Source organism: Mesoplodon bidens (assembly GCF_964165515.1).
Source record: "Mesoplodon bidens genome assembly, chromosome: 3".
NCBI lineage: Eukaryota > Metazoa > Chordata > Mammalia > Artiodactyla > Ziphiidae > Mesoplodon > Mesoplodon bidens.
The window spans coordinates 3,752,364-3,896,542 of NC_138178.1; the positions used below are offsets into that span (position 1 = coordinate 3,752,364).

The 144,179-nt window shown below is 40.9% G+C and overlaps 2 protein-coding genes across 7 annotated transcripts in view; one reads left to right on the top strand and one right to left on the bottom strand.

Moving 5' to 3' along the window:
* Positions 1 to 3,615: 3,615 nt before the first annotated feature.
* On the bottom strand, positions 3,616 to 98,485 carry EPC1 (enhancer of polycomb homolog 1). Of its 5 annotated transcripts, none has more exons than XM_081227720.1 (15): positions 98,089 to 98,485; positions 33,206 to 33,365; positions 22,724 to 22,869; positions 22,117 to 22,323; positions 21,591 to 21,739; positions 20,524 to 20,683; positions 19,126 to 19,302; positions 18,949 to 19,038; positions 18,716 to 18,864; positions 16,987 to 17,339; positions 8,624 to 8,742; positions 8,457 to 8,543; positions 7,485 to 7,626; positions 7,012 to 7,375; positions 3,616 to 4,986 (listed from the first exon to the last, which is right to left on the bottom strand). In XM_081227720.1, exons 1-15 carry the CDS (start codon positions 98,089 to 98,091, stop codon positions 4,914 to 4,916), a joined length of 2,379 nt encoding a protein of 792 aa, XP_081083846.1. In that variant the 5' UTR covers positions 98,092 to 98,485; the 3' UTR covers positions 3,616 to 4,913. The 5 variants fall into 5 exon arrangements, with proteins under 5 accessions (XP_081083846.1, XP_081083843.1, XP_081083845.1 ...); XM_081227717.1 differs by lacking the exon at positions 98,089 to 98,485 and adding an exon at positions 69,856 to 70,342; XM_081227718.1 differs by lacking the exons at positions 3,616 to 4,986; positions 98,089 to 98,485 and adding exons at positions 6,126 to 6,460; positions 69,856 to 70,342.
* Positions 98,486 to 142,083: 43,598 nt separating this feature from the next.
* The window catches only part of NSUN6 (NOP2/Sun RNA methyltransferase 6), a 66,950-nt gene continuing 64,854 nt past the window's right edge, over positions 142,084 to 144,179 (top strand). For both annotated transcript variants that reach the window (XM_081229324.1, XM_081229325.1), the window contains exon 1: positions 142,084 to 142,552. In XM_081229324.1, the coding sequence (XP_081085450.1) occupies positions 142,478 to 142,552 (75 nt within the window). In that variant the 5' untranslated portion in view covers positions 142,084 to 142,477. The remainder of the gene's footprint in view (positions 142,553 to 144,179) is intronic.

Consider the following 144,179-nt stretch of genomic DNA (forward strand, 5'->3'; position numbering starts at 1 on the left):
GGTTCCAGCATATTACTGTCCAGACTTTTCATGTGTCTTTTCCTTTTGCAATTTAGGCCACAGTAAATTGAGAGACTTACTTAATTTCTCATAATAATAGGAAGGGCAAGACACGAAGGGTACTTCTGTGTGTCAACTTATTTGGCAAAAAATAAAAACAAAACCCCAGAACAAGTATTAAGCTGTGAGTTATTTTCCCAGTTCCCACCTGACTGCATCATCTTGACAAAATGAAATTTAATTCTTTTTAGGGGAAGGCACTACATTCTTTATCTTTTTGTTTTTTTTTTAAACATTGGCCTGAGTACTGTACTTGCATGGTCTCATTTAAATCTCCCAACAATGTAGGTGCTATTATTTTCCTCGTTTTAGAGTTTAAGACACTGGGAGAGGTTAAGTAACTTACACAACGTCACACAGGCGTACAGCCAGAATTTGAACCAGAGCTGCCTGGGCTTCAGTTGTCATCTGAACACACATTGGCACATGCTAGGTTATATGGTGCCCCATCTGATCCTTGGTTTCTGATACAGAACTGTGTCCCTTGTCCTCCGGTGCTGACTCTCTACAGCTCTGGCTCCATCTAAGTAAGCTCTATCCACACCTCCTTAGAAGCATGGGGTAAATTTCAGCTGCTTTATGATGCCACTCCTGGACCATGAGAAACTATGTAGGTATCTCAGGCATTAGTCACCTAGATATGCCACACAGTCATTTTTGATTCTTACTGGTCATAATGTCGTATCATTTGTATATATTGTTGCAACTGACTTGCTAAAAAATGTTAAGCATTTTTTGTGTCAATGTTCATGAGGCACGTTAACCTGTACTTTTCTTTTGTTGTAGTTTCTTGTTTTTGTTTTTAAATCTATTTCTTCTGGAGAGAGCTTTGGTAATTTGTGTCTTTTAAGGGATTCTTCCATTTCACCTAAGTTGCCAAATTTATTGGCATATAGTTTTTAATATTTCCTTGTATTTGAATTTCAGTAGAATCTGTAGTAATGTTTCCTCTTACACTCCTGATATTGGTAAATTGTATCTTCTTTTTATTCTAATTTGTCTGGCTAGAGGTTTATCAATCTTATTGATCTACTCGGAGAACCAGCTTTTGGTTTCATTGGTTTTCTCTATTGTTTCACTTTTTAAATTTTCCTTCCATTCTGATCTTCATCATTTCCTTTCTTCTGTCTGCTTTAGGTTTAATTTGTACTTCTTATTCTAGTTTTGTAAGGAGGTAGTTTAGGTTATTGATTTATTTCTTAATTTTTGGTGTAAATTTCCTTCAAGTGCTGATTTAGCTACATCCCACAACTGTTGATATGTATACTTCCATTTTCCATAGTTTTCCAGTGTCCATAGTTCAAAATATGTTCTAATGCCCCTTTTGACTTCTGCTTTGACCCATATTATATTTAGAAGTTTGTTATTAGGTTCCAAATATTTAAGGGCTTCCTAGATCTTTCTGTTAATAATACTAACTTAATTCTATTCTAGTCAGAGCAAATACATTGTATGATTTAAATCCTTTTACATTTATTGAGATTTGCTTTATGGCCCACAGTATGGTATACCTTGCTAAACATTTCATGTGCATTTGAAGCAAATGTGTATTCTGCATTTGTTGGATAGAATGGTCTAAAAATGTCAATTAGGGCAACTTAGTTGATAACGTGGTTCAAGCCCTCACTGATTTTCTGTCTACTTGCTCTATCAAGTATTGGAAAGGGGATACTGAAACCTCTAAATTTAATTGTATATTTGCCTATTTCACCTTTTAATTCCATCATTTTTGTTTCATGTATTTTTGAATTTCTGTAATTAGATGAATAAATGTTTAAGAATGTTATGTCTTCTTGATAAAGTGATCCTTCTATCATTATGAAGTGACCTTTTAAAAGTCCTGGTAATATTCTTTGCTCTGAAATGTACTGATATTAATATAGCCACTCTAGATTCTGATGAGTGTTAACATGGTATATCCTTCTCCATCCTTTTACTTTTGTCCTATTTTGTGTCTTTAGATTTGCAGTGGGTTTCTTGAAGGCAGTATATAGACGGGTTTTTCTTTCTTTATACCATCTGACAATCTTTGCCTTTCACTTGGGTTGTTTAGACCATTAGCATTTAATATTGATGTGGCTGGGTTTAAATCTACCATGTTCATATTTGTTTTGTATTTACTCTGTCCTCTGTTTCCTTTTTCTGTTTTCTTTTGGGTCAATAGAATATTTTTTACGATTTTACTTTCTTTCCTGCTTATTAGCCGTACCTTTTTGTTTTGTGATTTTAGTGGTTGCTTTAGGACTGAAGTATACATCCTTAACTTAGCACAGTCTACCTTCAAGGGATATTATACCATTCTGAGTGTAGGATCAGGCCCCTAGGCCCTCTTCCTCCCCTGACCTTTGTGCTACTGTTCTCATATATGTTCCTTCTCCTTGTGTTAGTTATAATGCCATAATACACTTACTATTTTTGCTTCAAAAAGCCGATTATCTTTTAAAGACTTAAAAGATCAGGAAGAGAGTTTTAATGCGTACACATATATTTACCATTTCTGATGGTCTTTGTTTGTGTGCACCCAGATCTCTGACACCATTTTCGTCTGCTTCAGGGACATCCTTTAACATTTCTGGTATTGGCCGTCTGCTTGCGATGAATTCTGTCAGATTTTGTATGTATGAAGAAATATTTCAACTTCGTTTCTGAAAAACAATGTTGCTAGGTTTAGCATCCTAGGTTGAGAGCTTTCTGTTCAGTAAGGATATGGCTCCACTGCCTTTCACTTGCATGGCTTCCAGTGAACATCTGACGTCACTCTTATTTTTCTCTGTAATACGTCTTTTTAAGATTTTCCTCTTCATCATTGATATTGAACAATCGGATTATACGCTTTAACAAATTTTCTCCGTGTGGGTGCTTGTGGCTCGCTGATTTCCTGAGGCCTGTGGATGGTCCTCATCACATGTGGAGACATGTTGGTCCTTTACTGTATTCTGACACCTAAGCCAGGGTGAGCCTGTTCTGACCACATCACTCCTCTGCTCTGAGATCCTACGTCCTTAAAGTCACCTACCAGGCCCGCCATGAGCAGCCTCCCCGATGCCCTCTGACCTGACCTACTCCTCTCCTCTTTGCCTCTGCGCCAGAGCCACACTGCTGTTCCTGCAGCAAACCAGGCACACCCTGACCTTTGTATGTATCCTCTCCACCCACCCTGACCCATCATCTCTGTGGGCGCTTCTCTGCCCACCCTACTGGAAACGGCAACCTCCACCCCATCCTGGCACTGCTTCTCCCCTCTCCTTGCTTTACTTTCACCCCAAATACTTACCATAATACAATTTAAATTTTACATATTCATCGTGTTTTTATCACTCAATGAAATTATAAATTCCAGGAGGGCAGGAATGTTTTTCACTGTAGTAGGACCTAAAACAGTCCCCAGCATACTAGGTAATCATTCAATAAATAATTGTTGAAAAAAATGAACTGGAAAGTAATTGCTCACGTTCCCATGACCGGCCCTGCCCCCCCCTTTACTAAATGATTTTAATTAAAGTCACACAAAAGTTCTTGGGTTGAAAAGAAAAGCAAATGACCACTACACATTAGTTTGTCAACATGTAATGCCCTGGGTTTATTTTGTGAGAATTCTATCACAATTTTTCCAGGTGGGATTAAAAACCTTAAGGATAATGTATGCCATTGGACTGGGCATTCAGACTTCGGTACTGACAAAGCACTAGTAGTAGTCTGTTAAGTACCATTCTCTTCACAGAAGAGAGGTCAAATATTTCCAAAGGAAGGCACCCGATATTTGTGGTTCTGGCCTCGCAGCCTTCTGGAGAATCTTAGAAGGAAAAAAGCTGGCTGGCTGTTTTTAGAAACTGGAATGATGATACACGTACAGCAATTACTGCATTCTTCTCCCTTATATCCTTTTTGTAAGAACAAGTAAAGAATGAAGTCTTTGAAACAATTCGACAATAAAAAAGTACAATTTTTTTCTTGTGCTAAAAAAAGGGCAAGACAACATAAACTCCAGTTGTAAGGACTCCATTTGCATACTTGATTTAACACTTTCTGGTGTGGAAGGAAATGGGACTACTGGGCTGTTTGCAGAGCAGCAACATAACATTAGTGCTTTAAGTACCAGAAACTACCCACAGCTCTGTGGGCAGGTGGGGATGGGAAGATTCAAGAGACTTCATTTTTAGCTCGTTACTTGTCCTAATGATAGTAGACCAGGAAGATCCCCATTTAACAGTACATTCCCCGTTTTTTAAAAACTGATGCCTTTTTTTTTTTTTTTTTGTAAAATTCTGTATGTATGTCACCATTTTTTTTCACGATACACAGAAAACTCAGGGACCCAGAGGGGAACCAAGTTATGTTATACCATTTACAAAATACCAGGGAGTCCACAGCTACCTAACACATTTACTACAGCACAGGAACCAATGAAGGTACAGTGTACAGAACTGTAAACACGGCACAATAAATAGATAAAACAGCAGGTTCTGCACCATGCACATGATGTCATGACACCTCCTCTCTACACACTCTCACATCTCACACTCTTTGTTGCAACTGATTTCCCTCCCCCCCGCCCCCAAGTGCAAAGCATCACGAATGAACATCTCTGTGTTCAAGTCACATATGTACAAGGGTAGTACAAATATGCAGTACTGTACAGACAACTGCTGCAGTCTTCCTTTACAGGTGTGGATGTTCCCCCTATTGACGGTAAGAAAAGAAACCTTGAAGCGTGGGAGATGAGCACTGCTGTGAAGTCCACACAGCTGCCACAGAAACGCATGTGCTGCAGTCCACCATCCCTTGCCTTCACAATGCTACTGATGCATAGCACCTAATCAAGTCCCCAGGCTGCGGCTCCACTCCCGAGGAAGCTACGTCACCTCCATCGCTACCGTATTGTCTGCTATGTTGTTTAGTGCTGGCTTTTCGGATTCATGGTTTTCCCTGTTGAAAAAAGTTCAATAAATGACTTGTCTGCAATCAATTTAACACATCAAGATGGTCTTCCCAAGAAAAAGTTGAAATGTTTTTAATAATAGAAAGAGATCTGACTCTTTTGGGGCAGGATAGCAAGTAGAGGAATATGAACTTTTACGGTTTTTTATTAGGAACACAAAACCGGAAGTCAGGCTTGTGTCCGCTGCACATTCCATGGTCAACTACGTTACCAACAAACCTGTAGTAGCACCCAAGCAACCGAGATGTTACAACACATAAAGAATAACCAAGGTTTAGTTTAGAGTTTCAATCTCCTCCTCTATTCAACCTTTCCTGAGAGTTTTAAAAAGGAACCACGTGAGTGAAGCTCATTCACGCCAGGACTTCTAAGTCCGAGCTCTTTCTCTACGTGGAGCTCAGCAATCAGAAGACCAGGGCCCCCGCTGCCCCTACCCCTCAACTGCCCACGTGCTCGGAGAGCTCAGCTCCTCCTCTGGGTCTCAGTTCCCTCGTCTTTATTTATGTATTTATTTATTTTTAAAATTTTATTTTATTTACTTTTTTATACAGCAGGCTCTTATTAGTCATCCATTTTATACACATAAGTGTATACATGTCAGTCCCAATCGCCCAATTCATCACACCACCATCCCCCCACCTGCCGCGGCTTTCCCCCCTTGGTGTCCATACGTTTGTTCTCTACATCTGTGTCTCAATTTCTGCCCTGCAAACTCAGTTCCCTCATCTTTAAACAGGGGGACTAAAGTAAGTGGTGTGAACGTTTCCCTTACACTTTGAGTCTCCCGCGGTTACATAATTCTGTAGTGATGAAAACCATGTATTATGTATTTAAGTAAGAGCTATAGTTGTCTGGCTAGCTATGACTAGATCCAGAATATTAAGAATGGATGAGCACCGAGCAGATGTGACTACCACTTAAGTTCAGAAGCAGAAGGGATGCACGGGTCCAGAAACTAATAGCTGCAGTCTGTTGCTACGAAGCCTGCTCCCTGCCCTGGGCCACTCCCAGCTGAGGAAGTCTACGTGTCAGAGCGGCAGCCAAGACGCCTCAAAGTCCGGCCGCCAACCCCTCCAGCTTCTACTACGAATCTTCCCAAGTCTCTAGACAAACTAGGTTACTCGTTAACCCCTGAAACACATACGGATTTCCCCAACTCTTCTTCCTCCCTTCTGCCCAGCCAAGACGAAATCGGATTTTCTTTTCTTTCTTGGTAGAACATTCCCAGAATATCCCTGGTGTAAAAAATATCTCTTACATGGAAATTAGAGCCACACTCTATACATGCTAATTTGACAAGCATATTATATTTCGTGACACCTCTAGAACAATTTTTACCTATTACTTACAATTAATATTATATTTAACTTTTCACACTTTTATGCTCATCTTCTAACTCAACTGAAAACTCCCGTCTTTCTCTTTTTGTTTCTCCTCAAGTAGACAGCAAGATTTTAATTCCTGTCAATATTTAAAACAGAATAGAGCCTGAGCAAACATTCTAAACCGTCTACTGAAACCTAAGAAAACAAGTTAGCATAGAAAATAATGGTTTGATTAAAAGTTGACCTGGCATGAATACTGTAACCTTTTACATTATTTACATTATTAAGAGAGGCTTAATTAGTGCACTAGCCATAGTGGGTTTTATCAATTCTGTCTACGTGAGAAGCTGTGGAAGAAATCATAAGCAAAAGAAACATTCTAAAGAGAACTCCTTCGATCCAAAGGTGAAATAAAGAGTGAGAATATTATAAGCTCTTATTATACTAAGTCATGCCCCAATCATACATGGAATATTCACTATACTCCCTTTAAAGTTCAAATCCTCAGCAATATTGAGTTACAACATCTATCTGTTTAGTTCTTACATAAATAAGGAATTCTCATCTATACATTTTTAATGTATATGAGGAAAAGAGCAAAAAACACAAAGAAATAAGTAGAAATGCCAGAGAATTTAAGTCAGATTTCATATTTTTCCAACACTCTGGGCTTAAATAACGACTCACCGTGGAACTGCATCTACAGAGGATGCAGACGGGACCTTGGAAACTTGACAGTTTGCTGCGGCAGCCAGCTTTAAGGCAGACGATGGGACGGCACTTAAAGTCCTAGGTATGTGTCGTGCGCTTATGGGGGCGAGAGAGTTTACAGTGGCGACTGATGAAGGTACAGTTAATCGGATGTTGTTCCCAATCAGAACCTGAGTTGTTGCAGAACTGGCAGCAGTCACTGGGTGACTCGGCGCACTGTGGGAACCCGCCGTCTGCGTCACGTTCGCAGGCTGTAGCAGAGCTGGCCCTGCCGTCGACGGACTCGTGTGGACAAGTGCCGGGGGTGCAGTACTACTGAGGTGTAAGCCCTTGTATACTCCTAGGGAAAAGGAAAGCAGCAGCTGAACAACTGCAACCCTGCTCCTTGTTTATTACAGACATACGTTACAAACATTATCACAACACCTTCAACGTCTTTGTCCTTTTACCTGAGGCTGGAAGGACGCCATTCACCCCGATTCCAAGCACCACATCCTCCTTCATCTTGAATCCCATCAGTTGTTCTGATGTCACCAAAGCAGAAGCAGCAAATTGAGCACTAGCAGAATCCAAAGTCTTGGAAACAAAACCCTAAAAAGAAAATACAAAACAAATCTAATCAGCATCACTTAGTCTCAAATTATTATTAAAACTACACAGGTTACCAAAATCAGTCTGAATATAAATGAAAGTTGCAAACCACTGAAATATCTTCATGTCTCCAAGAGGCATAAATTTGATTAATGTTCAAATCATCTTATAACTCAAGGATTATGAATTTTGATCTTCTTATGTGACAATATATAATATGGAATTACCAAAATAAACCTTTTATAATGTGGAAACAGTAAACCTCCAACACAAAGTGTTGGACATGAAATATGCTAGTAAAACATTTCAGTGATTTGCAATGAATGAATCAATGAATGAATAAATTCATATAATTTGAATAAGTATGTAAAACTTCCTTCATCTAACTTACACATACATATACACACGTGACCAAAGGCACCTTTGGGACAGTAAGGTAACTACCCCTTTAGAACAGAAGGAACAAAACATCACATTCTAACTCAGCCTAGAAATAAAGAAGCGCCTTGAGTTTTTTTTAATGAATTTTTCCTCAGATGCCTAGAGACACGAATCTCAGCCTTTAGTTAAGCCTTAAATATGTTTAAGTGGCAAACATTTATCATGCTTCAAGTTCAAAAGTGATTTAACAGTAGAAGAGGTTATTTTAGCATAAATTTTAATAATAATTAAAACTCTCCACATAGAGAGCTGGGTGGGGTTGTATATTAAAGAGGTACATTCACAGACTACAGGTCAGACTTGAAGACAGGGTCTCCATCTCATCTGACTATGCTTTTTAGTTTTACTTTTTAAAACAGGGAGCAGAGGGCAACAGCTTCTATACTCACCTGTAACATTCTTTCTAAACCCTGTTTAGAATGGCTATGATGTAGATTCAGGTGAAAGCCACTTTTCTGCTGGTTAGATGCAAGGCTCTATGACAACAGTTGGTAATTAGAGATGAACTCTGGTGGGAAACCATGAGGGATAATCATAAGACAGACAAATCCCTCACCTGTGACGTGGTGGTGGAGGAATTACTACTTGCTTGCTGTTGCTGAATTTGTGCAAGCTGCTGTTTCTGCATGAGTGCCAGCTGCTGCTGATGTTGCTGGTATTGTTCGGCTGTAAATGCTGAACATAAAATGAGAAAACACTTTATAAAAAGGCACAGCGATCACACACATCTTACAGTACACTAAAACAAATTTTAGCATTTAAGAAAAAATTTGTGCAGAATTAAAGCATTTTAGCATCCTGTTAAAGATCACTTCCGAAAGAAAATTTCAGCATTTTTATAACCACACTTATCGAGAGTGGCTTGAGTTTAAAGAAAAACAAAATGAAACTTTCCGAGTTGCACATAGGAAAAAGCAGTGCTCACTTCCCAAGTTTCAAAACCATTATTTTTTGTAAGCTGTGACACTTGTGCTAGACAGTGTAAAAGGTAATACCAGCTTTTTTCATCCGCATATTTGAAATTCAACTTTGCACTGAGCTTGAGAAGAAATCTGATAATCACCATTTAGTTTCTAGTTTATTCATACTACTGTCCCAATGCATTCAGATGATCCCTAGCAGTTCTGTGTAGAAATACTAATTGTTCTACATATTTTCTGATTTTAGTCATTACAAAAATTTCCTTCATATGAAATATAAGGTTGTTGGTTTATTACTTTTTTTTTTTTTTAAAGAACCCATCCTTTAAGTTTAACAGGAAGAAAAGAGGCTCCAAAGGTTAATTAATTTTCCCCACCCAATTAACCCACCTGGAAAAAATCCAGTCAATAAGAACGGAGATGTTTATGTTGGTTTACTGTACAGAATGATGTCTGAGGAAAGACACTGTGTTATGCTACTTATGTTTGTCTATGGAGAGCTCAGTTCTAAAAAAAACAAACAAAAAAATGTTCATTTATTACTCCCCCAAAAAGTGTGTGCAGTTTTTAAAAAGGAAAACTTTTTCTTTTTCTTTTTTTTGCCAATTAAAAATAAAGAAAAAAAAAAGCACATACAATCTCACAACATCTGACTTTAAGGCTTCTTTTAAGAAGCCTGTGATGGTTGCATAAGAACTATTTAAAACAGAAAAAAAAGGGTTATCATGCATCCCTGGGTACTAGGGAATCTATAAATCATGCATATTTCCTCAATCTAAAGTTTAATGTTTTCAAAATTCTGTCAGCTAATTTGTTGTTGTCTTTAAAGACATTTTGATAATTTCTTTAGAATATTACTTCATCAAGTTTTGCAATTTTTACTTATAACTCATAAGAATCTTTATCCCCCAGGATACAGCTTCTGCCTAGGACACCTACAAAATGCTTAGATAAATGTTAAGTAGAAATTCTACCATATTTTGAACGAATCAGAAAACTGGGAAATAATGTTTAAGAAAACCTTAGAAGTTATTAGTATTTACACAGGCTTTTATACTTGCGCTGAACTAATTTCTTTGGTTACAAAGGCAAAAAATAATTTCTTGTTGGAAAAATTCTACTTTTCCATTTTCTTATTTTGGGTGTTACAAATCTGTTTAGTTGATATATGTCCTTTGATGAGTTTTTCTTCCTACTATGTTTGTAATTCTCAGATCTGAATTCTACCGGAAAAAGCTTTTATTGATAATAGGATAATCCATAAATATTGACATAAACTTTCTGTCAATGTGACCATTTCCATATAACAGAAACATGTTAAATCATAACTTGAAGAAAAAAAAATGCTGCCCTAAGAGTGATTATAATTAAAACAATATCTCTATGTCGAAAAAAAATCCATAAAAGCAACTGTTTAAAACTAAAGATCCTGGGCTTCCCTGGTGGCACAGTGGTTGAGAGTCCGCCTGCCGATACAGGGGACACGGGTTCGTGCCCCGGTCCGGGAGGATCCCGCATGCCGTGGAGCGGCTGGGCCCGTGAGCCATGGCTGCTGGGCCTGCGCGTCTGGAGCCTGTGCTCCGCGACGGGAGAGGCCGCAACGGCGAGAGGCCTGCGTACCGCAAAAAAAAAAAAAAAAAAACTAAAGATCCTTAATTTATTAGATAGGTTCGCTAATATGTTTTTGCGATTTCTACTTTAATTTCCTAAGCTTGAGTGCGTTGCCTAAATCTTGAATTTCCGGGTAGGAGATATTTAATAAACTTAAAAAAAGAAGAAGAAAAAAGGACCATTTCTGGAAGGTCACGTCATTACACACCTAGAAAACGATAATTTAGCATTCACTGTAAAGATCTATATACAAAACTCCATATATATGAATGAAAATATTCTTTTGCAGAATTCTGCTGGTATTTGTTTTAATTTAAACATTAGCAATATTAAATTGGAAATCGATTTGAATAAAGGTTCCAAATATTTTTGCCCTATTTAAATCAGTATTTCAGTCCTCAGTCTCTGAGGGTTTTGTGAATTTCACTTTTTTTTTTAACAACTGTTAACTTCCTCCAAATACAGATTTAGAAATAAAAATGCAACTGACATTTTAGATTACTAACGCTCATTGAGATTTTAGATCCCTATGTTAGCCTATTTCTTACATATCTCTATACTCCAGAGTCTAGTTATAAAAATTTCCCCTGGACATTTCTGATAAATGTTCTAGAAGAAATGCACAGAGTAACATATAAGCTAGAAGTGATGGTAATAAAAACCATGGGTCTAGGGGCCAAGAGACCTTGATTTTTCTTTCATTCTCAGCTCTGTCATAACTGGCTGAGTCCACCTGAGCAAGTTATTTAATCTTTTGGGGCTCAGTATGTTCATCTGAAATACACGAGATTAAATTAGGTCACCAATGAAGTCCTTTTCAAGCCATGAGATGCTAAGATTTTATATTTCTTCTGAGAAATAAAATTCCAATCCAAAAGGCGGTATGAATGCGTAGGAAAGCTTGGACAAAGGTAAGGCAGTACATTTGGGCAAATAAAATCTGAGCTGGGTTTTGCACTATTACTTACACAGGAAACTGAGCAAAGTCTAACCAAATGCTAAGTGGAAATAAACAAAAATGAGCATATTTCCCTGTATCTCTATCAAGGTAAAGTTTTTAGGTTGTATGTCTACCTCCAGATATTGTGTGGTAGTCGAGTTTGCAATTCACACAAAGATGGACAAGGTAGTTTCGTGGACATATCACTAGACCTAGAATCAGAATCATTTCAAAGGACCAAAAAATTTTAGATCAGGAGGGATTCCTGGTGATTTCCTTCTATAATCTCACACTAGAGATGAAGAAACTTTCATCTGAGGTCACAAAGATATTTAGTAGTGGAAGGGGAAACAAAACTACCCCCAAACCAATGAGATTTTAAATATAAAAAGAAATAGACAAAAGTTTGTTTTAGATTTAATATTATTTACAAAAAATAATCAAACTTTTAATGTACCAACAGTGTGCATCACGCTTTACAAGAAATCTCATCTACAGAGCATCTGACAGACAGGGGTCTAGGGAGGAGAGCAGAGACACAGGAGGGACAAGATTAAAAGCTGAAAACAGGGAAGGGGCACGACGGGCCTTCAAATACCTGGAGGACACTATGATGTGGGAGAGCAAGAAAACGTACTCAGTGTGCTTCCAAGGGCAAACAGGACCTGCGGATTTGAATTTAAGGAGGCAGCTTTTGCTCGATATATGGACAAACTTTCTAAACAAGACTCTCAACTGCAGAATAACCTGATCTAGAAAGTTGCTGACTTTTAATCTGTCCCTAGAGGTGCCGAGGTAGAGGCCAGAAACCACCGCTGTGTGGGTAGCTTCTAACAATCCTCTGGGGTAGGAATTTAGATGAAATAATCTAAAACTTTACGAGTCCACGTCTTGTGCAAGGACCTATCATGTGGTAGGTACACCAGCGCTGGGAATGGCCTAGTGTTCAGCCTGCTGGCCTTTAAGTCACATTCCTGTAGCGGGAGCAGATCAATGGAATGACTGGGGGTGGCAGGGCTGTGGGGGGAGGGAGGTGACAGGTACTTAGGAAAAAGTGAACAATGTGAAAATCCAGTTTGAGAAGATGGATTCTAGATTACCAAAATGTGTATTTTGTTAAAAAAAAAAAAAACAACCCAACAAACCCAAACACCTGTTTTAAAAGATACTCCTCAATTAGAAATTTCTCTGAGCAGTACACGGGCAGAAAATTATTTTAATACAGGAGAGAAGGGTAACTATAAATAAATAAACATAAGCTGAAATGACTCCAGACAGTATTACAGTACGATCCCCTGATCAGTAAGCCTGAACTGATAGACTGGAGGTTCGTGAGCACATATCAGTTACCTAAAACATCCAATCTGAAAACAAAAGTTTGTTGTAATTCATATGACGGCAAAACACGACCAAACCTGAATTCATTTGGCTGCAAACGTCTTGAACATGAAGTTCTTTGTGGTCAAACTTTCCACTGACTGTGACTATTCTCGCACTTCACTACACAACTGCAGAACTATTAATGTATTTCACTATGGGTGTTACTCCAGAATCTGCTGAGGAAGTAATTCTGAGTTTTGAAGCACATCTGGGTAAGGATAAGGTCCCACACAAATCTACAAAATCTAACAATGAAAATATTCAGTGTTCAAATCTAGAGTTCCTTTTTTACCGTAATATTAAAATTTTATGCTAACTAATAAGGACCTACTGTAGAGTACAGGGAACTCTTCTCAATACTCTGTAATGACCTGTATGGGAAAAGAATCTAAAGAAGAATAGATAGGGTCTTCCCTGGTGGTGCAGTGGTTGAGAGTCCGCCTGCCAATGCAGGGGACACAGGTTCGTGCCCCGGTCCGGGAAGATCCCACATGCCGCGGAGCGGCTGGGCCCATGAGCCATGGCCGCTGAGCCTGCGCGTCCGGCGCCTGCGCTCCGCAACGGGAGAGGCCACAACAGTGAGAGGCCCGCGTACCGCAAAAAAAAAAAAGAGTAGATATATGTATATGTATGACTGAGTCACTTTGCTGTACAGCAGAAACTAACACAACACTGTTAATCAACTATACACTCTAATAAAATTTTTTTTAAAATTTATGCTACAAATAGAAGTAAACCGCACTGCTGAGTAAGCTACAGATATTGAGACTTATTAGAACCTATCATTCTTGCTACAATTTCTTATTGACTTATGAAAATAAACCAAATCTATACTGTAGATATGGGAGTTTGGAAAAATGACTTAAAATGCTGATGAAATTTCACTGCGAACTAGGAATTCAAATCCTGAACATATAATGGTTTTAAAATCACTTTTCTGGAAAAAAAAAATCACATTTCTGTTTTCAGTCTTTCTGAATTACAGATTCCTTCCTAATTATGAAAAAAGGTATTAATTCTGAATCTGATATCCCCTCAAACAAATGCAAATGAATACTTAGTCACTGAACAAACACTAAGTTTTCAAATATTTTTTTTATAAAGTTTTTTTTTTTTTTTCTTTTCTCTTTTGGCTGCACCGCCCAGCTTGTGGGATTTTACTTCCCCAAGCAGGGATTGAACCTGGGCCCTCGGCAGGGAGAGAGTGCAAAGTCCTAATCACTGAACTTCCTGGGAATTCCCCAAAGATATTTTTGTAGATCAAAAAAAAATTAGAAAAATGTATTTGGAAACTGTCCAAATCACATATTAACTAAAGATTATTTAAAATACACAATTTATCCTTAAGTACTAAATCCAGTCCTAAAAATTCTAACACTGTGTCATTCTGCTGTACAGTATCCAGAGGCCCAAGCACTCTAGCACTGACTAACCAGGCTACTGGTCTGACTGCACAACTCTGCAAAATGGTCAAGACAGGGAAGCAAGCAAAAAAGACTCCAAGCAGCAGCTGACACAGAGGCTACGAAAGCTGGCGTGTTAGAACTCAGGCCTTTACCAAAAACAATGGCTCCTGACAGCCTCATTAGAATTTCCTATTTCAAAGTGAGAATAGGCCCTTATAGAGGCTTATTTAGAAAAGGGACAATCAGTCCAGAGGGCATCACTATGTCACAGCATACACATAAATATTAATATTTAAAACAATGATAGAATAATCAAAAACGGCTAAATCAAAACCCACATATTTGGCTTAGGCGGCAGGCAAGTATATCAGCTGACTCGTAGGTCATATAATGACTGGTTAAGTTCTACAGTCAGTGTGGTAAAAATTAAGCCTAAAAAATTCCTTTAGGGCTTCCCTGGTGGCGCAGTGGTTGAGAGTCCGCCTGCCGGTGCAGGGGACGTGGGTTCGTGCCCCGGTCTGGGAAGTTCCCACATGCCGCGGAGCGGCTAGGCCCGTGAGCCATGGCCGCTGAGCCTGCGCGTCCGGAGCCTGTGCTCTGCAACGGGAGAGGCCACAACAGTGAGAGGGCCATGTACCGCAAAAAAAAAAAAAAAAAAAAAATTCCTTTAGCATGTACCACAACGGGTCCATCTCCTCCTTTTAACAAGCCCGACACAGCTGTGCTTCCCCTGGCATCACACTAGATCAGAGTTTCTGTGGCTGAATACCAGACGGAGCAGTTTGGTTTGTATCTGGGGGCTATACCAAATGAAAAAAAAATCTTTAAAACTACAATTACATTGACAAGATGAGATGCTTAACAGAGCGAGGCAGCAATGCAGGCACTGATGCAGCAAGAGGAACAGTAATAGACTCACTTCTCCCGTTCCCAGCGTGGCTCACTCTTTTAGTTCCACTCTATTTAGAATCCTGTATAATATCTGAACTACTAAAATTTTAATTTTTTCTCCAGGGGCCTATAGCTGAATTCCCTTAAGTTAAAGCTACACATGATATGAGTCCATTGTTACATACTTTATAGAGCACAAAGAGAAAAGCTTTAGGTTTCTGGAATATTCACAAACATGAAAGAATGAAGCATTACCCTAAAGCAACCTGCAGGTATCTATGCTCTAAGTATACAGGAAGATCTAGTAACATTTAAGGGAAAATTGAAAACAATTAGATGCAACAGAAAAAAATGGATAAACCCATTCAATTTTATCACATATACAGGGGAAGGAAATGATTAAAAAGAAAATTATACGGTTATTAAAGATTTTTTTCAGCTATACTTTTGGTAATACTACTGTTCCATGTTCACCTTTTAATATTCTTTGGCAAACACAAATCAAGTAAGTTTTACAGTATCAATGCTTACTTAAGTAGAATGGCAAAACAATTTACATTAAAAAAAATCACTGTAAGAGCCTTAGGATAGTTATATGACTTTATTTTAAGAGGTGGAGAAGATGAGGAATTGACAGAACAAGCCAATTTTCTACGTCTAGTCTCAAAAGAATTTTAAACATCTTAAAAATCTTTATCAGGCAAACATATTACAAGTTTATACTATTAAAATCTCTACTCACACCAATGTATAAGTCCTCCTTCATACTGAAAAATTCACTTTGATTTTTAAGACTATAAAAGCAGAGAGAAACTGACTCTTCATGATATAGACTCTGAAATTAATGGGATTATAAATAATCTGTTAGGTACGCCTCAGAATAAGGTAGATTATCTTCTACTTAATTTCTGAAATGTTATTATTTTTCTTATGAGCTGAATGACTTCCGCTTCGCAGAAGTACTTTATTTTTGACCACAAAGTAAATTAGTTTATGGAACCTTTTCTGAAGGTCTTTAAGAATAAGAACCACATTTTCATATTTATTAGGTTTAACTGTAGCCTTACCAGATAATTAGGGGGACAGAATAAACATCTTTATAAAAATTTGTATGACAATTTTAACAGTGAATTTCTATAATCTACATGCCTCAGACAACAGATATTTGCTTTAAAACAGAAAACTAAAATTTGAGGAATATTTTAAGTAGATGGCATTTATTTTAGACATGTTTCACAATGTAGGCCTAATGCTAAAGTAGGTATTACCTGAAAATGTTTCCAAAATTATTAAAATAATCCTTACACAAACGTTGTTCTTTGAAAAATTAGTTTCCCTCTTACAAATTATTCTGAATGACTGTGTAAGCAGAGAAAGCTTGTGTATCTATCAACTTGCTGGCTTACTTTAAAGCAGTCTAAGTAAAAGACCAGAAAAGTGTCCAAATATAAAACACTATCAATTTATGGTCCATTTTCTTTTTATTTATTATTTGAAACATAATAGTTGAATCTTGGTTGGTAGTTCACAAAGTATATCCAGGAAACAAATGTCATATATTAAATAGCAATAAACATCTTACGTATGTGGAAATGTTTAAATGAAGACACACGTACAATCAGGACTCAAATAAATACTTAAACCTTGATTTTAAAAAAATTATACTTTAAGAGAAAAGGACTTTTAGCTGTAAGTATAATAGACCACATATTCCAAAAACTGATGAACCTGGTGCTTCTACAGAAACGCACGTCGTAACGAATGAACATACCAAAGTGCGCTGAGCCACTGCCGCTTTTACTCTGCACAGAGGTGCTGCATGTCTGGGTCCCGGGTTGTGCTGCTCCTGTTCGACTTACACTCCGATACCATTTTCTACAGGAGACTCCATCACTGTCACTGTCACGTAGGGATGGTGTCCGAGGCCTAAAATGCCGCCATCTACATGATTTGATATTGACTAGTATCTGACTGAGGTCTTTAGAGAAAGATTTGTCCGAGGTATTTGTTTCTGAGGTATTGGCAATCTGATTGACTGGAGAATGTTGTGGTGAGGAAAGCATTTCCAAATCCAGATGGCGAAACATGCTGTCATAGTCCGAGTGAGCTCTGTCCAGTAAGACCCTGTTAAAAATAAGGCACAAACAGACATGTAAAACAGCTACTCCCCCAAGTCCCCCAAAGCCACGTCATACTGAATATTTAAGAGCTATAAATTTGATTATTTCGTTATTTGGCTCTATGGGCTAAAATCTCAATTTCTGTTAAGGTTCTTTCACTTTATAATGATTCGATTAAAGAAGAAAGTAATCCGCCTTAAAGAATAAGGTATACTATCCATCTTACAACAGCTAGATTCTTCTAACAGTTCTACATTTGGCTTTACTGTCACCATACAAGAGAATTTGATTTTCCACTTCCATTATAAAGCACCAAAACATTCATGAAATATTGCTAACATATCTGTTCTTTATTTAAGTAAAAACTTCATTTTTTTTTTTTTTGGAGAGGGTAGGTAGGAGAAAAGCAGTAAAAGGTATGTGATCTTTGGGTATTTTACACTATTAAAATTTTTTATAGACAAAATATTTGAAGCTACCACTCAAGAGGATATATTTTCATTTTATTTATATAAACTTTATAAATGATTCCATCTTAAGATGTTAACACTGACTCATGCTAGTATCGAATAAAATATAGCCAACGTAGAGAATTTTCACTACTATGATGTCAACATAATGATGGGGTTGAAAAAGCACTCAATAAAATGTATTTTAGTGACTGGATAATTCTAAACTAACGGTGAAGTGATAATAACTGCAATCAAGATTCAAAAATGAAAGAAATGTGTATAAGTCATTAACTGACCGTAAATTATACCCTTAGCTTTCTTCCTCAAAGCACCTTTGATGATTTACCTGTTTTGCCTTTTTTTTCTCACTAATATTATATGAGTGTCTTTCTTTTCCTTCGCTTTCATGTGTTCTGCATCTCCTCCCCGCTCCCACACACAACTTCTCACATAAAGGCATCCAGAGTACGAAGGGCTCTATCAGGTCTCAACAAAGGCAGGCGTCCTGACAAGCTGATATCAAGATCAGGTCCTGCATGGACCCTGGAGCCTTTCCACTGACGAGTTAACTCAGTGTACCAGTTATATGACACTTCTTAGCTTCCTTAATCCTTTTTCTCAATATCTCCCAGAACTCCTAAAACGGTTTTTTGTAATCCTGATTTACACTTGCCTTCATCTATCTCGGAGGCTTTCGATCTTGGGAAGAAAAGCAGATCCATTAGGGAACCATTAGTTATGCATTAAAAGCTACGGTTGTATAAGAAACAGGTAACAAAGTAGTGAAGTATCTCAGTCAAAAAAACCAGTTAAGAATAGCAGACAGGAACAAAACGAGCTCTTTAGAAGGATCACCTCACTTTAAGCTTTAGATCCCATCGCCCACCATCTAAAACATCCCTCTGCTAGGAACACGGAAACGCCTTACCTTCCACCGCGCCCAACCCGTCTTCGCGCAAATCCAATACACCTCTGGGGCACGGTCAGGGTGGTCAAGCAGTAGCGGTATCGCACATCCCCTAATCCTCCGTCGCTAGGACTAGTCCAAGGCCAGTTGCCAGTTTGGTCTAAGTGAGGCTTAAAAAGAAAAATCTGAATTATTTTTTTTTTGTCAGCTCCAGGTAAACAGTTTGTTACTTAAAAAGAGAACCCGAAACTTACAGCATAGTACTGACAGCCTGCCTTCCTACGGAAAGCAAAAGGACCATCGGGGTCATTCTCTTCCTCAGCTTCCGAAGAGCCAGACAGAACCTTTAAATAAAAGGAAGTGAGTGAGAACATGTGCCTTCCCACATTCCTCATCTGTGTTCATGAGAAATCAGAAATCCTTACACTCACCTGGGAGAGAGGCTCTTCATCCGAGCTGGGAAAGTCATACTGGTTCAGGTCTTTAGCGTTGAAGACCGGCAGCGCGGCGGGGCTGGCCTGTTGAGGAGCAGCAGCAGCAGACGACGGGAAGACTTTGGGCTTCTTTTCATATTTACGTTTAGGTCGGATAAGATCGGCCTTATCTTGCTGCAATACAGTCATGAATTACACGTTAGAAACCATGTTCAACAAACTGAAAGTTTGGGGGGAGTTTTAAAAATAAGTTTACTGCTAAAATGAAGGCGTTCCCACTCATAAGAGATACAAGACCCTTAACATTTTGTCTTCTTCTGTTGTAAAGTCTTAGAGGTGGGTCTCTGTGAAAACAGGAATATGTTTCTACAACCTAAACGTAATCATAATCAAGTAAAAGACGAGAACAGAAGTTCTCCAGCTGCTGAAAGCCGTGAACAACAATTAGTATTTACTGCTGGATCCTGTATCTGTTTCTTAATCTTCTATGAAAATTCTAGGAGAGGATTTTTTAAATGGGATGTCTAGTCTTTATTCTAAAGAATTAACACATCAATATTGGGAAAGGAATAATGAAACATATACACAAAGCAAACTTCAGATAACTGTTAACATAGTGAAAAATAAATCCATAATGCTGAGATCTCAAAAAAATAAAGAGTAGTAAGGACTTGCTAGCTAAACCATGAAAGAGAATTGCGAGCAGCGTTAGAGGAGAAAGATATGAAATCATTATATAGGGAAACACCACGGGAATAACACACAGAGGCAAGAGCGACAGAGCAATGCACACGGTGCATATGTTAGAAGTATGTGTGGCCGGTGAGGGCACAGGCCAGGAGAGGCATGCATTGGAGGCACAGGCAACAGGCAAGGAAGACCAGAGGCAGAAATGGTATTTGTTAGGAAGAAAAAGATCATGGCAGGTATCACGGCTGACATAAATATTTATACCAAGTTTTATGCAGTTTAGGGCATTGCGGTTTTTAAAGAAAAGTTAATTATTAAACTATAAGGTATCTCTCTTTACAAGTTCTACTGCTCTATCTACAGGCCAGTCTTAAATCAAAAGCTGGCTTTCACGGTAGGGTTTATATACATTTTTCTTTTTCACTCTGAATCTGGTGATAAAATACCACTCAAGGGCTTCCCTGGTGGTTGAGAGTCCGCCTGCCGATGCAGGGGACACGGGTTCGTGCCCCGGTCCGGGAGGATCCCACATGCCGCAGAGCGGCAGGGCCCGTGAGCCATGGCCGCTGAGCCTGCGCGTCCGGAGCCTGTGCTCCGCAACGGGAGAGGCCACAACAGTGAGAGGCCCGCGTACCAAAAAAAATAATAATAATAAAATACCACTCAACATTATCAGCTACTACCGCCCACAGAAAATTTTATCACCTTATTAGCTTTAAACTCCTTGACATCCATGGCTTCCTGGTGTTTGAACTGGCCGCTGTTGGTGAGGGGGACAACGGGGATGGAGTAAGCAGGTTTCATGGGCTGTCTCTGCGCCATGACCTCAGACACGATCTCGCCACTGTAGTCACCCAGACTATACCTGAAATGGCAAAGAAAGGAAGTTGAAAAAGTTAGTTCAGGAAGTACTCATCCTCGTGACGACTAATAACTAACTGAGCTATAACTATAAATCCTGATTAGACCTAAGGTAACATTACAGGTAAACTATTTGCTGAATGCTTATTAAAACTAAAGATTACATAATTCCTGTTGTTTCTTTCTTTTGCTTTTTGGCTTATAGCTTTATCTTGGCACCATTAATAGATAACTGTGGGAAAGGAAACAAAGGCTTAAATTTTAACATAGCAATTTTGGTGAAAGATTTGGTGGAGATGTTGAAATTCACGCCTAAAATGGTGTGGAAGAACTTTCTGCTAATTTGAGTTGCCTGTGCTATAAAACTAACTTTTCTGAAATTAATCACAATAAACTGATTAGTGGTTTTCTTTGGGATTAGGGACTACGAAATAGGGGAGTGAGGCTTGAAGTTTTCACTGTGCTCCCTGCTAAAGGATTACCTGAGTGTTAAGATTATGGGCCTTGTCCTCTCCCCTTTTTATACTTCCCTGTTAAAAAGCTCAGTTAAGTGTTAAGAAAAAATTCAGTACCATCTAGTAAATAAAATAAAAACTTTAGAAGTGACAAATGTTCTCTCCCTCACAGCCCTGCACACAAATCAAGTAAGGGCAAAAGAATATGATTCCAAAGAGTAAATACCTGGCATAACTTAATAACTTAATTTTACTGAACCCAGTCACTTTAAAAGTGAAAATAAAGAGAGGAACGTATGTAAAATTATACAAAGCATACCACAGCACACATTTCAGTAGTCTCTATTATTAAAAGAATATATTTCTGGAGTTACAGATAATTGCTTAGGACATAAATTAACTCTACACAAAATTCTAATGGTACCACGCTGCTAATGCTACTAAAATATACTTTACCTCTTTTCCATAATTTCCAGTGTTAAGTGCAATAGCTCCCTTTTACTCTTTTCTCTTCTTTTTATCATCTCTAGAATAGTAACAGCCCGACTTAGATCTCGACGCAGCTTAAGCATTTTTTCATAAGAGGCTTCATCATTTTTGCGATTCTGCAAATATGAATTTGCTTTGTTTAATGTCAATAAGCATTTCTGACTACTGGCATTCTGAGTATAGCTAGAGATATATAAGAATATATATATTGGAAGGGTGAGATTACAATTTAAAGACACTGAAAGGGAACACGGATTACCAGGAAATCAATTTTGAATGTGGTTTTTAATGGATTAACATTAAAATATATCATTAATAACTCTAATGAATTTTAAGGCTGACATTTTAAATTAATATTTTTCATTACAATATATAGGAAGTCTGTCTAAACACAAATTAAAACACAGCCTTTAGATACTGAGATACTCATAATTATAAATAAATTTTCTTACATCAAAAAAAATTACAAAAGAATTTCCCCAGGTTCTCTTACTTTTCGAGTCTGCATTTTTTCAGTACGTCTTCTAAAAGCCACATAAGGATCATTTGTGCTGGAACCATCTCGCTTCTCTTGTTTTACTGATGGGATAAGAGATGGCCCTCGACAGTTTTTTCTCTTTTTAATCCAGTATTCATAAACTTCTCTAATTAATTCATCGTCTTCTTTTAGCAGTAGTTTGGCTTCCTGCAGACTGACTGGCTAAATGTAAAATCACTATGTCATTTTCACATAATACAAATAAAAGGCTCAAAAGTACCTCTAAATTTAAATGACAATAATCAAAATAACAGCATTAACAACAGACGTGCTGAGCACCCTGTACATGTCAGACCATGAGCTAGATGCTTTATATAAATTATTTAATTTTCACAACAATCCTGCAATGTTTATCTATCTATTTTACAGATGGGGAAAGAGAGGCACAGAGAAATTTAAACATACTAAATATTACACAGGCCGGTAATGGGCAGAGATAAGACATGAACTCATGCTTCTCCAGAGCCTGCTTGCTTACCCTCTCCCCAGCATTACACTGTTTCCATATGGAAGAGAGATTTATATAGACATATACACACAGTTAATATAAATGAAGCTGTACCTGCTGACCACTGCCTTTTTCTAGACGGTCAATCATCTCCTCAAATTGCAGTGGGCAGATGTCCATTTTCTTCTTCAGTTTATTCACAAATACTTCATCTTCAGAATCCAAATCATAATCGGGCTGCTCAGCATCCAAACTAAAAGCTGACAGAAGAAACCATAAGCAATCGTTTACTGTGTGAATACACGGACTAAACCTCTCACAGATGTCTGGAAAATCTCTAAAGAAATAGGAAAGATTTTTGAAAGATTTTGTTTTCAGACTCACAATCTAAGCTTCCCACACTTAAAGTTTAAGAAAGAAGGGACTTCGCTGGTGGCGCAGCGGTTAAGAATCCGCCTGCCACTGCAGGGGCCATGGGTTCGAGCCCTGGTCCCGGAAGATCCCACGTGCCGCGGAGCAGCTAAGCCCGTGTGCCACAACTACTGAGCCTGCGCTCTAGAGCCCGTGAGCCACAACTATTGAGCCCACGTGCCACAACTACTGAAGCCCACGCGCCTAGAGCCCGTGCTCCGCAGCAAGAGAAGCCACTGCAATGAGAAGCCCGTGCACTGCAACGGAGAGCAGCCCCGCTCGCCACAACTAGAGAAAGCCAGCGCACAGCAACGAAGACCCAACGCAGCCAAAAATAAATAAATAAATAAACAAACAAATTTATTAAAAAAAAAGCGCGCCTGTTCTAGATCACTCCTCTTCTTACTTTACAGTCTTATTTGTTAAGCATTCGAATGTGCTTGATCTCCCAGAGGGGAAGCACTGTGTCTTATCAGAGGCAGAGCCAGTACGCATGTTCCTCTTGTACACCAACTCTGCACGCAGTACTCTACTGAAAAGCATTTGGATTTTGACTCTATTCAAGTGGGAGAAAACGCTGAAAACATCTGCAGTCAGCGTGGTGACATCTGTGACAGGAACGGGGGGGAATCTGCCTGCCCCACATGTGCCATCCCTGCTTCAAGACTGACATAGTATCTGGCCCATAGGAACCCAACGAATATTTGTGGAATTATAACGCTATGCTTCATTTTCATTTTGACTTGTATCACACTTCTGTAACATTCCTAATTAAAATAAATAAGTATTCAGATCCTTCATAAAAATCTCTATACGTTACCCTCTCTGCACCCATGTTTCCTGCACCATCAGCCCTTCAATGATTTTCCACCATCTAATTCTGTTTGCTGTTGCTATGTAAACAGAGATTTTGGAGATTCCCAAGTGGTTTAAAACTGTTGGATTAATGGGCTTCCCTGGTGACGCAGTGGTTGACAGTCCGCCTGCCGATGCAGGGGACACGGATTCGTGCCCCGGTCCGGGAGGATCCCACGTGCCACGGAGCGTCTGGGCCCGTGAGCCATGGCCGCTGAGCCTGCGCGTCCAGAGCCTGTGCTCCGCAACGGGAGAGGCCACAACAGTGAGAGGCCCGCGTACCGCAAAAAAAAAAAACCAAAAAAAACTGTTGGATTCAACACACTTGTTGTTTGTCCCTAACCAAAAAAATCCACATCTGTGGAGTAACCACTAGCCACGTGTAACCAATTAGATTTAAATTAACTTAATGCAAAATTCAGTAGCCACATTTCAAGTGCTAAGTATTACATGTGGCTAGTGGTTACTGCTGTTACCAGATGCTACAGATTATAAAAACATTTCCATCATCATTGAAAGTTCTATTAAAGAGTGGTGATCCAGATAATCCAGAGAGCCAAGCTGATAGGGACCAACTATCAATGTTCTGCCTCCTTAAGGGTGTATTTTACATGTGTTTAGGGTCTCGTTTATACACTGCTTTGGCACCCTCCACTATAAAATTTATTTTTCTTTAGAGCAAATCACATTTACAAAGCTTAATTATTCATAAAAACTAAACAAGCCTGCCTAGTATCACCTTACTTATGCATTATCCAAAGACACTTGACATACTTCTGGCATACCTTATATCATCAATGACAAGTCACACCCAACAAACTAAGGAACAGAATGGAGATGGGAAAGGAAGATTCCCGCCCTAGGGAGCTCCATGTCTTCACCACTGAAGTTACCAAGTGCCTGGGAGGCTGCTCTTGCCTCTGCCAGAAGCTTTTCTTTAGTTAATGCAAACACATCTAAGACCTTCAAATATGAGGAGAACCAAATCTTGTTCAGATATAAAATATTAAAACCCTAGAGAAAATCTAACATGTAAAAACTCATTTTAGGATTTCATTTGACCAAAAAACGGCAGCCAATGATTGAAGTGTAATTTAGTTTCAGGCAAATGTCCAACTGACAAAGATGTAACATATGTATCACGGTTCTAGAAACAGGAATATCTTCAAATTTCCTGGGCCATGTTACTGAGTGCAGAAAACAAGGTCTAAAGAGAAACAGGCAAATGAGCTGCCTCTTCTAATTGAGTTCTACCAATTACAGTGAGCCCTAGTTAGCCAATCATTGTTAAACAATGGGAGCCATACTACAGAAGCTGACTGTTTAAAACATTCTGCTAGAGATAAACCCAGATATGTATATGGCTAAACAAAATACAGTATTCTATAAAGATGGAGGAGAAAATTCTATAGAAAATAAACCTAATAAAAAGAACACAACAGTACACGTAAATTGATTAGATTATTTTGAAGGAGATACAAAGTGGTACAAACCACTGTGCTTAGAGTCCAGTAGTAAAGGTGAAATGCATATAAATGTCTGCGTAACAAATGCCATATTACAGCTCAGACTAAGTGTGCACAGGTAGGTATGTCCATAACTCCAAGCAGCATTTTTAAATTACAGGAAGCAAATAGTGAAAGGGTATTTGGGTCCACAAAATGGCACAAAATGTAGACTGGGAACAGAATATAACTCCTGATGGAAAAGAAGGCACCCTATTCAGGGCTGAGGAGAACCTCCCACAGCAGGGAGGGCACACAGGCTTCTGCTCAAGCACTAGCTCCCCGTGACTGGTAACAGCTACTTGCAAAGACCCTGTAGGGTATTTGACACCCTTGCTTGGACCTAAGAAGACAAAAGCGATCACTGGCTAGCTAGATCATGAAATTCTTCAACTTCTTTATATTTATAAACTACAGAGTCACTTCTAGAATGTACTTGGGGAGAGTAAACAGAGAATCCCAGATCTGAAAGATTTGAAATCCTACACGTGAAGTCCTTTGTAGATAAAGTTCTGCTATATCTGCATGGTTAGTTGATGCTATAGATATTATCTGTGAGAAAGTAAAACCAGAAGAATAACGGGGAAAGGGAAGGAGAAAATGTAATCTTTCAGATTCAGGGCATAAAGAAAGGATACATCTGTTCTGAGAGGTAATAAACAAAAGGAGGCTCTACAAGGATCTATTTTTAAAAAATCTTTTTATTTATAAATAAATCCAAACTTATAAAAGCCTCCAAATAAAAACAGCACAAGGGACACCTGCATATCCTTTACCCAGATTCACCTGCTGTTAAAATTGTACTCCATTTGCTTTATCACTTGCATGTGTGTCCTCTCCCCCTCCATGTGTATACACACACACATACCGCACACATATACACCCCCCCACACACACTATTTTTTTGAGCCACCAGAGGGTAAATTACCTTCATTATGGCTCTTTCCTGCTAAATACTTCAGAGTGTGTTTCCACATGATCACAGTACAGTCATCAACTTTATATTCCACTTTTGCCAGCTGATCCAATAATTCATAACATTTCCCACTACAGTACACGACCACTCTGGGATCAGGTATTATTTTTACTGGTGTCTCTTTAGCCTCCTTTACTTTGGAACATTTCCACAGCCTTTCGCTGTCTTTCAGGACACTGATGATGTCTGTTTCAGGAGTATTACCATCCCCACTACTAGCAGGTTGCTCACTCTGTGTCTGTGGGATTTTCCCCACTGTGATTAGGTTATACTCTCTTAGCTGCCACACCAATCGACTTTATTCTTAGTCCTTCCCGGGGTCTCACACCTAGAGGCACATGGTGTTCATCTGTTTCTCATAAGTGGTGATAACTGTGGCCACCAGTCAACATACTGCCCCATTACCCCACCGTATAACTGCCGCCCCCACCTGCCGCCGTAACTAATGAGCAGTTCGTGGGGAGAGTTTAAGGCCACGGAAACGTCCTGCCCCTCATGAGAATTTCTGCTTACAGCGAGCACACACTGGCGATTCTTGTGTGGCTCAATCTCGGTCACGTTTAGTGCGAAGATGATTCTCCAGCACTCTCTTCGCATAGCACCGTTCAGCTCCTGACACTCTGTACTATAAAACCACGAGACTACACTTCTGATAATAGTAATAAGCCCCCATTTAGTACGGCTTATTACCAGTATGGACTCATGAATTCCTACTTTTTCCATGTTTATAAGTCGTTCTTGTACCCAATTATTCCACTGTTTAAAATGTCCCCAAATTAGCCAGTGGAATATGCCTCTGCCATTTTTGTGAGTTCTTAATTTCTGGCATAACAAGATGTTCCAAGTTTATCTTGTACCTACCCTGCCCCAGCCCTGGGATCAGCCATTTCTCTGCGTATTCTTGGCCCTGTTTAGCGGGGAACAGATCAGGGAATAGGTGCTAGGTGTGCTTATTGCTACTGAATATTTTTTGCTTCTTGGCTCTACCAGTGGACAGAACTGGAAATGCACAGATCTGTACCTATACACACACATATATACATATTCAAATATACACCAAGACTGCCTGATAAAAAAAGAGCTCCTTTGAGGATTAACAGGAGAGAACCTTGAGACCCAAGCGCGAGGGGAAGGGGGAGAGAGCATTGTTGCTGCCTATTCTGGTCAGAACTGTTTTTGTCCTTTCGGCCAGTATGAATAGGAAAGGAGAAGTCCTAGCTATACAATCTAGAAGGCTTCCAGATCACCAATCAAAACAGAAACAATATTAAGACCCTTTGGAGCAGGAGATGTTGAACAGCACTCTGAAACAGTTTAGAAAGTAACCACAGTTTGGAACGAGAAGAACAGGTTTCTTCCTTTACAGCTCTGATAGGAAAAGATTAGGCTCTCTTTCCTAAGCCTGTTAAAAGACAAGAAAAACGTTGAGATTTTCCAAATAAATGTTCAATGAAATGTTAACAGATAACATGTAATGAATGTATTTTGAAAATGCTGTGTTAAAAGAAACTTTCTTTTTTAACTGCAAGATTCCCAGAGCCTGTAAATAATATGCATTGTAACTCTGGGGGTGGAAGGAGAATATAACAGGCAATAATTCTCAAACATGTTTGTCATTACCTTTTTTTTTTTTTTTTTTTTTTGCGGTACGCGGGCCTCTCACTGTTGTGGCCTCTCCCATTGCGGAGCACAGGCTCCGGACGCGCAGGCTCAGCGGCCATGGCTCACGGGCCCAGCCGCTCCGCGGCATGTGGGATCTTCCCAGATTGGGGCACGAACCCGCATCCCCTGCATTGGCAGGCGGACTCTCAACCACTGCGCCACCAGGGAAGCCCTATCATTACTTTTTTAGGCAATACTAATTACCATCTTAAAAACTCCAAGGAGCAGTTTGTGTAAATTAGTTTAAGAGTTTTACAAAATAGAAATTATGAGAATTGAAATGAACCGGTCTACATACATAATTCAAGGCAATGTACCCTTCATAAGCAACTTGTTAGACCACCTGTCATTCAAGATTCAATTTTAACTTTGCAGAAATTTACAGTATAACTAGCCTTTTCTTGTGTATTGTAGTATACTAAAAGCCAATACCAATTTTGAAAGAATTAACATCAATTTTACATAATTTCTTCCAGAAAATAAGAGGGAACACTTCCCAACTTGTTTTATGAGGCCAGTATTACCCTGATACCAAAACCTGACAAGGCAGAGCACACACACACACACACACAAAAGGCTACCAGCCAATATCTTTCATGAATTTAGATGCAAAACTCCTCAATAAAAGCCCACACAACAGTGTATGAAAAAATAATACACCACAGCCAAGTGGGTTTATTCCAGGTATGCAAGGCTGGTTCGATATTTGAAAACCAACCAACGCAACCTATCATATCAAAGGCTAAAGAAGGAAAAAAAAGTCACATGGCCCTATCAACTGATGCACAAAAAGCATTTGACAAATTCAAGTCATGGTACAAACTCCCAGTACCCTAGGAATACAGGGGAACTTCCTCAATCTCATAAAAGCAACTACAAAAAAAAAAAAACACCCTACAGGTGACATAATACTTAATGGTGAAAGACTAAATTCTTTCTCTCTAAGATCAGGAACAAGGCAAGGATGTCTGCTCTCACCATTCTTATTTTAAAATCATATTCAAGTTCTAACCACTATACTAAGGCAAGAAAGAGCAATTAAGGACATACAGGTTGGAAAGGAAAAACAAAACCATTTCTATTTGCAGACTACCACATGATTTTCCATTCAGAAAATCCCAAAGAATCTGCAAACATCTCCTAGAACTAATATGTAATTTCAGTTAAGGCCACAGGACATAAGCTCAACATACAATTAAGTTGCATTTCTGTATACAATGAAAAAGTGGAAACCAAAATCAAAAGTGCAATACCATTTTCAATTGTTCCAAATAAAACAGGTATAAATCTAAAAAAAAAAAGTACTAAGAAACCATGGCTCTCTATGATGAAAATTATAAAGTGTCAACTTTATAAAAGAAATCAAAGAAGACCTAAATACTTGGAGGGTCATACGGTGGTCATGGACTGGAAGACTCAACACAGAAAAGATGTCAGTTCTCCCTACAATGATCTATAGGGTTAAATGCAATTTCTATCAAAACCTCAGCAGGTTTCTTTGCAGATACAAACTTATTGTAATATTTACAGGGAGAAGCCCTGGAATACCCAAAACAATCTTGAAGGAGAAAAATAAAGGAGGAAGTACTCTTCCTGATGTTAAGGATTATCATAGAGCTGCAGTAATCAGGACAGTGGTACTGTCTTGGGATAAACACAGAAATCAGTGGAATAGAATACAGAAGCCAGAAATAGAGACACATCAACATGCATAATTAATTTCTGGACAAGAAGCAAAAGCAATCAGTGGAGGAGGGATCACTTTTTCAATAAATGGTGCTGGAACAATTAGATACCCAGAATGAGGGCAGGGGGAACACCGTGACCTAAACCTCACACTCAAAATTGATCACACACTTAAATGTAAAAGGTAGGGACTTCCCTGGTGGCGCAGTGGTTAAGAATCCGCCTGCCAATGCAGGGGACACAGGTTCGAGCCCTGGTCCGGGAAGATCCCACATGCCGAGGAGCAACTAAGCCCGTGCGCCACAACTACTAAGCCTGTGCTCTAGAGCCCATGCACCACAACTACTGAGTCTGTGCTCTAGAGCCCGCGAGCCACAACTACTGAGCCCACGTGCCACAACTACTGAAGCCCACGCGCCTAGAGCCCGTGCTCCGCAACAAGAGAAGCCACCGCAGTGAGAAGCCTGCGCACCGCAATGAAGAGTAGCCCCCCGTTCACTGCAACTAGACAAAGAGTAGCCCCCACTCGCTGCAACTAAGCGAAGACCCAACGCAGCCAAAAATAAATAAATTAAAATAAATAAATTTAAAAAAATGTAAAATGTAAAACTGTGAAACTTCTACAACAGGTCATAGGAGAAAATCTTTGGACCCCAGGCAAAACAAAGAGTATTCTTAGAGTTGATACCAAAATCATGAACTGTAAGAGGAAAATTGGTAAATGGATCTCATCAAAATTAAAAACTTCTGCTCTGTGAAAAACTGTTAAGAGAATGAAAAGACAAATTATATACTGGGAGAAAATATTTCCAGATCACATATGACAAAGGCGTGTGTCTAGAATATATAAACAAAACAAAATCCTCAAAACTCAACATTAAAATAAACAATCTAATTAGAAAATGGGCAAAAGACCTGTGCAATGATTTCACCAAATAGGATATAGAGATGACAAACACATGAGATGTTTAACATATTAGCCATTTAGAGAAACACAAATTTAAAGTACAATGAGATAGCACTGCACACCTATGAGAATGGCTAAAATTAAAAAGTGATAACCTCAAATGCTGGGAAGGATACAGGAGAAACTGGATCACACATACACTGCTGCTGATAATGTAAAACAGTACCACTACTCTGGGATACAGTGTAGACGTTCTTGTCAAACTAAAAATGGATGACCCAGCAACTACTCTTAAGGTATACTTAAGCCAGAGAAGTAAAAATTTATGTTCACTCAAAAAATCTGTACATGAACACTCGTAGCAGCTTTATTTGAAATATCAATAGTTAAAATCTGGAAACTACCCAAATGTCTTTCAGTGGGTGAGCAGTGAAACGTGCAGTGCACATGGATCACGGAAGACTGCTCAGCAAGAGGAAAGGACTACTGATACATGCAACAGCTTGGGTGAACGTCAAGGAGGCTACACTAAGAGGAAAAAGTCAATCTCAAAAGGATATATACTGCATGATTCCATCTATGTTATCTTCATCAACAAACATAATTACAGAGACGGAGAAGAGATTAGCGGTTGCCAGGGGCTAGGGGTGCATTTAAAGGAGCAACAAGATGGAGTCTTCTGGTGATGGTACAATTGAGTATGTTAATTGTGGTGATTATACGAGGCTTCACTTGTTCTGTGAATCTATAATCATCCAGACAAAATGTTAAAAGAAATCCAAAGGCAGCTAACACTAATTTAGCTGTCTTTATTAACATTCCAATGTAATACATCTTTCCAAATTTGTACTGATGCAAAAAATTTTTTCCCAAATAATTTACAATTCTGCTCCCATTTTATTACTATTATTTGATTACAATGTCAGCAAAGTCAATTTCTTTTTAAATATAGTCCCTTTTGACTCTTCTGACCACAATTTAATCCATGAGCTACAAGTGAAATGTGGTTTGTGACTTTTGGTCATCAATAAGCAACTATTTGTAAAACATGCATTCAAAATTTTTTTTCTGATAGTAATGATAATGTAAATTGATTAATGTAATTTTATCTTGCTCAATGCTGCTTTAACCTGAAAGCCTGCATTCGTGAGGTAATACAGCCGGTGGCTGTGGAATGCAATGTGGCTCTAGTTCACATGTAGAGGAAGGATCAGCTCTGGAACTTTCACACTGACATGATTTTCCAGAGAACTAATTTTTAGGTCCCAATATTGGTCAAAATTGTTTAGAATGTCTGTATCTGACAAGTTATTAAACATGTGACTGGGCAAGAATCACTTCAAAGTAGCCTTTAATAAATTGGAAAAATTTCTTTTTTTTCCTAAAGGAAGTCAGTAAGATTACGTACAAGTCAGAGGTAAAGATGAAAAAACATTACAAGTTAAAAATATCAAACGCCAATACAGAACTGATAAGAGTCAATACAGGCATTATGTCTACTTTTAGTTTTCATATTCAAGAAATAGTTGAATCCAGGACAGGAACTAGATCATATGGAGAGAGGTTAAATGAGTCAGAAAAGTAGTTAATAAGTTGGAAACTGGTTAAAGCTAGTTTCTCTATGTCCGTAGAAAGAACAATAAAAACAAAACAGATTTCTATTGTCCTGAGAAAAAGTTGAGACAGGCTCCTGGAAAAACCTCTTGATCATAAAGGTCAGCAAGACCACAATGAAAGCTGTAGCAATTTTACCTTAGTAACCTTTCAATTATGTGTTTAAGTTGTCCACTACTTGGGGACTGAGTGAATGAAATATATTTGCCTAAGTCTACAAGCTCTCAGCTGTTCATCATCAAATGTGATTAGCTATCAAAGGATCATTTCCAATGAAGAGCCTATCAGTACCAAGTGAGACAAGTTACCAATTAAAAACGCTATATTTTTAAAAATTAGGGGAATTCTCTGGCGGTCAGGTGGTAAGGACTCAGCACTTTCACTGCCAAGGGTCTGGGCTCAATCCCTGGTTAGGGAACTAAGAACCCACAAGCCGCGCAGCTCAGCCAAAAAAGAAAAAAAGAAAAATATTAGTAGAAACACAGACGGAGTTGGCAAACTACAGCCTGTAGGCCAATACTGGGTTGCCATCTGTTTTAGTCAATACAGTTTTATGGGAACACAGAGTAAAATAGCTGTGACAGAGACTGAATGACCCGCAAAGCCTGAAATACTTACAGAAAAGGTTTGCTGACCTCTGACTTCTATTAAGAAATTCTTTAAGGCAATTAACATTACTATTTCTGAAGAGTAAGAAAATGATCTCTACATCTGAGGTACATTCTTTATCCTACTCATCTACAGTAGCATAAGGTCCCATGTTGAGATGAAGCTAAAAATCTGGGATGAAAATGCTATCTTTTCTGTCAGGCAGAGAGCCCAAGCACAATTATAAAAGGTGAAAATGGGCTCTAATAACTCTCAAGTTGATTCTGGTCAGTGAAGTGGGTACTGAAAATGGCCCCGAACTGATAAAAACCTGTCGAGAGTTACAGAAGAAGGGAATGCAAAGTACAGTTACCAGAAGAGAAATTACTTACGCTGTATGTGAATGAGCTGCTTTGGCATCCTGAACTCCCCGGGGTAAATGGACTCATAGTAAGCGATGTTGCTTTCTGCCTCTGGGACTGGAATGACCATGTTGTCCCTCTTCTCGCCATACACCTGCTGTGCCGAGATAGCCCGCTGAAGATGGTGTTCCTAAAAAGAGGGAAAAAGAGGTAAGTTACATATTAAAAAACTAGCAAACAGAACATGCAGCCTCATGAAGAGGTTTTCATTTGTTTTTAAAATAGAGGAATTTTAGTAGCCTTGCAAGGATGCTAACAATACAGTTGTGGTAAAAACATTTTGAATAGAAACAAGATCTTGTTAGATACACTGTATATTTCCTCAATTTAAGAAAAGGTACTACACCAAAATTGAGAGTTAAATTATACAAGATTCCAAAAACTGACTAAAATTGTTATTAAAGTTTGCATTTTACAGGGACTTCCCTGGTGGCACAGTGGTTAAGAATCCGCCCGCCAATGCAGGGGACACGGGTATGAGCCCTGGTCCGGAAAGACCCCACATGCCTCGGAGCAACTAAGCCCGTGCAGCACGACTACTGAGCCTGCGCTCTAGAGCCCGCGAGCCACAACTACTGAAGCCCACGTGCCACAACTACTGAAGCCCACGTGCCACAACTACTGAAGCCCACGTGCCTAGAGCCCATGTTCCGCAACAAGAGAAGCCACCGCAGTGAGAAGCCCGCGCACCGCAACGAAGAGTAGCCCCCGCTTGCCACAACCAGAGAAAGCCTGTGCACAGCAACGAAGACTCACCGCAGCCAAAAATAAATAAATTTATTTAAAAAAAAGAAGTTTGAGACTGTTTTAAAAAGAGGGTTAAAACATTCGAACGTATTGTATGACGAAAGCAGGCTTTGTATAAAAAATATTTTATCGATTCTAATTGCTTATTCATACAGGGTTTCATAAATGTCATACAAATCAACTAATATGATCATTCCAAAGAAGAGTACAGATTATTGTCTCCATTTTTCATTCACGAAGCTGACACAGATTCAAACCTGGTCTGTGTCTCGAGTAATAACCTTTCTTCTGAATTTCCAGAGCCCTTTTTGAACGGTAGTAAAGTATAGGGATTGAAGGCAAAGGCTCCAGAGTTTGTGACTCCTGGCAAGACACTTCATTCTTCTAAATCTGTTTCCTCCAGGAAAAGAAAAATAGAATCTTCCACGGATGGTTGGAGATTTAAGTAAGATAAATGTGCATTAAATGTTTAGTACAGGGCTTCCCTGGTGGCGCAGTGGTTGGGAGTCCGCCTGCCGATGCAGGGCACACGGGTTCATGCCCCGGTCTGGGAAGATCCCACATGCCGCGGAGCGGCTGGGCCCGTGAGCCATGGCAGCTGAGCCTGCGCGTCTGGAGCCTGTGCTCCGCAACGGGAGGGGCCACAACAGTGAGAGGCCCGCGTACCGCAAAAAAAAAAAAAAAAAAATGTTTAGTACAATGCTTGGCATGTTACAGGTGCTCAAAATAAGCTTTGGTTGAGGTGCCACACAGAAAGAGTTTTACCAGCTGCCACAGAAATATCTGTTCTCACCCACCCCATCATCATTGAATTTTGGTAAACATTTCATTAAATTTAAGCTAGTTTTTAAAATACTGTATATAAAATACAAGTTGAAGGATGAAAAACATTCCAACAGTATGAAAACAAAAAATTCCAGTCTTCATAAGTAGCCTCTGTTAATTTTACATATACATACATATCAATTCAACCTAGGATTCTGTCGCGCAGCCCACAGAGCTTTATCCCTAGGGCTTTGGTCCCTTGACATACCTCAGAGATTTTTCCATACTGATACTTTCACTACCATTTTGGCAACAGCTGCATTGTATTCCACTATGTGGATGTACCGTAACTTATTTAACCAGACACGAATTGATAGGGAAAAACCCTGGAAGCAACTTAAATGCCTATCCTTCTCCCTGAACGCTGCAAAAACCAATCCTGTACTACTACATATATGAGACACCTTTGTGAGCCCATGAAAGCATCTGTAGGACAAGAGACGGAAGCGCTCAAAGGGTGTATGAAGTTACAGCACATGTTCCTACCACTCCTTGCAGTAACTCCTTAACATCTCTTTTCAATTTTAAAATGACTCATTTTGTTATTTTAGGTTAATTTCTTTACAATGAGTTTTTCTTCCCTTACGTGTTGCTGTTTGCTCATTTTCAAAAGTGCTGCTTTTCTTTTTCTCATTGATGTTTAAATAGGTGGATTATCTTCCTTTTCAATATTAAGGAAATTAGCCCCCATGTAATAAAACTGACAACTGTTTTCCTGAAATTTGACTCCTGATTTTGTTTAAAGGACTTTTTCCACGCAGGAAAGTTCTATTAGTCAAATTTATTAACCTTTTCCTCTATGATTTTGTCATCCTTAGTAACAGGTATAAATCGTACAGCCACAAACTAGGCTGTGTGAACAAAACCTTTCATTTTTATAACTCAAATTATCTTTGATTCAGGCTGCCTCGTGGCTCCTGGGAGCTGGTAGAAACTCAGTGTGAGGGGAGGGAGGGGTGACTCCGAACAGCCTGTGGGCATGTGTACTGGCCCTTGTGCCCTCTGACACAGGGTGCTTCTGAGCCCCAGCTGAGAAATCAATCACAGGTGTACCTTCTCTCGGATACCCTCAAAGAGCAAGAGAAATGCTCTGTGACCTATGCCCCCTACTTACATCAAACTCAAGGAGGGAGCGGGGGAGCGAGGCGCACTGTTCTTCATTTGCATTTTGTCCTTAATCCATTAGCACTTCTCTGTGTAGGTGAACACGTGAGAGACCGTTTATTTTTTTGTTTAAGGAGAGACAGCAAGCCGCCTCAAAGGGTATATGAACGTCATAAAATCACCTATTCCCCTTAATGACTAAACATGTCCCTTTCTCAGAATTCCACTTGCACTTGGGAGTATTTCCACGTTCTTTTGCCCTCCTCTCCTCAACTGCCTCCTGCGCTAGTATTTAACGTGTTTTTAAAAGCGCAGCCTCAGACTACATTTTATTATCCAGTGCTGACTAGATACAAATGCACTCCTCACAATTCTTTTTCAGAAATTTCCTGGCTATTTCGTTCATTTCTCTAGATGAACCACGATGAAAATTACTTTCTAGGTGTGAAATGGCACCACTAAGGGCTTTAGATTTTTTATAGGCACTGTAGTATGGTGGTTAAGAACATGCTTTGTAATCAGGAGTGCTCTGGCTTTGAACGTTGGCTCCACGGTTTACTAGCTCCATGATTTGGGGACTTGGGACAAGATATTCATACCAGCAAGTTTTATCACCTATAAATGTACACTGTGTGTACCTACCATATGGGATTGTGGTTAAGATAAAATGGCTGAGACACACTACCTACCTAAAACATGGTAGCAAATGTGTACCTTTCATTCCTAGAGAAGCTGAAGATTTACCATATGCTTGCTACCATTCCTATTCTTCCTAGTGTTAATAGCATTCTGTAGAAAGACTTCCTTATCCTTACATCCATTTTCCTAGAATCGTGAAATCAAACTTTTTATCAGTATTATAGTAAATACTGCTTTAAAAAAGTCTTCCATGTGTTTTTTTGTTTTATAAAATATTTGACAAAATTTCCTCATAAGGAACGTAAGGAACCAAGATGTGTACAATATACAACAAATATGTTCTTCTAAGCCTTAAAAATCACTCAACAACAACTGGTGTGTAACTATAACCTTGAACCTTCCTATTTACTGTAGCCCTGTGTATGTACAAAGACTCGAGGATGGGAAGGAGACCACACACAGGTGCCGGTGTGGCTGGAGCACAGGGGGTGAGGGCGCAAAGGGGGTCAGGGTCAAATCACACAGGGACGTGGGGCATGTTACGGATTTGTCCTTGTACTAAGAGCAACAGTGGCTGAAGGATTTTAAAGATCATCCTGGCTGCTGTCTAGAAAACGGACCATATTCTAGAAAACGGAACATGCATAGACTTTAAATGGTTCAGAATAATACTTAATGAAATGGAAAAACCCATCAATTTATTAAGTAAAAAGACAGATCTGAAAATTGTATGTTCAGGATATTTGTATTTAATCTTTTTTAAAAGCAAAAGACATAACTGAACACACACAAATATAGGAAAAAGTCTAAAAGTAGCTGAACACGTAACAATCCTTCTCTCTACGCTCCTTTATTCTTTTCACTGCTGTATTTTTCCAAAGCTCTTACAGTCCTCTGACATGTCACATATCCTTGGTTTGTTTACTGTTGTCATCCCTTCCTCCCCACCCCAATCTAAGCATCGTGAGCGCAGGGATTTTTGTCTATTTTGTTCACGGCTAAAAAACCACCCGAAAACAGTGCCGAGTACAAAGCATGGTGCTTAAATATTTGTTGAATAAATGAATATGTACGTAGGTATCTGTGTATGTACACACACACACACACACACACTACACAGATGCAAGCAGGCACATAGGTGTCAAGTTTCAACGTATGTACACCAAACAGTTAACAGATCACCTCCTGGTGATATAATTTTGAAATACTCTTCTATAATTTTATTTCCCTTATTTTCTAAAATTCTTTGTAATTCTTTTTGACAAAAAATATTTGAGTACATCTCACTACATGATTTTCTAAAACAAAGGTAATTTCTGAAAGACACAATTTATTTAGTTCAGTAAAACCCTTCCCACTTAAGTCAAGTTTAGTTCCAGAGTAAAACATTACACTTGCAGCTTTCCAGGTAAAGAACGTATTTTTAAAACCCCAAACTATACACATCTATTTCCAAGAAAATAACATTAAATTAAAGTAACATTAAATTATAAGAGAAAATGAAATTTTTGCTTTAAGTAGGAAGCTGTGAATGGTGAAGCCAAGTAATACATGAAATGAATTAGAATAAGATGAGCTATGAGTTCAATTCAATAATTACTTATTGAATGTCTTGACTAAATAAGATGATCCGATCCTAAATTACAATTATATAAAATGCCAGATGTTCCTGGAAGATATTATCTGTCAATTAAACTTCTAAATACATCTACTTGCAGCACTGAATAAGCCAGCCTTCCCAAACTGTGTTCACTGGAATACTTAATTTCAAATTATCAATAGGTAGTCCAATAATGAGCTTGACAGTTAAAAAAAAAGAGAACGTTGGATTTTTAAACTTTTGGAATGAAAGCTTTTAACACGCCAATGTAAACCGTGGTTGCTCATGAAGGCGGGTTCAGTCATTCCAAATCTATGACCACAGAATCACTTTTTCAGAAAGTATCCATTAATGGCTCATGGAAAACTTTTGCAATGCAGTTTGGGAAATGCTGGTATAGGACAGCAACTGGAGATACAGGGCAGAACATCTGGGCTTACGCTTCTCATTAATTAACTTAGTCTATATTTACTGACGGCCCACTATGTGCCTTTCCTGGGAACACAATGGTAAATAAAATAGCAGGGTTCCTGACACTGCAGTAGGGAGGACAGACACTAATAAAACAGCCCTAAAAATAAACTGTAAAGTGTGATAAGTGCTGTGAAGGAAAAGAACAATGCGTTAATGGCAAATATAAATAGGAAAGGGATTTCAAGGACAGTATCACTTTCACTAGTGCCAAGTGACATTTAAGCTAGAACAGGAGTTAAAAGATTATTTTAAGAAAAGGAGATAGCTTTGTGTGAAGACCACTTACTAGCTTGACACCTTGGGAGGGTAAAGTTTCCTTATATCATAGAATATTTATAATAACTAGGCTCAGTTGAAATTTAAGAGTTAATCATCAAAACACCAGGGTCAATTCCCATTTTTCATAAAATAACAGAGGCATACCCTCTCAAATAAATCTGATCTTACAGGGAACAAAGTAAATACTATTAAATAATCTAAAGAATTTTAAGATATTCAACCTTACATAAAATGGAATCAGATGAATCGTAACTTACGATTAGGCAAATTACTTTAAAAGCCTCTTGCGCTGCAAGTAACGATAATGTTTTCTATACACAGCAATGTGAACAATGAAGAAGAGGATCAGAAAAGACTGAACGATGATCTTCGGAAAGTTCAGAGGCACACTTTCGTGCCCCCATGAACCCTGCAATTGCAGGCTCCAAATATTCACTTTTGTTACTTCAGCCCACCTGGTGCACTGGAAGAGCGTGGGCTTTAGAGACAGAAACCCAAGCAGGAATCTTAGCTTCCTCCTCAGACCCTAAGTCCAGCAAGTCACTCTGCTACTTATTTTTATTATTTGTTTTATATACATATATCTTTTTTTTTCTGACCCATCTTTCCCTCTTTTCTTTCCAGCACTTAATGTTTTTTCTTTTACTTTCCCCTTTGTTATTTTTGCTTACCCCTAGAAAATTTCTGCCTTTTCAGATGGTAATGGTCTCTTTGATAAAAGCATTGGTAATTAATGCAAAATGGTTAACTGGTTATAAACAGGGCATATCACATATTTGAGAAGTCAGAAAATATCATTTTTATTGATTAAGAGTGACATGAGGTATCAGTAGAGAAGACCCATCTGAAAGGACAGTACTGTGTCTTAAACATCCGTTGTGTGCCTTCGCTCACACAGACGGACCATACGCCAGCCCCATCCCCAAGAAAATCCCCACCTGTTCTTCAAAGTCTGGTTTAAAATGATCTTTCTTTTTGTCTTGTTTATAGTTTCCTTTGCTGTGCAAAAGCTTTTAAGTTTCATTAGGTCCCATTTGTTTATTTTTGTTTTTATTCCCATTTCTCTAGGAGGTGGGTCAAAAAAGATCTTGCTGTGGTTTATGTCAAAAAGTGTTTGTCCTATGTTTTCCTCTAAGAGTTTGATAGCGTCTGGCCTTACATTTAGGTCTTTACTCCATTTGGAGTTTATTTTTGTGTCTGGCGTTAGGGAGTGCTCTAGTTTCATTCTTTTATAGGCAGCGGTCCAGTTTCCCAGCCCCACTTATGGAAGAGGCTGTCTTTTCTCCCCTGTATGCTCTTGCCTCCTCTGCCGTCACTATCATTAATCATTAGAGGAATGCACATCAAAACCACAATAAGGCCATCATCAGAAAATCTACAAACAACAAATGCTGGAGAGGGTGTGGAGAAGAGGGAATGTAATTGCAGTGCAATTCCCACTTGCATTGCAGGTGGGAATGTAAACGGATACAGCCACTATGGAGAACAGTATGGAGGTTCCTTAAAAAGCTAAAAATAGAACTACCATACGACCCAGCAATCCCACTGCTGGGCATATACCCTGAGGAAACCATAATTCAAAAAGACACATGCACACACCACAACTACTGAAGCCCGCGTGCCTAGAGCCCGTGCTCCACAAGAGAAGCCACCGCAATGAGAAGCCCGCACACCGCAACGAAGAGTAGCCCCTGCTCGCCGCAACTAGAGAAAGCCCGTGAGCAGCAATGAAGACCCAACGCAGCCAAAAATAAATAAATTAAATAAATAAATTTTTTAAAAATGCTAAAGGAAGTTCTTCAGATGGAAGGGAAACAATAGCAGATGGAAACAGATTTATCAGGAGCGAACAAAGAACCAAATTATGGGTAAATATAAAAGATTGTTTCCCTTTTCTTAAAATGCATGTGACTGTTTAAAGCAAGAATATAACAATAAATTGTGGGTTTGTAAAAAAAAAAAAAAAGACTCATGCACCCCAATGTTCATTGCAGCTCTATTTACAATAGCCAGGACATGGAAGCAATCTAAATGCCCATCGACAGATGAATGGATAAAGAAGATGTGGCACATATATACAATGGAATATTACTCAGCCATAAAGAGAAACGAAATTGAGTCATTTGTAGTGAGGTGGATGGACCTAGAGACTGTCATACAGAGTGAAGTAAGTCAGAAAGAGAAAAACAAATACACTATGCTAACACATATATATGGAATCTAAAAAAAAAAAATGGTTCTGAAGAACCTAGGGGCAAGACAGGAATAAAGAGACAGACACAGAAAATGGACTTGAGGACATGGGGTTGGAGGGCGAAGCTGGGGCGAAGTAAGAGTGGCATGGACATATATGCAGTACCAAATGTAAAACAGATAGCTGGTGGGAAGCAGCTGCATAGCACAGGGAGATCAGCTCGGTGCTTTGTGACGACCTAGAGGGGTGGGATAGGGAGGGTGGGAGGGAGGCTCAAGAGAGAGGGGATACGGGGATATATGTATGCATATGGCTGATTCACTTTGCTGTACAACAGAAACTAACATAGTACTGTGAAGTAATTATACTCCAATAAAGATCTATTAAAAAAAAAAAAACGATTTCCCTCTGCTTTCCCTATCTGTGCCTTTACAGCACTACATCCTCTACTTAAGAAATCGTGCTGTAATCATTTATTTGTCTACATACTGATCTCCAAAATGTTAAGCTCCTTAAGATTAGATGCTATGTCTAAATAACCTTTATATCTTTTCCTTTAAAAGATGTATTCTCCTGTAGTATGGGGGACTCTAAATTCTTTTAAGGATGAGGACTAAACAAGATTATCTTTGTAATCTACTTAGCAGCTAGAACTATATTTTCCTTTATTGCAGGTACCCAGTATTTTATAAAATATCATTATAGAAAAATAAGGATAAGACTAAATTGAATGAAAAAAATGAAAAAGGTATTTCTACCTGCTCTATAGTAAGTTCTAATAAATATTACCAAACCAGAAAGAGTTATTCAAGGTTATACTGGGAAAATTCCTAAACAAAGATTAAATTAACTTATTCATTAAGTATAGTTATTTAAGAAAATAATGGCCTTAACGGTCAGCCATAACAACAATTAAGACCACATTTAGACCTTTTGGGTTACTGAATTAAAAACAGGTTATTGAAAGCAACAGTATAGTATAAGATTTCTTATGGGTAAATAAGTGATGACTAATTTGTAAAAAGCCACTTAAGAAGTTACTGAACCCCTGCTTGTTTATGCACGGAGGGCTAGACGCCACTGCTACCACAACAGAAGGGCTGAGCCGAACCACTTTCTCTGCTGCTTCCTAATGACATTCCTAAGAACCAGACATCCAGGCCTATTCAGGAACAGTGCTCCAGCAAGGGCTCCCAGGTTCTGCATCCAAACACCCAACTCTTGCCTGGCTCATTACGACAGCCTTCTGACTGGTTTTCCTGCTTCCATTTCTGTCTGTCTTCATGCAATAATCAGAGTAATCTGTTAATATACAAGTCAGACCATGCCATTCTTCCGTTAGAACATTCCAATTATTTCCCACCTCACTCAGAATAAAAGCCAAAGTTCTTAAAACTGCTTACAAGGTCCAACAGGATGTGCAAATTCCCCTTCCTTGTTGTGCCCAGGCAACCCTTACTTCCATTCTGCTCTTGTCATACTAGCTTCCTTGCTCTCTGTCAAACTCAGAATGGCTTGTGCTTCCTCACTTTCTTCAAGTCTTTGTTCAAAAGTCCCCTTTGCAGATAGAGCATTATTTACCAGCTCTTCCACCCTACAGTCCCCAGAATGGCTACAACTGAAAAGGCTGACCACACCGTAAATGGTGACGATGAGGAACAACTTCAACTGTCAAACACGGTTAGTGAGAAAAAGGGGTGGCAGATCTCATGAAACCAAACATACACGTTCCACAGGGCCCAGCAATCCCACTCCTAGGTATTTACCTAGGAGAAATGAGGATGCAAGCCCACAGAAAGACCTGAATAAGAATGTTCATACGGTTTTATTCATAACAACCCCAAAGTGGAAACAGCCCGAACGTCCATCATCAGGACTGGTGCACAAACTGCGGTTTGGTGACACAACGGAGGACCACCCAGCAACACAGCGGAACAAACCACCTACACACAACACGAGCAAGTCCCCAAAACACTGGGGTGAGGGAAAATAGCTCTGCACAAGACAGTCCATACTCTGAGTCCATTTATGTGACGTTTCAAAACAAGCAACATTAATCTATGGTAAAAAAAAAAAAAAAAAAAAAAAAGAAAAAAGAAAAAATCAAAACAGTAGCTGCTTCTGAGGCCTGGGGGCAAGGATTGACTGGAATGGGAATTAAAGAATTTTCTGGGATGATGGTAACATTCCATATCTTGTTGGGGGTTGGGTTAGACAAGTAGGTGAATTTGTCAAAATCCAGCTAATATACACCAAGTATTTGTGAATTTCTTTGCATATAAATTTTACCTAAGAAATAAAAACAGTAAATAAGTGAACTCTAATGAATGATATGTATGCTGAAGTATTTAGGAAAACATGCACTGATGTCTGTAATTTACTTAGAAATGCATCAAAACAAGAAGGACTGATAGATGGAGAGATGAACAGATGTGTGATAAAGCAAAGCAGAGTGAAATGTTAATGGTGGAGTCTAGCCACGGGGTACATGGGTGGTCACTATAAAATGCTTGCAAACTCACAGTACGTTTGAAAGTTTTCATAGTAAAATGTTGCAAAAAATATGGAATCTCTCCCCCTCAACCCTATTCTATCCCTCTACCCTGCTTTATTTTCCTGGGGAGCACTTACCTCCTCATAGACTACTGAATTTCCTTACTGTTTTATTCATTGTCTGTCTCTTCTCCCCAAATTTAAGACGCACGAAGATAGGAATTTTTTTTGCTTTGTTTACCCCAGATCCAGTATTGTGCCTAACACATACAAGTATACAATAAATGTTTGTTGAATAAATGTGCCAGTGAAACTACAACAGTTTTTTGGGTTTTTTTCTTTTTGCGGTACGCGGGCCTCTCACTGTTGTGGCCTCTCCCGTTGCAGAGCACAGGCTCCGGACGCGCAGGCTCAGCAGCCATGGCTTACAGGCCCAGCCGCTCCCTGGCACGTGGGATCTTCCCGGACCGGGGCACAAACCCGCGTCCCCTGCATCAGCAGGCGGACTCTCAACCACTGCGCCACCAGGGAAGCCCTACAACAGTTATTTAAGGTCCACAAACTGTTCTGGTTTGGAATGGACTTCCTTAAAAAAAAAAAAAAAGATTAAATTTGATAAAAGCAAAAAATAAAAAAAGACAAACGCATTTTGCTTTTGTGCTTAAAATACTCGGGGTAAACACTTGAAATAGTTGAAGACAGATTAACTATTTGGCAAGAAAAAGAGCAGTTCGATACTTACATTTTTTACAAGAAATAAACAGTAAAAGATTCTATTACTCTCTACTCCTCTCACTTAAAGCTCAGTACTCTGAAATTACTTTTACTTCTAGACTCTAAAACAGTAAAGGAAGACCTTTGCTAAGGTATGGGTAAAACTGTCCAGTCTTGTTTCTCGTCAGTGTGAAGTATTTGTCAATTTAGTACTTTCCTTTTAACATATTCAGGACTTAAAGTTGCTAAGTGGCACAGGAAAGGCAGCCCTAGGCAAAATTCAGTTTAATTTTGATCCTCACCTTCTCATGTCCCTTATTTGTACCCCTGACATCCCTTTAGACGTGGGCTGTTAGTGCTGTGCTTATTAAGAGTCTGCCTGCCCAGTGTGATGTCTGGCAATGTGAAAGGGAAGGGACTGAAATTAGTTTCTTTCTACTCTCATAAAATTACAATCTAATCAGAATGTTTCCCTAAAAATTAAAGTTAAAACAGCTTAAAAAGCTCTTGTTTTTGTTTATAATCTTTATGATGAGGATTTCTGTACCTCCAACGTACCCCGGAGAGCTAGTCATCTGCCGTTATTTAATAACTTTTAACCGTGCAGTCAAATAAAATACAAACATGTTTCTCATTTTGGGGGGTTAGACCCTAAAGCAACAGCACTGAATAAACTGAACATCTATTTTAAACTTATCGAAAACTGAACATGTTTATATAGGCTAATACGAACAAATGTTATACCAAGTCTTAGTCCTTAGCCCTGTACATACTCACTCTTGCAATTTCATCCACTATCATGGCTTTAACTACCATTTGCATGCTGAGGACACGATTCAAAATCTTACTCTCTAGCACAGATTTCTGTTGAACGTTAGGCACATGCAGAAAGACCTCTTACTGTATGTTCCACTGACATAGCTCGTGTTAACATCAACGTCCCCATCTGCCGACTCTCCACACCTGTTCCTCCTCGTGTCTTACCAATTTCAGTGAATCCCACCATCATACATCCAGTCACCCAGTCAGAAGCCTTAATTTTTCCAGCTCCCTTTGGCTTCCTACGTCCCCCTTTCCATATGAGGCATCAGATCTTATAAATTTCTCCTTCAGGTCTGGAAATTACTCAGTGCTTCCTCACCCCACTGTCACACCCAGGCTGCAGCTAGCCTTCTCACCTCTAGCATCACACCATTCTCCACTTCCCTTCTGTAGCTACTCTCAGTGGTCTTTCTCAAAAAGTATGGGGAATTCCCTGGCGGTCCAGTGGTTAAGACTCTGAGAGTCCGCTGCAGGGGGCACGTGTTTGATCCCTGGTCAGGGAACTAAGATCCTGCAAGCCACGTGGTATGGCAAAAAAAAAAAAAAAAAAAGAAAGAAAGAAAAAAAGAAGTATGATCACGATCCTCTCACACTTAATCCTTGGCTCTCTACTGCCTTCACGATCTTGGCATGGCAAAACGGGGTCCTTGATGGTCGAGCTCTAGCTAATTCTGCCAGTCCAGCACCATACCACTTTCTACCCTGACCTTCACACGCCAGCCACAGGGAGCATCTAACGGCACCTTCTAATAACATCTACATGTGATGCTGCTCCCTGTGTTTTAAGTCCATCTAAACCTCTCTCATTTCTTTATGGTTCTACTCGCACATCTACCCCTCTTTTAGGAAGTCTTTGACGACAGTTACAGGAGACTATCACAGTGGTAACGCAGAAAACAGGTACAGCTGATTTTTAAAATGTCTGTTCAATTAAGATCTTTATGAAACTGGAAACCAAACAACTCTGAATCCAGAAAGAATACTTCCTGATAGTGGTTTCACCCCTTAACTGCCTGTCTCACACATACCAGAAGGGACAGGGTACAGCAGGTAGGAAAGAACACCAAGACAAAGAACAAATTCAGTAAGAAGATGCTTTAAAAACACATTCATCTTGGATAAAATGTTAATCTTCGTGGAAGAAATGACTTCGGGAAGTCTTTTTTAGCTTTGGGTTATAAGGCCTTAGGCTTTACTACTGTGCCTACTAATTCGTATTTCCAGAACTAAAATAATAGCTGACATTTACTAAGCATTTATTACATGCCAGGCCTGAGCTTCACATTATTTCATTGTAATAGTTGTTTTCTTTAAGCTAAGAGCAGAAGGAAATTGGCAGGGGAGGGGAATAGTAGACTGTATACTCAAGAGCAAGAGGTGTAAATTCTTCTTCCAGAATTGCTAAGTAACTGCATGATCTCCTAAGTCAGTGAGACCAGAGAGCCTCAGAATACCGTCTTCTGAATATAGTTCTAGGGACATAATTAGCTTTCTATGAGGAGTTCTGTGATTAAATAATTTTGGAAAACGCACAGACAGTAACAGACAACGTTGAACAGTTTCTTTACAGAAGCATCCTCAGTGGTTTCACATTTGCCAAAATGCACCATGATTTTCCAAATGAGTAATACAGAAGTCAACATTCCTAATTATGTACTGACCACTGTGAGTGTGATTTATATAAATGTCCGGTGGGACCAAGCCTTTAATTTTCAGTATTAAATAGTAAGGTTGGGCGGGGGGGATGAACTGGGAGATTGGGATTGACATGTAGACACTAATATGTATAAAACAGCTAACTAATAAGAACCTGCTGTAGAAAAATAAATAAATAAAATTAAATTAAAAAAACAGAAAGAGTAAGTTGGGGCTTCCCTGGTGACGCAGTGGTTGAGAGTCCGTCTGCCGACGCAGGGGACACGGGTTCGTGCCCCGGTCCGGGAAGATCCCACATGCCGCGGAGCGGCTGGGCCCGTGAGCCATGGCCGCTGAGCCTGCGCGTCCGGAGCCTGTGCTCCGCAACGGGAGAGGCCACAACGGTGAGAGGCCCGCGTACCACACACACACACACACAAACCAGAAAGAGTAAGGTAAACATTAAAATAAAGCTGCAGTTAAACAGTGGTACAGGAAACACTCTCTTCTACTATAACAGACTTTATCCGTTTGGAGAAATATAACCTCCTGACTCACTGTTCAACTCACAGTGAGGTAAGTTTACTAAATTAATTTTTTAAAAGGAGGGCTGTATTAAGATGTAAGACTATGAAATCTCTGGCAATAGGTCTCCCTTGTAGGGACAATAACACGGACTGGGGTTTGGCAAGCTGTCGCGGTTGGGGCGAATCTGGCCCACCACCTGTTTCTGCACATACTTTATTAGAACACAGCCGCACGTGCTCATTTACATACTGCCCGCGGCTGCTTTGCTTTGCTCCGTAACAGCAGAAGAGCTGTGACAGAGACTGTAAGGCCTGCAAAGCCTAAAATATTTACTATCTGACTCTCCACAGAAAGTCTGCAGACTCTTCATGCAGATACAGTTATTTACACTCTGTCTAATGCTTGAGATTCAGCAGTCTGGTGGATCCCTGGCACACACAGAGCACGCTCTGCTCTTTACACGATGAACATGACAAAAGAGGGAAGCTCATTAAGTAAAAAAAATCACTATATTAGACCCTATATTAGACGCTTAATCTTCATTCTGAAGGTGTATTATTATAATACCTAGGTTGCAGGGAAAGTGAAGCTCAGTAAGGTAAGTCACTAGCCCGAGTGGTGGAGTAGGATTTGGATTGAGGTCTGACTCCAGAGCCCCATGGTCTTTCTACTGTAGTTTAATTCCTCCTTCTTGTCCTCTTTTGCCTTTCCCATGAAGGGCTGAGCTCCGGCTGGTACTCAGGGGAGGACTCAGAACACTAAGAGAGAAGCAGAAAGGACTTTAAACAGCTGAAGACATGAGTGACAGCATTGTGGGTACAGGAGCGCGGGGAAGCTACAAGCAGGTAAGTTAAGGAAGTAAGGGCAGATTTCCTCACTTCCCTTGCAGGATTCTCTTCCGGGCACTTTACGAGATGACAGCTCGTGAAGCTTAACTGCTGACAACACCCAGGCACCTGGATATGCAGGATGGCGCCGAGAAAGATTAAGTCACAGGAGAGCTTAGGCCAGGTACGTATGCTCCCCTGTGTGAGTAACTACTCTTAATCGCCCACATATACAGAGGTTCATAGTAAAGGGTAAAGTATAGTCTTCTCTAGTAAGTATTGGTTTATCTTGCTGTATGGGCAACAGAAAAAGCATTAAAATTTGTTATTTCTTCCCCTGGACTTCCAACACTTTTGCTTACTGTATCTTTGACACCACATATACCAAATGCGGAGCCAAGATAATCTTCTTTTTATAGAAATAATTAGTAATATGAGTTTCCCTCAAAGAAGGGAATCAGCTTTTTGTTAAAAGGAAATTATGAAGGACTCACTTGGCTTTAGAAGTACTTTATTTAGGTACTATTATATAATCTACTATAAAAGTACTCAGAGAATACCAAATGATTTACCACTCCAGAGAGCTAAGGACTCTGTGATGAACTAAGAAGGCTGAAATAAAGTCACAAATTTAGGCTACACTGGACCATCCCCTGTTCTTCTATCAAAAATAACAGATTTACCTATTGTAGTTTCCTACCACTCAATGTAGCAATCAAGACTCGGCTGTTGGTACACTGCTTTTATTAATACTCTGTTTTACCCATCAAAAATGTAAAACTTTAAATAGACTGACAGACATAGAAAACAAACTTATGGTTACCAAAGGGGATAGCGGAGAGGGGAGAGAGATAAATTAGGAGTTTGGGATTAACATATACACACTAGTATACATAAACAACAAGGTCCTACTGTAGAGCACAGGGAATTATATTCAGTATCTTGTAATAGCCTGCAATAAAAATGAATCTGAAAAAGAATACATATGCATTTTATATATATATATATATATAAATAAAATGTCATCACTTTACTGTATACCTGAAAGTAAGACAACATTGTAAGTTAACTATACTTCAACTTAAAGAATGGTTAAAAAAAACATACATAAAACTACTCTAGGGCTTGTAGGAACGCTAAGGTTTGTCCAAGCTGAAGGTAAGTGTGGAAAATACTACAACGTGGTCAGTACGGGAAGAAGTGATATAGCTCACACACTGCTAGGACCCAAACTAAGAACAATCTCACAAAATTTCCTTCCTTTTCTGAACTGAAATCAAGCCCCCTGGTTTTACCCAAACCATAAAACTCCTGTGTAATTTCTGAAGTTGTGTCTCCTGGGGTGGCTAAAAAATAGAGGGGGCTCTGATAACCTCAAAACTTTTTTGTTTAATAATGTTTGTTTCCCTCACTTAAACTCACTCCTCCTTTATTTAAAGGAAGAAACACATTGATAGATGAAAATAAATATTTCATTATTTCAAGTGATTTCGATTAATGTAATGTTATTTGGTAACATAAATTATTTTCTTATATAAAACATACTGGACAGAAAAAAATTTTCTGACTTTATTAGAATACGCTCTGGGGATTCCCTGGCGGTCCAGTGGTTCGGACTCAGTGCTTTCACTGCTGGGGCGGGCGGGGGGGGGGCCCAGGTTCAGTCCCTGGTCAGGGAACTGGGATCCTGCAAGCCACACAGCATAGCCCAAAAAAGAAAAAAAAAAAAAGGAAAGAATACTCTATCAAAAAAAAAAAAAAGACATATAAGAAGTCATACTATTTAAGAGCACGCATTTTTCTACGTCAGAAACCTGGATTAGAATCCCAATCCTGCCCTTTACTAATTGTGACTTAACATCTCTAAATTCTAATTTCCTTATTAGTGAAATGAGGTAACTGCCATTATAAGGATAAAATGAGATAAGACATGCAGGGAAACCTCTTAGCACAGAACCCAGCACCCACTTATTAGCTCTTTGTACTACAAATAATGAAACCAATTTAACCTTTTTTCCTACTAGTAAAGGGCAGAAAAAAAAGCTACCTACCTGATCAGGTTGCACTGAGGATTACATGAAGTTATATCCATAAAGCCCTGGGGCATTATTAGTGTTATTATTAGTATTATTATTATAATTATAATAACAACTTAAATTATTAATAGAAATTATTTTACTGTAGCTATATACAGGAATCAGTAAATTAATAGTAAGACGAATTCCAAATTTACCGTGTGTGTGTGTGTGTGTGTGTGTGTTAAACCCTATAAAGGCAAATTAACTGCTGAAGTCACACCTCTGTCTTCACAAATGTCTTCTAAACATTAGAAGCCAGCACACCGCCAAAAATGCAGGGAGTTATAGGATGTAGTTTACAATAAGTACCCTCTTTTCTTCATCTTCAAAGATGAACACTGAACGTGTAATAGACAGCCTTTAGTTTTGGTCACCAAATCATTTCTGGCCTCCTGTAGATGCTGGGGCTAGGTGACTAATGCTGGCCATTGAGTTGTGAGTCAAAGCGACTCACGTTACTTCTGGACCAGAGTATTTAACTGCTGGTGGAAGATGCACAGTTTTCAAAGCGCTCCTCCCACCTGTCACCATGTTTGAGACCTCTGCTGCATTAGCTTGGCTGCCCAGCTGATCCATGATAAAATGGGACACAAAAAAGAACTAAACTTTTGAGACTGTCTGTAATCACACATCATAACCTGGCTATCCTGACTGACATAAGCTGGTCCCAGAAGTGGGGTACTATTATAACACAAAGATGAAAATACATGCCATTAGCTTGGGGGTCAGGCAGCAAGGAAACTTCTCAGAGGCTGAAAGGGTGGCATTCCATAGCAGGTAGTACAAAATATTTGGTAAAAGTCAGTTACCATGACTTGGAAAGCAGATCATGTAATTAATAAACTTGTAGCTCTAGAAGAGGTTAAAAAACCTGGACATTAAAATGGTGTGTTGGTTGCTTTGTTTGATATTACAAGAAAGAAACAAATTTTAAAAACTGACTAGTTTGTAAGCAGGAATAAAAGAGAAAAGGCCAAATATTTGAGGATTTGCAGTGCTTGAATAGTGCTTCTCAACTCAACCCGTAAATTAACAAATCAAGAAGAAGGCCTTTGACTAACAAAGACGGTAACAAACCAAGGTATGGCCCGGATACCCACAGTTAAAACACACGAATGGATTAGAGTCTCAGAGCAGAGACCCGATAAAACTGGACACACAGTTTAAGTGCTTTCAGTTGAACAAAATGCTCAGAGAAAAAAGAGAGACAGAGACAGACACTAAGGATGCAGCTCTTCCAGCAAAAGCTAACAGGCTTCTGGGATCAGCATTTAGGAGACAGACAGACACCTGTAAAGAACTGAGAGGACAGGCCATCTTGCACACTGAGCAAACGGAACCACATTACAAGCCTACAATGTCGTGCTGCCAACAAACAAGCAAAAATCAAGAGCCCAGATTGATTTAAAAGTACCCTCAGGTCTCCTAGCTTCTACAGGAAGGGAGCAGGCTGTGAAGGGCTTTGGCCCCCAATACCTACTTCAGATGAGGCTAAGAAGATGATGGAAAGAAAGGAAGCATCTCCTGGGTATCAATGCCAAGAGCCACACAAACCAGTGGACTGGGAGCCCCTTCAGGAGCCTGCACTTGGTACCTACGTAAGAATATTCCTCACATCCAGGGAAAGGAGACCCTTATAAAGCCAGCCTGGTGGGAGTCTTGAGTTGCTATGCATCAGGAACTGCTGTTTCCATTGTCCAAAGGGGAGCGTTACTGTGGTGATCAGGCCTCTGTTTTTCCAAAGTAAACTGGATGGGGGGCGGGGGGCAGATAATATTTTCACTCACAGATCTCCAGGTCAAGGGGAAGCACATCCAAACCTGATCCAGGGAAATATGTGTATCACCTGGAGATCCTAATATTCCAAGCCTGATGCTGTCTAGCTGGTTTCTTTCAGGCTGGGTTCACTGCGGGGGAGATGAGTATACTCTGTCTGTGGAAAGGACAGTGATCCAGATCTTTGGTTGACCAGAAGGGCAGATCTGTCATTAACTGCTGTTTGCCAAATATTTTTGTTCTCTGCCATCTGGTCATTATGGCAGAATTGTATCTCCTGGTCAACGATACGGTTAGGTGAAGCCACGTAACTTGCTCTGGCCAATGAGTTGTGAGCTGAGGTGATACCCTGGTGTCTGGCTTCTGGCTGGAGCATGTGAGTAACGGATACAAGACAGGAGGCCTCCCAGAGCCCTTCCCTCTACTACAGTGCCCAGCAAGGTTCAGGATGGAGGCTGTCCTGTCAGCTGGGTCCTGGAATGGGGGCACATAAAACAGAACCCCCAAATCAACCCAGGCGGCAGTGCAGTTAGAAGCCAATCTTTGTTATAATGCCACTAAGGTTTCACGGCTGTCTGTTCACAGTACAACCCTGCCTACCCTGTCTGATAAGTGGAGGGAAACCCTTAACGCCACTGAACACGTGAGTCAGAGGCAAACTTACAGATCAACTACGTCAGGTTCCTTCTACAACTGATAAACATGAGGTCTACCGTTAAGTAACTTGTCTGATCACAGAGTAATCACGTGGTAGAAGAATTTGATGGAAGCATCATTATCCTCATGGAATTCTAAATTACAGAGGGAGTTATGTTCTAATCTCTAAACACAGCTCCGGGACAGACTGAACTAGAAACATATGAATAAATTAGCAATAGGCCAATCCAGTCATTCACTCAGCAAGTAATGGTGGCATTAAGCTGCAATGCTGAAAGGTACTGGGAGCCCGAGTCATGCAGTAAAGACTAATCAAACATCTCCATAAATGGACCGGAAGCTCACAAAAGTAAATTGCTAAGAACGCTACGATGGGAGCATGTAACCGACCTACCTTACTGGGCAGATATCTCAGCAAGTGACCCTGAGAGGAGATGTGAGGGAGCCCTGGGAGAGCACTAAGCCAACCCGCAGGGGAACAACGTTTCAGTACGTGGGATAAATGAGGAACGACCCTGTTGCTGGAGGGAACGTGAAGGCTTTGGAGGAACAAAACGGAGGCAGGGGCCAGGACACATAAGGCCTCACAGATAAGCCCCTTTAAGAGCAATGGAAACCCTTTACAGGTCTTCCGCAGGAAGTGACACAATGAGATTTCAGTTTTCAAAGGACCCCTGGTTGTGCTAAGAATATCAGGGAAGCAGCAACTGTACTCTTGGGAAGACCTGTTAGGAAGGTACTGACATCTAGGCAAGAGATGTTAGTGCCCTGAATTAGGGAAGTGCCACTGAAGATGAGAACATGTGAACTATTTAGGAAATTAAATACCACTACACTGGACTTTTTATTCAAGATATTTTAAACTCTTGCTAGCCTCTCTGAACTTTCATTGTAGGTCTCTAACTTCTCCACTCTGAGTCACAGTAAGTCCAAATACATTAAACTGAGTGAAAGGACAGCATGACACCAACATGGTATGGCTGGCGTAACACACTTATATCACACGACACCTCTCCGACAGGCCCCAGAAACACTTCTAAAAGATACACATATTATATCCCATTGTTTCCCACATGGTAAGGCAGGCGACTTACTGAAAACCTGCCAGACCAGAATCTTAGAAGTCACAGATTTTTAAAGTTCAAATGTAAGATTTATCCCAGGAAGGACTTAACATGGCTGGGCCCAGAAATTAAGGGACATTATAGTTTTAAAATTGGCCTCTGGCTAGTGATACCATGTATAAGGCACCCCTGAGAAACAGTTTTAGATATGAATAAGAGTTAAGGTTCAACTGAGAAATTTTATATGGAAAAATAACAACCCTAAAAATAGAAAGATGAGGAAACTAAAAACGTTAATCCTGTCACAAGCATTTCTTTCTTCTGTCCATCTTCAAAAAAACAGAACAAAAATGTTTCATCACTACAAAAAGATAGGAAGAATTTCTGAGCTATATTCCACAAAATCACAGCATAAAAGTTCAGACGATACATAAAGTAGAACTCAGCACATGTTTTTAAATGGTGCATAGAAAAACTCAAGACAAACTAATCAAGGAACATATTTTTATGGAATTGATTCTATGATATTTCTGGTATACAGAAAAAAAAAGATGGCTTTTATTTCATTGGAATTGCATTACAAAGGAAAAATTCACCAAGGCAAAAAAAGTTCACCCAGAATTTTCACAAATAGTGTCAAGATACCACTATGATAGATAAAAAGGAAAAGTCAAAGAGAGTGATAAAAACATAACTGCAACCAAAATTTTGGTTTTCAAGCCACTTTCAGATCAGAGAGAAAGAATTTTAATGTAAAAACTTACTTTTAATATAAAAATGTTAATGTAAAAACTTTCAGTAAAATAATTGACTCTGATTTTTGCATGATTCTACCTATATTTACTTCCAATGGGGTGGCGAAAAAAGAGATGACTTTTCAGGAACTCAACGTTAGAAGTTGGCTTACACAGTTTTGTTAGACTCTGAGTGATAACGTACAAATTTACCCAAAGTAAAAATAGACATTTCTGATCTTTACAACAAGGACTTAAAACGACTGCCTCAGATTATGGTTTCATTTACCATATGAAGTCTAAGCTCCTTAAAGGAAAAGACATGTCTGTGGACCCTATAATACTTAGCATCATACTTTGTAAGTGTAAGTTTACAAATATTTGATACATCAACACCATATAAAATAAGTGCTTTTAGCAGAGCATTTCACAAAACTTACTACTGGAAAGGCCAAGACATTTTCTCTGGCTTAAAATTTTGGATTATTAGAATGTCTCATGTCCCTCGCGATCCCAGAGAAAAACATGCAGAGCCATAGCTTAAATCCTACTTTTACTAGCCTACTCCAAAAGCTCAAAGGCAGGTAAAGCAGGTAACTGACCACCATTTTAGAGTGCAGATAAACATAAAGTACCTAGATTTTTCCAGATCTATATAAACACTGATGACAGAAACATCTGTGCCAGAACAGTTTCTGAGATACAACACTGTTTCTGCTTTCAGAGGGCTTCAAGTGCAGTGGAAGCAACAATCATATAACTGAATCTGTTCTCTAAAACTCCCGGTGATGTCACTCGGGGAGGCTAAGTCAAGAAGGGCTTCAGAAAAGCTGACTAAACATGGGGCCGGGAAAGGCACATGGGGTCAGGGGGGTGGAGCGAGCACGCGCGGACAGGGGAGCTACGAGCTGCGAGGGCGCGGAGCCCGCCTTACCGAGCAGCGGGCTCTTGGCGGCCAGGCTCCAAGCGGCCCAGGCACCTTCCCCTGGTCCGCACAGCCTGGGGCGGCCCTCCTACACGTACCAGGGCTGGCCTGTGTTACCCAGGGCTGCGGCACAGGTGATGGCGGCCACGCCCAGGCACTCCCGTGTCGGGCGATGCGCTCCTACCCACCCCTCCTACCCACTTCGGCACACCTGCTCCTGGCTGGCCTGCTGGGGGGGGGGGAGGGGGGCAGGTGTCAGGCTGTGTGGACACACGGGAGGGAGTCACAGAGGGGCCCGGTGATGGCTGCAACGCCAACAGCTTCTGCCGACAAGAGCCACCTGGTAAAGTCGCTCCCAGATTCCGGATCCTCAGAAGCCGGGATCAGTGTTTGCTGTCGTGAGCGGCTCAACTCTGGATAAGCTGCCACGCAGCAACGGACAACGCGCACATATGTGGGCACGGAGGGTCCTCACTGAATAACACAACCCTAAGCTGCTGGAATGGTGTGGCACTGGGCCCCGGCCTCTGAGGACAGTGTCAGCGAAGAAGCTGTTAATAAAAGCCCTGTGGTGTTTCACAAGGTGAGGCGAACGTCACTGGAAACCAGAGGCAGGGGCATCCCTGCCAGGAAGGAGCAGGTTTACGGACACGGACCCCGTCAGGTCTGCGAAAAGCGGAAAATCTGCCTAATGACCTGGGGGATTCAGCCAAGGAGGTTTGCACCAGAGAGCTGCAAGTGCTGCCTTGTCCTTCTGCTACATATGGTACAAAACGAGAAGAGAGATGAAGAACCCTTAAAGAGGAGCCAGGACTCGAAGGTGTGGGCGATGTGCAGTCTCACCGGACTGAAGACGGTGCTCAAATTCAGAAATGGATTCTGACCCAAGATCAAATCCAGGGCTCTGACAGAAAAACACGGCCTAAAGACTGCGCCGAGGGAGTGACCAGAAAATCCTCTGGGAAGACATCAGGAAGATCCAAGATGGTGTCTCAGAGCACTCTTCGGTCAGACAAAAGGCACAGAACCATGTGCTTCAAAGATTCTCTCCATCAAACAATAAGGCCGTGAGGAAGCTTAAGGGCGTTGTCTCAGCAGGAGCTCAAGGTAGTAAAAGGCTTACCTCAAAGAGGTTCATGGGTGTGGCTTTTGGCTAATGGCATAAAATTAAATAGAAGACCAACACAGCGCATGGAAGACCCACAAAGTTTTTAAAAGAATTATATAGACAGAAACATTACCAGCTTGAACTAACGGAGACAAGAGACAATACAAAATGAAAAGAGGCCTTCAAAGTCCTAAAAGCAAGTTAAGGGCTTTGCTGGCAGGAAGCAAGTTAAGAAAACCCAGTAGCAAACAGGTTAGGTTCTACCTTCGTGAAAAAGGAAGGGTGAACCAAATGCCCAAAGAGCAAAACTGACAGCTTGCGTGAATTATACCCAGGAGTTGACACTCAACCAGGGAATTACCATCATTTGCCTGACTGGATTTCAGAAATGCTATGGAGGAACTCCCCTTGAATAGGAATGTTTTATAGCAGTTATCCCAAGCCTGACCCAATACTGTATACTGGTGGTGGTGGAGGGTGGGAACAGATGTCTCTTTAGCTTCACAGGTTGAGAGGAATTTGTACCTGAGAAGCTATATGTAATGAACTACATTTGAGACGCCTCAACTGTACCTGAAACCAATCTGGATGAGATCCTTATGCTGTAACGGGACGAGACTTCCGGGGGCTTTGGGAGGGAGGGAGAACATTCTGCATGTGGTCAACTGTGGTAGCCAGCCTCCAATGATCCCTGTCTCCTGGCATGCATAGCCTTGTGAGGCGCCCCCTACACTTACCAGGGTTGGTTTGTGTGACCAACAGCAAGAGATAGAAGTGACGATGTGTAACTTCCAAAACTAGGTCACAGAAGACTGTGTGTTCTCTCTCTCTCGGACCCATTCCTCTGGGGGAAGCCTGCTGCAGCCCTACTGGGCTGCTGTCCCAACAGCTTTACTGGGACTCTGTGAAAGACCTGGGGGCACTATCACCCACATAAGCTGCTCCTAAGGCTCCTAGCCCTGAGAAACTGTGTGAGAAAGTTACGTGTTCGTTGTTTCAAGCTACTAAGTTTGGCAGTAATCTGTTATGCAGCAACAAACAACGAATACAGGGCTGAAGGAGGGGAAAGGGGAAAGACTGGGGATGGAGGCAGCGGTCAGATCCTGCAGGGCCCAGGGAGCCCCACTGAAAGGTTTTTGCATTTTATTCTATCAGAAAAAGGAGCAATTTAAGAATTTTAGATAGCAGAATAACAACCAGACTCAAACTTAAAAATATCATCCTGACAACTTTGAGGGGGGTGTAAATTTGAAAACTAGAGTAGGGAGACCGGTTAAAAAGCAATTATAAACCTTTCAGAATTAGAGAACATCCTAATCTTTTAACAGAAATTCTTAGACCCAAATGCACGGATGTACGTGAAGAGCAGCCTCCAGAACTAAAAATTTGTACAGCACAGAGAACTATATGCAATATCCTATGATAAACCATAATGGGAAAGAATATATTTTAAAAAATAATGTGTGTGTACGTGTGTGTGTATATATATATATTTATGTATATATACATACGTACACACACATATATATAACTGAATTGCTTTGCTGTACAGCAGAAATTAACACAACGCCGTACATCGACTATACTTCAATTAAAAATTGATTTAAAAGTCTAAACATTTTTTAAAAACAGAACCAAAAATCACTAAAATGTACAGAACCTGTTAAAAAGTACAGAAAACGTTTTTTTTCCAGCAAATTCTTCGAAACACATTTCATACATTTGAGGCTGGGAAACCAAGCATGTATTTAAGTTGAGAAAATAATCCATTTGAGTTGACTTCCTTGACACGACTTAAGACCTTGTTTTTTGATACCTTGCTTATTATGTCACATTCTGTCATAAATACAACTAGATACATATAAAAACCATACCCACTCACTACCAAAACACTCCATATCAAAAATCATTTGCTATGATGGAAATCTGTTGAAATTTTAAAATCCTACCTAAAAAACACATTTCCATCCTTCAAGGACAAAAATTAAACTAAAATAATAAGTAAAAAAGATCCGAGCACTTACTATAAGTAAAGCACCATGCTATACACTTTACACAGGCTCATTTCATTCTCATACCACACTTAGAGAGACCTGGGGTAAATGTAAGTAGCAGAGACCACAACTTAGCTCGTTTTTTGAACCCAGCAGAACAGCTGTTTTCAACCCTGTCAGACCCAATGCTCCCTTTTTTCAAATTACTCCACTCTTCTACTTATGCACGTTTTAATATAATCAATCCAAGGATCTAACTGCAAAACCAAGTAGAAATTAAAGGAAAGTAAGTTATAATAATATAATAAGTTATAATAAAACATGTAAATAATTGGGATATGTACCCAGGAAGACAAAATGAAGTAACTACAGAAGCTTAGATGGCTACAGAGAGCTAAAAAGCCAGACTTTTTGCAGGCCTGTACTACTGTTGACTCAAATACCACTAACGGTGTTGATAAAGTTATTACTATTTCCAAAACGGTAACAGTGATTGCAGAAGTTCTCAACAACATAAAGTACAACATTCCCTTACTTTATATACAGTTGCAGCCCTGGAAATTTTAGTGTATACCAAAACTACACAAAAAACACTTTACAAGTAAAATGGAATTAGGTTCTTGACTCAGATAATCTGTAAATGGAAATCTCACCAGCTAGGATGTTCTGCGGGACAGTCAAAAAGTCAAACAGGCAATTCTTTGTTTTGCCAGGCTGTCCTCTGCGTGGTGGCACTTGCATTGTTCCTGGCCCCCAAAGCACCTCCCCCAAACCTGTGACAATCAAAAACACCCCCCCCAACTTTCCAGAACGTTCCGAGGGTGAGCGACTGGTGCAGGGTCGAGAAGCACTGCAGAGGAGGGAGAGTTCTCAGGCGCCCAGTGACAACCGTAAAGGCCCATTTCCTGGGTCCTGAAACAGGCGCGCTGTACACAAGCTCTTCTCTGGACAGATTATTACACACCTGAGCGGCAGGAGTGACAGGCCTCGAGTTCATCGAGCCACCAGTGCCTGTCTAGTGGGGCCGCCCCTGCTTTGGGCTCCTCACCCCGTCCCCAGCGGCAGGAAGGGATTGTGAACCATCCGAGCGTCTGAGGTTGGCCGGATAAATCCCATCGCTCCTCACACCCATTACCAACGCGTTCACAACTTGACAGCATGACTCTAGCTCTTACTACCACTCTGACCCAACGTCCCCTAATCTGGCCCAGTCTTCTGCTCTTCCCCCCTCCCCCACACTTCCACGCTGTTCTCTAGAATAAGACGCATCAGTAAACTCCTCTCCACAGTCTCAGCCTCTTTCAACGTTCCCTCACCCCCTTGCTCTATTTTAAGCCTGGCAGTGTCTTCCAGAAGCAGCACTCCCGGAGCCCTTCCAGGAGAAGCTGTGCATCCTCCCACGTCCCGCACACTTACAGACAGGCTAAGTGGCCTCCCTGCCCCCCACTGCCAGGCCACACCATTTCCTCTCCGCTGTCCTTTCAGAAACCCTAACCCCTCAGGGGTTCACACCGTCACTCCCTCTCCTCGGAGCTGCCGTATCCACTCTGTTGCTCAGTCAGAGCTCACGGTCTTCTCAACTATTCCCACACCTTCGGCATCACCCTGAGTAACGACGTCTACGTGGATGATACACCGCTGCAATCGAAACTCAAGCATCTCACTCTTTAACTGGCACCCTCCTGGCTCAGCCTCCCCGGTTCCAGCACGGCACCCCTCCCCCGCAGAGCCATCCCGGTGTGTCCGACCACTTCCCCGTTCCGCACCAGCTCCCTGAGGCCTTCCTTTCCCTGCTTCACCAGTTTGGATCCAGGTCTATCATGATCATCTACCTCACGCATACTTTTAATGCCCTCATTCCCCTTTCCCCCCTTTGTACTTGCTGGGCAAACCTCAACCCTAGAAAAACCTTATTATATACCTGCTTTATTCTTGAACTCAAGTTGAATGCTTGCATTCCAACTGCCCAAGTGAGCAGATCATTTTAAGATCACTTAAAATGATCACAAACCCTGAGCCCCCAGCTAGCCCATCAGTCCTGTTACACTTCTCTAGTAGGTGAGCTCCCCACACATACCTTCGTCTCAAGCCCCCCCTTGCTGAGGTGATGACGTCACCTCATACTGCACAGAGGCAATAGAATCATAGAATAAATACCCCACCCTCCCACTGCCAACTCTACCACTGGTCATATCATATCCTTCCTTACTTCTAAAAAGGAAAAAGTACTTCTGCTTAAATCAGTGCCCAAGCCCTCCATGAAACCAATCCAGGAAAAGATAGGAAACAGTTTTTAGGAACAAAGTCCTCAAGTAGGAGAGGAAATAGGATTATTTCATCCTTTTTAATGATATCATTCCAACGATTACACTAGTTCTAGTAACTTATTTATAATAGCCATTTTAACAATTTTGTCTACTAACTATTACCTGGGTTATTTCTACGTCTCTTTCTGTTGACTAACTTTTTCCTTAGTTATTGGTTAGATTTTCCAGCATCTTTGCATACCTGGTGATTTTTTTTTTTAACTGGATGCCAAACACTAAGTTTTATGTTGTAGGATCTTTTAGTATTCCTCTAAACATTGTGGGGCTTTACTCTGGGACACAGTTATCTGAAATTAGTTGGCTCCTTTTGAGGCTAGTGTTTAGTCTTTATTAGGGTAAGTCCAGAACGGTTTAGTCTAGAGCTAATTGGGCCCTACCACTAAGGAAATGACCCCCTGAGAACTCTTATCTGATGCCCTCTGCATTAGGAGGTCTTTCCACTCTGGTCACTGAGGACATAACATATTCCCAGCCCTATGTGAGCTCCCAGAAGTGTCCCTCCTACTTCTTTCCAGGTGCTTCCCCCACCCCAGACAGGCTCAGACCAGCTTTCGGCTTGAGACTCCAGGGGACCTCTCTGCAGACCTCGGTGCATCTCTGGTACCTAGCCCTGAAGCCACTGTAGCCTCCCCAAACTGAATTCTCTGCCTCTTCAACTCCAGGAGGCTGGCAGGCTCTATCCGGGGCCTCCCTCCCCTACCTGTGCCTGTAGCCTGGAAACTCTCTAGGTAGTGGCCTGGGCAATGGAGGACTCAGCTTAGCTTCCCTACTTTGCGTCTGCCTGAACTTTGTAACTCATTTTTAAAAGAAATGATTTGTTGATGCCCCCAATCCCCCCGGCTATTTTTTCAGTGCTTCTTCCCAGCACAACTATTCCAAGGAGTCGCCTATACTTGCTCTGACCCTTTTATTTATCTTTCAGTGTTTCTTCTATTCCACTCAGGCTTTCCTTCCCACCATGCCATCAAAATAGGCCAATGGCACATATCTAATCAAATCAAACGGTCACCTTCCCCTCACTCATCTTCTCAGTAGATGGATTTAACCAATGTCCTTCCTTGTTGAGACACCTTTATCCTCACTTTCTTCCTAATTCTCTAATAGCTCCTCCTCTTCTTGAGCCTCAATGCACAGCTTTAAAAACACCTGTAACCCAAAGACCTTCAAATTTATCGTACAGCCCATGACTTCTGAATTGTGCACCTCTAGTGCAGATTGCTCTAACGCTTACATTCTTGTGTATCCAGCTAAACACAAATGAGTAAGAGGCACTTCAAACTGAGCAGTAAGTCCATCCTTTATAAACCCTCCGTCCTCCAATCTTCCCTGCGTCAGGAAGCAGGGGCCTAATCACCCATCCACCCAGCTGCTCAAGGTAAAGATCAGGGATTAATCCTTGATTCTTTCTCTCCGTCTAGTACATTCTAATCTGTCAGCCAAGTTCTGTTGGTCCTACCCTCAAACGATACCTCCAGTTTACCCATTTCTCTTCTTCCCCACCACCACCCTGGTTAGAGCCACTCTTGCCCGGTATGACTCATTCTGCACATGGTAGCGAGAATAACCTTGCAAAGACATAAACCGGATCATGTCCCTGCCTTGCCTGAAACTCTCTAAAGGCTTGTTACTTCACCTCAGAACCACCCCAGCTCCGTGCAGCAGCCTGCAACGCCTCACCAGATACGGACCCCTGACTGGGTCCTCTCGGTCCTCGTACTGCTCAACCCTCTTCGCTGCCCTCTAGCCACACTGGCCGTCTGCCCCTTGCCTGGGCTCCCTGCATCTGCAGTCTCTCTGCCTGGCACGTTCTCCATGCAGGCCGTCGCAGGGCTGGCTCCTCCCACTTCAAGTTTCAGAGCCGGCGTGCCTTGACCCTCCACACAAAGAAATCTCTATCCTCCTCCTGCCACCTGAAATTCTATACTGTCTTGATCCACCGCCACTTTCATTCATTCGCTTTTTGTCTCTGTTTTCCCATTAGAATTCAGTCATTCAACTAAACAAATACTGAACACTTACTATGTGCCAGGCACTATTTCAGGTGCTGAAAAAACATCAGTGAACAAAGCAAACAAAAAGTCCTGCCCTCATAGAGCCTACGTGCTAGAATGTGACATCCGTGAAAAAGGGAGCTGTTTGCTGACTGCCGGATCCACAGAGCCCGTAACAGTCCTTAGTTCACGGTAAGTGCACAATAAATATTTGCTACAAAAGTGAATGAAATTGGACTTATCTATATTTTCTTAGTCTTTGTACAATACACCTCAAAAATCTTCACTTAGCCATTAGAATAATGATCAAATTCTTGCTTTAGACTTCAAAAGAGCCATATTTAGACTTTGTTTCCCCTTCAGACTCTCATTATCTAATAGGTAAAGCACAAATTTGCAAGCTTCAATACACTATTCTGATTCTAATTTCAAACTCTGATAACAATAAAAGCATTCTGTGACTACTACAACCGACTTATATTCTTTAAGTGCTTTAAAACACAAGCCTTCTAGACTAAACTGGAACCAATTATCCATGCACCCGGGTTACCTTTACTTCTGTGTAAACTGTATTTATGTAGAGTGCGAATGAAGCCATCAACTAATTAAAGATTTAATGATTATTCTATAAACACATAAAGTACATAAGTTAACAGACTTAAATGCATTGGTAACAGTATATGCTCATTACTACAGGAAACTATCACGGCCCTACTTCATCTTGCAGTTAAGAAAACCCGGGTGTGTGAGAGCACGCAAGCACGCGTGTGCACGCACACACACGCGTGTGCACACACAGTCAGGAGCTGGATGAGGTCTCAGGTCTAGTAACTCCCAGCCTGATGCTCTTCCCAATTAATAATTACCTAAATTTAAAGACACAACTTTTCACAACTACATCATACAATCCTCTGAGGATAGACAACACATCTAACATATTTATACCAGACAATCCTAAATACAAGGGATTGTACAAATGTCAGTAGTTTTGAACAGCAACAAAAAGGCCAGCATGAACATTCACTTAGTATTTGGTCATAATGAAATGCATGTGTACAGCCTTTTCACGGATACGTCTGATTCACTCCCCAGAGCTCCACCTCCCACGTAAGGTAGGTCAGGAGAGCGCTGGCACATGAAGAAACGGAAGTGCATCCAGTAAGCTTAGCTGACTTGTCAAAGGCCCCAAATGCCAAAGCACCTTCTTCTCAGAGGATATACAACTGGTACTTGTGATTCTAAGAAAATCAAAATAATTCATCCCAATATAGAAAGAAGATCTGAACCTTTAGTAAATCACCCACAGGATATTTCAAACCTCAGTTGACCTTTGCCCCTGGATTTACCCTAAGGCTGCGTCATGCTTCTTCAGCCAGCACTTGCTGTACCAAAGGAAATTCAACCAAAATGATTTGCTTTAATAATGCGTTGCAAAACTCAGCAAACTGTCACCGGGCGTATCTGAAGCTGAACCAACTTCTTAAGGATAACCTCCATGACAACAAATAATCGAAGAAGGGCCTTCTCTTTTAAAGAACTGATTATATCCCTACTCATCAAAGAGACAACTCAGATCATGGGTCGCGGTAGAGTTATGAACAGCACGTTTGTTTTTGGTTTTCATCTACCTACAGTGGGGCTGGTGGATGAAATTCAATTCACATATTTAAAGGTGAAAAGTTAAGTATCCACTCTGTTTAAAATACCGAAATTGCTCAAAATCATTAACTATTATCAGAGGCTTTAGTAAACTTGACCAAGATAATGGGCAGAAGTCAACAGTTAAGCTTCAAGTAATTCACTGAAAGTAGTTCTAGCAAGTCGTTTAAAACATCTGAATCACTTCTTTTCCTGGTGGTTTCCCTGTAAATGGATTTATTCTTACAGAGGAGTTATTGTGACATTAATATAAGTCACGCTTCAAGGGTTCAAAAGCTTTTACTTTAAGAGTAAAAGACACTATCTAGTTCTGCCTATGTGCTTACTTCATGCTTTCAAACTGTTTTTGCACTTGGAGACTCAGAAGTCATTTTACTCCCAAATTACAATATAAAATTCTCATTTCCTTGTGGGTTGTCTTCTTCTAAGAAATAGAATCACAAACCATACCATCATTCTATTATATAAAATGCTACCCTCTACTTTAAAATTACGTTTTAACCAATTGCTGATAAAAACTACCCTTAACTGTTCAGAAAAATGGAATCACATAGTCAGAATCCACACCTTCATCTCTTGCCATTATGTACGTATGTAGATACACATACATCTTCCGTTTCTCTCCCATTACTACTACTACAGACCACGATATAGTAGAATGCAATATATAGACTAAACTAAAACCTAGTCTTAGATACTATTAGGAATGGCTAGTTTAATATTTAATTCTATCCACAAATTCATGAACCTGTAAGCACAGGTTATTATTCCTTATTTACAAGATTTAAGCTCTCCTGTATTTAGATGGCACTTTTAATTAAGTCCTGTTGATTAACAGAAAGAAAAGGTAGTTCTGCATAAATTCCATTACAGATCACAAGCACCCACAAAACACCATTAGACACATAAGCCCATTAGTTTTCATTATTGTTTTATAAGAAAATGAAGTCTAAGTACAAATGGTACTAATCCAAAATCTTAAATATCAAACAGCACACCGAAACAAGAGCTAATATTAAATATTAACACTTTAGGCACCAGGCCCTACAGTTTTCAAGAGGCTCCTTTTGTGGGTAAGAGGCCCCTTTTGTGGGTAAGAGGCCTCAGTCTTCCAGAGTTATTTTTGCCGATTAATTTTTGCCTTTAATTTTTCTTCTCTGATTAAGTCTATGTAATAACTTCCATACTGATGAAACCAAAATGACTGTTGACATTTCTAGAACAGCAAATCTTAACCTTGGGCTTTCTGCCTTTATCAATACCTTGAGAAACTGATGACAAACACGAATTTCCTCCCAAGGAAAATATACTGGCACAAAACTGTATATGTGTATCATGGGAATTCACTACTTCTAGCATCATTTCCACATAACCCTCAAAACCCAGCTGATACACTCAAAAATATCTTGGGCAGGACAGAAAGTTGGAACTAGACTTCATTATTGCTTCTCAATTATCTTTGACTTAAATTATTTGCTACTTAATGGAAAACCCAATATCCTCAATTCCTTTCTAATTCAAACTAGCTGTAAAAATTAAGCTTTGCTTCTAGCACAGTTGCAACTTCACATATTTCTTTTCACTTCCAATGCAGTGGACAGAATGGAGGAATCTAGACTAAGGACTAAGAAATCTTGGTTTACAAAATTTTAAAGGAAAAGGTTCTTAGTTTCTGTCAGAAAAGTGAGAAATCGGACTTTTAAACTTATCACTTAAAGTGATTTAAGCTTGTTTTTATAAAGCAAACTAGATTTTTATCGTTTTGAAAATGTAGTGCTTAACTACTTTTCCTCTTAACAGAGATATGTACGTATTTCCACTTTAACCCGTAATTAAAAACAAAAAACACCTACCTGTCTACTTTATAAACTTGGTTTTCTTAACGTTGTATACTGGCCACTAATGAAAGATACAGTTTGAAGAGAGGAAAGAGAGGGGTATGGGACTATACGTCTGATTAGAACCCTACTAAAACCAGGTGTTGGACTGCTATGGCTGGGCCCTACACCCAACAGTCCCAAAGGTGGCTGCGTAGGTCAGTAACAAGGCGGTATCATCATTAACGTTTTAATTACCGTCACACTTCCTTCTCTTCTCGTCGGCTGGAGAAGAGGTTAAGCCTCCACCCCTTACAGTATATGGAGTCACACACTCTGGCATCCCAATGAAAAAAGTTAAACTACTAGAGGAACCAAGCAGCTCCACTTTGTTGAGTGTCACTTTAAAACCAACTTTTTCAGAATGTCTTTCCTGAAGTGAGAAGTAACCATAAAGGAAAACGTAAAGCTCCAATTGTAACGAAAACATTCGATTGTACTGATATCTTGGAAAAACTACCCTTTCATTTAAAGGTGAAGCCATGGCACTAAGTAGTATTTCAACATTTCTAACCTTAAAGTTAAGATTATAATTTGAAAATTAAAATGTTAAAAAATTATAATGGTGCAACCTCTGCCCCCCCATGTGTTTAAATTAAGGAACTTATTTCGTATTTAAAGCTGACAGCGTATTGATTTCCCATGATCTGAAAATTACTTGTTATTCATTAAATCAAAGCATGTATCAACTGTTACTTTTTGACATAGCAAGTTACAACGTATCACATTATAGCAATTGAGACACTGAATCTCTAACATCTATGTTGCAGTCAAGTCCTTCAGTTTATTACAATCTGGAGTTATTTCTCAATCCTCATCAAAAAAGAACTAACAACTAACTTCTGAAGTTGAGTATAATTCATGTTTGGAGGGGAGGGGGGACTTCTACTTAAAGTTGTTTCTTAAAAATTAAGAGGCATGCCTAATTAAGGCAGTGCGTTCAGCTTATATTAAAATTAGTTAAATGGGAATACTTTAGTAAGTGTTATTTTTCCTGTGTTTACACCTAGCATTTCTGCCACGTTTACCACAGAAACAAAATATGGCAACAGTCAGCAGGTACAGTTCACATGACAATATTCCAGATATATTTGATCATAAAACGCCTTCTTAATGAGGTGACATATATACAATACTGTCCTCATCTAATTCTGCCCTATCTTTCATGATCAACATAGGATTACACGTTTTCTAAACTAGACACTCAATTCAGGTTCTAGATCGCTCCTGACCCTGACGTGTCAATCGGAGGCATAAGTTCGTCTTCATACGAAGCACATCATCCTTCAGCAAATTATCAAAAAGTTTCTTCTCCTCAGGCTAACCCGGAATTCAATTACCTTTATTTGTGCTTGGCATACATTTCAGGGCTAACATGCTACTTTCAATCCTGTGATCTACAGAGCCTCCTCCCCCCCACCCCACCCCACCCCACCCCCGCCAGCTCCAGTCGCAGGACTGGAGAGCAGCTGTTTGCCTGGGACTGTTTACATTCTTCTGTTCAGTTCAGTGACTATTCCTGAAGTCTGTGTTTCACTGGTCATAGTTTTGGTTGGATGTGAAGTGAAACAAATTCTACACGGACGATGGGAAAAGGTAGTCTGAAGGGGAAAAAAAATCCCTCAAAAATAGGGACTCCACATGTTAGAAAACAATGAACTACAAAACGTCAAAATCATTTCAGTGAACAGAAATGATCCGTAAAAACTTAATAAGCCTTGATACTTCAGTTGAGCTCAGCTCTGATTTCAGGTTGGGGCCCTTGGGACAGTCCAAAGTGCTCCGAGGAGCAAGACTTCACTGAATTTTAAAGTGTACTGCAGTGTTATCTGTTCTTATCAAAGCTCTCCCCTTCCTCGGCTGCAAAACAGGAACTACCAATTAATTTCCAGGGCAGTGGTAACGACGACACCCCAATTTGAAAGTATTACCTGCAAAACTTGGAAACAAAAATAAAACCAAAAGACGAGGTTCTGCAGTCACAAGTACTTTAATTTTTCAAAACAAATCACTTATTTAAAAATAAACAAGCGGCACCATTCTACTCTGCCGCTGATACAAGTAAAACAAGTTGAGAGGTGGTGTCTCACAGGCAACGTGCTTAATAAAGGTCAGGACCGCGCTGGACAATCTCAACTACTCCACACGCTAAGACACTACTCTCTCGGAAAGAACATGCGACGGTCACCACTATTTGACTTTGAAAGGTCAAACAACCCAAGGAGTTTAAACAGCTTTATTTTTCGAAATCGACGTTACAGAGCAGGATTTCTGCATTTAGAACATTCTTACAGCACCAAACAGAGGTATGACAGAACGATTTTCCACCACAAAACTGTAGCACCAATCCAGCGACTCCTCGACTTCCTGGAACTGTCAACACACTGCCCCCCGTTTAAGTGGCTGTACCTGAAAACCAAGGTATGCAATTCCTTAGGGTGAGAAGCCATCAAGTGACCCTGCCAAGGACCTGGGGGAACGAGGGGAAGAGCCTATTATCCGTGGGTCTGAGCCCAACTTCCACGACCAGGGAGAGCCGCCGCTGCGGTACGGCGTCCGGGAGCCGTCGACACTTACATGCCGAAGCCCACCCAACCGAAACACCTCCAGGTTAAGATTTCTAGGAAGGGGTTCACTTAACCTGAGTTCGGTGGCGGGTAAGAAAGCCGTCTTCCAACAGGTAGATCTGTTAACACCTGCTTACATGGGGTCCTTTCTCCCCCAGCTCGAGAAACCCAGCCATCGGGCGGACTCAGGTTTTATTAGGGAAGCAACTAATAACGTTACAGGCTCCAGAAGAGCCGCGTAGTACCGCCCCCCAAACCCGCAACATATTCTCAAGGATCAAAGGAAAAGTCAGGAGGAATCCGACCAGGTAAGACTGGGGAGGGATGGAGGCACAAGTCCCACAAAGAGGACGCAGCACCTAAGTCGGCTCACGGCGGCTCGGGGGCCGCGACCTTCCGCGGCAGGGCTCCCGCCGCCCCCGCCCGGCCCCTCGGCGGCTCCACGTGGGCCGCGCCGGCCCCGCCAGCCTCCCAGGCCGCCGGGAGAGCACGGCCCCCAAGCGCCCGGAACCTGCGCTGCCGACGCCGGCGGAGCGCGAAGGCCGAGCCGGCCCCAGAGCGCCACCCAGCGGCCCGCGGAGAGGCCTGCAGGCGGGGCCTCCGCGGCCCGGCCGCCGCACCCCCCGCCGCCCGCCCGCTCCCTCTCCGGATGCACAAGGCCCAGCCCAAGCGCTCCGACCACAAAATGGCTGCCGGCAGCCTCGTCACGTGACCCCTTTGTGCCTTGCGGGCGCCCGAACTCCGCGGGGCCCGGGTCCGAGGGGCCGAGGTCGGCGGGTGGCCCGACAGGAGGCCCCGCCGGGCCGCGGCGGCCGGGGGGAGAGGCCGGGGGCGGCGGGGTAAAGGCCCCGCCGGCGACGGGAGTCGGCGGCGGAGAGAAGATGGCGGCCATTTTGTGTGGGTCTGCGCTCCGCCGCCGCCGCCGCAGGCAGCGGAGGGAGCGGGGCCCGGCGGTGGGTCGGACAGGGGAGTTAACACGTACCGACTCCTCTTCCTTCTCCATTCCGGTGGGCATCTGCGGCACGGCCCGGTTTATCGAGGCGTATTCGTGCAGGTCGGGCAGATCCTCACAGCGGAAAACCGGCAGCGGCTTCGAGGCGTCTAGCGCCCGCGCCCGAAACGACAGTTTACTCATCTCAGGCGCAGCAGATACCTCTCCGCTCTGGGGAAACGGCCCCGGCCAGCGGGATCATGGAGAACCGGGGGTTCGGTCCCCACTCGCCCGCCGCTGCCCGGGACTGGAGGGGCGGAGCGCGGAGCCCGCCGTCCGGGCACTCAGAGCCGCCGGGAGGTGGGAGGCCGAGCCGCTCCGCTCCTCTCTCGCTCGCTCTCCTCAATACGCCATGGCCAACATGGCGGACATTAAAACTCCACTGTGCGCTCTTCAGCCAACCCCAGCCATTCCCCACACTGCATCGCGCAGCGGCGCGGGCACGCGGGGGGGGGGCGCGGGCTCGAGGCCGGGCGCCGGCACGGAGCGCGCGTCCCGCCAACCCCCGGCACCCGGCCCCGCTCCCCGCGCCGGGCCGCCCGGCCCCCGCCCCCGCAGCCGCCGCCGGGCCGGGCTGGGACGCGCGGAGCGCTCGGGCGCCGGGGGCCACGGCCGACCTCCCCGCCCCGCGCACCCGCTGCCCGCCGCCCGCGCTCGCTCCCGCCCGGCGCCGCTGGCTGACAGGCGAGGGTGCAGGGAAGCGACCGCCCCTCGCGCGCCGGCTTTCGGCGCGGCGGCGGCGGCGGCGGCGGCCCGGGCACCTGTCACTGCCGGCGGCCCGGCCTGGGAGTGGCAGAGCGGGCGCCCCCAGCCCGGGCCGGCGCGGCGCTTCAGGTCTCATAACGAAAATGCAGATGGCATTCGGGGCAGGATGCTACTTTGCCGGAACTTTTACCAACCATTATCTTTCCGTCTAACGAAACTCTGGATTGTATCTGATGGGCTCCGCGTGGATCCTGGGTCAGCTCCCATCATTGCGCTCCGTGTAAACAGGAGGCGTCCTACGTTGCTCCAAAGTAGGATTTTGGTGGATTTTTATTTTTTCATCCTGCATTTTATCGACCCGCACTCTTTTATTGTCATCGAAGCAAAGGGAATAATTATTACTGGACACCGTAACCTTCAGGGAAAAATTTTTTAAAGCAAGACACTTCAAAATTTGAGAGCCGGATGATTTTTCTACACTGGAAGAAAATGCTGCTTCAGCATAGCCATGGGTTGACACTTCTCATTTGTCCTCTGAAAAACTTTATACAATTGAATTATATGAAGACCTATAGTGCTCCTGTCAACCCAAAAAAAGAAAACTTAAAAAAAAAAGGAAAAGATGTATTGTTAGAAGAGATCTAGATAGGTGTGATAGCTACCATGTGGCTTATATTACACACGAAAATGAGTATCCAGAAAGCTCTTTGCAGTAGAATATTTTAAAAATCCGAAAGACTGTTGCAGTGGGTTTAATAGGTTTGACAGCAAATTTTCAAATATTTGCCGAGATACAAAAATGTCCTGTAGCTCCGCTTTTCTCCCCGGGGGATACCTAGTAAAAATAATTACTATTCTTAAATACTGGATTGGATGGGAACTGTTATTGGCTTAAGGCACAGAAGCAAAGTGCTATCTTTCAGGCTGGCTTCGCTACCACCCTCTGGGGGGGGTAGAAAACGGATTGCAGGTCGCCAAAATTATCCTCAAACTTTAATACTGACAGCTCACCTACCATGCGGCAGATGGACATTCATCTACATGTCCTATACTAAGACGATGCATTTATTCATTCAATGAGCAAACATTTTTTGAGACTTCACGGCCCTCTAAGTATGCTGCTAATTACTCAGCACCCACAGGACTCCCAGAGGAGATTACATGGTGGGAGCAGGACCGGTGGATGGCAGCTGCCACACCTGGGGTAAGTGTGAGTGCGAGAGCTCAGGTATTTGGAACCAGGCAGGAGTGGCACCCAATCCGTGGGGAGTGAGTGGCTCTAATGAAAGCATTCAGGGAAGGCTTTTTGGAGGAGATGATATCGGGGTAAAAACTGTGTAGGGGGCTTCCCTGGTGGCGCAGTGGTTGAGAGTCCGCCTGCCGATGCAGGGGACACGGGTTCGTGCCCCGGTCCGGGAAGATCCCACATGCCGCGGAGCGGCTGGGCCCGTGAGCCATGGCTGCTGAGCCTACGTGTCCGGAGCCTGTGCTCCGCAACGGGAGGGGCCGCGACAGTGAGAGGCCCGCGTACCGCAAAAAATTAAAAAAATTAAAAAAATTTAAGAAACTGTGTAGGGTAAGTATGGGTCAAGGTTGCAAAAATGAAGAGGAGAAAGGTATCTTGGGCCAGGGGAGCAGCACGTGGGAAGACCCAGAGCCCTGAGAGGGTGTGTCACATTCTGGGATCCTCACCGCACTGTGGACCGTGACACTTAATTAGCCAGGTTGAACAGTTCTGAAAATACTGGCTGGGTATTAGTACAGTAGTCCTCGCCAGCCTACTATATTAGATTTCTGAAAATCCTAGTAGTAGAATTCGGTTGATTGAGGAACTTAAGAACTAAAATAGAGTCTTAAGTCATGAGTGAACCACCAAGAAAGTGAATATAATATATATATATATATATATATATATAAAACCTTCATTAAAATAGCAGACTATTGATAACATTCTCCATATCCTACACGAGTAATAATGGGCACTATACAACTAAGTTCCTTGTTCTCTAGAAATTCTAGACTCACCCTCCATGGCAGGTTCAGAGACATGCTTACCAATTAAGCTTGCCTTTTGCAGGTGATCTGCCTGCCGAGAGACATTTTCTTTCTGCCACCGGTCCCCATCCAGCTCAATGCCCTGGATTTCTGACTTGTAGGTCTTACTTGGTTCCCAAAGACCCACAGGCTGGAGTCCCAAGCCTCTTACATTCAGTTCACTTCCCTCCTTCCTATGGGGCAGGAGTGCAGCAATAAAGGCTCCGGTTTAATTTTCCTCAGCATCCTTTATCCAACCCAAAGGTCCCTTGCAAAAATGGCTAATCCTGCACTGTCTTTCACTTTTTCTATTCCCAACTCAAACTTCCCTTTTTTTCTAAGTACCCCCAACAAGAATGAGATGAAATTCGCAATGTTGCAAAAGACACATACTAATGTAAAGCTGTATATACTAGCCTTTCCCCAAAGGGAAGCTTTGGGTTGGGAAGGAACTTGCAGTATTTAAAATAGTTTTGATTCACGCCACAAATCTTTATTGAATAAGTAGGCATCACACAGTACCATCATGGTGGCGATACAAATAAGATCCTGCTAAGGGGTCACCCTGTTAACAAAATGACCAGGACCAGGCAGGATGGTGGCATGCAGTGCTCTGGGAGTTCAGAAAGAAGGCAGTCAGTTCCAGGTGGGTTGATCAGATATTATGGGGAAGATAGCGTGTGACTTGGTTCTGAAGGATGGCTAATATTCCAACTGGTAACGGGAGTGAGATGGTAGGAGGAAAAGGTCTTCATGGGAGAGGGCAACTCTATGGACAGAAAGCGGGGCGGAGGCAACTGCCAGGTGTGTGTGGAGATGAGAAGGTGGACTTGGCCAGGGTTCAGTAGGAGATGGTAACAACACAGGTGTAAGATAAAACTGGCAAGAACTTGGGTGGAGGGAGAAGGAGTAGAAAGGAAAGAGACATAGGTTTTAACGGTGATCATAATGGCTCCTAAGATCATCACCTTGCAACGTGATTCGTTGCAATTGATTTCACATACAAAACGTCTGCTTAAACAACAACGAGAATATGTCAAATGCTAGAGCTCTGACGCTGCCCTTTGCTCTATATGATAAACCTGAAATGCAGCTCTAGATACTAGTTGATGCCCAGTATGTGCCCAAGTCCCATCAAATGCTCTTTGAAATTGTTTCTAAGATTTGCCTCTTTATTTCCTTTCCCACTGTCTTCACCATCACCTCAGCTTTCATCACGTCCTCCCTAGAAACAACCTCCAAGTCCAAGTCTCCTTGATTTCGCTCCTTCCTTCAGTAAGCCTCGATGAAACTCCTACTTTATAGGCAACGGGGCTAATGCTCTCCTAACGGTGGCTGCTGGGAACCAGCGGTGGCTTGTTGAGGCTGTGGGTCCCGGGGGATATGAAGATACAGAACAGACTGCCCTTCCGGCATTCACGGTGCAGTGCAGGCCCCCAAATCAGTGAACCTGAAGCCCCACTTCCATCTGTATCCTCCCTTCTCCAAGTCACTGATTCATCTTGCTCATTAGATAGAGCCAATTTATTTTTTTTGTCATGGTTGTCGAGGCCTCATAATTTTGCCTCACTCTCTCCAACGTCATTTCTCCTTACTGCTTGAGACAAAAAAGCTCGTCACTCTGGATTTTACATCTCATCACCAGCTTTAGACATCGGCCAAGTCTTTCCTGTCTCCAGGTTTTTTCTTTATTCCTTTCTCTCTATTCTCCCTGTCCAGCTTCAGACCATCTACTTCTAGCTACTGAAATGCTACTTCACAGGAATGTTTTGAAGATCAAATGAAACAATCCATGTCAAGCATTTATACGGTCTCCAGTCCACAGTAAACATTCAATGGATGTAAGCTACTGTTGTTATCCTTCAAAATGCAACTCAGTGATCTTCCTTCATGAAATTTGGACGGCGTCACTTCTCTGGGTTCTAATTTCCTAATCAGAGGAATCAGTAAGTAGTTAGGTGAATTCAAAATAATTTTTAAGCCTTTGTCAGTCTTTCTCATCTCTGAACTCCTATTATAGTGTTCAATCAGTAAGAACGATAACTGGGCTTCCCTGGTGGCGCAATGGTTGAGAGTCCGCCTGCCGATGCAGGGGACACGGGTTCGTGCCCCGGTCCGGAAAGATCCCACATGCCGCGGTGCCCCGGTCCGGAAAGATCCCACATGCCGCGGAGCGGCTGGGCCCGTGAGCCATGGCCGCTGAGCATGCGCGTCCGGAGCCTGTGCTCCACAACGGGAGAGGCCACAACAGTGAGAGGCCCGCGTACCGCAAAAAAAAAAAAAAAAAAAACGATAACTACCACTTATCGAACGTTTACTATGTGCCAGACAGCGCAGAAGTACATTTTAAACGCATCATCTCACTTAATTTTCAATATCTATGCGGCGCCTCCTGTTAAGAGAGGTTGCAAGTCCTGCCTCCCAAAGCTGGTGAGAGGCAATGCTGAGACCAGAATCCCTGGGATCTGACTCCAGAGTGGACCCCCCAAAAACCAGATGATAAAGTAAAGTGAGGGGTGAACTGGGAGTGAGCAGAGAGAGAGGCTTGGCAATCAGGGCAGGAGGCAGAGAGAAAGAAAGGGGGACGTATCGGGCCACCGGTTTCGTCGTTTTTGAGGGTGGGAGAGATGTGGGCATATTTGTTTGCTGACAGCAAAGAATCATGTAAATGGATTAACTTTAGGACCGACTTTCTCTGAGGTTAAATTCTCAGAGAAGAATTCCAAAGAAGATAGATAAACTCTCATTGATGGGACAAAAGATTAATAATAATAATAATAATAATAAATCCTGATACCAGTTTGGGTAGCAGGAGCATTCAACAAATATTTCCTGGATGTTTACAGACAGCTAGGCAAAGCCGTTTGTGCAGAAGAACAATAATAAACAAGACAGGATCCCTGTAGCCTCACAGAGCTAAGAATAAAGTAAGATACTGCATTTGTATTTACTTGGGAAATGTGCAGTTAACCTCTTCAAGACGTGTGATGCACAATGATCTCAACATTAAAAAAAATGATACAGTGCTCTAATTGAGAGCATTGTGCAAAAGTACTAAATACATCTTCACCTGCAGTAATCATTTTCCTTCACTTTCTTTTTATTTTCATAATCTATAAAGAAATGGCATCAAGTAATTCTTCCAAAATAACATTTAGGAAAATAAAAACTGGAAGCCCTTTATGATGTGTTGTATGTTAGGAAGTAAATGTTGCAATTGCATTGCAGCATATTTAATAGGGGTCACAGAAGCAATATCTGAACTGCTGATTTCTCTACAGAGTTGATTTATGCATGGAATTCTGTACATAATATTCCAGAACTATGTTTTGTATAAAATAAAAAAGTTCAGAATATATCCAGAAACAGTCTGCCTCTACCTTAAAAGAATAAAAGGCGAGGGCTTCCCTGGTGGCGCAGTGGTTAAGAATCTGCCTGCCAATGCAGGGGACACGGGTTCGAGCCCTGGTCTGGGAAGATCCCACGTGCCGCGGAGCAACTAAGCCCGTGCACCACAACTACTGAGCCTGCGCTCTAAAGCCCACGAGCCACAACTACTGAGCCCACGTGCCACAGCTACTGAAGCCCGTGCACCTAGAGCCCGTGCTCCCACGCACCGCAATGAAGAATAGCCCCTGCTTGATGCAGCTAGAGAAAATCCATACGCAGCAACGAAGACCCAACACAGCCAAACATAAATAAATAAAATAAATAAATTTTAAAAGAAAGAATAAAAGGCAAATTATTAATCCTAGCAAACTACAGCAGGACAGGCTCAAAATTATTTCAATTTAACTGTGTCTCCAATATTCATGACTGAAACCAAACAGGCCTGTCTGAGAATGAGTTAGACTTTAAAAAAATCCACAGAATGGTTCCAGCAGTATTGGGGTTAGAAGAAAAAAAAAAAAAGATAACGAAATATGATACATCTTATTGTGTAATGTAAAATCCTAAATTTATAGAAAATCTACTCCTAGCACAGCAAGGATTTTGCCAAAATTTAGACCACCATCCTGCTCGGGGTGGGAAGCAGGTGGTGATCAATGAAGTCTGACCATTTTTAGGCGTGGCCTTTCTTAATTCCCAGGTCCCCTAAATCATCCGATCTTTTCCTTACCGTCCTGGTGGGCAGCTGATGAGACCTCTGTGGCAGCATTTTAATGAGGACACGACTAGATGCAGTTTGGGAACTGGTGGGACTCATAAATAGGAAATCATTTGGAACTTGAACAATAACAATTTAGTACTTGAGAGGAATGTCATATATTCCAATAATTTTCCAGAAGAATAAAAGTACATCTTAGAAAGTAAGAAAAATTGAAAAAAAGTAAACCACGTATATTAAAAATATGTATTTGCAGGGCTTCCCTGGTGGCGCAGTGGTTGAGAGTCCGCCTGCCGATGCAGGGGACACGGGTTCGTGCCCCGGTCCGGGAAGATCCCACATGCCGCGGAGCGGCTAGGCCCATGAGCCATGGCCACTGAGCCTGCGCATCCAGAGCCTGTGCTCAGCAACGGGAGAGGCTGCAGCAGTGAGAGGCCCGCGTACTGAAAAAAAAAAAAATATATATATATATATATATATATATATATTTGGTAGTATTTATTTAAACTGGATTTTGTTAAATTACTGTTTTTTCAATATACTTATTTATTTATTTTTGGCTGTGTTGGGTCTTTGTTGCTGTGTGCGGGCTTTCTCTAGTTGAGGCGAGCGGGAGCTACTCTTTGTTGCCGTGAGTGGGCTTCTCATTGCGGTGGCTTCTCGTCACTGAGCACCAGCTCTAGGTGCATGGGCTTCAGTAGTTGTGGCTCATGGGCTCAGTAGTTGTGGCTTGGGGGCTCTAGAGCACAGGCTCAGTAGTTGTGGCGCATGGGCTTAGTTGCTTCGCGGCATGTGGGATCTTCCCGGACCAGGGCTCGAACCCGTATCCCCTGCATCGGCAGGCGGATTCTTAACCACTGCGCCGCCGGGGAAGCCCCTTAAATTACTGTTGCCTTATTTAATCCAGTGACTGGCACTTACTGACAGACACTGTCTGTAGCCTACGTGTGGGTCCAATGTAAGACGCAGAAGGACAAAAACGAGAGGGAGGAGAGAGGGAAATGCAGGAACCTTTAGGTGCCCTACAATCTTGAGTGTATGAAACATACTACTTGAGTGTTACACAGATCAGTATGGTATAAATGGTGCATGAGGGGTGAAGGGATGAAACTTAGAGGAACAAGAAAGAAAGCTGTTTAATGAAGTAGAAATTTATGTTGAAAGGTTGAAGTCAAAGTTACCAGTGGGTGGTGGACCAAGACACCTTGACAGGGAAGAAGGCATTCAAGAGAGAGACCATGTGAAGTGCCTTTGCTCCTATGACCCAAGGAAGGAGCTTACTCCTATATTCATCTGAAACGTAATATAAGCGAAATAAAACTTTTACTTTCACTATATGTATTCTTCTTTATGACACTTTGAGTAACGTTGTGCCGATTGCCGAGATAAGCACTCCGGGTCCGGTTCCTCCTCTCTTCCAGAGACACGAAGGGCAAGTGAATGGTTTCAAACCTGAGGAATGTGGTTATGGGTGTGAAGAATGATTCATGGAATGAGGAGAAGGGGCTGGGGATGGAACCGCGGGGAACACCAACATCTAGAAGACAGCAGAGGCGGAAGGGCCAGGAGAAGAGCAGAGGAGGCTGGGAGAAGCCAGATGACTATTCAAGGTAGTGATCGACGAGGAGGTCCCTGGAGACGCAGCAATCCCGACTGCCACAGGACAACGTGGGCGGAAAACTGAAGGAGTCACGGGCTGAGCGGTGCCTGAAAGGTGCTAATCAGTCATTTCCCAGGCAAGTCAAGCGAGGTCAAGTAATGAAGTGCCTCCTTATGAGACTTTTCTAGGTAATCGCTCACAGGAGTGAGAGCACCTTGAAGGCAAAGAAATCAGCTTAGCCTCAGGACACAGCCAGGGACACATCATCGGCACCGCGCCACCACATGACCCATTAGAAGAGAATATATTGCGTTATTTCTCGAGTCCTCACAAAATCCTGGTGACAGGAGGAAGTGAACCACATCTTCCATCTTTAAAGTTGCAGAAATAGTAAACCAACGACCAACCTGACTTGTTTAAGTGAGTTACTGACAAGAGCATACGCCACACCCAGATCTTAAAATTTCTTCTGAATTAGGTTTCCCAGACACTAGACTCATTAGCTACAAGCAGCACAAGGACACTGTGGTAACACATATATTTGGATATATATTTTGGTGTTAATAGATTTATTTCATAAGCCAGTTAACTTTTTGCTGTTTTTATTCCTTCCAGTCTTTCTGGCTTTGTTTTTGTTTTTCACTTTCTTATTTTATAACATTGGAATAATACTGTATATTATTTTGTGGTCCTCATTTCTCAGTATAATTTGAGATAGTCCCACCTCATTAAGTATTCTTCCCAAATGTTAGCTTAGCGTTTTTTTCAGAAGTGTGTTTCATAAAACACTAATCCCAGAAGTTATATTCTGAGATGACAGTTCCATCAGAGTTCCATATAAAACCAGTAAGTCAGGGAAGTACTGCCTATTATATCTTTCTCCTTAAAATACATACAGGCTCACAATGTATAGGCTCAAAGAAGTCCTGCAGACATTTATTTACTTAGAACAGTATTTTCCAAAGTTATCTCACCTTGCAACCCCTTACCATGCATGTACTATCAATTATTACCTTTAGTTTTATAAAAGCACACCTTGGGAAATTCTAACCTAGGCAGTTCAAGGAAATAGAAGTTTTATCTGATCAAGTTATCTAATTACTTAAGAAGTCTCACATGTGAACTTTGAAAAAACATAAAGTTCTTATAAATGTAAAAATGTATCTTTATTAACACTTCTTAAGATTTTTATCCTGGTAAAAACAGTGCAAATGAGACAGGCACTAGAATTGAGCAGGTTGCTATACTTTGGCAATATATTTGGTGTTTAATACTAAATTAACTAAAATGTTTAGCTACATTTCTTTCCAAAAGTGTCTCCACTAAAAAGGGCATGTTCAACTTTGATTCAGAGAGGTTTTTTTTTTTTACTTTTACTTATGCTCTTGGAGCTGCAGTTTCTCCATCCATAAGATAGGAATCATGATACAATCTATCACCTATGTTGTTACATTGATTCAATGAAATCATTAATGCAAAGAGTTTAGCAGGGACCTGACACAAAAGTCACGATCAACCCACGTGAGCTATTTTTTTAATAATATTTTTTATTCTATTCCTTTGAATAGGTCATTCTACTTTTCTGAGCTTTATTTTTGTACATACAGTCTAAAAAATAACACTCATTGTAAAGGCTTCAAAACTCTTAGCTAAGGAAACAAAACTAAGAAATCCTCAAATGAAACCAGACACCGATACATATACCAACTAATCTATGTAAACTCTTAACACTCATCTTTTTGTTTTGTTTCCATTTCGGAGTTTTGTTTCCTATGTTGAAATCTACAAGGACCTCTGCTGTACCCCCTCCCCCCATTGCCAATTGATTCACCAGGTGGTTGCCCAGTGACTGCTTAATCTCCAAATCTGGTCAAGCCACCTCCCCAGGGGGTCAGGGCCTCTCTACACAGGTTGCTACAGGTTTCTCTCAGGGTGAGTGCTGTGTGAAAAAAGAGTCCAATCCTTTGTAACATTTTGCATTCAAAGTAGCAACATAGTGTAGTTAGACACAGCATTCTGTACTGGAAGGAACGAACACTGGCTTCCATGTTGGAAGATCCAGATGCTCATCTCAGGCCTACCATTTACAGCAGCATGAGCCGATAGAAATGGTTTCATTACTGGGCCTTGAGCTTCTTGTATGCCTGATCTAAGAGAATACTTTTTCTCCTCCCTCTTAGACCATTATGAAGAACAAATAAGATAGTATTGTGTGTTCATTGCAGCTCTATTTACAATAGCCAGGACATGGAAGCAACCTAAGTGTCCATCGACAGATGAATGGATAAAGAAGGTGTGGCACATATATACAATGGAATACTACTCAGCCATAAAAAGAAACGAAATTGAGTTATTTGTAGTGAGGTGGATGGACCTAGAGTCTGTCATACAGAGTGAAGTAAGTCAGAAAGAGAAAAAGAAATACCATATGCTAACACATATATATGGAATGTAAGAAAAAAAAGAAATGGTTCTGAAGAACCCAGGGGCAGGACAGGAATAAAGACACAGACATAGAGAATGGACTTGAGGACACGGGGAGGGGGAGGGGTAAGCTGGGACAAAGTGAGAGAGTGGCATGGACATATATACACTACCAAATGTAAAACCCACAGCTAGTGGGAAGCAGCTGCATAGCACAGGGAGATCAGCTCGGTGCTTTGTGACCACCTAGAGGGGTGGGATAGGGAGGGTGGGAGGGAGGGAGACTCAAGAGGGAGGAGATATGGGGACATATGTATATGTATAACTGATTCACTTTGTTATAAAGCAGAAGCTAACACACCACTGTAAAGCAATTATACTCCAATAAAGATGTTAAAAAAAGAGATAATATTGTGAAAAATCTTTGACAATTGCAAAGTGCCATATAAATATAAGGAAGAATATGCTATTTAATATCCATTTCACCATAGTTGGTTAGGAAGGGCATAGGTATATTTGCTCCCAAATAACACATTGAAACAGAACATCTATCAGCTGTTCACATCGTGCAGTTGATCACAGAAGATTTTATTGCTAGTCTAGGGCCCTTTAGACATTTTCTTAAATAGGAAATCTTCAAGACAACACCAAAATTCACCCACTTTATTTATTTTTCAATAGTCTTTCTTTCACCACTTTTAATTTATCTTGCCATATTTTTTCAGTTATTCTAGAGAGAGTGTCTAGCACAAGATAAAAATTTAGGAAATCTTTGATAAGTCTGAATTATTTTGAGATAAAAAGTGTACCTGTATTATACTTTTTATGGTTATAAATTTTTATAGTTTTCTCAAATTTTTCCTTATCTAAACCCCCATTTAGAACAGAAAATAAAAATGTTTTCTTGACTTTGTTCACTAATTTACCTTTAAAGCAGCATTCAAGGTTTCTGGCAGATGATGATACGGAGGAGATTTAAGAACAATTGTTAAAAGAGTGTAATATAGTGGTTAAAAGTGCTGGCTACAGAGTCAGACACGATTTGGGTTTGAATCTCCACTCTGCTCTTTCCTAGCTCTGTGAACCTGGATAAAATTCCTAACTTCTACACTACACTGAGATAATGCATACTTCCAAATATTGTTTGGAATAGATAAATAAGCCACATAAACAAATTTAGTGAGTTCTTACTTTGGCCTGTGTGTGTTACTTGCATGATCTCATTTAATCGTTACAAAATCTTACAAGATAGCTTCAGTTCCTGTCATGATAGTAAGATTTCAATAAGTGTTAGATATTTTTTCACCAAAAAAACCTGAGTATTTTTCTTATAGACTAAGAAATAGTTTCCAGTGGAGGGTGGAAAATTGGTTGCTCAGATAGGGTGACCCAGGTCCTAATTACCTTCATTTTAACATAAACACTACACTGGTTTTACACTAGCTGTTTAGTCCTCCTTTGAACAAAAACATTCAAAACCCAAACCTTAAAAGAAAGAAATTCTATCTAAATTAAAAAGTGTTCCCTCTTGAATAATTTTCCAAACCCCATCCTTTCTCATTCCCTTCACAAAAATACCAGTGCCTGTGTGCGCATGCATGCACACACATACACACTTTTTCACATCAGGCTTGTAGGGGACACTATTGCGTGTTTCTCCAGCATCTAGTTACCCTCCTTCCATCTTTTTTTTTTTTTTTTGCGTTACGCGGGCCTCTCACTGTTGTGGCCTCTCCGGTGGCGGAGCACAGGCTCTGGATGCGCAGGCTCAGCAGCCATGGCTCACAGGCCCAGCAGCTCCGCGGCATGTGGGATCTTCCCGGACCGGGGCATGAACCCGTGTCCCCTGCATCGGCAGGCGGACTCTCAACCACTGCGCCACCAGGGAAGCCCCTACCCTCCTTCCATCTTAAGAGAATTCTCTTTGCCTTTATTTTCTTGGGTTGTTCCATAACCTGTGCTTTTTTTGAATAACTAAACTTTCATGATCTCCTTGAAAAACAATGATTCTTCAGCATTAATTTTTAACAATATTCTATATAATGGTCTTTCTTAATTCCCCATGGGAATAAAAAAACAAAACAATTTTAAGTATACAGGAAATAGTCTAATTTTATAATAATATTGTCTCCATTATGTGAGTTTTTAAGACTAGTTTTTAAAAGCAAAGAGCTTTTTAAGCCATATTACATTTTTATAATTGAGTCATCAATGAATTAAAAAATAATTCACACTAGGCTATCTCATCTGTATTAAATATTTATTTACTAGCATTTTACTTTAAAAGATGTAGGCTCCAATCCTGGCTTTGCCACCAACTAGCTGTGTGATCTTGATCTTAATTTCCCTGGACCTCAGTATCTTCAACTTTGAAAAAAAGGACTAAGACTTACTGATCCCTTCCAATGCTTCCAACTCAAATTTTATGATTCTCTCCCCATTGCTGTAGTTGGTCGAAAAAAAATGGGGATACATGAAATTTTCTAAATGTAAAAAGCTAAGAAAAGAAAATTAAATTTGAGATACGTGACTTCCATGGAAACTATGCCTTCAGCATTTCCTGACTATATGTTTACATAGTATAGAAGGCCCTTATGAAGATTATGAGAGTAAATAAAGTCCTAGAAGATATGCCTTAGGGAGAGAGTAATTTCAATGAGTGAGTCGATGTTATACTGTGTTAGGTGATAATTAGTAACACTTGATGATTAAACAAAACGTTCTTAAAGGATGCTTAGTAGAAGTAGTCTTGCCATAAGTGTGGTCAAATGTGATCTGAGAAATCCATGTAGCTTACAAATATATCATTAAAACTGGAAAATAAAGATTCAGAATTAATATGGAAAAGATACAAACTTCGAAACAAAAGCTGAAGCAGAAATGGTCAAAATAAAGTCTGGGGGGGCTTCCCTGGTGGCGCAGTGGTTGAGAGTCCGCCTGCCGATGCAGGGGACACGGGTTCGTGCCCCTATCCCGGAAGATTCCACATGCCGCGCAGCGGCTGGGCCCGCGAGCCATGGCCGTGGAGCCTGTGTGTCCGGAGCCTGTGCTCCGCAACGGGAGAGGCCACAGCAGTGAGAGGCCCGCGTACAGCAAAGGAAAAAAAAATAAATAAATAAAGTCTGGGGCTTCCCTGGTGGTGCAGTGGTTGAGAGTCTGCCTGCCGATGCAGGGGACGTGGGTTCGTGCCCCGGTCCGGGAAGATCCCACATGACGCGGAGTGGCTGGGCCCGTGAGCCATGGCCGCTGAGCCTGCGCGTCCGGAGCCTGTGCTCCGCAACGGGAGAGGCCACAACAGTGAGAGGCCCGAGGCCTGCGTACCGCAAAAAATAAAAAATAAAAATAATTAAGTCTGGTAATAAAATGTCTGCAGTTAGTCTGATATTATCACTGGAAAAGTGCAGGGAATTTCTATGTAATAAATTAAGAAAGTAATTAACACAATATTATTGTCCAAGCACTGAGAAAAAAATACCAAACAGCAACAATAACAACAATAATAGTAACAATTTAACCAATAACAATTTGAAAAGTATGATGAAAGTATGAAGAGTACAGTTAAATCTTAGGTCAAAAAACTAGGTTACGTTTTATATACTTTAATAAGTTTTCCTAACATTGTTTCATTTATGGGGCTCCATCTCTGTGCAAGCATTGTATTATGAACCATGGGAGATACAAAGAAAAAGATGGCATTGTCCTTAATGAACTTAATTTGTGTAAAAACAAACAGGGTATGTCCTGTGTGCATATTCTGTAATACCCTGGTTTGAAAGGAACATTTAAAATAATTTTATATCTTTATATTTTCATGTTTACAAATGGTTGAAATAAAATATACTGGAAATATTTCATAAATTTACAAAGTGGTTTATTTTCATCTCTTTTCATGATATTTAAGAACTAATTTTCAGGTTAACTATCTTAAACCGAAAGTTTATTCATCATTTCAGATTTTCCATAATGAAGTTGGAAATCAATATTCAACCATCATGGAATAGTCAGCCATCAATTTATGTGACTATTCATCATTAAAAACTCTACAAATAACAAATGCTGGAGAGGGTGTGGAGAAAAGGGAACCCTCTTATGCTGTTGGTGGGAATGTAAATTGATACAGCCACTATGGAGAACAGTATGGAGGTTCCTTGACAAACTAAAAATAGAACTACCATAAGACCCATCAATCCCACTCCTGGGCATATATCCAGACAAAACTCTAATTCAAAAAGATACATGCACTCCTATGTTCATAGCAGCACTATTTACAATAGCCAAGACATGGAAACAACCTAAATGTCCATGGACAGATGAATGGATAAAGAAGATGTGGTACATATATACAATGGAATACTACTCAGCCATAAAAAAAGAACAAAATAATGCCATTTGCAGCAACATGGATGCAACTAGAGATTATCATACTAAGTGAAGTAAATCAGAAAGAGAAGACAAATACCATATAATACCACTTATATGTGGAATCTGAAATATGACACAAATGAACCTATCTTCGAAACAGAAGCAGACTCACAGACATAGAGAATAGACATGTGATTGCCAAAGGAGAGGGGGTCGGGAGAGGGATGGAGTGGGAGGTTGGGGTGAGCAGATGTAAGCTATTATATACAGAATGGATAAACAACAACACATACTATATAGCACGGAGAACTATATCCAATATCCTATGATAAACCATAATGGAAAGAATATTTTTAAAAGAACATATATATATATATATATATATATATATATATATATATATATATATATATATCTGAATTACTGCTCTACAGCAGAAATTAACACAACCTTGTAAAGCAACTATACTTCAATTAAAAAAGTAAGTAATTTATGTATCTATTAAAGTGACAATGGTGTTATGGCAGTACATGGAAAGAAGCAAAGGTGAAACGAGGGAGCAAAGAGCAGTACATGAGGAACTCACACAGGGCTCACGACCTCCTAAACATCTATGATGGACAATGAGAGAATCACGAAGGAACAGAGAGAAGAAAGTTCCTCCCTAAGTGTGTGAAACAGTGTGATACCACCTTCCTCACACACTTGAGAGAGAGAGAGAGTTTCTCTGTTGGGTGTAATGTAGCATTTGCAATGGTAAATTCCAGAGCTAAAAAGAAGCTACCTGGAAATTTCCAATTTTCCACTCTTAACATCACTAACCATCCAAACTTTTTAAAAGTTTAGTAGGAGGTGAATTACGCCAGAAAAATTTTATGAAATTTAGTGTAGCTAATCTTGAATTTTAGATCTAAAGAATAAACAGTTTTAAAATAAAATTTCATAATCATAAAAAACCAAAATTTGAAATTCCATATATTTGGTATGTCAAATAGAATGTGTATTTAAAATTTCTATTCATCATTTCACTCAAATTTTATTTTCAAGATTTCCCCCACTGTTTCATTAGTTCCTTTAACATAGAGTGGCTGAACAAGTGTGCTTCCAAAAAAATGCAAAATCCTAAAGAGTCAAATAAAAATGTGTTTCCAATTGAAATGTATACTTTTAAATTTTATACAAAATTTGAGTTCCCATACATTTGAAAGGAAATAATACATAGACAACCGTCTATTTTTATGGTCTCAAATGAAGAGCAATGTCATTCTGCCATTAGCCAGCCTGTTATTTTTCTTCTTTTCTCTTTACATTTCTATTCATTTGGGGGAAAAGAATACTAAGGTATTATCAATACAAGTAGCCTTATAGATACAAACTCATAATTGCCAAGAAGTAGTAAACAAAAGCAAATAAATCCCTTCTGCATTCTTTCAATTCTTCAGTGCCCTCATGCTGCCCCCTGCTGCCCAGTGTCCACACTTAACTGAAAATTGTCCCAAACTTTCAACCTATTTTACTTCTCTTTACTCTTCCCATCAAAACTTATCTGGCCGGAGATCCAGACCACTGGAGTTTTTCTCTACCAGCCTGATGGGTAAACAGGTTTATATAACAAAGAAGTAGTTCCTCCCTATTTATCCCATCACCATTTTCTGGCCAGTTACAAGCACTTGAACTGATGTTTGATGGGCAATGACTGACATCCAGGTTCCCAAGCTTGGGATTCCACGTCCTCCCTGTGCTGTTTCCCAGCTACCATCATGGGTCTATCTCCCCCCAGTTTCTAGCCCCCAAGCATTACAGCTTACTGTCTACCCACACCGGACTTCTAGCTGGTATTCCCAAGTGCCATAGTGTTTTCTCTTCTCCTTGCCTATGCTCACACTGCTTTCTTTACCCAAATGTCTTCTCTCAATTTCTACATGTTGAAAGCCTATCCACCTTCCAAGGTTCTGGTCAAAAGTACCTGCTCCACGAAGTTTACCCCAATTCCCAAATCTTTCTCTTCTGTTCTCCCTTTAATCCTTTAAGGCTCTGCGCAATATAGTTGTTGCTTTAATGTGGTAGAAGCTCAATAAGGATTTATTTAATGAGTGAAGAGCAGTTAGCAAAGGAATCTTAATTCTTGGAGAGGCTAGCTGATTCATTGACTTTTTGTAGAGGACCTGGGGGAGGACAAAGGGAGCCTCTCTAATATTGCAACAACCTTACACCTGAGTAGAGTGGTCTTTTTAATTCCCATCACACCAAGTAAGGCTGATTTTGATCCCTAAAATCAGGAGCGACTGAAAAAATGAACTTAAAGCACATACTGCGTGCTATGTCAGGTCAGGCACTATTCTAGCTTTAGATGCATGAACCCCACTGTAACCTCACAGCAGCCAGGTGAGTAAGTAATATCACTTTGATTCATAGAAGAGAAAACTGGGGTTCTGGACAGTTGAGTAACTGGCCAAAGGATATACACGTTGTAAAGGGCAGACCGAGGAACTCAGATTGGTCAAAGCTGTGTATTTAAAGTGTTCTCATAACGTCTTCAACAGAAATGTGTATGGAGAGACTTCCAGTCAGCTATCTGGGAGTTAAAAAAAACCTTGTCAATCGAATCGCCTTGGAAATTGTGACCACATAGTCAGACCAAAGCCATGAGAGAGATTCAGTGTCAGTTAAATCTGTTAATATCTGCAAGAGTTGATTGCCCTACAAGACAGAATGTGAAAGAATGTAGGAGCCTGCAAGAATTATTGATTTCTTGACTGGAATATTCTATATTTGTTTAGACTAAAGTGAGCCTAATGATGCTATATGTACATTTTTATTTATTTTGTTTCTTGGTATTTTTATTATATGACTTGCTCTGAGCTGTATGCTATGGCATTTTGTTTTCTTGATTAAGAAAAGTAACATCAAATAGTACAGGGTTTTTTGGGTTTTGGTGTTTTCCCCCCATAATAGGATAACTGGAGGTTTTTTGGGCCTTTTTCTTTTTCATTTACATCTTCCACTTTTTAATACTACTTTATGAAGATAACCTGGAACAGGAGGGACTTCTATTTGAGTTCTTTGAGTGCTTGTAGCTTGTAGCAGTGATTAAGGGCAGGGGTTCCAAGGCAGACTGCCTGCATTGCAACCTTGGCTCCCCTGATCCCTAATTCTGTGGCTCTTGAGACAGTACTTCTCTAAGCCTCCATTTTCTTCTTCTCTGGAAATTGGGGGGACGGTAGTATTCACAGGGCTTTGAGGGTTACACAGCATAATTCACTTTAAGCCCTTAGCACAGTGCCTGAAACAGTAAAGCTCAATAAATGGTAGCTATTATTTCTATTATTGTATTGATTGTTATTTTTCACAGGAATGGGTATAAGTAGACAGCTCTTAAGTTTTCTCATAATTGTAATTGAATAGTTACTTATAAGTAACGTCTGCCTTTTCTACTGAGCTACATCTATTATCAAATTCCATTTTTGGCAGTTGGGAAGTAAAACAAGATTGTCCCCATGGGGAGTGTTCTTATGTGGTGGGGGAAACTGAAATCCTTAAATGTGAAACGTTTATTTACAGAAAATAAAATTATTAAGAGAACTAAAAAAAAAAAAGAATGTAGAAGACTGCCAAGTTCAAAGGTCTCTAAGGGACAGTTATATATTCTAAAAGATTAAGAAGGGCTTCCCTGGTGGCGCAGTGGTTTAGAGTCCGCCTGCCGATGCAGGGGACAGGGGTTCGTGCCCCGGTCTGGGAAGATCCCACATGCTGTGGAGCAGCTGGGCCCGTGAGCCATGGCCACTGAGCCTGCGCGTCCGGAGCCTGTGCTCCGCAATGGGAGAGGCCACAGCAGTGAGAGGCCTGCGTACCGCAAAAAAAAAAAAAAAAAAGAAAAAAAAAGATTAAGAAATGAGAAATCCAAATATTTGTCAGTTGATGTAGCCACTTGTACGGGGACCAACGATTCTGACCTGACTTGAAAAAAAAGGTAAAGATATGACTCAATATCTCAGGGAAGTAGGCTTTGAGAATAGTTTTTGTTTTGTTTTTTTTGATACAGTGAACATAAATAAGGCTCATTGTGTCACATCAGTGTCTCAGACAAGGATCTAATTGTGTTCTAATCAAAATCTCTGCTCATCAAGAAACTTCAATTAGCTGAGAAGGCAGACAAAAAATAAACTCGAGACGGCAACAGCACAAATGGTTTGGTAGGATAACTCTTTTCTGAGTAGGTAAGAATCTTTTTTTTTTTTTTTTTCTTTTTGCGGTACGCGGGCCTCTCACTGTTGGGGCCTCTCCCGTCACGGAGCACAGGCTCCGGACGCACAGGCTCAGCGGCCATGGCTCATGGGCCCAGCCGCTCCGTGGCATGTGGGATCTTCCCGGACCAGGACACGAACCCGTGTCCCCTGCCTCTGCAGGTGGACTCTCAACCACTGCACCACCAGGGAAGCCCGGTAGGAATCTTTTAACTTCAGAAAGATTTAGAATAAGTACAGAAATGTTTTTTAGTCTATGTAATTGTTCTGTTTCAGAACATTTGACCTAATGGAGTAAGGGGTTAGGTTATTACACATTTAAGTAGAATTCCTACTAAGTTATATGAAGTAGAAACATTAAAGAGAACTTAAGAATCACCATATTTAGAAGTTCAATTTATGAGATAGGTAAGACTTCCTTAATGTCTTAAAAATGTCTGCTAAAGTACCAAAGTAGGCAATCAGATGTAATAAAGGTATAAATGTATATAAAAAGTTGGGAGGTGTTTATATAAGTGAAACCAAAAGTCCTTCAATATACAAGACTATCTATAGTCTTTCAATATACAAGACTCACTCTTGAGGGCATCAAGTAACTTGTAACTGAAGAGTGGCAGTTGATCCATTTTTCTTCCAACTAAAGTTGTTCATTAGGCAATCAGAATATGTTGACAGAACTGGTTGGACCGTCCAATTATTCTTTCAGTTTGAACCTTCCTCACTTCCTAGAAGATGGATTGTAGCTTTCGAAGGATTGAGATGAGAAGTAGCAACACAATCTACTGACCACCCCAATTTTTGGTTTAGTGGCTCTCTTCCATAGTGTCGCTCAGCAATTCTCAACCCTGGCTATGTATTATTGATAGAATCACGTGGACAGCTTTTGGAAAATACTTACGCCCAGATTCCACCCAGATCAGCTAGAACCTCTGAGGATGGGGTGCAGGCATTTTATTTTTAAGTTTCTGGTTGATTCTAAGTGCAGACAGAGTTGAGAACCACTGGTCTACAGTGTGAGCCTACCGTGGTCTGAAGTTCCAAGAGAACTTTCCACAACTACGGACATTGCTGCAGACTGAATGTTTATGTCCTTCCCCCCCCCTCCAATTCATATATTGAAATCCTAGCCCCCGATGTGATGGCATTTGGAGGTGGGGCCTTTGGGAGGTGACTAGGTCATGAGGGTGGAGCCTTCATGAGTGGGATTGGTGCCCTTGTAAAAGAGACCCCAGAGAGCTCCTTCTCCCCTTCTGCCGTGCGAGGACACATCTATGAACCAGGAAGTGGACCCTCACCAGACACAGAATCTGCTGGCACCTTGATCTTGGACTTCCTAGCTTCCAGAACTGTGAGAAATAAATTTCGGTCGTTTATAAGCCACCCAGTTTATGATATTCTGTCACGGCAACTTGAATGACTAAGACAGAAACATTCCATAAATCTGTTGTCCAATAACCACCAGCCAGGTGTAGCTGCTGAATGTTTAATTTTAATTACTTCAAATTTAAATTCACATAGCCACATGTGGCTAGTGACCACTGTCCTGGACAGCACAGTTCTGGCAGTTCTGGCCATTTTAAATGATGTGTGTCTGTTATTACATAGATGCTAAGTGACGCTTTTTGATACTGGACAAAACCAGTACAAAGCTGCCTCTTCGGGGTACTTCATCCCAGCTTCTTGACAAGGCCTCCAGTGGATACAAGGATAACTCAACGCTTATACAGGCTTCTGGAAATGTTAAGGACATTGAATTGGCTGTCTGTTTTTTACTCATTTATGTGAGAGGTTTGTTTCTTGGACTTTATACTTTAATGAAAAATGTGCAAAAGCCTTCAGAACTAAATTATTTCTTTTTTTAAAATAAATTTATTTATTTTTGGCTGCATTGTGGTGCACGGGCTTCTCATTGCGGTGACTTCTCTCCTTGTGGAGCACAGGTTCTAGCCGTGCGGGCTTCAGTAGTTAGAGCACGCGGGCTCGGTAGTTGTGGCACACGGGCTTAGTTGCTCCGCAGCATGTGGGATCTTCCCGGACCAGGGATCAAACCTGTGTCCCCTGCATTAGCAGGCGGATTCTTAACCACTGGGCCACCAGGGAAGTCCCTAACTTGTTTCTTATGTCTCAAAGCAGTGAAGCAATTAAACTCTTGGAAAGGCCCTCTTGGCTCCTTGGCACGTGAGAGTGTTTTTCAGCTGGAGGTTGTGACCTCTGTCTTGGGAGGATGGAGGGTTTCCAGTGCATTGGGGCAGCGGCCTGAGTTTCAGAGCTAAATATAGGTCATTGGCATGATGGCCTCTCTTTCAGTCTCATCGAAACTGTGTCCTTTTAATGAAAGTGGGGCTTTAGTGGCTGGTGGGATAAAATCTTGGGAAAAACCATCAAAATGCCACAGATACACAAGTCTTTTTCAGATGTAACTTGCTACCGAGTACAACTAAGTTCTATTTTTACTTGCTTTTAAAAATAATTGGTAAATTATGGATTATTTTTTTTAAGTTAAAAACACACATATATATGAATTGATGGAAAAATAAGTCTCAAATGTGTTGTTCATGCTGAGGCATAAGAGGAATCCTCCTTCAAGTCATCGCTCAGCTCTCAAGCAGGCTATCCTGACCACCTATTCAATCCTGCATATGTATTTATTCATATATTCGCCATTTATGAAATGACATCCTTTACAGTTTGGCATATTTCAAGCCAGAATATTTACCACGGCAGGTACCATCTGATCCTCTAGAGCAATGTCTCAAAGGGTGGTCACTGGACTGAGAGCATCGGCAGCATCTGGGGGCTGGCAACTTCTCTGGCCCCACCCCAGACCCACTGATCCAGGAAGCCCAGGTGTGGGCCCAGACACCTGTGTTTTAGGTGATTCTGGTGCACACTCAAGTTTGAGATCCACTGATCCAGAGTACACCAAATCCCCCAAAAATATCCCAGAGGAGAAAACTTCCATACATCCCAAAGATGGAAACATTTTGTACATAAAATTGACCTTGTAAGTTGTGAAATAGGAGCCAGTATTCTCTTTTGACCTAGTGTTATGAATCATGAATTTACCCACTTCAACAAAGCCTCACTGACTCTCTACTCTCTGATCTTTTTTTCCCTATAGAAATGCAACTTCTAAAAGAATTTCATGAGATGTTCCTGAAGAGATGAGATGCAGTACATGTGCCTTCAGCAAATTCAACATACAAAAATTCAGATATGTACAACTGATTAATTAGGTAAGCACTACTCATCTTAAGAAAAGATTATTAGATTTATAAAATTAGTCACTAGAGGATTCATTTAAACAGGAGTATCATACAGTGTGTTTAAAATATGCCAATTTACAGAACATAAATTCACAAATATCCAGTGTGACAGTATAGAAGAATAGGTAGTTATACAGGCTCTGATTTCAGACTTTCCAGGTTCAAACTCCAGCTTTTTCATTTACTGTGTAACCTGGGCCAAACATCTCTAAGCCTCAGTTTCCTCATTTGTAAAATGGGTATAATAATTATCCTATCCCCAGAGTTTCTGTGAGGATTTAAGGAGATATTTAATAAAGGTAGCATTTAACCTAGAGGCTGGGACATAGTAAGCTCTAATTAAATGTTTATTTTTTTCTAAATTAGCTGCATCCATGAGCAGTCTGGTCTCTATGAAAACAGATATTCATGTTTTATCATTGAAGAATGTTTTTAGAAAGCCGTTAAAGTTTATACAAAGCAAATGGGAGCTAGCCACATTGAGCACTGGCTACTCAGCAGGTGTTCACCTTTCCAAGAGATCCTCCCTAGCTAAACCGATTAAGGTAACTTCAATCTCCCGGTCAGTGAAAGGGTTTAGGTATGAGCATTTCCTACAAACCTGGCCAAAGAACTGTAAGAAGCAGTGTGCTGTGGGCCTCTGGGAAAGAATTTCTTCCCTTCTAAAAAGATACATAAGAGAAACTCTCCTCCCTCTGGAAATTGTAATATCAGGATATGATGCTTGGAGCTGCAGCAGCCATCTTGTGACTATGAGGAAAGACACTGCTGACATTACGGCAATGTAAAAGGATGGAACCTACCAAGGAACTTGATAACATTGTTGAGCTATTGAACCAAACCTAGAACTGGCTTGCCTCCTGATTATTAATTTAGTTGAAATAATAAATCTCCTCATTTTTTCACACCATTATCAGTAGGATCCTATGTTAGTACAAAAGCAAACTATATGATATAATACATTTAGTATCTTAATTGGCTGTATGACAAAATAATTTGGTGACTTTATTCTGGAGGTGATCTTAAATCACACGTAGAGATTTAATGAAGAGTTCCTTCCCTTCCAATTCATCTGTATATAATAGCAGTGTTACTTTCCTGCTCCATATCTGATGTACTTAACTAATTACCCATTAGCTAAATGTCTAATTATATTACGTTCATAAATTAAAATACAAATGGTTATTATAAAAATTTCTGTTACATAAATATCATTAAAATTTTCGGAAGGTTTCAAAATAAAGATCTTAATTCTGATGTAATCCTTCAACACTATAATTGTATTTCCCTGCTTCATCTCACAATTTTTATTGACATTGACATTTATTTCATGACAAGGAGAGCAAAATGTACAAAATGAGGCTTCACCACGTTAAAAAAAAGTTTTCATTAAATGGACCTCACAAGGACACATCCAAAATTCCTACAACCAGAGTGATCCCTGTCTCCTTTCTTCTCAAGGGAATAAGTTAATATTTTATTTCTCACTTTGCAATAGGAATTTGCATTAGCTAACCAGCTATTTATATAGCATCTGTTTGGGCTATATCTAAAATCTGAGGGCTATCTTCCCCTCACTGTGTCCCAAATAATGGTCCTTCAGTAGAAGGACGGAAGGACACTTAAATCCTATATAAACAGATTAAAAAATTTTTTTAAAGTTTTTACCCCAGAAATCTTATTTTGCCTTTATTCTCAGATGGGAACCTCCCACATCCAAGACCTTAGATTTAAGTATCTTTAAAATGTTGAACCACATTGGACTGTAAACTCCCTGAGAGCAGGGATCCTTGCCTCTTTGTCTTAATATTGTATCTCAGCCCTTTAGCATCATAGCACATAATAGGAGGAAAAACTAGAACAAACAAACCCCCAAAAGAAAAAAATGTTGAATAAATCAAGTATAAAGGATACTCCTTTCATCTTTTTCTTCAAGAAATCATTATCTTTGCTTTACTTTCCCTTTAGAGTCTCCATCTGAGAATCTTTTGGGAAAGATAAAAAACAAAGTCATAACACAAACACCCATTTGGTCTCTTATTTTCTTTCCCCGTCTCTTCCTTTGCAAAACATGTAATGATATGTCCAAGAAATAGCACAGGTAAGTACGCACTAAAAGAGGGTGGAATTAGAAATATATACAGTTTCAGGTCTCTATTGAACTTGGTTTTCAGAGGGCAAAATTTTTAGCTATTTTTCCTTCTTTTAAAAAAGTTTATTCCAAGGTGTATTAGATTGGTTCTGGCAAATATTGATATTTTCAGCATTTTATGATGTCATCTTAATATCACTGTAAATGTTTCTTCCCTTTGTTACTTCATCTTTCCTAATAGGTTTGCTAACCTGAAAATTTCCCCAATCTTTAGCAATACTAATGCACACAATTAATTTGCATACAAATTAATAAATTAGGAAATTATGTTGGTTCACTAAATGAAGTCTTAATAAAATTTTCAGTTTACTTCCATTATTGACCAACCTCATAATTTCAAGTTCATATTTCTGAGGTTTATTGTTTGGAATTTGATTTACAGATTTTCCATGTCTTTGGCATTATTTATTTCTTCTTTCTGCAAACTGTTTTTTGGCCATTTCACTACTCATTGACCCCTCCCCCTCCCTCAGAGGGATGGGCAGGGTGAAAAAAATGATAACGATATTTTAACATAGTCAATTTTGCTACTTGCTACTATCTGTGATAAAAAGGTGTGCAAGAAAAAAATAAGTGTGTAATTGTTGACTGAAATGACATTTCAAGATTAAAAAAATAATTCTTTATTGTTCATGATCTAGCAACTGTTACTATGAAAAACTGAGTTAGTTCCCTGTACACCAAATTTAATAAATAAAGATTTTTTTCTGATAAAACATAGTTTATTATAATCATTCTAATCATAATCTCACCAAACTCAAACTAAATGCCTACAAAATGTTGTCAATAAAAAAAAAAAAAATTAACGTCCAAAGAATCAAGAGCTAAAATGAAGCCCAAGGTGGATTTGAAAATGGAGAATAATATAAAACAATGAGTTGTTTTTGCCTCATAGATTTAAACCTCCTTGTTTAGTGATGTAAGAGTCACAGATAGAAGAATATCTTTAACATAAATATCTATGGGTGATTTTAAAAAGTGAAGATGTAACTATAATGGTTACTCATAATCAATGATGTAATAGTCAATGATATAGGAGAACAAAGAACATTGCATAGCTACATATGGACTTCACAGCATCAGTCTGTTTTTAAAAGGGGGGCTACATTATATAAACATTTTTAGTTTTCACAAATTAAAATGAAAAAAGTCACCAGCTGAATAACAGAATATTTTAGCAATAAACATATTGGGCAGTATATTTTATTCAGTAGATTAACTTCGGGGAACTAAACTCCAGCACAATCAGGGGGTTAGAAAATATATTTACACCTGCAGTATTTCATTCTATAAATAATCTATAATGTCAAAACCAGTCTTGATGGGGGCATTTAAATTTTATGAAGAGATAAAATGTTACAGTGAACATTTTCAAATTTTTATAGCAGAGTATAAACAAAATATAGGCATAATATATAATTATTTTTGAAGTTCAAGGAAAAGGTCCTACATAGATAAATAAATTATAGGGACACAAAAATTGGAAATACTATTCCTAGTCATTTTCACACATTCTTTTACTTCAAAATTTTAATGATTAGTGAAATGAGCATTTACATATTTCAAAGTGAATAAAAACACTTAATAATAACTCCAGAAATTTTTACTCAAGAAATCATCTCTACAATCATATGAAAAGGTGGTTTAGGATACTATTTCAGTTGTTTTGTTTGTTTTATTTGGCAAAATAATGTGCTTTTAGGTACAATGACTGATTTCTCCCACTTTCTTTTTCAATTAAGGACATACTTACTATCTTCATAAACAACTAAAATGTTCACAGAGACCAGTAAAAACTATGTCATATCATAATATACATTTTTGTTCTTGGGAGGCTTTGGGCCTAAATCCCATATTCTCTAATCAGATAACTCCCAATAAGAACAAAGATGGAAAAGATTTACCCTGCATTTAGATATACAAATACCAATATTTTTAAAGTTAAAAGCAGTTGTATCCATATTCTTAAAAAAATTATCCTATTCCAAAATATTTGCTCTTTTTAAAGCAAGGATGTACATAAATTCAATTGAAGTATCACTTCAAAATAAAACAAACAACAGTGTAGGCATTCTTACTACATTCGAACTCCTAGAAAATTCCCAGGAGAAACTTAGAATAGTTATTTAAGAAATTCCTAGGTTCAAAATGAAATTCAACTTTTACAACGTTCAGTGAGCTAAAACGCAAAACGTTTTGTTCACTTGAAGACATTAGCAATGGATGATATTGTAATAGAAGGAAAATGCAAAATGTTACTGAGGAAAGAGAGGGTAACCTGACAGCTTACTACTGAAAATTTTCTGATCTAGAGATAATCAGATCAGAAAAAACACAACTGCAAACTGCATGCTCGGCCCTGCTCCCCGGACGGGCTGTGACGACGTGTCTGTTCTCACCCTTCACAGTTCACGGAAAACATTAAACTAATACAACTGAATAATTTCCTCTGACCAAATCGAACTTTCTTTAAGGAAATAAAGGGAGAGGATAATAGATCGAATCTTGCCCCACCTCTTTTTTTTTTCTCCTTTTTTCTTTTAGTGAAACTGACGTAAATTGTTGAGAGCTATACAGCGCCACCAGCACAGATCCATGCAAAACAAAAAAGATCGCCCACCGTGTGCAAAAAGAGAAAAAAAAATTAGAAAAATGCCAAAAATTACAAAATGTCTCCCAAATATACCTTTTTGGAGAAAAAACAAGATAGATCTGCAAAGATTATCTAATGAGGAGCCTCAGAGAATTACTATCATGGAACACAAGTTTAGATCGGATCAGCAAATAAAAGATCCACTATTTAGTAACAGCCATAACTTAATATAAACCCGGTTATGTCAATCTCCACCTTCATTATACCAAGGGCAGCTTTTCTGTAGTTTGTATCCAAGTAATCCATCAAGAAAACCACAATAGGCCTATTTCAAACCAAACTACATCCATAGTTTGCCTGCTAATCATTTAGTCCTGGACAAATTAGGTAATACATCATTTTTATAAGGAGGATATGCACATATTTGGCATTACCAACATGCTGGCACAAAACAAGTCCATCTTGAAATAGCTGAGTTTCCCTTAGCTCACAGTAATTAAAGTATAATTTATATCATAAATATTTAGCTTTAGTCATGGGGTTAAAAAAAAAAACACTAATTTTTTTTTCTTTTGGTAAAAATTAGCCAGACAAGATTAGCTGGAAATGTGCAGAGATCAAAGCTAAAGAAAAATACAAAGATTGGTTTTGTTAGAAGAAACACAATGAAAATCGTTCTTAGCTGGCGGCTCGTTCAAAGATGTAATAACATAAATGTTTAAAATTACAAACTTACCATCAGCGGAGGCGAAGAAGAAGCCAGTTCTGGAAAAAGAATTGTAACAATATAGGCTGGACACTTGTGTCCCTAGAAACAGCAGCCTCCAGGCGGCACACGGATCTTCCAACATCTTCACAATATTGGGTAAATAAAAAGTCATACTTTCTTCCCTGATCGGTGGCTGCTCGCGGTGGCTTCTCCAGGATCTGTGGGCGTTTGGGAGAAATCGGAGAAATATCCGCGGAAGATTAAAAGCAGAGGAGGCCGAGGCAGCCTTAGAAGACTCTGGGGTTAACAACTTTGCGATGGCAAGCAGGCGGGCCCTGATTGGCTGGGAGGCCAGTGTCCCCCTCTCCTCCCGCCTCCTGCAGCTCGGAAAAAAATGCAGTGTGAGTGCCATTTTACACTGGGCTTTTAAACACACAGACCCCCAAATGACAAAGTCTGAGCTCGCTACGAAGTGACACTGCAAAACAATAGCGCCCACGACCGCCCGTGAGCTCAGGAAAATGTCCCTTTGACGATCCGGCAACGCTCTTATTTCTTGCATGTGGGTTTTTAGGGAATAGCATGCTTTTCTTAAGCAGATGGTCATTCACCGACATCGATGTCTAATTTGGATACCAATGTGGCCGGTGAAAAATGATTCCCATTAAAACATATATTTTTTTCCCCCATTGGACGTCCTGAAGGTACCTAAAGAAGCCTTGCACAAAATTCATGTCGTTTGCAGCTTTAACTCCTTGGGAAAAAAAAAAAATAGAATTGATCAGCCACAACTTCCATTTGTGCAGAAAATAAAAATAAAATAATGATTTTTAGAGGCTACATTACAAACAATAGGCATACTTTTTTTTTTTTCCTTCTTAAAAATTGTTTCAGAAACCTTTGCCGGCTGATAGAATTCTACCAGTCTGCCTTACAAACAAAATGGCTGTGGTACTGAGTTTTTTTGGATCCTCCCACTGTGGCTCCTCCAGGCCTCCAGGAAGTGGTAAAAATCCAAAATAAATACAGTACTAAAAGTACATTGTCCAGGCTGAACTCCGGTGAAGCCTTGGGGGTCTGGGGCGGGGTGGGGGGGGGTCTTAGAAATGTGCTGCTTTTCATTAGTTCTTTTAAAAAACTGTTTTGAAAAGAACATCAATCACTAGAGATTTACTTGACTGTAATTTGAACTTCCTGTTTTACATATTTATAAGGCCTTTCACCTATCTTGGCAGGCTTTCAAATTAAGTGGGCTGGGAAATTTGACGCTCTGTGTCTAGCTGTGAGCTGAGTCAGGTATTTGGTGGTTGCAACTGGGCTTTTAAATAAAAACGAAGTTGAAAACTTTAAAAAAGGATTAACGTTAAATGAACGCTAGGCTATGATTGATTGCAAATGTAAAGCCACAAAAGTCAGCAAATATGGAAATATGTCAAATACTGCATACATGTGTTAATTGAACACATTCGGTATAAAATTCTTTGCCAGCTAAATTTCTAGTGAGACAAGGGTAGAACCGGGTTTAAAGAAATCAGCTGAAGAAAGGAGTGGCCAAGTGCCTGCATTCTACATATTCCTCCCCCAACCCCATACACACACACACACACACACACACACACACACACACTCACGCTCGGTCTGGTATCCCTATTCCCGCCTGGCATTTAATAGGCAACATTCTTCTATTTGTAGTTTTTTAAGGAACCTCCATACTGTTCTCCATAATGGCTGTATCAGTTTACATTCCCACCAACAGTGCAGGAGTGTTCCCTTTTCTCCACACCCTATCCAGCATTTGTTGTTTGTAGATTTTCTGATGATGCCCATTCTGACCGGTGTGACATGATATCTCATTGTAGGTTTTTTGTTTTTTGTTTTGCGGTACGCGGGCCTCTCACTGTTGCGGCCTCTCCCGTTGCGGAGCACAGGCTCCGGACGCGCAGGCTCAGCGGCCATGGCTCACGGCCCCAGCCGCTCCGTGGCACGTGGGATCCTCCCAGACCGGGGCACGAACCCGTGTCCCCTGCATCGGCAGGCGGACCCTCAACCACTGTGCCACCAGGGAAGCCCTCATTGTAGTTTTGATTTGCATTTCTCTAATGATTAATGATGTTGAGCATTCTTTCATGTGTCTGTTAGCAATCTGTATATCTTCTTTGGAGAAATGTCTATTTAGGTCTTCTGCCCATTTTTGGATTGGGTTGTTTGTTTTCTTGATATTGACCTGCATGAGCTGCTTGTAAATTTTGGAGATTAATCCTTTGTCAGTTGCTTCATTTGCAAATATTTTCTCCCATTCTGAGGGCTGTCTTTTGGTCTTATTTATGGTTTCCTTTGCTGTGCAAAAGCTTTGAAGTTTCATTAGGTCCCATTTGTTTATTTTTGTTTTTATTTCCATTTCTGTAGGAGGTGGGTCAAAAAGGATCTTGCTGTGATTTATGCCATAAAGTGTTCTGCCTATATTTTCCTCTAAGAGTTTGATAGTGTCTGGCCTTACATTTAGGTCTTTAATCCATTTTGAGTTTATTTTTGTGTATGGTGTTAGGGAGTGTTCTAATTTCATACTTTTACATGTACCTGTCCAGTTTTCCCAGCACCACTTATTGAAGAGGCTGTCTTTTCTCCACTGTATATTTTTGCCTCCTTTATCAAAGATAAGGTGACCATATGTGCATGGGTTTATCTCTGGGCTTTCTCTCCTGTTCCCTTGATCTATATTTCTGTTTTTGTGCCAGTACCATACTGTCTTGATTACTGTAGCTTTGTAGTATAGTCTGAAGTCAGGGAGCCTGATTCCTCCAGCTCCATTTTTCTACCATACGACCCAGCAATCCCACTACTGGGCATATACCCTGAGAAAACCATAATTCAAAAAGAGTCATGTACCAAAATGTTCATTGCAGCTCTATTTACAATAGCCAGGACATGGAAGCAACCTAAGTGTCCCTCAACAGATGAATGGATAAAGAAGATTTGGCACATATATACAATGGAATATTACTCAGCCATAAAAAGAAATGAAATTGAGTTATTTGTAGTGAGGTGGATGGACCAAGTGTCTGTCATACAGAGTGAAGTAAGTCAGAAAGAGAAAAACAAATACTGTATGCTAACACATATATATGGAATCTAAGAAAAAAAACAAAAAAGGTCATGAAGAACCTAGGGGTAAGATGGGAATAAAGACACAGATCTACTAGAGCATGGACTTGAGGATATGGGGAGGGGGAAGGGTAAGCTGTGACAAAGTGAGAGAGTGGCATGGACATATATACACTACCAAACGTAAAATAGATAGCTAGTGGGAAGCGGCCGCATAGCACAGGGAGATCAGCTCGGTGCTTTGTGACCACCTAGAGGGGTGGGATAGGGAGGGTGGGAGGGAGGGAGATGCAAGAGGGAAGAGATATGGGAACATATGTATATGTATAACTGTTTCACTTTGTTATAAAGCAGAAACTAACACACCATTGTAAAGCAATTATACTCCAATAAAGAAGTTAAAAAAAAATAAGTAACATTCTTAGAGAGCAATAGCTAAGGTGACTATACAATTTATTGTCTAAACCAGGACATTTTTTTTAACGTTTTATTCTGTAATCTCATCAGTAGTTACCTGATGAGAGTCGATTTCAACGACAATTATGTGATCAGTCAGGAAAACATCCTTAAGAAGTCATCTAGTGAAGAGAGTAGACTACAATTCTTGAGAAATTTTTATGCAGTTGTCCTTCCAACAGAAAAAAAAATTGCTAGGGGCCATTTTCACTATATACCATTTTGTCTATCCACCTCCCCAGCCCTGTCCTTTTCTCTCCCATCCCTTCCCCCACCCTTACATATGCACACAGATTCATATATGTATATATACACACAGTTATACATGTAAATATAAGTATATATGTACATTCATATATAAGTATATGGATGTGCATGTCCATATATACTTTTATTACCTGTAGATTAGAATATTCTATGCATTTTCCACAATACCCATATTTCAAGTTATGCACTTCCCAAAGGCAGAATTTTCTTCAAAGTTTTTGAGACAATATTCATTATAGACGTGATCTGAGCATCTGTTGTTTTGGTAAAAGTCAAATGTAGAGTGAGATGTTTTGGAAAACTTATCACTGAAAGACATAGGATAAATAATTCTCATGTTGTTTATTCAAATAGTTCTTGAGAGCTTAGGGTGTGCCAGGCGTGATGCTTGGTGCTACATACACATTAATGGGCAAGCAGGAAGTTCCTCTCCTTCATGAAGCTCACAGTCTCGTGAGAAGACAGAGAAACAAGCAAGTAAACAAATACATAATTGCAAATTATAATTGCTACTAAGAAATAAACAGAGTGCAGTCTTTCAGAATAACAGGGAGGGAAAGACATAGATAAGATGATAAGGAAAGTTATTTCTAAGAACATGGCATTGATGATAGACTTGAAGGATGAGAAGGAGCCAAAGGATGAGAAGAAAAATGCATGAGAAATAGCAGACCCGGAAGTGGTTACAGCGTGCGCAAAGACTCTGAGGCAGAGTGGAGCTTGGTGTATTCCAGGAAGTAAAATGAGCTCAATGGCCCTGCAGCATGTTGAGAGAAAGGGAAAATGACATCGGAGGAGGTCAGAAATGGAGTGACATCCTGCCAAAATTTTTAAGTTACAGAGAGGAGTTCCACATTGAAGAAAGTGAATCTTATTTGGAGAGTAAAATGTTGGAATTTGAGAGTTTGAAGGCTTCAGTGTGGGTAAGATCCAGGGAAGCTGTAGTGAAGTGACAAAAAAAACTCCACGCTAATTTTGAATCTACATAGCTGTATCACAGTGTTTTGGTATTATATTTTTAAAAATCCACACTTCATTTGCATTGTTACAGACATTGATTATGACTATGATCATAAAGAAATATGAGCAAGAAACAAATATGTAAGATCATACACATTACTAGTAACACCAAAAGGAAGAATTAAGGCAACTGTGTGCCTCAGTTTTGTGCTTCTCTTTAATAGTGTCAATTCTGGTATTTTTTTATTCAAAAAACCTCACATTTCATATCAGTTGAACGAAGCTCAATTAACACTTCTTTAAACAAGTGAGGCAAAGCATTATTAAAGCTAGAATTTAACTCATATAGTTGGAATAAAAACAGTTATTGTTTTTGAATTTGCTAACTGGTTGTTAGCAAACAAAATCCTATGAACACATGGGCAGAAGCAATGTGTTCAATTTCTCAGATCCCAAGTCTTAGAACAGCAGGTTCTTAGACTTTAAAAGGAGGTCAAATCAATGATATGTAATCCCTTGAATGAGCTTTGATAGTAATAGGAATCTCTAAACAAATCAAATTGTGAACCAATTAGGTAATGCAGTTTTTAAGATCTGTACTTCTCAGAACTGTGTGGGGAAGCAAGATTTGTTTTGGAACTCAAATTTTTAAAATAATTTTAAAATAGTAATAGATGCATTGTCATAATCACCCCATAATCAAATACAATAATATATTGTAATGAAATATGTGATCAGTCACACTAAATGAGGTAAAGACAGACCATAAGAAGTCCTATATTAGATCAAGTCAGCTTTTTTCACCAAACAGATACTACAACTTTTGAGGAAGCTTTCAGTTTTCAAAGATTTGGAGAATTCTTGACCGTGGATAAGGGATTGTGCAACCATGGACTTTAATCCCATTCCAGTTGTTTCTTAAAAAATATTCTTAGCTTAAATCAAAGCTCATAATCCTAGTGATTATAAACAGAGTTACAAAACAACAAGGTCATACTGTATAGCACAGGGAAACGTATCCAATAAAAAGAAATAAACAAAATTACAGTTTGGAAATGGTCAGATTTCCATTTGTGGGCCCTAATAAATGAATGTACTCGGTACTAACAAATTACTTTAGTTATTTGTTTAGTCTTGGATAAATCCTCTAAATTTTACCCTCTATGATTTTCCCCGTATTTTCCTTCTTAAGAATAGTGAGATTCACTTTGCTGTACAGCAGAAGCTAACACAACATTGTAAGTCAACTATACTTCAATTAAAAAAAAAAAAAGGAATAGTGAAAGTTATGCCTTTTTGGCAAAGTATTTTAAAGCAGCACCTCACCAGACCTTTTCTTTCCCAAATGTTTGAATATTATGTCTCTGGCAGAGAGGCTAAGGCTGTTTACTTTAGATCTCTTTGCCCATTGTGGGATGACTTTAGATCGCATTCATCCACTGGAAGCCAAGTGGCATTTTCTAGAAGGGTCATTCCCGGGAGCAGTTTGTAGACCATCAGTGTGGCCGAGACTGCTCGCTGACTAACCAATATCCATCCTCCCTTTCTTTCTTCCTAATAAAATTGGATTTTATATTGGGTTTGCCACCCAGACCTGTGTTTCCCACACAGGTTTCAACAGTGAGGTTTAATCAGAGGTCCATTGGTTGAGCTTCTGAGGAAGACTGTGAAGGGGGCTGACTCAGCGGGAGGGGCCTTTTGCTCATCACCTTTGCCCTCTTCCTGCTGGGAGTGTGGTCACCACACCTGGGTGAAGTCAGGAGCTCTAATTTGACAACCCGGGAGGAGAGCTCAAGGCCAAGGGTAGCTGAACAGAAAGAAGGAAGCTAGGCTCTCTGGAGCCTTCCTACCATCTGGATCTTTTTTTACATGAGAGAAAAAGAAAGAAAACCACCAATTTATTTAGAGCACTGCTTTGTGGGGTCTCTTCCTCATAACTAAATGCAATTCCTAGTACAATTAGTGTGAGTAATCTTCAAAGTATCTTCTCTGTTAAATTCATCTACTTTTTTTTTTTTTTTCCATTTTTTTGGCCTTGCCATGCAGCACGTGGGATCTTAGTTCCCCAACCAGGGATCGAACCCACACCCCCTGCAGTGGAAGTGTGGAGCCTTAACCACTGGACCACCAGGCAAGTCCCTAAATTCATCTACTTTTTTTTTTTTTTTTTTTTTTGCGGTACGCGGGCCTCTCACTGTTGTGGCCTCTCCCGTTGCGGAGCACAGGCTCCGGACGCACAGGCTCAGCGGCCACGGCTTACGGGCCCAGCCGCTCCGTGGCATGTGGGATCTTCCCAGACCGGGGCACGAACCCGTGTTCCCTGCATCGGCAGGCGGACTCTCAACCACTGCGCCACCAGGGAAGCCCCCATCTACTTTTTAAATGCTTTGTAGTACCAGGCTGAGAAGGAGAATGAGGGGACTTTAGGGAATGCAAGAAATCTATCTTAGTCTGGGTTGTGATTACATAGATATGAGATATGAATTTATCTATGTCCATGTATGTATCATACATGTACATGTATATCATATATGTAAAAATGATTGAGCTGTACATTGATGTGTGCACTGAATGTGTTTTATTGTATGTTATCCCTTAATTAAAGAAAGCTATTTTAATGTGTTACAGAGTGAAGGTGAAACTGAAACTGAACGCCTCAGATGGGATTCGAAACCAGCCAAAACTCAGTTTCGGACTTGAACCCATGGGCTGGGACTCGAACCCACCCACCGTCTTTTAGTTAAAATCACTCGCCTGGTGTCAAGACTTAGTGAAGCTCAGGTCCTTTATGTCTTGGCGAAGAAGGAATTCAGCAAGAGGCAAAGTGATTGATAGGTAAAAAGTGGATTTATTAGTATCATTTGCAAAGAGTTTGCAGGATAATGGGGCACGAGAGGATGGTCATGTCCCAGGTCTCAGGTGAGCCCCTGGGGAGGGCCTCCAAGTGAGGGCCCTTTGCTTCGTGCAGGAAAGAGTTCAAGGGCGAGCCATAGCAAAGTGAAAGCAGGTTTACTGAGAAACACGCTCCATAGACAGAGCACAGTCTGTCTCGGAAGGTGAGACGGGCCCTGAAATATGGGATGGTTAGTTTTTATGGGCTTTGTAATTCCATAGGCTAATGAGTGGGAGGATTATTCCAACTATTCTGGAGAAGGGGCGGGGATTTCCAGGAATTGGGCCACTGCCCACTTTTTGGCCTTTTATCATCAGCCTTGGAACCATTATGGCGCCTGTGGTGTGTCATTTAGGTGCGGACGTGTTGCAGTGAGCGTATAATGAGGCTTAAGGTTCACTGGAAGTCGAAACTTCCGTCATCTTGGGCCTAATTTGTTCAGACCACTTTTTGTTGTATCCAATTTTTCTCAATGACTGTGTCATTCTTTAAGGGTTGTGCCCTACCCCCTTCCCTCCTGTCTCAGTGGGATCTGATAATTTGCATATAGACACTGTAAAAGAGCTGGACAGATACAATTCTTTTAAAAAATATTCAATAATCTCTTTGATCCAAGTGCCTAAGACAACTACCCATTTCTCTCATTTCAAGATGGCTCTCTTGGGACTTCCCTGGTGGTCCAGTGGTTAAGAATCTGCCTTCTATTGCAGGAGATGCGGGTTCGATCCCTGGTCGGGGAACTAAGATCCCACATGCTGTGTGGAAACTAAGCCCACGCACCACAACTGCTGAGCCCGTGTGCCTCAACTAGAGAGCCCGCGTGCCACAAACTACAACGCCCACGCACTCTGGATCCCATGTGCCACAACTAGAGAGAAGCCCCCGCGCCACAACAAAAAGATCCCACGTGCCACAACTAAGACCCCGACGCAGCCAAAAAAATAAATGAATTAATTAATTTAAAAAATGGTTAGCTTACATTTCTACTTGTTTCCCTGTAATCACGTTGCTGACACAGTGTTCTAGAGCCACATATTCCATCACTACTCCCTCTCTGAATATTCTTTTTCTTATATTCTTCTTTGAGAGCAACGCGCATGTCTCCATCAGCAGCAGTCATCTTCATTTTATGAACCCTAAGTCTTGGGCCACTCAGATTTCTTATTCCTGTATGGCTTATCAGAATTCTAGGCTCTGTGGTAACTGACCTATTGTGGACCTAGTGAAATGGTTAAACAGCAAAACCCGAGGTTGGAGTTTTTTTGTAGTATGGTATTGGAAGTATCGCAGTAAAAACACAACAAAGGAATTTTTCTTTTTTTTTTTTTTTTTTTTTTTTTTGCGGTATGCGGGCCTCTCACTGCTGCGGCCTCTCCCGTTGTGGAGCACAGGCTCCGGACGCGCAGGCCCAGCGGCCATGGCCCACGGGCCCAGCCACTCCGCGGCACGCGGGATCCTCCCGGACCGGGGCACGAACCCGTGTCCCCTGCATCGGCAGGCGGACTCTCCACCACTGTGCCACCAGGGAAGCCCTAAAAAAATTTTTTTTTTTTAATGAATGAATATAACAAAACAGAAATGTACTCACAGATATAGAGAACAAACTAGTGGTTACCGTGGAGAGAGGGTAGGGGGGAGGGGCAAGATAAAGGTAAGGGATTAAGAGACACAAACTACTGTGTATAAAATAAATAAGCAACATGGATATATTGTACAGCACAGGGAAATACAGCCATTATTTTGTAATAACTTTAAATTGAGTACAATCTATAAAAATGTCAAATCACTATGTTGTACACCTGAAACGAATATAATATTGTAAATCAACTACTCTTCAAAAAAATGAGTCTTACTTACTAAAAATATTTCAGCATTGCATGGATTTATGAGGTCAAAAAGGGACTGGAATAGCTGTAGCAATAGAAACACAGTTGGTAAAGCCTCTGGATTAAAGTATGAACCTGAACAATCATAGAGAGAGAGATGAGAATTTTCTGTAAGAGATCACTACAGCTTCCATACAAGAAAGACCATTCACTGTCATGGAACATGAATCATTATTGGAATCAAAAAAGCATCAGCAAATAATTCAGGCCTAGGATGACAAAGGAAGAGGAATTTAATAGGATCAAATTGTAAATTATTTCCCTAGCTCTATCTAGCTAAGAATTCTTATGAGTCCTTTGTGTGGAGGGAGTAGGGGTGGATGTTAATGACAGAACCTACTCAGGGGGTTTATTGTATCTTAATATTTAGTCAGTTATTCTTAATGGATCCTACTGTCTATATTGTATAGAATTAAAAGAACACGATAGGCACCGTCACAGGTTAGATTTGGGGACTGAAGAACTCTCGGCTGACAACTGCAATCAGAATTCTGGTGCTCAGAGTAGGTGGTGAAGAGAAGCAGCACCTCTTACAGAAAATGTGCTTTTACAAGGCTGATTCCTGTCTGGCTGGGTTAACACCTTATGGGGCCTTACGCTGGAAAGCAGGGGCCTTGATTTTGCTAATTAAGTGTAACTAGTAAAAGAGAAACGGTTTTTGCAAAGCTGGATTGCTAGTGTGATAATTCATTTCAATCTTTTGACCATTGAAAGAATCATTATTTGACACATATGTGAGATAAATAAATAAGTAAATAAATAAATAAATATATATTTATACTCAACAGACTATTATCCAATCTCAAATCTAGCTTTCAGATGTTCTAATTGATAAAAATAAGCAATAGTCTAAGTGACCTTTACTCTTTTTTGCATATTATTCTCTTCCATTGTATTTATTTTCTTTCCCAGATGGTGAAAGTGATATAAATTCATTACTAGCCATTTGGAAAAGGTGGAAATGTGTAATGAAGACCACACTAACCACTTGTAGTCCTGCTTCTTTGGATCTCTCTCCAGTGTCTTTCCTTGTACTTCTTTTTGTGTTGGCAAACTTTCAGAATAAAGGGTGCCAAATCAGAGATCCCTATTATATAATTGAACAAGTATATATAATAGCAGTCACAAAAATAACTCAGACAGAAATGATTACATAATTAACACAGTTGCACCCTGCCTTGATAAAGGGCAGAGATTTTGCAAGAACTGTCCCTTCTATAGTTCTAAATGATTTGTAAAATCACAAGTACAAACTACCTTTAAAAAAAATGTTTATTTATTTATTTATTTGTTTGTTTGTCTATTTTGGCTGCTCTGGGTCTTAGTTGCGTCATGTAGGAGCTATAGTTGCGGCATGTGGACTCTTAGTTGAGGCATACATGTGGGATCTAATTCCCCACCAGGGATCGAACCCAGGCCCCCTACATTGGGTGCATGGAGTCTCACCCACTGGACCACCAGGAAAGTCCCAGTACAAACTACTTTAAAAGAAATAATCAGGTTGCTCTTTTGCTTCCTAATCATTTACCAAGATCATCTGAGCTGAATGAAGGGTTACATGGGAGTGAATGTTGAAGAGAGGGATAACTTTGGGGCAATAAACACTTGGAAAACAGGGAAAGATAGCCAATAGGCAAAAATGAAGATAGGGGATTCCTTGGGGATGAGGGAGAAGATGTGTCCGGAGAGGGAGCTGGGGCATAAAATAATATGGGATGGTGGCAGATAGGGTGACCAGGTAGAGTAAAACCCAGAACATTTTCAAGAGTGCAAACGGCACCATTGGGCTTCCCTGGTGGCGCAGTGGTTGAGAATCTGCTTGCCAATGCAGGGGACACGGGTTCGAGCCCTGGTCTGGGAGGATCCCACATGCCGTGGAGCAACTAGGCCCGTGAGCCACAACTACTGAGCCTGCGCGTCTGGAGCCTGTGCTCCGCAACAAGAGAGGCCGCGACAGTGAGAGGCCCGCGCACCACAATGAAGAGCGGCCCCCGCTTGCCGCAACTAGAGAAAGCCCTCGCACAGAAACGAAGACGCAGCATAGCAAAAATAAATAAATTAATTAATAAATTAATAAACTCCTACTCCCAACATCTTCTTTAAAAACAAAACAAACAACAAAAAAACCCAGTAAAATTTAAAAAAAAATTGCGCCATCAATAATTGCACTGGGACAACAGGCTGGATTATACAGGGTAAATCAGGAAATGTGGTCATTTTATGTAAACTTTAAAAAAACAAACCTACAGCTCTGGTGGCAGTCAACCATTGGCTGCTCTTACCATATATAGGACAAGTTTGATATTACCATCCTTAATTTTTTTTTAATAAATTTATTTATTTATTTATTTATGGCTGTGTTAGGTCTTCATTGCTGTGCTTTCTCTACTTGCAGCGAGCGGGGGCACTCTTAGTTGCAGTGTACGGGCTTCTCATTGCGGCGACTTCTCTCCTTGCAGAGCACGGGCTCTAGGTGCGCGGGCTTCAGTAGTTGTGGCTCACGGGCTCTAGAGCACAGGCTCAGTAGTTGTGGTGCACGGGCTTTGTTGCTCTGCGGCATGTGGGATCTTCCCGGACCAGGGCTCAAACCCGTGTCCCCTGCATTGGCAGGTGGATTCTTAACCACTGAGCCACCAGGGAAGTCCCACCATCCTTAATATTTGACCCGCCATCATTCACCTCTTTTCTTTTTTTTTTTTTTAAATTTTTTGCTTTATAACAAATTTAATCAGTTATACATATACATATGTTTCCATATCCCCTCCCTTTTTCGTCTCCCTCCCACCCTCCCTATCCCCCCCCTCCAGGCGGTCACAAAGCACCGAGCTGATCTCCCTGTGCTATGCGGCTGCTTCCCACTAGCTATCTACCTTACGTTTGGTAGTGTATATATGTCCATGCCGCTCTTTCACTTTGTCACAGCTTACCCTTCCCCCTCCCCATATCCTAAAGTCCATTCTCTAGTAGGTCTGTGTCTTTATTCCTGTCTTACCGCTATGTTCTTCATGACATTATTTTTCTTAAATTCCATATATATGTGTCAGCATACAGTATTTGTCTTTCTCTTTCTGACTTACTTCACTCTGTATGACAGACTCTAGGTCTATCCACCTCATTACAAATAGCTCAATTTCATTTCTTTTTATGGCTGAGTAATATTCCATTGTATATATGTGCCACATCTTCTTTACCCATTCATCCGATGATGGACACTTAGGTTGTTTCCATCTCCGGGCTATTGTAAATAGGGCTGCTATGAACATTTTGGTACATGTCTCTTTTTGAATTATGGTTTTCTCAGGGTATATGCCCAGTAGTGGGATTGCTGGGTCATATGGTAGTTCTATATGTAGTTTTTTAAGGAACCTCCATACCGTTCTCCATAGCGGCTGTACCCATTCACATTCCCACCAGCAGTGCAAGAGTGTTCCCTTTTTTCCACACCCTCTCCAGCATTTATTGTTTCTAGATTTTTTGATGATGGCCATTCTGACTGGTGTGAGATGATATCTCATTGTAGTTTTGATTTGCATTTCTCTAATAAGTAAAGATGTTGAGCATTCTTTCATGTGTTTGTTGGCAGTCTGTATATCTTCTGTGGAGAAATGTCTATTTAGGTCTTCTGCCCATTTTTGGATTGGGTTGTTTGGTTTTTTGTTATTGAGCTGCATGAGCTGCTTATAAATTTTGGAGATTAATCCTTTGTCAGTTGCTTCATTTGCAAATATTTTCTCCCATTCTGAGGGCTGTCTTTTGGTCTTGTTCATGGTTTCCTTTGCTGTGCAAAAGCTTTTAAGTTTCATTAGGTCCCATGTGTTTATTTTTGTCTTTATTTCCATTTCTCTAGGAGGTGGGTCAAAAAGGATCTTGCTGTGATTTATGTCATAGAGTGTTCTGCCTATGTTTTCCTCTAAGAGTTTGATAGTGTCTGGCCTTACATTTAGGTCTTTAATCCATTTTGAGCTTATTTTTGTGTATGGTGTTAGGGAGTGATCTAATCTCATACTTTTACATGTCCCTATCCAGTTTTCCCAGCACCACTTATTGAAGAGACTGTCCTTTCTCCACTGTACATTCCTGCCTCCTTTATCAAAGATAAGGTGACCATATGTCCGTGCGTTTAACTCTGGGCTTTCTATCCTGTTCCATTGATCTATCTTTCTGTTTTTGTGCCAGTACCATACTGTCTTGATTACTGTAGCTTTGTAGTATAGTCTGAAGTCAGGGAGCCTGATTCCTCCAGCTCCATTTTTCGTTCTCAAGATTGCTTTGGCTATTCGGGGTCTTTTGTGTTTCCATACAAATTGTGAAATTTTTTGTTCTAGTTCTGTGAAAAAAGCCAGTGGTAGTTTGATAGGGATTGCATTGAATCTGTAGATTGCTTTGGGTAGTAGAGTCATTTTCACAATGTTGATTCTTCCAATCCAAGAACATGGTACATCTCTCCATCTATTTGTATCATCTTTAATTTCTTTCATCAGTCTCTTATAATTTTCTGCATACAGGTCTTTTGTCTCCTTAGGTAGGTTTATTCCTAGATATTTTATTCTTTTTGTTGCAATGGTAAATGGGAGTGTTTCCTTGATTTCACTTTCAGATTTTTCATCATTAGTATATAGGAATGCTAGAGACTTCTGTGCATTAATTTTGTATCCTGCAACTTTACCAAATTCATTGATTAGCTCTAGTAGTTTTCTGGTAGCATCTTTAGGATTCTCTATGTATAGTATCATGTCATCTGCAAACAGTGACAGCTTTACTTCTTTTCCAATTTGGATTCCTTTTATTTCCTTTTCTTCTCTGATTGCTGTGGCTAAAACTTCCAAAACTAGGTTGAATAAGAGTGGTGAGAGTGGGCAACCTTGTCTTGTTCCTGATCTTAGTGGAAATGGTTTCAGTTTTTCACCATTGAGGACGATGCTGGCTGTGGGTTTGTCATATATGGCCTTTATTATGTTGAGGAAAGTTCCCTCTATGCCTACTTTCTGCAGGGTTTTTATCATAAATGGGTGTTGAATTTTGTCGAAAGCTTTCTCTGCATCTATTGAGATGATCATATGGTTTTTCTCCTTCAATTTGTTAATATGGTGTATCACGTTGATTGATTTGCGTATATTGAAGAATCCTTGCATTCCTGGAATAAACCCCACTTGATCATGGTGTATGATCCTTTTAATGTGCTGTTGGATTCTGTTTGCTAGTATTTTGTTGAGGATTTTTGCATCTATGTTCAGTGATATTGGCCTGTAGTTTTCTTTCTTTGTGACATCCTTGCCTGGTTTTGGTATCAAGGTGATGGTGGCCTCGTAGAATGAGTTTGGGAGTGTTCCTCCCTCTGCTATATTTTGGAAGAGTTTCAGAAGGATAGGTGTTAGCTCTTCTCTAAATGCTTGATAGAATTCGCCTGTGAAGCCATCTGGTCCTGGGCTTTTGTTTGTTGGAAGATTTTTTATCACAGTTTCAATTTCAGTGCTTGTGATTGGTCTGTTCATATTTTCTATTTCTTCCTGGTTCAGTCTCGGCAGGTTGTGCATTTCTAAGAATTTGTCCATTTCTTCCAGGTTGTCCATTTTATTGGCATAGAGTTGCTTATAGTAATCTCTCATGATCTTTTGTATTTCTGCAGTGTCAGTTGTTACTTCTCCTTTTTCATTTCTAATTCTATTGATTTGAGTCTTCTCCCTTTTTTTCTTGATGAGTCTGGCTAATGGTTTATCAATTTTGTTTATCTTCTCAAAGAACCAGCTTTTAGTTTTATTGATCTTTGCTATCGTTTCCTTCATTTCTTTTTCATTTATTTCTGATCTGATTTTTATGATTTCTTTCCTTCTGCTAACTTTGGGATGTTTTTGTTCTTCTTTCTCTAATTGCTTTAGGTGCAAGGTTAGGTTGTTTATTCGAGATGTTTCCTGTTTCTTAAGGTGGGATTGTATTGCTATAAACTTCCCTCTTAGAACTGCTTTTGCTGCATCCCATAGGTTTTGGGTCGTCGTGTCTCCATTGTCATTTGTTTCTAGGTATTTTTTAATTTCCTCTTTGATTTCTTCAGTGATCACTTCGTTATTAAGTAGTGTATTGTTTAGCCTCCATGTGTTTGTATTTTTTACAGCTCTTTTCCTGTAATTGATATCTAGTCTCATAGCATTGTGGTCGGAAAAGATACTTGATACAATTTCAATTTTCTTAAATTTACCAAGGCTTGATTTGTGACCCAAGATATGATCTATCCTGGAGAATGTTCCATGAGCACTTGAGAAAAATGTGTATTCTGTTGTTTTTGGATGGAATGTCCTATAAATATCAATTAAGTCCATCTTGTTTAATGTATCATTTAAAGCTTGTGTTTCCTTATTTATTTTCATTTTGGATGATCTGTCCATTGGTGAAAGTGGGGTGTTAAAGTCCCCTACTATGATTGTGTTACTGTCGATTTCTCCTTTTATGGCTGTTAGTATTTGCCTTATGTATTGAGGTGCTCCTATGTTTGGTGCATAAATATTTACAATTGTTATATCTTCTTCTTGGATCGATCCCTTGATCATTAGGTAGTGTCCTTCTTTGTCTCTTCTAGTAGTCTTTATTTTAAAGTCTATTTTGTCTGATATGAGAATTGCTACTCCAGCTTTCTTTTGATTTCCATTTGCATGGAATATCTTTTTCAATCCCCTTACTTTCAGTCTGTATGTGTCTCTAGGTCTGAAGTGGGTCTCTTGTAGACAGCATATATATGGGTCTTGTTTTTGTATCCATTCAGCCAATCTGTATCTTTTGGTGGGAGCATTTAGTCCATTTACATTTAAGGTAATTATCGATATGTATGTTCCTATTCCCATTTTCTTAATTGTTTTGGGTTCGTTATTGTAGGTCTTTTACTTCTGTTGTGTTTCTTGCCTAGAGAAGTTCCTTTAGCATTTGTTGTAAAGCTGGTTTGGTGGTGCTGAACTCTCTCAGCTTTTGCTTGTCTGTAAAGGTTTTAATTTCTCCATCAAATCTGAATGAGATCCTTGCTGGGTAGAGTAATCTTGGTTGCAGGTTTTTCTCCTTCATCACTTTAATTATGTCCTGCCACTCCCTTCTGGCTTGTAGAGTTTCTGCTGAGAGATCAGCTGTTATCCTGATGGGGATTCCCTTGTGTGTTATTTGTTGTTTTTGCCTTGCTGCTTTTAATATGATTTCTTTGTGTTTAATTTTTGACAGTTTGATTAATATGTGTCTTGGCGTATTTCTCCTTGGATTTATTCTGTATGGGACTCTCTGTGCCTCCTGGACTTGATGAACTATTTCCTTTCCCATATTAGGGAAGTTTTCAACTATAATCTCTTCAAATATTTTCTCAGTCCCTTTCTTTTTCTCTTCTTCTTCTGGAACCCCTATAATTCGAATGTTGGTGCGTTTAATGTTGTCCCAGAGGTCTCTGAGACTGTCCTCTGTTCTTTTCATTCTTTTTTCTTTATTTTGCTCTGCAGCAGTTATTTCCACTATTTGATCTTCCACCTCACTTATCCGTTCTTCTGCCTCAGTTATTCTGCTATTGATCCCATCTAGAGTATTTTTTATTTCATGTATTGTGTTTTTAATCGATGCTTGATTCATCTTTAGTTCTTCTAGGTCCTTGTTAACTGTTTCTTGCATTTTGTCTATTCTAGTTCCAAGATTTTGGATCTGGGAAATAGAATCTTGGATCATCTTTACCATCATTATTCTGAATTCTTTTTCAGGTAGACTGCCTATTACCTCTTCATTTGTTAGGTCTGGTGGGTTTTTATCTTGCTCCTTCTCCTGCTGTGTGTTTTTCTATCTTCTCATTTTGCTTATGTTACTGTGTTTGGGGTCTCCTTTTTGCAGGCTGCCGGTTCGTAGTTCCCGTTGTTTTTGGTGTCTGTCCCCAGTGGCTAAGGTTGGTTTAGTGGGTTGTGTAGGCTTCCTGGTGGAGGGATCTAGTGCCTGTGTTCAGGTGGATGAGGCTGGATCTTGTCTTTCTGGTGGGCAGGTCCACGTCTGGTGGTGTGTTTTGGGGTGTCTGCGGACTTTTTATGATTTTAGGCCACCTCTCTGCTAATGGGTGGCGTTGTGTTCCTGTCTTGCTAGTTGTTTGGCATAGGGTGTCCAGCACTGTAGCTTGCTGGTCGTTGAGTGAAGCTGGGTGCTGGTGTTGAGATGGAGATCTCTGGAAGATTTTTGCCGTTTGATATTATGTGGAGCTGGGAGGTCTCTTGTGGACCAGGGTCCTGAAGTTGGCTCTCCCACCTGAGAGGCACAGCACTGACTCCGGGCTCCTCAATTTGGGATGATGTGTTGTCTATTCATGTATTCCACAGATGCAGGGTACATCAAATTGATTGTGGAGCTTTAATCCGCTGCTTCTGAGGCTGCTGGGAGAGGTTTCCCTTTCTCTTCTTTGTTCTCACAGCTCCTGGGTCTCAGCTTTGGATTTGGCCCTGCCTCTGCGTGTAGGTCGCCGGAGGGCGTCTGTTCTTCGCTCAGACAGGACAGGGTTAAAGGAGCAGCCTCTTCGGGGACTCTGGCTCACTCAGGCCGGGCGGGAGGGAGGGGCACGGAGTGCGGGGCGAGCCCGCAGCGGCAGAGGTCGGCGTGACGCTGCACCAGCCCGAGGCGCGCCGTGCGCTCTCCCAGGGAAGCCGCCCCTGGATCCCGGGACCCCGGAAGTGGCGGGCTGCACAGGCTCCCGGAAGGGCGGTGTGGGCAGTGACCTGCGCCCGCACACAGGCCTCCTGGCGGCAGCAGCAGCAGCAGCAGCCCCAGCGTCCCACGCCCGTCACTGGGCTCCGCACTTTCAGTCGTGACTCGCGCCCGTCTGTGGAGCCCCTTTAAGAAGCGCTCTTAATCCCCTCTCCTCGCGCACCAGGAAACCAAGAGGGAAGAAAAAGTCTCTTGCCTCTTCGGCAGCTCCAGAGTTTTCCCGGACTCCCTGCCGGCTAGCTGTGGCACATTAGCCCCCTTCAGGCTGAGTTCTCGCCGCCAGCCCCAGTCCTCTCCCCGCGCTCCGACCGAAGCCCGAGCCTCAGCCTCCAGCGCCGCGCGCCCCGGCGGGCGAGCAGACAAGCCTCTCGGGCCGGCGAGCGCCGCTCGGCACCGATCCTCCGTGCGGGGATCTCTCCGCCCTGCCCCACCCAGGTATGTGGGGAGTTTCTTGCCTTTTGGGAGGTCTGGGGTCTTCTGCCAGCGTTCAGTAGGTGTTCTGTAGGAGTTGTTCCACGTGTAGCTGTATTTCTGGTGTATCCGTGGGGAGGACGGTGATCTCCGCGTCTTACTCTTCCGCCATCTTACCCGGAAGTCCACCTCTTTTCTATTTTCACAAACAGAAGGAAATGCCAGGTGGGTTCTATGGATCCTCACTGAGGGTTCTTTAAAGAGATTGTTTTTCTAGGAGTTAGTGTAAAAGGTTGAGGAGGCCAAGATCAGGTTCCGGTCGTCATGAGAGTGAGTTAGAGTCACTCTATTTTAGGGTCCAGACTTCACTCTCAGAACTGCTGGTAAAGATCTGTGCTATTAGCTCTTTATTTATGGTAACTTTAAGCCAGAAGCTGGCATGATGGACTCTGTCTTGGCCTCTCTGTAGTGACTGTTGCAATATATTGTGTCATCATAGAAGTCTTAAAATGTAATGTCCACTAACAGATATCTTAAGCTGTTTGTATTTTCAAACCAGTTTGCCGAGTCCCTTGTGTGCATGTTTGGAAACCAGTACATCAAACCTGAGTTTGCAAACCATAATTTGAGGGATACATGCAATTGGAAACAAGACTAAATTCTTTTCTGCTTTGAACCAGTCCTGAAGCAGTGCTTCTGGACCAGCTTTCACCCTGGGAAGTTGAGGAATAGGGGTGAACTAACAGGGATAGGGTTGCAATAATTACAGAGAGGTCCTCAGGTCACCTGCTTTTTTAAGAATACCCTGTGGTGGGCCTCCCTGGTGGCGCAGTGGTTGAGAGTCCGCCTGCCGATGCAGGGGATACGGGTTCGTGCCCCGGTCTGGGAGGATCCCATATGCCGCGGAGCGGCTGGGCCCGTGAGCCATGGCCTCTGCGCCTGCGCATCCGGAGCCTAGGCTCCGCAACGGGAGAGGCCACAACAGTGAGAGGCCCGCATACCGCAAAAAGAAAAAAAAATAAAAAAAAATAAAAAAATAAAAAATAAAAAAATAAAAGAATACCCTGTGGTGAGATTTCTCATTGAGAGCTGCAACCCGTTAGGACTGGGACTTTAAGTGGACTATGATGCTGGGAATTTGCTGTTGCCAAAAGAACCCCAAGAGCCTTCGGTAACCCCGAGTCCCTTGGGCCAGCATGTGGCAACTGGTACCATCAGAAGAGATGTATTGTAGACGTATCTCTTCCTGCTGTTCCTCTCTTTCCCCAGTGGTCTGTATCAAAATAGGACTCACTCTAGCTGGATTCCCCACCTCCAGGTGCCCCAGAGAGCCAAGGGTACATGAGAGAAAGGGCTGGAACCTCGAAGGAGTATGGATGGTACTTGGGAGACTTTCCACTGTTACTAGCTGGAGATGCTCCAGTGCTTCCTGTCAGGCAACAGACTGGGATAGGATTGAACATCAGATTATTTAGAAGTCATCTGCTCACCTGCTTTTTAAAGAATATTCTGTAGTGGGATTTCTCAAACTAGAGATTCTGGTGTCTGTGAGCTCTACGTGAAAATTTAAAAATTTTTCATTTTCATTTAAATAATAACTTAAAAGATAATATGAGCAGGTTCTGGATCATCTAAATGATTTCCCTATAACCAAGCCCTACCCTGCAAGTTTAGTCTTGGGTCTGTGTTTGCAATTCAGTTAGCCCTGAGCAGTTCTATTTTAATCAGGGAGCTAATGAGAAAGAACCAACGCAGATTTAACATGCAAATCATGCATTTATGCCAAGCGAAGGCCACATAATATCACAACAGGCTGCAGGAATAAATGGTTTACAGTGATTTGAATGAAAAAAAAGTGATGGAGAATTGTCATCTCACAGTACCTGGTCGTCACCTGGTGACGAGGAAATTCATGCTACAACTGGTGATGAGGAAAACAATATCATCTGTCACATTAAGTTAAACTTGTAATACTTTCTGGTTTTATTGCTTGGTGTATATTCACTTTATAGACTGGTATTTTTTATAGTCACATAAGCTCTGTAAGTAGGAGTGTACATCTAGTTGCATGTAAGGACCGGGATGGTTAAAGAGCATGAACTCGGGGCCAAATTTCTGGATATCAGTCTTAGCTCTGAGTAACCTTGGGAACGCTCAACCTCTTTGTGCCCCAATTTCTTCATCTGAATAGGGATAATGATAGCACCTACTATTATTCTGAGGAGTAATTGAATGCATGTAAATTATTAGTATAGTGCCTGGGCCTGCTAGGTATTCCTATGGTAAAAATAATTTAGCTCATTAGCATGCTAAGTGAAGGAAGTCAGAAAGAGAAAGACAAATACCATATGATATCACTTATATGTGGAATCTAAAGTATGTCACAAATCAACATACCTATGAGACAGAAACAGACTCACAGACATAGAGAACAGACTTGTGGCTGCCAAGGTGGGGGGGGGGAGGAGGGATGGACTGGGAGTTTGGGATTAGCAGATGCGAACGATTATATATATATATAGAAATGGATAAACAACAAAGTCTTACAGTATAGCACAGGGAACTGAGGTCAGTATCCTGTGATGAACCGTAATGGAAATGAATATGAAAAAGAGTGTATATACATGTATAACTGAGTCACTTTGTTGTACCGCAGAAATTAAGACAACATTGTATATCCACTGTACTTCAATAAAACAAATTTTTAAAAAATTTAGCTCAAAAATAAGTGAAGATCCAACAGTGTGAGAAGCCTTCTTTATTAGATAAATTAAGGTATATAAAATAATAAGTAACACTTACAAATCACATCACGTTTATAAGAAAACTTTTTCAAATATATTATTCTATTTAGCCTTCGATGTCTACCCTGGAAGCTAGATGATATTTTTGTTGTTGTTATAAAGATGAGGAGACTAAAGCTTGGACAGTTGAAGTGATATGCCCTGAAAAACGTGTTTGCCATGAGCATTTGATATTTTTTTCCCTCATGGAGAATGAAGGAATATTTTGTAACTGAACATTTTCCCCATTTTCTTTTGGGTTGCTAGGAGGCCCAGAGCTAATTTCGTAGTTGGTGCACATTAGTACTTGTAGAGTACTTATTGCTCTGGACAGCTATGTTAGATTTTCTCTCCTGGTCTTGATTTTCTATTCTGATTTATATCTTCTCTGATTCTGAAAATTTATGCATTGTTTTATTATTTGGAATTCTTATAATCTGCCTCATGTCCATATTGGAAAACTTTGAGCATCAACAAATAAACTGACCCATGGTTACATAACTAGTAAGATTCAGATCTTGACCTGAGCTCTTTTGGCTTTGTGGGGAAGTCGCATTTATTTAGCATCTAGTATGTCCCGGTGCTTTATATGCATAATCTTGTACAATCCACACATTAGCTGGCGTGAGGTCGCTCAGTCACTGCTGTCTTCATTTTCAGATGAAGATACTGAAGCTTATAAAAGTTTGAAGACATTCCCAAGGTTAATAAATGTTGTTCTAACTTCTGGTTCTGTAAATTGTTAACAATTTAAATGAAAACACGCAGTTCCTCTTCTACAGCCAGATCTTTATATCCGTCTCCCCCACCTCCATGCCCCCTGCGCCCCTCCCTTACCCCTGCCCCTCCACCTCATGGCTTTTCCTCTTATGGCTTTGCCAAGAACAAAATTGCCAATCCAACTATCTGCCGCTTAAATAAGCTATTTGTCATTTTTTAGTTAGATTAATACTTGCTATGACGGCAGTAACACAAATATCCAGCAAAGATGGTCCCCAACTTACAGTAGCCTTAGTGGACTTTCAGGGTTTCCCAGAGCACTGCTCTTTTTGTCACGGTTGTACACTTGCCCAGGACACCTTCTAGAAAGAGACGGAAAAGAGGGAAACTCAGAGACTGGGGTTCCAAGGGTGAGGTGGCATGTAAATCTATGCTCCCTGATCCTGGCCAACTTGCCTGTTTCTTTATTAGGGTTAATTTTCTGGCCTTTACAGGGCTTGAAGTCTGTCACCCAGTTCGGCCCCTGTCAATGTACTCCCTGGCCGTTGCAAACCTGTGATAGGATTTCGTCTCTAATCGCCAGCCAGCGAGATGAGGGTGGTGAAGTCAGCCCTTGGCTGGATTAAGGCAGAACAGAAAGTGTAGGATTGGCCCTTGCCATTGTGACCTAGATCTAAGTCACAAGGAAGCACAGGAGGTACCATTAGGTATCATCCAGAGAATAGAGTAAATGACAGTGGAATCTCCATAGCCCAGCCATAATTATACACCAGTCTCTATAGCGTTTCCCAGAGAGTGAGGTTTCACAGACTTCAGTCATTTGATTGTCACAGTTTTTTGCCATATCCTCATATCCTTTACTATAATATATTTCAGTGTTCTTAAATGATAGTTTTACTTAAATATGTTATTTTAAAGGGAGATTTATGTTGCCACCATTAATGAGAGAACAGTTTCACTTACTACGATAGAGGGTTATCTTAAAACTAAATATAATGACAATAAAACAATACTATTAAATTCTTTGCAGACACAGGGATTAGGAATTAGGAGGCCTGTTGTTTATTTCTAACTGTCACATAAACTACTACGTAAACTATTGAACAGTATGCAAGCATTATAACTTTCTGTGCCATCGCTTTCCCCATTTGAAAAAGCTTCAAAACCATTTGCCTTTTTCATCACAGGCCATTATCTGTGAGGAAAAGCAGAGAGAGTTCCCTTTGCCAGTTGCAAGAAGTAACTGGAGACTGTAGGGCATGAGGCTATGGAGGGAAGGGGCCAGTAGAGGTTTGAAACCACAAGGGAGCATCAGCAGCCGCCACAGAGCTGAGTCCAGAGGATCCCACGTTTGGTGAACCCTACTTGCAGATTCTGAGTAGTAAGACCAGTAGAGAAAAGCAAAAACAGTGTCAGTTTAGTACTAAGGGCTTAGAAGCTGTTCAGATGAGCAGAGGAATCACAGCAGTGGAGAAACTGAAAGTGGAAGAAAAAAGGATAATAAATGTTCTTGGTGGAAAAATGACAAGTCCTGATTCCTAAGCAAAATTCTGCTTCATTTCACATTCATCTATTGATTTTGGAAATATACACACATCCTGGAGGGTTTCTTTACTTTTTTCTTTTTTTTCTAGCCTCGTCATGCAGCATGCGGGATCTTATTTCCCCCACCAGGGATCGAACCCGTGCCCCCTGCAGTGGAAGTGTGGAGCCCTAACCACTGGACCGCCAGGGAAGTCCCTCTACTTTTTTTTTTATAGGCTTATAAAATACTACCTGGGTTGCTTAGGTGGCAGCTACACTTGTGGATATTATTGATCACTGGATGAACAAAGAAAGGCCAAGAAGTCTCTTAGGAAATGTACGCAGATCATGGTACCATTTGAAATATAATTTTTTATTCAAGGAAGTTCAAATAAATCATCTATTGCCCAAATGTAGGGATTGTTTGATGAGAGCCCTGATTAAAATGCAATTGGGAATGAGTTTCAGACATATTCATTCAAGGATTCCGCTGCCAAGAATGAAGGAATATAACTTGGTTAAACCTTGGATAACTTGCTATGGAAGAGGCAACTTGTGATTTATTTTGGAAGAAATATATGGAGAACAAATGAAAATTGCTAGTTAGATATTGTAGCAATTCTATGAATTGGGCTAAGAATAAGGCATGTTTACAAGTAATTATGAATGGAAAAAGAGTTGCAAAGATGACATAGTAGCAATGAAAAAACGTTAGAAAGTCTCTTTAAATCAGTTGAGCAAGATCTGGGTGTGGGGACTTCCCTGGCAGTCCAGTGGTTACGATTCCGTGCTTCCACTGCAGGGGGCATGGGTTTGATCCCTGGTCAGGGAACTAAGGTCCTGCATGCCGCCCAGCCAAAAAAAAAAATCTGGGTGTAAATAAATGTGACAATACTAATGATAAGAAGAAGCCATCAACCTTGGGCACTTTATTACAGAGCAGTGCTGCTGTGAATGTATCAGCAGCCACATACCTCCATTACGTGTGGATCTAGGGAACAGTTATGTACATGTTACCTTAAGATTAAATTGCTTCCTAGAAAGCTAAGTAAGAGTTCAAAAACTTTTCTGTGATTAACATTTTTTGCATGCTGTGGCAAAGGACGAGATAAAGAAAGAAATCTCATTTTTCTTTTTCCCCTTCTCCAAAGTGACAAAAATCCAAATGTCCCCCACCAGTTTAGGTCCCATAGCTATAAATGTGGTTGCAGGCTCACATCATTTTGAAGGGGCAAAGAATCTCTTGGGGAATGGGGGGCTTTCAAAAATATCTGCTACGTAAGACTAAAAGATGGGATACGAGCTCAGATTTCAGTACGACTGAATTTAATCTAAGGTTCAACATTTTAAAGAAGACAGTTGACTTTTCCTGCCTTCTGGCAGTGTCCACCTGTCATCATTGGGTGTCACCACCTCCTCGGGGTGAGCAGGAGGCTTTTAATCATATATCAGCAAAGTTGACTTGGGTCAGTTTTCTCAAAAATATGGGTATAAGAATGGAGGCCCCTCACCTCCAAGAGTGCTCTAGCCACAGGATGGTAGCCACTTGGTATCAGAGGTATCTGATTCAAATATATAAAGCCAAGGCTTTCTGGAGTAAGGTGACATTGGGACAGATGAGAAGACCACTGCCATAGCCGGGGACATAAAGAATTCTGACGTTTCCTGGATATGTTAGCAAGTGACCTATGAATGGTCTTTTGTTCCTCAAAACTTGTGGATACCCTTAAGGATCAATGGTGTTTCACTCAAGGAGTCTTTTGAGTCATACTTATTTTACTGAATTTAACATACCTACTAAAATATATATATATATATATATATATATATATATATATATATAAATTTAAGAGTATATCTTGATGAAATTTTAAAAAATGAACAAGACACAGATGAAGAAATAAGATACTATTAGAATTCTGGAAATCCTCATTACACCCTCTTTCAGTTACTCCTTGACAAGTAACTACTATCCTTACTTCTTTTTTTGTTGTTGTTGTTGTGGTACAGGGGCCTCTCACTGTTGTGGCCTCTCCCGTTGTGGAGCACAGGCTCCGGACGCGCAGGCTCCGGACGCACAGGCTCAGCGGCCATGGTTCACGGGCCCAGCCGCTCCGCGGCATGTGGGATCCTCCCAGACTGGGGCACGAACCCGCGTCCCCCACATCAGTAGGTGGACTCTCAACCACTGCGCCACCAGGGAAGCCCTACTATCCTTACTTCTAACACCAAAGGCTGGTTTTGTCTATGTTTGAACTTTATGTAAACCGAGTCATACAATGTATACTTTCACGTTTGGTTATGTTTGTGAGATTCATTCATGTTGTTGCATTATTCATTGCTGAATAATATTCCACTCTGGAATCGATCACAATTTATTTATCAATTCTGCTGTTGGTGGACAGATGGGCACCATTCTGATCACTTACTAGACAGACTTGGCCCAGAAATTTGACTTCTGGACTTTACAGAAACACTTCTAAAAGTTGGCTTAGATAAGATATTGTTTGAGGAAGGCTTAGATGAAAGATTAGCTGTGAGCCAAGGAGGGATACAGATTGTCATCAGGATTTGCTAAGTCCTCTCTGTCTAAGAGGAAGTAAAGAATATTATTCATATACTGGAATTCTGCTGAGGTCTTCCAAGCATAATCAAATATTCATACTCCACACATGTCTATAAGGTAATTTCCTACCTTTCCTCAAATGCAGTTATGCGACCTTTAGAATTTTGTAAATTGCAGAGCCTGTTATACATCATCACTACCCTGAAAAAGTCAGAAACGATCACTATTTATGTCTAAAAAGAATACCAAGACCTTTCCTAGGGAGGATGAAGGCCTGATAACCCTTTATAAAGGTATTCTTGTCTTTATATTTGGTCCCCACGAGCCTGAGCTTTCATTAGAAAAGCTTCAGTGGGGAAGCATTGTTCTTGGCATCTTGTGTAGGCTTCTTTTAACACAGCTACGGTGGCGGGGTGGTTGATCACAGACCAGCACGTGAGTATGAGTTAGGAGATATGTAACTGTGGAGCCCAAATGGGGACACTGCGGTGGCACCAGCAACAGTATTCTCAACCATAATCTCATTGTCTGTAGTAGAGCCTCCATAGTTCTCCTTGAGACTGTCGTGAACAGGAGCTTTGTGTTGCTGCAAGAAGCACAGACAGTTGACTCTCCATTTCTCTTCCTATTTGGCGTTGGGAAACAGTATTGAGCCCTTCCCTTTGAGTAAGGCTTGGTTTTTTTTGAACGATCTGTAGGTGAGAAGCCTTTAGATGGAATTAGTGCCTCTCTCCCTCCCTCTCTCCCTCCCTCCCTTCCCTCCTTCCCTCCTTCGTTTGTTTGTTCATTCGTTCTTTCATTTGTCTGTTCGTTCCTTCCTTCTTTCCTTCCTTCCAATTCTGTCCCTCTTTCTACCCATTCTCCTCCCTCATGGAGTCCCTGGAGGTTGAGGGGGCAGCTAGCATGGTAGACAGATCAATTACGCACAGGGACATTGAGCAAATAAATACACACCGTTTCTCACTGTTGGAGAAGGGACTTACAAATATGGAAGGAGAGAGGCTGAAGAGAACCCTGAGGTGCTGGATTGGAACTGAAAGCATTGGTGTGTAAACTAATGAGTTTAAAAAATAGATACACTGAGAGGTAGGGAAACATAGCTGTCTGTGGAGTCTGTATGTTTGTGGGTCTGTGTGCACACATGCATATATTTCCTAGCTCAAGTCTCTGAGAGGTTTACAAATGACAGCCCAGTAGAAATAAACATTCTGAGTGCCCAGATCTTGGTTTCCAAATATCCACTAAAAGGAACGAGGACTTGTTGGAAATGGTTGGCCTCAGGGTTGAAGCAGAGGAAGTACAAGATGATTGTGGATCTCAAGAAAGTAAGGAAGTGCTCAAGGAATCGTGGACACTTGTCAAAGAACAGAAGCCAGCTTGAAGGATCCCCACTGGCCAAATCTGGATCATTTTAAGCATCAAAGTTAAGTAGTGGTAGTAACAGATTACAACACATTAAATAAAACAGGAATCCACATATCCACACAGAGGTAAACACATAAATATGTAGGGAGAAGGAAAGCTTTTCCTTACAGTAGAATGTCAAATTTTCTATAAATCTGAAATTATTTCAAAAAAGGTAATCTGTGCACTGTAAGCAAATAGTGTTTCTAACGCAAATTGAGTTCCAAAATTGTACAGTCTTAAAAAGACAACAAAGTGAATATTGGCAGGATTCCAAGAAACACAGTCACAGAAAAACAACTCCTAGATGAGATAAAGGGGCATATTTTACTTTTTCAGGAGGAACGGGGGTCTTTCTTCCTTTTGCACTGAGAGGTCCCAGCAGAGATTCCTTCCATGCAGCCCCCCACTAACGCTAGTACCCCGCTTTCAGCAAACATCACTCATGGCGAGAAAAATGCAGGGCTATATTATCATTTCCCTTAGACACATGAGGGAGAAGGCAAGTAAACATTGAGCTATTTACTTACTTAAAAAAAAGGAGAAGTTGCCGGACTTTGAGCTAAACTAGCAGGAGAGAGAGAAAATGAGAGAGCGAGGAGAGGGAAGCTTATTTCTCGTTTGTGCCCTGAGGTGCAAATATACAGGCCGTACTAGTTACAAGTCCTGATGTGGGTGTGGACCACTGGGGTTCATGTGGTAGCTGGAAGAAGCCTGCTCTCTCCCCACTGGCAGAGGCTCAGTTTGGTGCTATGAGTCGGTGGAAAGGGGGAGAGAAGCATGAGCTTCCAGCGGGTAGTGCCCCAGCACCAGGAGGCTGCACGTTGTCAGGCAGAGGTCCACCGCCTCGTGTGCAAATGTGTGCAAGCTCTCGTCCCTGGGTTGCCAGGACTTCCAGAAGAAAGAGTCCCCGCGTGCCTCGGTGTATTTTTGAGTCATACTTGCTCTGTCTTCCTTGTTGCTGAGGGCCACCACCCATCTCGACAGCCTGTGCTGAATTCACCTGGGTTCTGTTGACTGTGACCACGAGCTCCCGTGGAACCCTGCACCTCTTAGGGCACTTCCCATGCCTTCGACTATTTAATGTCGGTCTTTGCCTTGAGCTCTGGGAAAGCGATGACTGCCTTGTTTCCTACTCTGGTTTTAGGCTTAGCACAATACCTGTGCTACGGTATTATGACAGATATTCAGTAAATTCAATGTGGACCGAATTTTCTAGTACCTGAGGAGGGGTGTGTTCTTCCACTGTGTGTCCAACATCATTGGTGGTTGAGCTCCAGATGCCAACCTTCTCCAGTCTGTTGTGCTACCTGGAGAAACTGTGACTTACCTGGCTGTGTTCTGTAGTCGGAAAGCTACAAAGACGGCATCAGAGATAAGATTCTGATTACCGGAAACACTACTGTAGTTTCAAAACAACAGACTTCTGGAAAGTAACCCTGTGATTCCTTTTTAAATTTATTTATTGATTTTTTGGCTGCGTTGGGTCTATCGTTGCGGTGTGCGGGCTTCTCATTGCGGTGGCTCCTCTTGTTGAGAAGCACGGGTTCTAGGTGTGTGGGCTCAGTAGTTGTGGTGCGTGGGCTCCGTAGTTGTGGCTCACAGGCTCAGTTGCTCCATGGCATGTGGGATCTTCCTGGACCAGGGATCGATCCCGCGTCCCCTGCATTGGCAGGCAGATTCTTAACCACTGCGCCACCAGGGAAGTTCCTACCCTGTGATTCTTATTAAGGCCGAAAAGGATGTTTGCCAAGAGATTCAATCTGATCAAGATTTAAACTGAATATTGAGGGAGAGAGAGAGAAAACAATTACTTATTAAAATAGTTAACTAATATTAATAGCTACTATTATCCAGCGCTAGGTACTGTCCTAAGTGATTTACATGCATTAACTATTTAATCCTTGCAATAACCACATGAGTTGGGGATTCTTATTATGCCCATTTTAAAGATGGAGAAAACCAAGCCATTTGAGTAACTTGTCCAAGGTCAAGTCAGATGCTAGCTGGGATTCAAATTGGGGCAGTCTAGAGTCTGTGCTTGTAACCTCTGTACTAGTCTGCCTTTCAAAACTGCAAAGCTTACTGCTCTGAAAAAAACACTGTGTGATAAAGACAAAAAAATTAATATTTCTCAGAGAAAGATAAATACTGTATGATTTCACTTATATGTGTAACCTCAAAAAAAAACAAAAAAAACTTGTAGTAACAAAGAGTAGAATGGTGGTGACCAGGGGTTGGGGGACGGGGGAAATGAGCAGATGTTGGGCAAAGAGTATGAAGTGCCAGTTGACAGTTCTGGGGATCTAATGCACAGTACTGTGTTCATAGCTAATAAGACTGTATTATATACTTGAAGGCTTCTAAGAGAGTAATCTTAAACGTTTTCACTACAAAAAGGAAATGGTAATTATGTGACATGATGGAGGTGTTAGCTGAGGCTATGGTGGTAGTTATAGTGGGGTGTGTAAGTGTATCAATTCAATAGATTGCGCACCTTAAAGTTACACAAAGTTATATGTCAATTATCTCAGTAAAGCTGGGGGAAAACATTGTAACTATAGTTGTGCAGCAAGGAAACATTGATCATTAAAAATCTTTCAAAATCATCATTAATATGTTTTAAAAATTGATCTATTCAGCTGATGATTTAGAAAAGGCTGTGTGATAGCTTTGAAATAGGAAGTTACTAGGCTATGATGTATGAACTTTCACTGCTTTCATCTTTTCCAGATGCCTTAGGCAGAGGCCTATACCTATACAAGAAGGGACATACAATATGCTTTCAGGCTGGTATTTCTGTTAATAGTGTTTACCTTTACAGTCACTTTTAGTAATGTAGAAGGCAAATGTGATTGACAGGGAAAGTATAAACACTACCAGAGGATACTTTAAATAAGAAAAAAAGTATATACATAGAAACAGTTAATGAAGTAAAATCTATTTGCAGTCATAATGCCTGGATGCTTCCATGTAAAGCATATTTTCAGAGGCAGTTTTGCCAAGTATAATATATTAATTATTATTCAGAAAATATTCACTCTACCCATCTCCACTCTCCGTCCACTGACTTTCTCACTCCATTGACATTGGACTTGGTCAAATGTCTTCCACTGGTTGATTCAATAGGGCGAAAGTGATAGCCCGCCAGTTCCAAGTACAAGTTAAGAGATGTTATGCTTACTGTTTTTCCCCTTGGGCTCCTACCACCTGCCGCGCTCTAGGTAATCATCGATCATTTAACCTGAGCTCTAGAATGAGAAGATACGGGAGGCACGCTTGATCCCAATCTTCAGCCTGGAGCCACGTCCAGATAAGTTAGCCAAGTGTATCTGAACCAGAACTGACCTGTGGACCTGAGAGTGAGAAATGAGTGTTCATTATTGTAAGCCACTGCAACTTGTGGGTTGTTTGTGATGCAGCATTATCACAGCAAAACCTGATGAATACATTTCCCCAAATTTAGTAGTATCTTTTCTGTTTTTATTAAAAGAAAAAAACAAACAGAAAAACAGAGGACTTGCTCCAGTTGCTAGTTCTTCCTTAAACTTATTTTCACACATGACATATAAAATATTAGTCTTCTCCATGCTGGATACCACCTGTTTGCCCCTCCAAATGCACCCTCCATTCTCTCCCACCAGGCTCGGCGCTTTAAGAGGCTGAACATCACGTTTGGCCAGTGGGGAGCATTGACAGAAGAGCAGAAGGAGGAACAGAGAGTGGGAGTGGGAATATTTAATTCCCGAACGTTCTCCCTGCTGGATCACTGCAAACTGGCTGCTTCCAGTGGTCAAAGAACATAGCCTCAGCCAGGCAGCCCTCTCTCTGCATGTCAGTCTCAGCTCACTCCCTTTGTCCACGGGGGGCCTTGGGGTGGTTAAATCCTGGTCACTAGCCTCAAGGTACTGCACTGTCCCTTGTGGTTTCCTCATACCCTGCCCTCACCTCCACAAAGAACCCCTCCTTAAACTTCCTTCAAAGTGCTCAGTTTGTGTGACATCTGTTTCCTCCTGTGATCTTGACAATACAACTTCCTTGGTTAAATTTTATAAAAAGTATTGAAGTGGCGGAAGTTCAATTTAATCTGGTGTTCTGACTGACACACTTTATATCAAAAAGAAAACTGAAGCCCACCTATGTGGAGAATGTGCATGGCTCCCAGCCTTATTTTATTTTCCCCTGGGCACCCATTTTGTACTTGATCAGGCGCATGAGACCTTTTTCAGGGCCCCCTTTTCTGCCAGGCACCTTGATATTACTTCCAGCTCCAAAAGTTTATGCTAATTCACTCAAGAAACTCTCATAGCTTTTCCCTGTAATTTTCTCCATAATGGCTAGACTAACTTAGCTTTCAAATTTCTTCTCAGGATTCATAAGTGAGAAAGACAAGTGAAACTAGAGAGGGGGAGGTAGAAGAATAGTTCTTCTCTTAATTCTCTAAACTTTCGTTGAAATGACCTCTTTTTTTTTTCCCCAGTAATAGGCAATACTATTTGCCTAGGCTGCTCATCAGCTGTGAGACCTTAGGCAACATATTTGTCCTTTCTATACCCCAGTTTCTTCAGGACTAGCATGTCAAAATCCGTACTAGAATATCTCCTTTCAGGTTTATTGTGAGAATTTAATACAACATATGTAGAAGTGATGAACCTGTATGGGGACCCATCAAATGGCCATTTATTCTTTCTTCCAACTGCATACTTTAAAATAATGCATTTCATGTACTTTTAAAGTTCATTCAGTCCTTCTGCAACTGCTTTTCAGAAAGTCTGGGTACCGGGAGGACTTCCTTTTTTCCCCCTTTACTTAATATTTTTTTTAATTGTGGAAAAATATGCATAACATAACATTTACCCTCATAAACAGTTTGAAGTATATGGGTTCAGTATTGTAAAGTATATTCACATTGTTGTGCAACCAATCTCCAGAACTTTTTCATCTTGCAGTTTTGAAACTCTATACCAATTAGATAACAATTGCCCATATCCCTCTTCCCCAGTTCCTCGCAACCATGACTCCACTTTTTATTTTTCCCCCCAAACTAGAGTCTTTTTTAAAAAAACTGAACAGTAGTTGATTTACAATGCGGTGTTAGTTTCAGGTGTACAGCGCAGTGTTTCAGTTATACATATATATAACTGAATATATGTATACACACACACACACACACACACACACAAACGTTTTCAGATTCTTTTCCCTTATAGGTTATAACAAAATATTGAGTATAGTCCCCTTTGCTATACAGTAGGTCTTTGTTGGTTATCTATTTTATATTTAGTCATGTGTATCTGTTAATCTCAAACTCCTAATTTATCCCTACCCCTCCTTTACCCTTTGGTAACTATAAGTTTGTTTCCTATGTCTGTGGGTCTACTTCTCTTTTGTAAATAAGTTCATTTGTATCTTTCTTTTTTAGAATACACATAGGAGTGATATCATATAATATTTGCATTCTACTTTCTGTTTCTATAAATTTGACTATTCTAGATACCTTAGGTAAATGAAATCACAGAGTGTTAGTCTTTTTGTGACCAGCGTATTTCACTTATCATAATGTCCTCAAGGTTCATCCATGTTGTAGCATATGTCAGAATTTCCTTTGGTGGACTTCTTTTTTTTTTTTTTTTTTTTTAATTTTTTGGCCGCATTGCACGGCATGTGGGATTTTAGTTCCCCCACCAGGGATTGAACCCGTGCCCCCTGCATTGGAAGTGCTGACTCTTAACCACTTGACTGCCAGAGATTGGTGGGCTTCCTTTTAAAAATGAATTTTCTAAGATATACTTACCAAAATTCCTGTGTATCATTTAATATTACATTTCTCCATGTGTTGAAAGTGCCCCCAATGCTGCATTATGGTGGAACTGCAGAAAGTGTAATATGTCCTTCGAAAGCATCCTTTAGTTACTAATATACTCCTTATGAATATCCCATTTTGTTTGGTAAGTGTCCTCATGGGGACATGTATTATCCTGAATCAGCCAGCATTCTCTTCCACAGCCTCTTCTCTGTCAGCACTCTTGCTTAGAATTGTTTTAAGAAGTTTAATGAACAAAAAGGATTGCTGTAAAAAAGCATATTTCAAACATTAACTATGCAGACCCTCCATTGATTCTGGAATTCCTGAGCAATTTTAATTTAAAATGCTCATTTTCCGCACTCATGCCTCCAGTGACTAGATTCCTTTCCAGGCTCCACTTCAAGCCTGGATTTCCGTGTTCTTTCTCCCTGTTTGGAAAGTTCAGCTTCCCAGAGTTCCTGGAACTCTTCCGAATGTAAAGATTTGGCTCTCTTCCAATTTGGCTCCATTCCTTCGCTGAATGCAGATGCGCCGCTAACTTCTCCAGAGCCCGCCCCTGGGAAACAGGCACAAGGCAGTCTTGGTGGTGAGTAGAAAATACTCCCTCGGAGTCAAGCTAGAGCAACTGTTATTCACTCTTTGTAGCTCTGGGAACAATTGCTGTTCTCTCTCTGCTTCATGAGGAAGTGGAGGTGCAGTGTACAGTAGGAGGGTGATCCAGCTGTGGAGAATGCCCCAAATAGGGTCAACGTTGCCCCTTCTCCAGTTTTATTGAGATATAGTTGACATATATCATTGTATTACCTTAGGGTTTGAACACGATGATTTGAAATATCTGTATATTGTGAAATGATTACCACAGTAAATTCAGCTAACATCCATCGCCTCACATAATCACAACTTTTTCCCTTGGGATGAGAACGTTTAAGATTTATTCCCTTAGCAACTTTCAAATATACAAGAGTATTGTTAACTACAGTCACCATGCTGTACATCACATCCCCAGAACTTATTTGTCTTATAACTGGAACTTTGTACCTTTTGACCCCCGTCCACACCCACCTCATGCCTCTAAGCACCAATCTGTCATCTGTTTCCACGAGTTGGATTTTTTAAGATTCTACATATCAGTGAGATTGTACAGCATTTGCCTTTCTCTGTCTGACTGATTTCACTTAGCCAAATGCCCTTAAGTTTCATTCATGTTGTCACAAATGGCAAGATTTCCTTCTCTCTTTTTTTTTTTTTGATTTCCTTCTCTTTTTATGGCAGAGAAAAAAAAATCAATATCATATATATATATGTGTGTGTGTGTGTGTGTATACACACACACACATATACAGAATCTCACATTTTGTTTATTCATTCATATGTTGATGGACACTTAGGTTGTTTCCATGTCTTGGCTATTGTGAGTTATGCTGCAGGGAAGGTGGGGTGCTTGTGTCTCTTCGAGATAGTGATTTTGTTTCCTTTAGACATACACCCAGAAGTGGGATTGCTGGGTCATATGGCAGTTCTATTTTTAACTTTTTCAGGAACCTACATGCTGTTTTTCATAGTGGCTGCACCAATTTCTATTCCCACCCACAGTGCACAAGCTTCCTTTTTCTCCACACCTGCACCAACACTTGGTATCTTTTATCTTTTTGATGACAGCCGTTCTAACAGCTGTGAGGCCATATCTCATTATGGTTTTGATTTTTGTTTTCCTGATTACTAGTGATGTTCAGCATTTTTTCGTGTACCTGTTGGCCATTTGTATATCTTCGTTGGAAAAAAGTCTATTCAGTTTTTAATCAGATTGTTGTTTTTGTGTGTTATGGAGTTTTATGAGTTCCTTATATATATACTTGGATATTAACCCCTTATTAGAGATATGATTTGCAAATATTTTCTCCCTTTTCATTTTGTTGATGGTTTCCTTTGCTGTGCAGAAGGTTTTTCGTTTGGTGTGGTCCCACTTATTTATTTTTGTTTTTGTTGCCTTTGCTTTTGGTGTCATATCCAAAAATCACCACCAAAACACATGTCAGGAAGTTTACTCCCATGTTTTCTTCTAGGAGTTTGTGGTTTCAGGTCTTACACTGAAGTCTTTAATCCATTTTGAATTGGGGACAGAAGGATGATCTAGCTGTGGAGAATTTTCCAAGTGGGACCAACATTATGTCTCTTATACTTTATGTCTCTTAAACTTTCCTAAGTTTCCCAGTTTTAAAAGTTAATTTATTTTTAAAAACTTTTTTTTAGTTAATGACCTTCACCCCTGGCCCTCTACCATAGCCCCACTTTTCGTTTTCTTTTAGACTTGCCACAAAAGGTATTATTTTCCTCATCCAGAATAATTTACCCAAGTCCCTCTCTACCATTCCATAGGTTTCCTGTCCTTTAAATTCATCTAAAACTCACCTACTTCGGGGATCTTTCCCTGATTAAAAGGCACGGCTCTCTGTAGTAATCTGTTTACAAGGAAGTGCATTATAATTTATATAAGAGAACGATGCCTGAAATGCTTGCAAATTACTTTCTTTATAGATGCAGTATTTTAATGCACAGTCAAGCTCTGTGCTTAAAAGAGCTCTATAATGGGATTAATCACCCTTTTAATTTCTCTGTTATGTTGTAGGAATGTATACATATGTATATATAACTTAAATATAGATGTTTATACGTATATATCTTAAAGTTAATTATAATGAAAATTAATTAGTAGTACTTGTGTTTAATACTCTTGAGATAAACTGCCTTGTAAATATTTTGGTTGTGATATGTGATTAAGTGCAAGGACTCTGCTACTATTTTGTGTTCCTCAGAAGCAACTGGCACACTGCTCAGGCTATGGTGGACGCCTAATCCCATAAATTTTTTGTTAACAATTGCTTTATTTTAACCAAATTTTTTTAAAGTTTATTTATTATTTATTTATTTATTTTTGGCTGCATTGGGTCTTTGTTGCCGCGCGCGGGCTTTCTCTAGTTGAGGTGAGCGGGGGCTACTCTTCGTAGTGGTGCGCGTGCTTCTCACTGCGGTGGCTTCTCTTGTTGCGGAGCATGGGCCCTAGGCGCGCGAGCTTCAGTAGTTGTGGCACATGGGCTCAGTAGTTGTGGCTCACGAGCTCTGCAGCACAGGCTCAGTAGTTGTGGCGCACGGGCTTAGTTGCTCCGCGGCATGTGGGATCTTCCCAGACCAGAGATTGAACCCATGTCCCCTGCATTGGCAGGCAGATTCTTAACCACTGCACCACCAGGGAAGTCCCTAGATTATAATGAGTTGAAGGTAAATGACAGGTAAGGAACTCAAGATGGTAAATGTAGATTATTCTTTGGATTATAAAATGAAAAAGGCATATAAAGTATTAACGAGAGGAAAACTGAAGTTGGAAAGGAAGGGGTGTGTTAAGGTAGGAAAATTCCTGAAGAGACGGAATAATTGAATGAGTAAATGATCAATGTTTAGACTCTACAGTCACGAATAATGAGGTTGAAATAGTCTTCCGCCACTTACTGCTTATATAATGTTAGGCAAGTTATAAAACCTCACGATAGCACAGTTTTCTTATTTGTAATACGGGGATAAGAATCATAATATTTACCTCATAGGCAGGCATAGATCCCGGTTTTGTGGGACCTTGAAATTCATACAATTTGGGGGGTCTTTTAAAGAAAAGGAATAAAAGATAAAACATTAAAAATTAGACAATGCTTTGGATGACTTGTGCAACTGAATGCTTTGAAGTTTAAGGTTCATTAGTCTCACAGTAAATCTGCCACTGCTCATAAAGTTTAATCTCAGAGGATTAAATGCTATAATGAGGCAGACCATGGCCTAATGCCTGGCACCTAGAAAAGGCTCAATAAATGTTGCTGTGACTATTATTTGAACCTGTTTATAGAGTGGTGGGTAGAACCTCTTTAAAGGGAGAGCGTGAAGATACAAGTGAGAGAGACCGAGAGAGAGAGAGAGAGAGAGAGAGAGAGAGAGAGAGAGAGAGAGAATCACCAATGGAGGAAGACAGGTGGAAATGAGATGTTAGAAAATAGAGGCAGGTGAAGAGAATAAGTTTTCAGAGAGCAGAAGTTCTTAGTTTGCTGAAAAGGAGGTTACATGTATGCACAAATAAAGTTTTTAGGTGTGTAGGAGCTCTTGATTCAAGAAACTCACGATTAATTACCTCTGTCTTATCTGTAGGTTAGAGGCAAAATCACCTGTTGTGCGTAGAAGAACCCAGATTGATGATACATTGCTTTAAAGAGCACCTGTATTAGTTTCTTATTGCTGCCATAAGGAGCTACCAAAAATGTAGTGGCTTAATGCAACACAGATTTAATATTTTGTAATCTGCAGGTCAGAAGTCTGAAATGCATCTGCAGGGCTGTGTTCCCTCTGGGGGCTCAGGGGAGCATCTGTTCATTGCCTTTTCCAGCTTCTAGAGGCTGCCTGCATCCCTTAGCTCGTGGCCACATCACTCTGACCTTGGCTTCCATCATCACATCACCTTTTCTGATTCTGACCCTCCAGCCTCCCTATTATAAGGACCCTTATGATTACACTAGGGCTTCCTGGTTAATCCAGGATGACCTCCCCATTTTAAGGGTCCTTAACTTAATCTCACCTGCAAAATCCCTTTGCCATTCACAGGTTCCAGAGATTAGGACATGGACATCTTTGTGAGGGGGAGAGGGGACTGTTATTCAACCTACCACATCATCTGGCTGAAACAATAATCAATATTGATTGACTATTGACCCACTAAAAACATAACCCAACAAAATGGCTTGTTTGTAAACTTTCCATTCATGTTCTATTTGTCCTTTTTAAAAATTGCCCTCCAAATGCAAATAAACCTATTAGAGAACAGTTCTGCTCTAGCTCATTCCTTGTTGCAATTTACAAAAACTTTCATATGTAGTACATAATCTTATTTAATTCCTAGGATAGAACTCCATTGTCAGAAGAAACACGCACCACAAGTATAAAATTCTGGAAGATAACGAGTAATGCATAAGGCTCCCCAAAGACGGAGGTATTCCAGACAATTCTAGAAAAGAGTTGAATTAAAATGATTACACTAACAAATCATCTCCATGATTTATGTAAGTTAATAGGTAGGAAGGCGGAAATATGGGTGCAAATACTGGTGGGTCCATAGAAAGTTGGAATTTCTTCTTGATTCTTTCTTCCCCTGTCCTCATGCATCCACCTAAGCCACTAGGTCCCACCGAAATCCATGTGTTAAATGTCTTTCACATCTACCCACCTCCCTCCGACCCCATTGCCTGGATTACTGGAACTGCATTCTGATAGGTTTTTCTGCCTCTGTTCTTGCATCAGTTGGAGACCTTTTCCCACAATCATCTGGCATGATCTTTTAAAAATGTTACATGAATCTGAGCCTGTTACTCTTCTGCTTTGAAACTGTTTAATGACTTGCCATTGGCCTGAGGATGAAGTTCTTCCTTGCTTACCAGGGCTAACAGGAAACTTCAGAACTAGGGCTGGGGCTCTCTCTCTCTCTCTCTCCATGCTATACTCTTGCCACTCAACCCCTCCCATACTATGTACCAGCTTTGTACACGACAATTCCTTCTGTCTGGAATATTCTCATTTTGGTCTTTTCCTCTTCTTCCCCAGTGTCCCTCACCCCTCCTGCCTGGTTAACTCCAAGTTAGCTTTCTGGTTTTAATGTAACCATGTCTTCTGGGAGGCCACATCTCCTTTCTGAGAGGTTTTTGTGCTCTTTGATTCAGTTTTAGATTAGATTAAATTAGATTTTCTTGCCATTTCCTCTGCCTTGCACCCCATATTTCCCTAGTTTTAACATGCATCATATTTTTCACTGCTTAAAAATTTTCTCTACTTCCAAAGTAGACTGTGAACTCTATGAAGGCAGTTGACTGTTTTCTCTGGCTGCTATGCCTGAGTACCCAATGCAGTGCTGGTTGCTTACTGACCCTAAGTAAATACTTGCTGGATATGAATGATAAACTATTCTTATTGGTTCAGTTATTCACCTATCAATATATACCGAGTGCCTAATATGTGCTAGGTACTGCCCTAAGGCTGGGTCTACAAAGGTAAGTAAGGCTGACATGGAACTTAATGTTAGTTTTCATCGTAGCCTAACCTGTATTTTTTTTTTTTTTTTTTTTTTTGCGGTACGCAGGCCTCTCACTGCTGTGGCCTCTCCCATTGCGGAGCACAGGCTCCGGACGGACACGCAGGCTCAGTGGCCATGGCTCACGGGCCCAGCCACTCCGCAGCATGTGGGATCTTCCCGGACCGGGGCATGAACCCGTGTCCCCTGCATCGGCAGGCGGACTCTCAACCACTGTTCCACCAGGGAAGCCCTAACCTGTATTTTGGGTAATTATTTAAGTGACTCCATCTCTGCCACTGTGACTACTTCTTTCATGTGCCCATAGTGCCAGGCATGGGGTGGCTGAAGACAAAGGTTGGCTAACATCAATGGGCTGAATCATTCTGTCCACTAAGTTGTTCAGTGCTTCCTCGGTGGTGGATGCCTTCTGGTAGGCAATTACACGTGATGTGAAAATTTTCATATGTCCATCCACGTGCCTCTGCCTAAGATCTTGTCTCTGACCCTTCGGTCTATTTTCTTCCATGCCCTTGATGAGCAGGCCAAGCAATTTGCTGCCACCCAGGAGTCAATATATATTCTCATCTTGAGCCACTTCCTCCATGCAAAGTGGGTAGCAAATACACTGCTCACAGATTCTCTCATCAGGAAAAATTTCCCTTGACACTGTCATTCAAGGTCACCCCTAACTATGACTGCAGTCCCACCACTATCTATTTTTGTCTTCTACCCACATACCTAGACAACTGAACTGAAAACCAACCTGTAAATTTTTTTTCTCATTCAACTGGTAGTAGAACCCCCCCCATAGAACTGGAGATGTGAGCTGAGGCAGAAGCACTGGTGCAACTGTGGTGGGTGACATGGGGGTACAGGTTACTTCCTTATGTAGATTACTCTTGTTCATGCTTAATCCCAGATGTACCTTTTCCATCTCGTGATGGGTTGCTGCTGGGTTCACACATATTTATGACTTGGTGGATCTAACAGAACCCAGCTTGTGATGGGCATTTTTTTAAATTTGCTAAAGGAAGGTTTATTGACTACCAAGAATTGACAACATTTTCTATAGGGTAATCAGATGGGTCATCATATTGTATGTGACATTCTTCCAGATGAATGGGAAGATACTATCGATAATGCTATCGATTGCCCAGATAGAGATTATATGTCGGTAACAGCAAGACAAGAGGACAGAGCTTTTTCTTAGACTTGCTCACTTTTCCAGACAGATATTTAACGCCTTCTCTTCTCAGAGAGTATTTGGCACACGCTCTCTCTTGTGTATCACATTAATTGCTTTGAGATCTCTCTGCCACGGAGTGCAGCCTGGTGTAAGTATTTTGCTGCATTGGTCTAACCTCCTCAGGAACTCTCTTAACCACTAAGGCTTGGCCGAATCGTTGATTTCGTTTCCCACATTTCCAGGTCCATAATCTTTCGACTTGTAACCTGCAGACTCGCAAGCTCCATCATCTCCACCGAAGAGGAGACAGTGGGTCCCAGCTTCCTTTTCCAGGTGGACCTTGATGTTGAGGGGCTGCTCATCCTGCAGTTTCTGGCCCTCGGTCTCAGTCCTGACCTGGTACAGCTGCTCCTCCAGGGCCCCGAGCTGATGCTGGATCCGGGCGAGCTGAGCACAGTAGCTGCCCTTGGTGTAACAGGCATTTTCTGACACTTACATTCTGGGGTGGGGTGGGTGGGGAGATAAGCTCTTCAAGAATCTGGGACCCAGCACTTCAGTAAATACTCTAGAGGTCAGGGGCATGTTGGAACATCCTCTTCAAAGGATGTCATTTTTTGTTCCGTCTTTCCTTACAACACATTGATTTTCAAGCTTGTTGTCATTAATGCCCTGCTAAGGAAACTTTTAAGGTATTTTTTTTGTCTAACAACTTCCCCATAATGGAATATTAACAGTACAGGTATACTGTATATTTGTTGAGGTTACTGTGGCCTTTGGAAGACCACAAACCATTGTATTGTATACATTTTTCGCCCCCTTAGAACCACCTTTTGCCCCCATTACTATGACATCACCCCCAGTAGTAATGCACACTCTACTACAAAGAAGGAAGTACAGTATCTGGTTGGTCTCTTTGGCTTCTGGTGACAACACGTCCCACAACTTCGAGTACTGACCCAGCACGTCAAGCATGTGACGTGGAAGACGGCCACATTTGAGTTGGGCCTTGGGCAGAAAAGGGGTCTGCATCACAGGTCCAGGCTGTGATGTAAGCTGTATTGCTGCTTGGGCAATACAATCTGTCTTTCCTTATGGATTTGGAGCTGTCAGTGATGGCAAAAGATGCAGTGTGGAGATGATGGCGAGCCCAGGGGGGAGAGTCACAAATTTGAGGGGGTGCTCTCAGGGCTCACATGTGAGAGCGAGGGCCTCCTTAAGGGGTGCACACTAGGGGCCTCTCTTGTCTCATCATAATCCTGTCCCGGGGGTCAAGTTCTCTTGACTGCTCCTCTGACCTTGTTGGCTGTAGGGTAACTCTGGTTACTCCTGTTTTATTCTAGAAGCTTTATAGATATAGATTTTACATTTAGGGACGTCTAGGATCCATTCTGAGTTAATATGTACTTATGGAGGTTAGTCTCCAGATGAATTGAGATTGATAGATTTCCAGCCTTTCCAAGACTTTTTTTTCCTAATCCTCTCATGCCTTCTTCATGAAATTAAATATTGAGAAATAGGGCTTTTATGTATTTTTTGGGGGGGGGTAAAAGGAAAGTTTTGGAGCATCACAAATTGAGATTAAGATTATATGATTATATCTAAGATTTTGTTTTGCTCTCCCCACATTGGGGGCCATACCACCCATCGAGAACACAAAACCCCAATGACCCTTATATGGGTGTATTCTTATAGGGGTCTTCTTCTTCGTTTATTTAAAGCTTACGTTTTCTTTTTACTTATTTATTTAGGCCACACTGCACGGCATGCGGGATCTTAGTCCCCCCACCAGGGATTGAACCCAGGCCCCCAGCAGTGGAAGCGTGGAGTTATAGGTGTCTTCTTTTGCTTAGACAATATGTATTTAGTAGCCAACTTCAGATCTTTAATATGGACCCACTTTAGAGGCCCCGTCACCAGCATAACTGTCACTTCAGTGATGTCTCGCCACAGATTGTCGAAATGTCCTTGGCACTGTTCACAAGGGCTGAACTAGTGAACTAATGTCCAGCAAGTACCAATATATGCTTTATCAGCACTTCCTTTCTCTGGTTTACAGAGCTGTCCATCCACTGATCCATCTATTCCTTCAATATGTGAGTGCTTCTTACGTGCTAGGCACTGGGTCTGCAGCAGTGAGGTAAAGTCTCTACCTTCTCAGAGTTTACAGTCTAGTTCACCTTGTTCCTTCCTCTCCCTTTTCTCCTAGATATCGATTCCAAACATTATTGGTGCTGTGGTCACAATCTTGAGGTTGCAAAAATTCCTTTGGAAATGGCTGGACTAGACATTTTCCTGATCACTTGCAGATGATTTAGCCACAGAAGAATTCCATAAATTTACTGAAGAAATATGCCGTGGTGGAAAGAGTAGGTATCGGTTTTAGAAGCCACGTGGCTATGGTCTTTATCCTGACGTTCTCACGCATTGTGAGTGTATCATACTTTTAAAAACACCTCCGTGTGAGATTTAAACAGAAAAAGACTTAAGAAAAAACTTCCTACAGTTCTGTGTTAATAACAACGGTGCGTTTCAAAAAACACTGTCTTGGAGACAGATTATTTCTAGTTTCCTATTTCAATCACAGGAAACTATGTGACTTTCATTAGGTCCCTTCTCCCTTTGAATCTTTCCTCACCTGTAACACAAAGAGTACGCCAAAGGTTTCCCGAGCTTTAAAGGAGAAATCAGCTCCGATACAGGGAACCTGTTAGTCTTATTCAACTAATTGTAAAAACGACCTGTGCGTTTTAAAGTTTTACCTGAGCATGTATGGATATTGCAAGACCATTAACCCAGCTTTTAAAAATGTGAATAATGTTGTTTATTCACAACCGAAGTCAGACCAGCAAGCCTAAGAGAGGGAAGGCAATTTCAGAAAATCAAAGGGTGGATAATAGGCCCAAATAAATTCTGGTTTCGTTCCTTGCTTTGGAGGTCACCTAGCAGGTAACTGATTGACTCCTCACCTTATTCAGGCTAGCACGACTCAACCCTCCCCAGTTGGTAACCAGCTCTGCCCGCCCAGCTCCGCCCGACAGCTGGATCTGTTGGCAAGTCCCGGAGGCAGCTCCGCCTCCATCCCCTTAAAGCGCCCGCCCAGGCCCGCTGCACGTGGATGCGCCGCGGGCGGAGCTGGGAAACTCCGGAGACGTGACGGAGAGGCAATCTGCGACTGCGGATTGGAGGGCAGGGGAAGGAGGGGTGGGCCGCATTGCAGGAAGTGACGCGTGCCGGAAGCGGCTTTCTGCCGAGAAATTGGGGTTGAGGGACTGGAGGTTAGGCCGTGGTGATCACATCTTGGTTTCCACATCTCTGCCCAGTTCACGGCGGCTTCACTCCTCACGGTTTTGTTTTGTTTTGTTTTTCCCTCTGCAACGTGAGTGGCGTTGCCTCGCAGTGATTTCCGTGGGCGTCGCTAAAGAAGGACCTGGGAGGAGAGGAAGCCGCTGCAAACTGGCCAAGCTCCAGAAGGCGTGGAAGTTCCTCCGCGTTTCCCATTTTACCTCGGCGTGAGCAGCGCGCTCTTCCCGGGCATTGGTGGTCCCGGCACGTTGTGGGTGGTATCCATTGCCCAGACGCTCCGTGTAATTAGGAGAGAGGAAAACCACCGGTTTCCAGCATTTCTCGTGGAGGAGGAGAACTAAGCGATAGGAAAATGTCTATTTTCCCTAAAATATCTTTGAGACTTGAGGTTGAAAACTATCTGAAAGCGGGCTTTATGAATAAGGAGGTAGGTCAGATAAACACGTTAGATGCTGTTTGCAAAAATTCAAATACTTACACGCTCTAGAGAAATAGAAAAATAATCTAAAATGCAGTCAAATGTGTACAGCCGTTGTTTCTTAGTATTCGTCTTTCCGAATGTAAAATATGCTAATATCTTTCTGCAGGTATTTAATGAATGCTTTCCGAGCTAAGAGGTGTATGGGGTGTATGTTTTTTAACATTTAGGAATGGGAAAGGAGGGAGGGGGAAAAAGCGGTTGTGTGGCGGCAGGAATGCACTGAAAGGACTACAAGGGTGAGCAAGACAAGATCCCCGTCTCGGAGAATTTAAGTTCTGTAGAGAAGAAACGCCTGTACTCTTAGAGCGCCTGCCCTGGCACTCAGGTGGAAGGTTTACTATCGTTCAGTGAGTGCTTCTTAAATGCCACCAGTCGTGCTAGATGAACTGCAGACCTTTACATCTTAATCTGCGCAGTCTTTTTTTGGTAGAGATTTCCTCCCCATTTTTTTTTTATAGGTGAGAGAACTGAGGGTCCAAAGAGCGACGTTACTGAATCAAATTGACACCGCTGTCATGTAACTGCTGAAATGTGAAGGTAAAGAACTCAGGTCCAATGGGAAAAGGAATGGATTTGGGGCCCCAAGCCCCTGGTTTGCATCCCAGTGCTTTGAGTCAGTTACTTCACATTCCTTAACCTTGCTTTCCTTTTCTGTGAAATTTGAGGACGGTTAACAGTGCTAAAATGTCAAGGTGGTTGTTTTAACGTATGAATCGTAAGTGCAAACACCTGGCACCGTTTTGGCGCCTAATAGGTTTCCCACAAATGTTCCTTCTGTGCGCTGCTGGCAGTGCCGAGCCCAGAAGTCCTCAGTGAATGTTGATTGTCTTTGATTGCCAGGCCTGTGCTCTCTCCACCTTACCATCCCGCCTGTAGGCAATTTTGTATTTTCCAAATCTTTGGTTTTCTATTCGAAGTGAAGCCGCATAAATGCTACTCGTTTTCAAAGATGTTGGTGAAGCCATGACTTCTAGGTTTGATTTCTGCATTTTATTTCCAGAGGTTATGTTAAGGGGCAAGACAGTACGGAAGGAGAAAATACCTTCTTGATTTCAGAGAACTTATAGTATATGGAGCGTATTAAGAGAAATAGAGGCAGTCAGCAGTTTTTTTTCCCCAGCAGTTTTTAAAATGGTTAACATTGTTTTATAAAAAAAGATTCAAATGTCTGTCTTTGACACCACTTCTGCCTCAAACCCACTAACTCTACGATTTTACAAAAAGAAAAACCATCCCTTTGTAAAAAGTATCAAGGGTAATGGAATATTCAGTTAAAAAAAAAACCAAACCTTGAGAGAGTACTAATATTTTTAGGCTAGTGGATTAGTAGGCTGGCAAGTGGTTTATGAAGATTCTGTGAGGCAGGGTGTGGTCAAAGATAACCAAAAATGGGGAAATGCGTGTCTCAAAAGCTTTAGTTAATTACAAGGAAACTTGGTCATTTGAGTCTTTATAACTTTATTTCTGACAGGTATCTTGCTACCTGTCTTTTTTTTGGACAATATCTATCTGTTGTATTTAATAATACCATATTAAGAAGCTGATGTTATGGGGCTCTTTGGGTGATGGTATC

Coding starts and splice junctions, on each gene's coding strand:
- EPC1 (XM_081227717.1), bottom strand. CDS start 70,008: ATGAGTAAACTGTCGTTTCGGGCGCGGGCGCTAGACGCCTCGAAGCCG. Junction 8,743..16,986: donor CAGTGGCTCAGCGCACTTTG/GTATGTTCATTC, acceptor TTTTATGTTCAG/CATTTACAGCCGAACAATAC. Junction 7,627..8,456: donor GTTTAGAAAGAATGTTACAG/GTGAGTATAGAA, acceptor TTTTCTTTTTAG/GGTTTTGTTTCCAAGACTTT.